Source organism: Callospermophilus lateralis, chromosome 9 (assembly GCF_048772815.1).
Source record: "Callospermophilus lateralis isolate mCalLat2 chromosome 9, mCalLat2.hap1, whole genome shotgun sequence".
NCBI lineage: Eukaryota > Metazoa > Chordata > Mammalia > Rodentia > Sciuridae > Callospermophilus > Callospermophilus lateralis.
In genome coordinates, this window is record NC_135313.1 from 92,331,241 (window position 1) to 92,442,497 (window position 111,257).

General features: G+C 41.0%; 2 protein-coding genes across 2 annotated transcripts; both read left to right on the top strand.

Annotated features, from left to right (window-relative positions):
- The first annotated feature begins 32,401 nt into the window (after window positions 1-32,401).
- Window positions 32,402-109,697, top strand: Arhgef4 (Rho guanine nucleotide exchange factor 4). The gene is made up of 11 exons (XM_076865738.1): window positions 32,402-32,418; window positions 32,474-32,825; window positions 102,114-102,293; window positions 103,579-103,755; window positions 103,843-104,022; window positions 104,931-105,163; window positions 105,633-105,762; window positions 107,214-107,345; window positions 108,023-108,266; window positions 108,954-109,031; window positions 109,546-109,697. The coding sequence occupies exons 1-11, from the start codon at window positions 32,402-32,404 to the stop codon at window positions 109,695-109,697; spliced, it is 1,875 nt and encodes a 624-aa protein (XP_076721853.1).
- On the top strand, window positions 98,761-98,931 carry Smim39 (small integral membrane protein 39). The gene has a single exon (XM_076866509.1). The coding sequence runs from the start codon at window positions 98,761-98,763 to the stop codon at window positions 98,929-98,931; it is 171 nt and encodes a 56-aa protein (XP_076722624.1).
- Window positions 109,698-111,257: the final 1,560 nt, after the last annotated feature.

The window sequence follows — 111,257 nt, forward strand, 5'->3', positions numbered from 1 at the left end:
ATACACATTGCTCTTTATTTAGAAATTGCATAACATTTCATAATATGACTATGCAGTATTTAATTATTCTTCTATTGAGTTAATTTTTAGTTTGGGACAGTTATACATAAATCTGCAACAGCATCCTTGAGCATGTGTCCTTAGGTATAAATGTTTTGACTTCTAAGAGATTACACAAAGAGTACATGTGTTTTTTATAGATTTCAGTTTATTTTTCTAAATGATAGTGGCAGTTAGCAATAGCAGTATACAGGTGTCCATTTTCCTAACACCCCTCCAATTTAGTTGCTTATTGACATTTAAAAGTTTTAATTATCTGAAATATGTAGAGAACTTGAATTAAAAATGAAAAGACATTACAATGTTAGCTCTTTCAGAATAAAATCAAGCATGAGAAAGTAGTCAAACAAGACTATAGTACTTTAATAACAAGCTTGATAAGACACATATATGTCTGTGTGTATGTATGTGCACATAACACATGAGCACACACACACCTGCCGAGGAAAACACATTCCAGAGGCTATCCCTGTGCTCAGCGGTGCTTATGTATAGGCTGGAGTGAGTTGGCTGCACCTCAGACAAACACCTGGACAACTTCCATTTCAATAAGCTGTGAAATGGTGAATGAAGGGCGCAGCAAAGAGAGCACATGAAGCAAGCACTCAATAAATTTTGGTTCCTATTCTTCTACTCCTTTCAAATCTTAGAAAATGAAGGCCTGGCGTGTTTGTCCATCAGAACAAAAAAACAGAAGAGCAGGTGCACAGCTTTAGAGAAAGGGAAGGAGAGAGACTGAAAATTTGGCTGTCACCAGTTGAACTTTGGGCAGCAAGGGAATGTGAAACTCCACTTGGAGATAAGACTGCTCCATCTTGTGGATTCTCCTGGGAGAGCAGGCTGTGATTTGGACTTTGGTGAGCATTCCCGTTTCTTTTTTTCCACAGTGGTCTTAAGGAACAGCAGTTCTTTGATTCCAATATCTCAAAATAACCATTCTTAATATCTTGCCAGATTTTTTTCTATAAACAAGTTTTACATATTTAACAGGGTAGTGATTGTACCATCTGTAGAGGTTTTAATTTTCCATGATTTTACACACTGCAATTTGTTTCTTTAAGTGCTTTTAGGTTGAGAAACAAAGAAGTCATACAGAAAACAATAAGGTAAATGTGTAGACACATATTGGTATAAAGAAATACAGAGTAACTTTCATCCAGGTAAAAAAAACATCATACTACCCACCCAGCTTCCTGTTCAAAACTGAATTCTTCCTCTGTGGCCCTAACCCATAGGCAAAATTTTATGGTGTCTACCACCTTTTGTTATAGTTTTACCTTCAGTTTTGTACCTGAAACAGTGTAGGGTGTTTGGGGCCTGTTTTTGAGCTGTATATAAATGAAACTTCATGCATTCCTTCAGGCCTTACTCATGCTATTTTGTCTGTCCTCTTTTGCTCTAATGACGTTAAGACTCATCCTGTGTGCTATGTATCTAAAGCCCTTTCATTTTCATCATTACATAGGATTGCTCTGATTCAGCATAACACAGTGCTAAATTTCTCAGTCATTTGTTAATGACAAATTATCATTTTTATTATTGCACTTTAATTATACAGAATAATGGGTTTCATTGTGGCATATTCATACATCCAAATAACATACTTTACTCATATCCACCCCTCATTGTCCTCCTCCACCCCATCCCATTCCTTTTCTGTAATAGTTTCTCTGCTACTTTCACATCTTTCCCCCTCTTTGATTTCATATATATAGGGGAAACGTGATACTTGTATTTCTGTGTTTGACTTATTTTACTTAACATTATGATCTCCTGTCCCATCCATACTCTTACAGATGACATTTCTTCAAACTTCCTTGTAGTTTTATAACATAGTGTATATAACATTTTCCTTATCATTCATTGTTGATGGACACTTGGCTGATTCCAAACTTAGCTATTGTGAATTGTGCCACAGTAAACATGGTGTGCAGGTAGATAGTATGTGGAAATTAACTCCTTCTACCATATACTAAGGAGTAGTATAGCTGGATCATAGCTGGTAGTTCTACTTTTAGTTTTTTTTTTTTTTTTTTGAGGCACCTCCATATTGATTTCCATAGTGGCTGCACAAATTTACATTCCTACCAACAGTGTATAAGGGTTCCTTTTCCCCCACTTCCTCACCAGCATTTATTGTTTTTGTATTCTTGATGACAGTCATTCTGACTGTCAAGTTATTTTTCCAAAGTGATTATATAAATTTACACTCTTTTATTGGAAGTTTTCTTTGCTCCACATTCTCATTAACACTTAGTTGATAGTGTCAGTCATTTTAATTTCAGCCACTCTGCTACGTATGTAGAAGTATCTCCTTATGGTCTCAATTTGCATTTACATATCTCTAAAGAGGCTAGAAACCTTTTATATATTTATTGACTTATGGTGCAGGGGATCAAACCCCTGCTGTTGACGCTATAGATCCTTTCTTATGTGACATATCTGTCCTTGTCTCTTGTCCATTTGTCTGTGGGGGTCATCTTTTTCTTATCAATGGTATATATTCTGGATGCAATTCCATTGTTGGCTAAATCTACTACAAATACCATGCTGCACTCTGCATGGCTTATCTTTTAACTCAGGGCTTTGTGCCTTGCTCCTCTTTAATTTGATCACTGTTTACTCGTCACCAATGCACCAGGTGATATTCTTGGTCCTGTGGTTACAGTGTTAAATAATACAGAAAGATCTCTGACCTCAAGTCAGGGGTGGTGAGTGGGACAGTAAATAAGTGAGCAAATGGGACCATTTCAGATATTGATAAGTGAGCAAATGGGACCATTTCGGATATTGATAAGGACTATAGTAAACTAAGAGTGTGCTTTAAAAATTGCCAAGTTTAATGGGATACAGTGTGAAGTGGTCTGAGGGTGGGGCTCCCTAAACTTGGAAGTCTGGGTTCTGACATTTGAACCAAGTCTGCAGTGCTGAGGTAACATATACAGGCCCAGATTAAGGCCCAGCCCAGCATTTCAGTGAAGTGGAAGAATTGTCTCAGTAGTACCATCCCCATTGGTGGCTTGGATTTTTAGGGGTATTAGGGGGTAGTGCTGGGGATTGAACCCAGACCTTGTACATGCTAGGCAAGCAGCTTCTCTGTTACCCTTTACATGCATTTTTTTTTTTTTCTGATACTAGGGAACATTACCACTGAGCTACATTCCCAGCCCTTTTTATTTTTCATTTTGAGACAGGATCTTGCTAAGTTGCCCAGGCTGGCCTAGAACTTGAAATCCTCCTGCCTCAGTCCCTAGGATTACAGTCACCGTACCTGCCTAGATACCATCTTGACAAGATTTTTCCCTCACAGGTTGTCATAGAATTTAGCCCTCCACAGTTTCACCTCAAAACTGCAAGACCTTGACATTTTGGTGCATATTTATGACAGATCAGCACCATGCAGTCCTCAGGGTATAGGAGGTGTTGTTTACAGTTAGGGATTTCTTCCCCTTAGAATTTCAGGTTTGGGAGCAGGGGAGCCTTTGATTCCAGGGGAAGCAGGCTCTGGATCTTCTGGAGGCATATACTTGCATTTTTGCCTCTTGCTATGAGCGCTTATGAAGGAGACTGAGATCAAGAAGGGGACAGAATAGAAATAACTGTGACTGGGTGAGGTCAGCAGCAGAATTGGAGAAGAGCAGGGAGTGCTTTAATGCCCACTCTGTCACTTCCTGACCCTATCCATGAAGTGAGCCCACACTTGGACTCAGCTTCCTATCTATCAAGGGTTGGACTAGGTGGTCTCATAGGTCTCTGCTATGTATAATGCCAATCAACTTGATGAATGAATGCTAGATAGCTTTCCTGTTCTCCACACTTAGGCTTCTCTGACTTCAACAGTAAGGATCCAAGGGCTACTTAGAGATCTTAATGGGGAAAGGTGGAGAGGGGAGAGAAAACACATTGTGAACATATTCTAGCCTTTAAAAATCCATTTGTATTCTAAAATTGATGTGGAGAGGCCCAGGCCCTGGAATAGCTAAAACAATTTTGAAAAAGAAAAAGTGAGCAGAATCTCTACCAAATATTAATTTAAGGTCTCCTCAGTAGTCAAAGCAGAGTGTTTTGGGGGAAGGGAAAGACACATATATCAATGGAAAAGAACAGACGCCTCCCAAAATTGACCCATCCAAATGTACAAATCTACTTTTTTAAGTGCACAGTCAATTCAATGGAGGAAGGACAGTCTTTTCAACAAGTAACATTGAGCATTTGGACACCTGTAAGCAGAAAGAAAAATCTTGACCTAAATCTCCCACTTCATTAAAAAATTAACTCAAAAGTTACAAGTAAGCACAGAACAAAATATAAAATGCTATAACATTCTAAAATTTTTAGAAGAGAAAACATTTGGGATCTGGAGCATGATAAAGGGTTTTTAGACATGACATATCCAAAGCACATTCATAAGTGGAAAATGAATAAAGTGAACTTCACCACTTTATTTTTTTATCATGACACAATACCAAATTTTTATTGGACATTTTTTCAATAATTTCAATTTTTATAATTTGAAAAAAAAGTATCACTGATTTAAGAAATTTTATTATTTAACTAATGAATGGATTTCTTTATTAATTTTTAGATTTTAGATTTTTCTAAGTGTAATTTGTATTAACCAAATTTACCATCTTAGATTGGACAATTGGATGAGTTTTGAAAAATATATAGTCATGAAATCATAACCATAATCAAGACATGGAACAGTTTCTTTCCCCCAAAGGACTTCACCACTTTAAAAGAAAAACACCTTTTATTCTAAAAGGAGCCTGGTAGGAGAATGAAAGAAAAGCTAGAAGAATTTATTTGCAAACCATATATCCAATAACAGGATAGTACCTAAACTACGTAAAGAACACTCAAAACTCAACAGCAAAAAATAAAACAATTCATTTAGAAGATAGGCAAAAGACATTTATAAAAGAGGAGATGTAGACTGCAGATAAGCATATGACAAGAGGTTTTTTAATTTTTTTTAAATTGAATTGTTAAAAATAAATAACTAATGACAACCCCAAATAGTGGCAAGGATTCAGAGAAAGGAATCTGTGTATTTCTGGTGGGGATGTAAAAAGTACAGGCACTCTGGGGAAAAAGCTGGAAGTTTCTTATAATAGTAAACCAGTGTTAAACCAAATGACCCAGCAACTTCACTCTGGGGCATTTACCTCAGGGAAATAAGATTTAGTTTATACATAGATCTATTGTAAATATCTGTAGCCATTTTATTCATAATAACACCAAACTAGAAACATCCTGGATGTCCTTCAGTGGATGGATGGATAAACAAATTGGCACATCTATACCATGAAATAGTACTCAGCATGAACAAATCATGAAATATCTTATACATATAACAAATCTGGATGAATCTCAAGATAGTTAGGCAGGATGAGAAAAAAAATAAAAAGCCCATCCCAGAGGTCACATAGTGTATGATTCTATTTCTATAACATTCTCAAAATCACAAGAAGGTTAGGGAAGGTGGGTGTGGTTAGAAGAGGGCACCACAGGGAGGCTATGGTGAGGAAGCTTTCCTTAACTGTGGTGGTGGATACAGGATAGAGTTAACAGAACTAAATATACATACACACATATAAATAACCACAAGGTATGCGGATTCTCTGTTATCTTTTACAGCTGCACATTTATCTACAATTGTATCCAAAAAGTTTAATTAGAAATAAACTAATTTATGTAATTAGTTTGATGGTTGCATGAATTTATTCATAAGTATGATCATAATGTTAACTAGTTCTGTATTGTCTTGAACATTTAGGTTGTTTACAGTTTTTTGCCATTAAAAACAATAACACTAAGTTGAATACCCATCTGATAAGCTCCCAGATTGCCTTAAACTCCCCCTGCCCTTGATTTGCTCTTTACTTTAAAACATTGATCTAGTGAAATGCAATTCTGGTTCTATTGTCCAGGGAACTGAGGTTCTGTGTTTCTCATGAACTTGGGCTTGGGTGTGAAAGCTTCAGGCCCTCCTCCTCAAAAGTAGTGGTGAGGCATTAGAAGATGCCTACAGGGGAAAAAAAAAAAAAAAAACGGTAAACCCCTCCCAGACAACCAAGGTTTAAAGAGTAATTTTAAACCACTGTTTTGATTTATTATTTGAAAATATTAACTTCCAGTGGTGATGGATGAAGGTTTGACATTTTGTAATCTAGTCCGTTTCCTCTGTCCATTTTATCCTCATAATATATTTTTCCTAGTATACAGTTAAGTTAGTAACAAATGTTTGTATCATTTTGTGTACCAAAATATTTTCTCTGTAAAGCCAAGTAATGGACAATCATGACATTTATTTTGCTTTTTTTAAACTTATTTTTTAGTTGTACACAATACCTTTATTTTGTTTATTTATTTTTATATGGTGCTGAGGATCGAACCCAGGGCCTCGCACATGCTAGGCGAGCGCTCTACCACTGAGCCACAACCCCAACCCCTCTTTTGCTTTTTAATAACTGTTGGATTTTCCTATGTTATTTTCTGTACCTCTGTCCTTAAATTGGATTTACCTCCTTATCACATGATTATAAGCCACTTTACAAATGTTCAAACATGGCAGAATCCGTTAGGTCTTCCCTTTCTCCAAGGACCCTCTTCCCAGAACCCTCTGACCTTCTGCTGTGATTTGGGCCACTTGTTCTCCAGGAGTTTTGTGCAAATTTTCTTCCCTGATTTCTTGTTTCTTCAATACTGTGTCTTCCTTAGTCTCCATTCACTGCTTTATTGTGTTCAAGCACATTCCCCAATAGCATCCTAAGAAAAAGGTACATAGGAGGTATGTTTGAGTCCTTGCATGTCTGAAAATGTGTTTTTTAAAGATCTTTATATCTAATTGACAATTTGGTTTCATGAGGAATTCTGTTAAAATCATCCTTCAAAGTCTTGAAGGTATTTGTATTACTCTGTTTATATTGCTATAATAGAATACCTGAAGCTAAGAAATTTACCCAGCATGATTCATGATACTGGCATCCATTGGGGTACCTAGCTGCCTCACCACCTGGTGAAGAAATGGAAAGGAAACCAGCCTTGTGCACAAGGAGCTCAAGCATCCTGAGCAATGTAATCCAGTCCTAGGAGACCTAACCTATTCCCTTGAGATGGGCATTAATCCTTTCTGAAGGTGGCACTTCCAGTCACCTAATTGCCTCCCACTAGGTCCCACCTCTTAGAGGTTCTACCACCTCAACACCATTACATTAGAAACCAAGCTTCCAGCACCTGCACCCTTGGGGACAAACTACATCCACACCATAGCAGCATTTCTCCACCATCTTCTAGCATTAAACATAGCTGTGAGCAAGCAGTCCATGAATTTTTTTTTTTTAACTTTAGAAGCTTTTAAAGGCCTCTCTTTTATCCCTGGTTTTCTCAGATTTTGTAGTGATAATGAAATGTGAGGTTTTTTTGTTTTGTTTTTTTTTAATTTATTGTGCTACTGTGGAACCAACTTAGATGGCCATTAGTTGATGAATGGATAAAGAAAATGTGGTATATATACACAATGGAATACTATTCAGCATTAATAGAGAATAAAATCATGGCATTTGCAGATAAACGGATGGAGTTGGAGAAGATAATGCTAAGTGAAGTAAGCCAACCCCCAAAAAACAAATGCCAAATGTTTTCTCTGATATAAGGATGCTGCTTCATAATGGGGGCAGGGTGGGGAACATGGGAGGAATAGGTAAACTCTCGCAAAGGGGAGGGAAGGGAAGAGAAGAATCATGGGGGTAGGAAAGATCATGGGGATGGAATGAGATAGACATCATTACCCTCACTACGAAGACACAAATGGTGCGACTCTACTTTGTGTACAACCAGAGATACGAAAAAATTGTGCTCTATATCTGTAATATGAATTATAATGCATTCTGCTGTCATATATAACAAATTAGAATTTTAAAAAATATACTGTGCTAAACATTCAGGGTGTCCTTACAAATTAGAGACTCCTAACCAGGGAAAATGGGCATCTTCCTTCTATCCTTCTTCTCTGAAACTCCTATTAGTTAGAGATTGTTCTTGAATGAGGCTCTAATATTCTTATCTTTTCTACATTCCATCTTTTCATTTTTTGTTTTAGTTTTGGGGAAGAGGTGGGACCTGGTGGGAGGTAATTAGGTGACTGGAAGTGCCACCTTCAGAAAGGATTGATGCCCATCTCAAGGGAATAGGTTAGGTCTCCTGGGACTGGATTACATTGCTCAGGATGCTTGAGCTCCTTGTGCACAAGGCTGGTTTCCTTTCCATTTCTTCAATTTACTTTAATTTACTTTCACCCCTTTTACTTTTTCTTTTTTAAAAAAAAAAAATATTTTTAGAAGTAGTTGAACACATTACCTTTATTTTATCTACTCATTTTTATGTGGTGCTGAGGACTCAAACCCAGGGCCTCATGCGTGCTCTACCACTGAGCCACAATCCCAGCCCCACTTTTACTTTTTCATTGTTCACTTTTCTTGTAAATTTTTCAATAATAAAAATAGATTTTTCTGATTATGAGAGTAATATGTACTCATTTTAAGGAGTTCTAAAAAACCATTAAAAAACAGAAAATATTTTAAAATTTCATGGAAACCTTCTATTATCTGGTAATCAGCATAACATTTGGAATCTATCATTTTATAAAAAGTTCCTTTTATATATACATGCTTAAACAAAAACACACAATTTGATATGAACAGGATGTCACTTAGGTTGTTTTGTCATAAATGCTATCCCTGTCCCCTCTTTGTTTCCTCAGCATTCCACTGTAGTCCCCATTAACTGGTGTCTACATCCTAGTGAATGACAGTCTATATTTTCTCAATAGTCTTGTAATCATGTGCATGTAGAAACTCCCTTCCCTGAACCTTACACTTGCCGTATAAGACTTACAGAAAAATTTCCTGGGAACTAGTCTCCCACGACCACAGAAAAATATCAAAGCCAGTGGATTGACACGGGTAGAATGTGTGAATGACTTGAGTATCTTAATTTATCCCAAAATGCCTGGGCCGGGCTCTGTGGCACACGCCTGTAATCCCAGCGGATTTGGAGGGGGGCGGTCATGTGGTGGGGCTGAGAGAAGGATCATGAATTCAAAGCCAGCCTCAGCAAAGGCAAGGCACTAAGCAACTTAGTGAGATTCTGTCTCTAAATGAAATACAAAATAGGGCTGGGGATGTGGCTCAGTGGTTGAGTGCCACATTACCAAAAAAAAAAAAAAAAAAAGCCCGGAAACAGAGTGTTTCAGATTTCAATTTGGTGGGGGTGGGTGGGTGAAATATTTGGATTCTGGATTTTCATATTAGGGATGCTTAAACCATATCCATGTTGTTGCTGTTTTCTCCCGAGCACAGATTCACATAATGACCATCATAAGCAAGACAGTTCTATCACCCTTCTGCTAGATGCCATCACACCCTCCCTCTCCTGCCCTGACCACTCCCAACCACTCACTAATCTATGATTCTGTCATTTAAAAAATGTGTTTTTTGAGTTTTTTTGTATGTGTGTGTGTGTGTGTGTGTGTGTTGCTGGGGACTGAACCCAGGGCCTTGTGCATGCAAGGCAAGCACTCTACTAACTGAGCTATATCCCCAGCCCCATGAGATCATTTTGCTTACTCAGCATAAGTCCCTTGAACTTCCCCTGAGTTACTACTGTGTCAGTAGTTCCTTTCTATTTCTGAATAGTGTCCCATGGTACCGCATCACCAAGTGCCCCCTGCAGGGCATCTGTGCTGTGTTCAGGTTTGAACTATCACAAATAACGCTCCCATGAACATGCATGCCCAGGTTTTAGGGTAGACAAACTTTTTCATTTCTCTTTGGAAAATGCCCAGCAGTACGATTTTCAGGTCATAGAGCAAGTGTATGTTCAGTTATAAAAGAAACTGTCAAACCATTTTCCATAGAGTTTGTATCATTTCATATTTCCATCATCAGTGAAAGGGAGGTCCCGTTCTCTGCATCTTCATCAGCATCTTCATCAGTCTTTCATTTTACCCACTCTAATAAATGTGTACTGATATCTCATTTTGGTCTTAATTTGCATTTCTCTAAGAGCTTGTGGTGTTGAACATTTTTTCATGTTCTTATTTGCCATACATACACCTTCTTCATTGAAATCTCTCTCCCTGTGTTTTGCCTATTTTCTAATTGCATTGTTATTGTTTAACAGTTGAGTTTTTAAAATTCTTTTATATCTATATTCAAATCCTTTATCAGTTATGTGATTTTTAAGTACTAGAGAAAGTACCTGGACAAGCTCCTGTCTGCAGGGTGTCTTTTCATTCTTTTAACAAGGACAACTTTTTAATTTTGAAGAAGTCCAATTTTTTAGCTTTTTCTTTTTATGGGTCATGTTTTGGAACAATGTCTAAGAATTCTCACCAACCACTAGGTCCCAAACATTTCTCCTATGTTTTCTTCCATTTTTACACTAAATGATTTATTTTGAGATAGTTTTTTTTTTTATTAAGATTTAAGGTTTAGGATAAGGTACATTTCTCTGCCTGTAAATATTCAATTGCTTCAGCACCATTTGTTGAGAAGACTCTCCTTCCTCCAATGAACTGCTTGTACTTCTCTGTCACAGGTCACCTACCAGAATTTATGTGGCTCTATTTATTGGTTATTGTGTGTGCGTGTGTGTGTTTACATGCACACATGAATGTATGTTGGAAATTGAACCCAGGGGCACTTTGTCACTGAGCTATACCCCTAGCCTTTTTTATTTTGAGAGAGGGTCTTGCTAAGTTACTGTGACTGTCTTCCTATTCACAATCCTCCTACCTCAGCCTCCTAAGTCACTGGGATTACAGAGATGCACCACTGCACTCAACCTTACTTTTTAATTTTCTTGAATTGATCTGTGTGTCTAGCATTTCTCTAATTCCACAGTATTTATTACTGTATGTCTTAAAATTGAGTAGAGTGATTCCCGTTTTCTTTCTCAAAATGATTTTATTCTAATTCCTTTGCATTTCCATATATATTTTAGAAAATCTATATCAATACTATTGTTCATATTTTGATAGGAATTGAGTTAAATTAGTATATCAATTGAGAGATAACGGACATCTTTACTATGTTGAGTTTTCCAATCCATGAAAAAAATGTTTCTCCATTTAGTTAGCTTTGATTTTTTTTTCAGTGTTTTGAAGTTTTCAGCTTATTAGTTGTGGAAATGTTTTGTTTGATTTATTCTTATTTCATAATTTTGAAATGACTGTAAATGGTATTATATTTTAAATTTTGGGTTATGCATATTTATTGCTAATGTATAGAGATATAGTTTATCTTGTATCCTCCTGTGACCTTGCTGAACTCACTTAAGAATTCTATGAATTCTTTTGAATAGTTCTTAGGATTATCTATATAGACAATCATGTTACCCACAAAAGGAACAGTTTTCTCTCTTACTTTGCAATGTAGACCTTTTCTTTTCTCTTCTCTTCTTGTTCAATTGCAATGGGCTAAAAAGTCAAATACCATATTGAAGAGTAGGGTTGGGAGCAGACATCCTTTCCTTGTCCCCAGTCTTGGAGGGAATGCATTCCCTGTTAGGTATGATGTTTGCTGTAGCATTTTGTAGATATTCTTTATCAAGATTAATAAATCCTGTCTTTCTTGTTTGTTCACAGTTTGTTTTTTTAACTCATGAATAGGTATTGGATTTTGTCAAATGCTTTTCCTGCGACACTTAACAAGATCATATGATTTTTCTTTGACCTGTTAATAAGCATATCACACTGACTGGTTTTCAATATTACATAAACTCCACTTGGCTGTGATATATACAATTTTTAATAGTTTAATTCTTTCTAGCTGGTATTTAAAGGGTCTTTACATGTATGTCCATGTTAGCCTCACAAAATTAGTTGGAACATGTTCCTCTTCTGTTTTCTTGAAGAGATTATGTAGAACATTGTGGGTTTTTTTTTTTTTAATTTGTAGACATTTGTAATGATAATCATCTAAGCCAGATTTCTTTGGGGGGGAGGAGTCTTTAATTACAAAATCAAATCCTTTGATATAAGTATTAAATTAGCTATTTCGTATTGGGTAAGTTCTGTGGTTTGCGCTTTTTGAGGATTTCTTTCTTTCTACCTACGTTTTCAAACATGGAGAGGAATTTCCAGTTATCTTGTATAGTTGCTTTAAGGTCTGCGTGGTCTGAACATTTCTCCCATTTCATTCCTGATACTAGAAATTTGTTTCCTCTATTTTTGTTCCTGTTGTACTTGAGCTTTGTCATTTTGTTTATATGATATCTCTTGTTCCAGCCTTTCACTTTTAATCTATCTATAACTATTATATTTGAAATGAGTTTCTTATTGGCAGAATAGTTAGGTCATGTTTTTTACTGCACTCTGCCCTTCTCTGTTTTTAATCGGTCTATTTACCATTTCTATTTAAAGTAAATATTGATGTGTTCTTTTTCTTGATGTCCTGGAGGTTACTTGGATATTTTTCAGAATTCCATTTTTATATATCAGTGGTATGTTATAGTGTATATGTTTTTAGAGATATGTTTTAGGGCCTGCTCTAAGAATTATATTGTATATACACAACTTAGCACAGTCCACTGATGTTGAAATTTTGCCAATTTAAGTGAAGTATAGAGACTTTATCTTGATTTAAATCCCTCCATTTCCCCGATTATAATTTTCTTAAATACTTCCTTCATGACATTGAGAACCACATCAAACAATGTAATAATTTTGCTTCAACATCAAAAATAATTTAGACATCTCAAGAGGGGAGACAGAATATATGTTGCATTTACCCAAATTTTTACTTTTTGTTCTTTTTTCCTTCCTGATGCGTGTTGTGAGATTCTTTGTTTCTTTCACTTCAGAAACACCTTTACCCTGAAATCCCAGCGCTCATTTCAGAAGTTGTTCTTTGTAGAAACTGTCAAGCCGATTATATAATTTTTGTGGAAATAAAAAGTAATAAAACTGGCCGGGCGTGGTGGTGCACACCTGTAATCCCAGTGGCTCGTGAGGCCAAGGCAGGAGGATCACAAGTTCCAAGTCAGCCTCAACAACTGTGAGGCACTAAGCAACTCAGCGAGACCCTGTCTCCAAATAAAATACAAAATAGGGCTGGGGATGTGGCTCAGTGGTCAAGCACCCCTGAGTTCAATACCCAGTACTGGAAAAAAAAAAGAAAAAAAGAAAAGTCCAAGTAGTAAGTTTTCTTCTAGTCTGAAGTGAGCTTACTGCTGGTGGTAGTGAGATGAATGCTGTAGACATCCTAGACCGAGGGTGGTTGGCATTCCTTGCACATGGCTTTCTGTTGCTTACTCTCTGAATGGCCTTAGGAGGACCCAAGTTTCGTATATAGGGTACATAAAATGCACAACAGGGAGATGTACTTAAGAACATGCACAATTACAGAAGAATGAACTGGACACAACTTTTGTATGTTCCCATGTAAATATTCAAACAGTGTAATTCCACATCATGTACAACCACAATAATGGGAAGTTATACTCCATGTATGTATGATATGTCAAAATACATTCTCCTGTCATGTATAACTTTTTTAAAAAAGATAAAAATATTAAGAAAAACAAAAGAATATGTTCAATTAGTATTGATTACTTTGGGTGGGACTGAGCTATATAGATGTGACTTCTACCTGAAACTTCAGGAATGTGTACCATATAGACTGGTGAACAGATGTGGGATCTAGAATCAAAAGAGTAATTACACACAGAGCTGTGTGTCCTCAGGTAAGTAACATTGCTCTCTGAGCTTCGATTCCCCATTTTTGGGTGGGGATAATAAACTAGTAGTTTATTGCCTATAGGGGAGTTAGGGAGAGAAAACTAGGATAAAGTACGTTTTAAACATAGAGCAATGTTTGGATGCTAAAGAAAAACACATTAGATCAGTGGTTCTCAATCTTGGCTCTATGTTATAATCATCTGTAGAACTTGAAAAGGTCCCAGTCCCCAGACTGTGCCCCAAACCATTATGTGACAATCATTCATTCATCCATCCATCTTCCCTCTCCACTCCCCCTCCTTCTCTGCCTTTTCCTCCTCCTTCCTCTATTTTCCTATTTATCTATCTACCTACTTACCTACATACTGTTTTTTAAGGCATACTCTTTAAATAGTTAAAAGAAATTTCACCTGAGTTTCCACCAGAGAATACGCACCAAGTTCTTGGGCATGGCATTTTATAGAGGCTGTTGCTGTGAAGGAGATATCTCCTGGGGTAAGGATGGACAGTGGTTAGACTTAGGAAAAGGGTTGATTCCAAAGAACAGAAATGCTGGAGATGTCAACATAAAGTTTAGCTGTTCTGCTGCGTGGACAAGTTTTATTTTGAAATGGTGAGGGTGCCTGAGTTCATTATCATGAACTGGGACAGGGATGACAGCTTGGGGGAGGTGAGGCTATGCACACACTTCAGTCTACATTAGTGTCAAACAAGACCAAGCAATGAATGCCTGGAATATGCTCCTTAAATTTTCTTCTCTGGGGACAACACTGTTTAAGTAAGAGCTTTGGCCACAACTGGTGACCTTCGAAAAGTATTTCTAATGAGCACGCTAACTTCAGTAATTGCTTCCAAGACTTAAGTCTTTAAGCAAAGCAGAAGACTGAGTTGTTTGAAATAGCCTTGAAAGAAGACATTTTAACAGAAACAAGATTTGCTCCCGATCTTCATATTTTCAATATTTTATGAACAAAATATTTCACTGGAATCTGTATTTTGAGAATTAACCAAACATAGTGTTCTATCCAAAAGAAACTGGGCAGAGAAAGGAAACTGTCCCCAGTTGAGATGTTCTTGCTCTGATCTCTGATACTTTCTCCTCTGCTCTCCAGAATCACATGTCATGGGAAGAGCCAGCAGGTGAGAAGCTCAGTTATTCTCCTGGCCAGAAAGCTCTTCACATGGAGCCAGCTCAGAGGCCATTCTTCACCACTGAGATGGTGACACGGACCCTCCCCTCCATCTCTGTAGAGGATATCCTCAGGGAGACCTTTTCTCAGCCCAGAAGGGTTGCAAAGCACTCACTCATCAGTCTGGATGACCTATGGCTGGAGAAGACACAGAGAAAGAAGCTGGAGAAGCAGATACAGGCTAGAAGGAAGACATGCACAGGAATAGTGCACCCAGACAAAGTCCAGGTAAGCCAGGCATCCTCTCATCTGGCCTGCTATCCCCTCATCCTCTGTAGTAGCCTGCCACTTCCTGACTCTGACCTGCACTGAACTTGTCACCCTTGAGCCACTGGATTATAGCACACTAATGGGGCCCCACCGAACATGAACCTGTATGTGTCAATCAGATCTCTGTTACTATAACAAATACCTGACATCGAGCAACTTACAAAATAGAAAGGTTTATTTTTGGCTCAATGGTTTGGAGGTTTCAGTCCATGACCAATTGGCCCATTGTTTTGGACCTATGGCAGCATAATACATCATGGTGGGAGTGCATGAGAGAGGAAGCCTACTCATTATCAGGGTGGCCAAACAGAAAAAGAAACTGGAGTCCCACAATCCCCTTTAAGGCCATTCCTCCAGTAACCTAAAACCTCCCACGAGGCCTCACCTTTTAAATGCTCCCACACCTCTCATAACACCAAGCTGAGGACCACGTAGGTCTTTGGAGATATTCTAGATCCAGTGCAAGAGACACTTCACAGAGACACGTTCCCTACCACCACCAAGGTCAGGGTTCCCTCTTCATCCTCCAGGTGTGTCCCTTCCTGTGGTCAGCCCTGTGCAGGACCAGAGGGCAGGGAGGAGGAGGGGGCTCCCGCCCTCAAGGATCTCAGCATGGCAATTACCATTTAGTGAGAGGCCTCCTGGGGCACATACTGTTGGGCACAGCATGAGCAAGAGCTCAAGCACTCAAAAAAGGAGCATGACATTTTGATAAGAGTCTTAATTAAATTAATAAAATGCAGATACACTGTCCCATTTTTTTTTTGTCCATAGCGACCTTCTGACACCATGACAGTCTGCATAAAACTTACAGCCTATTAAAAGTGACCGTAGTCTTGACATCTTACCTTTAGTCACTCTAACTCTGTGTCTTCTTCTTTCCCTTTATACAATAGCAATTTTTTTATTATCCAGTACTTGTGAAGTATACATCGGAGTCTCTCCTCATCCTGGAATACCAGCTTTTTTTACTGAGGTGTAATTCACATAAAAATCTACCATGTTACAGTGGACAATTCAGTAACATTTGTTTGTGAGCATCACCTCTATCTGGGTCAAAGGCATTTCATTACTCTAAAAGGAAACACTGCATCTATTAGGCAGTCGCTACCCATTTCTCCTCCCCAAGCCCTGACAAGCATTAATCTGCCTTCTGTCCCTAAGGATTTACCCATTTTGGATATTACAAAGAAATGGACTCATACCATATGTGACCTTTTGTGTCTTTTTTTTTTTTTCACTTAGTATGTTTTTACAGTTCATCTATGTCTTAGCATATACCAGTACTTAATAGTTTTTGTAGCTAAATAATAGTCCACTATAGAGACATATTTGTTTCATTTTCATTCATCCATTAATAGACATTTGATTTGTTTGTACCTTTTGTCCATTATTAATAGTGTTTCTAAGACTAGTATAAAAACTTTTGTTTGAAGACATGTTTTCTGTACTGTGGTATATATCTGGGAGTAGAATTACCAGGTCATATCATAATTCTGATTAACTTAGAGAAATCACCAAGCTGTTTTCCACCTACCACTCTATTTGATTTTTGATAGCAGAATGCATCACAATTCTTATTACACATATAGAACACAATTTTTCATCTCTCTGTTTGTATATAAAGTATGTTCACACCAATTCATGTCTTCATACATGTACTTTGGATAATGATGTCCATCACATTCCACCATCCTTGCTAATCCCCTGCCCCCTCCCTTTCCTTCCCATCCTTCTGCCCTATCTAGAGTTCATTTATTCCTCCCATGTTCCCCCTCCCAACTCACTATGAGTCAGCCTCCTTATATCAGAGAAAACATTCACCACTGTTTTGGGGGGATTGGCTAACTTCACTTAGCATTATATTCTCCAACTCCATCCATTTACCTGCAAATGTCATGATTTTATTCTCTTTCATCATTGAGTAATATTCCATTGTGTATATATGCCACATTTTTTAATCCATTCATCTACTGAAGGGCATCTTGGTTCCACAGTTTAGCTATTGTGAATTGTGCTGCTATAAACATTGATGTGGCTTTGTCCATGTAGTATGCTGTTTTTAAATCCTTTGGGTATAGACTAAGGAGAGGGATAGTTGGGTCAAATGGTGGCTCCATTCCCAGTTTTCCAAGGAATCTCCATACGGCTTTCCATATTGGCTGCACCAGTTGCAGTCCCACCAGCATTCTATTTGATTTTTTTTTCCAGCAGTATACAAGGGTTGCAAGTCCTCACATTCTCCCTGTTTTCTGTTTTGTTTTATTATCGTCAAAAGATAGGAAGTATTGAAAGGATATGAAAAAATGGAAACCCTTGCATACTGATGATGAGGATGTAAATTAGCTATAGCCATTATGGAAAACATTTTCCAAAAAACTAAACATAGAAACACCATATGATCCAGCAATCCTGCTTCTCAGTATTTACCCTAAAGATTTGAAATCAGTATGTTGGAGACACGTCTGTACTCCTGTGTTCATTGCAACACTATTCATAGTAGCCAAAAATGGAAAGAAACACATGAATGGATAAAGAAAACATGGTACATACACATAATGGAATTCTATTCAGCCGTAGAAAAGGAAGAATTTTTTTGTTATTTGCAAGATCATGGATAAAATGGAGAACGTTACGCTAAGTGAAATAAGTCAAATGCAGAAAGGCAAATACCACTTACATGTGCAATCTAAAACAATGAAGTTCATAGAAGCAGAAAATAAAATAGTGGTTACCAGAAAAGGTGGGGTTAGAGGGAGTGGGAAAATATTAATCAAAGGGTACAAAGCATCAATAAGAGAGGAAAAGTAACTTTGACTTGGTTTTTAGATTTATCGCACAACAGGAAGAATAATAGAGTATTGTACATTTCAAAATCCATCACTAAGAGAGTAAATCTCAAATATTCTCATCACAAAAATGTTAAATATTTGAGGTGATGAACAGGTTAATTAGCTTGATTTAATCATTCTACATTCTGTGTAAATGTAAATTGTAACATCACTTTATACCTCATAAATATATACAACTATAATTTATCAATACCTAATTTTTTTTAAAGTTCTTAAAGAAGGTACAAAGCAAAATTTAGGTGGGAAGAGAAACCAAATATTACAATTCTCAGATTTCCAAGGTAGTTGTGTTTTCTTTTTACCATAAGTTCTCCACTTGGTTGAGTCATTCAGCAGTTAAAAGGAAACCTGTGAATATGGTAAAAAAATATATATATTAATTCAAAAACCTGGTTAGTGTTATACAAGACAAGTGCTATGGAAAATCAAGTTTTAAATGTTGATGAGACTGGTTTATTTTACAAGGGTATTGACAAATGAACCTAGATAATGCAGATAGCATTTTGTTTGACAAAAATGTGACCAAGGGCTGGTGTGTGACTCAGGGGTAGAGTACATGCTTAGCATGCACAAGGCCCTGGGTTCAATCCCCAGCACCCTTCAAAAATAAAATGTGACCAGAGACCCATAGGAACTGTTTCACCTAGGAGCAACAATTCAATATTTTCTAATCCAGTGTTTGTGAAGAATTCTAAAACACAGGTAGCACAAAAAATAAGAAATGACTAATTTGGGCTGGCGCTGTGGCTCAGTGGTAGCGTGCTCTCCTAGCAAGTGCGAGGCCCTGGGTTCGATCCTCAGCACCACATAAAAACAAATAAAGGTATTGTGTCCAACTACAACTAAAAAATTTAAAAAAAAAGAAATGACTAATTTGAAGATGCTTCCTAATGCTCCAGGAAGATGGTGTGGGAGACAGTTGCTCTTCTACCTGTGATGGGGTCATGTCCTGATAAATCCATCGTAAGTCAGAAGTGCACTTAATCCTCCTAACCTATCGTACATCATAGCTCAGCAACACAGGATGCTGTAGTCTGTTGGTTTTTCCCTTTTGAGTTCACATGGCTGACTGGGAGCTGCAGCTGACTGCCACTGCCCAGCATTGCCAAAGAGTATGGTACCACATATTGCTAGCCTAGGAAAAGATCCAAATTCAAAGTAAAGTTTCTGTGGAATGTGTATCATTTGTGCCCTATTTAAAGTCAAAAAATCCGAAATTGAACCATCCTTGGTCAGGAACCATCTGGAGGTGGACATAAAGCAGTCATATTCAGTTGTTCTCATTGTCTGTATATTAAAAAACTTGTTCCCCTGTGGTTTGTAGTTCCATCCCCTGCATTTTCCCTGACCAAAACTAGGCTGAATTTATAGAAATACTAAAAAAAGTGTCAAGGCTTTGTTATCATGTCACCTTCTTGGTCTTTTCTCTAGTAATCTGGGCTTTCACTTTCCCGCTCTGCCACACATTTCCTGCAACCCTTCCTTTGGAGCCAAGTGGCAGGAGGACGAATTAAAAAGAGACAAGGGTCTTCCTCATGCCTTAGGATGACAGCTCTCTGGTCAGAGAGGATTCTTCTCCTTCCTGGTTTCAGATGCCTGTCTGGAGCCTGAATCTTATTACTATAATTGGATTGCCTCTGGGGTTGGGTTGGAAGAAAACACCATCAGAATGCACAGGATTTCCCCCATCCCCTCATACCTTCAGGCACCTCCCTTCCCTCTTCAGAACGGACAGGGCTTCTTTGGAGGCCATTTTGCCCATGTCCAGTTTTAAGCGCTGCTCAATTCAGGCAGGAGAATACACAAGAACAACAAAATAGGAAACTCACTTCACTGCAGGATTGGGGTAACAAACCTGGCTTCCTTCCCCAGTCTCTCTGCTACCATTGATTTTCTCTGATAGCTGACTCGTATATTCTGCCCAAGGTCTTCAGTGGCATTCAAATGGAAGCGATGGGGTGGAATGCAATGCCCCATCCTAACCTTTGTATATTTATGCTTCCTGCATTACTGTTTGCTTAAATATACAAGGGATATAAAATCAAAAAGACAAAAAGGAAGCATTTATTTACATACATACCATGATTTTTAAGATACTACAATAACCTTATTAGAAGGTAGCAAAGGTGCGGGGGTGGGGGGGGGAGCTATTATCTTCTCAGACAATGAAGAGATACAGGAAAGGACAATATCTTTTCCTTCCCAACACCCCAGGCAACATTGGTCCTTATTGTCTGAGATATCAAAGCCTTCTTGAATTACATTTTAGTCAATTGCCCCCCAAAAGGATACACCTTGGCTGAAACTAAGAGTTTTGCTTTGGGAAAAAATATCAGGCTGTTAGCTAACTGCTGGGGGTGATGTGGATGCCTGAAGCCCTTATCAACAGCCCTCCTTTCAAGTTCCTGAATGGCAGCCTTTCCTGCCAAGGTTGCACACCTGGCTATGCACGTTACATAGTGCATACTCCAGGAAAAGCTTTCCTGGTGGATTTTGGTGTGAACGGCACCTTCTGGAGCTGTGCACATTTTGGCTGGGTCTCTGCTCACAGGAAAGGTCCTGGGCAATTGGAGGTGGCAATGACAGCCTACCATCTGTTTTGTTTATTTACCCTCTGCCTCTTTCCTCCTCTGCCAGTGTTGGAGGGTGACAATTGTCACCTCTCCAGAGTCTCTGCATCTCCCTAGAAGAAGCCATCTGCTCTCCCAGAGTGCCCCGATGGGACTGAACCACCTGGGCTGGCCAGAGCATATACCTGACACCGGTGAGCTGCATGTCTCTCTTTCTCATTCTATACTTAGGTGTTCTGGCAAGAAGGACAAGAATGAGTGTTTTGATGGTTGTGTCTACTTGTCTAGCAGTTAGGAAGGAGTACGTGGTACCTACAGAAAGAGAATTCTTAGGTTGGGGCAGATTCGATGATGGAGCTCCCAAGCCTGGCTCTGTTAGTTTATTTTGAGCAAAGCTATGGACTAAGCCTTGGTATTTATTATAGCAGGATAAACCTGCAGAATAAATAATCATGTAGTGACTTTTCTCTAATCCAATGATGGAACTTGGGTGCTTTCCCATCTGAGGACCAGGAATCTCTCCCTTGAATTTTACACCACCTCCATGAATTTCTTTCCCAAACTATAGCAAACAGCATCACATCACAATATATGTCCACAAAAGGGAGGGCTTTTTGTGTCAGAAGGGAAGTGGGCCCCAGATGAGAGCCAGAATGAGGCCTCTTCATATACAGGTACCACTTTTCTTGGCCCTAACCCAAGAGTTGGGCATGCTAAGAGTTGTTCAGAGGATCCTGGCCAAGGGCTAGATGTTGCGTCTCTGGTCCTGAGCAGATATAGGTTATTATCGGCAACCTTAAAATGCATTTAAGGGACAGGTTATTATCAGCAACCCTAAAATGCTAGATGCATTTAGCTAACTGAAGGAAGAGACAAATTCTGGTGTTTAAGACAGGTGAGCAAGAATAAAACCGAAGCAGAGTTGAAAAAACAATAGTTATACCTATCAAACATGTAATTTGGACAGGCTTGGGGAGTAAGAAATAGGTCAATAGTTGCTGCTTTGGGAGCTAAAGAGCCATAAGAAGCAGTAAAGTTAGAAGATGAGAGGGGCAAGCTGTAGTTAGCCCAAGCATTAGCATTTGGCACATGCCGTGCCAAGGAGTCTGCTCTGAGGCAGATCCTGATCTTGAGCCTCAGTCTGCCTCAGTGCATACGGTGTGCTCGCTCGTCCCTGGCAGAGCTGGCAGTCTAGATTAGCTGGTGGACATGACTGTTTTCTGTCAGCAAGGGTACATGCTGAGGCTGCATGTGGACTGCTCCTCTTTCTCACATATGGCTGTGATCTTAAACTCACAGCCAGCAAAGTCATGAAAAATTACTTGGTAATTGCTTAAAGAATCATTTCTAGAGAGAAGAGATTTTCTCACATGAGCCCTTCATTAAGCCATGGAATTATTGAGAGGATTGTGGAAGGGACGATCATGGGAGATATTCACTTCTTTTCTGGAGATAATCTATCCTCAAAGCTGATTTTGACCCTTTAAGTCAAATGCATGTTCTTACAGATTCAGGGTTTCATAATATTATAGCCCTATCATTTCAGAGCATCATTTGAATGAAATGAAAGATGAATTTATTGCTGATAAAATTTTAAACCTTAGTAACACACTACCCAACATGTGTTACACTAAGGTTTAAAATTTTAGAGAACTGCTGAAGTCAGGGGTCAGGGCTCTGACTGGCCACACTTGACATCAGGGTAAGAAGGGTGAGCCCATCCCCCATTTCTCTGTTATCCCAGATTCTTTTTCATCATGAAGGAATGAAAATTCCCATCTTCCTATCTCACAAGATTAGTATGAGGGACTAGTTGAGGGGTCTCTATATTTAAGTTTGGGGAAATTTTCTTTCTTTATTGCTTCTTCTCCAACTGTTTTCTTCCCAACTTCTGAAATTTCTACTTTATACAAACTGTATTTCCAATTTCTGCACCCAGCACCTTACATCTTTCCCCCCACCCCAATTCTTTTTCTTTTCAGTTCTGGAATTATTTCTACATTTTATCTTCTACTTTGCTTTTCTGGTTTTAACTCATCTGTATTCACTGCCTTCATTAGAGCTTGTGATTCAGTGGTCATTTTTAATCTCCATACAGTCTTTCCAATTTTCCCTTGAAGGATAAGAACAGAAAATCAGGAATTTTGTAGTTTTTTCCCCTCCTATTTATGGCTTTCAGTTCTTTTCCAAACTCATCTGCTATTCTTCTGATTGGTAGAATTTCTTAGTAGGAGAAATTCTTCTTCTATTTGCTCATTCTTCCCTATCAGTGGCTTATTGTCCAGTAGCCGTAGAAATAACATTCTTTCAGAAACGGTTACAAGTTCACATCCTCCCAACACAGCTGCAGTGGGACATATGAAAAGCTAACCATTCCTGTAATGTATAGCACATAAAAACAAGAAACCAGTTCCTTCCTCCTTTTTAGGTGAGCTCAGTCACCTAAAAAGATGAGAGAGCTGTAAGCAGTCCTGGAAGGACTTTTTGTTGTGATTTTGGAGGGTGCTGGGGACCGAACCCAGGACTGAGCTTGCTAGGCAAGGGCTGTACCACTGAGCTATATACCTTCAACCCCTGGAAAGACTCTTATCAGAATTTCTTCTCCATGTTTTAAGAGGTAGCCAAGAATTGGCCTGATGTGGGAACCGCCGCCTTCTGCACTACAAGATGGTGTCCAGCATAAACTCTAGCACATCCATTCCCACCAGGGGAGCCATCAGGACCAGAAGTGACTCTGTGAGTCCTTAGGGTGGCACATGCACAGAGCATCACATGATGCTGCTGTTTGCTGTGGCTCTGGAGCTCACCCCTTTGGAAGGGTCTGCAAGGTTTTACCCAGGAATTTTTGTGTGGCCTTTGGGTCATAAGATTATTTCACATCTCCTCTTTCTCCAAGTTGTGTCTTGTGGCTGATACCCCTCCCCAGTTTCTACTGCTAGTAAAGGATTTTCCTGGATTTTAACAGCTCTATTGAGATACATTTCACTTCCATTTAAAGCGTACAACTCATTGGGTGCAGTGGTCACATCTGTAATTCCAGAGACTCAGGACTCTGAAACAGGAGGGTCAAATTTAGCAAGGCCCTAAGCAACTTAACGAGACTTTGTCTCAAAAAATAAATAAATAAATAAAAATGGTTGAGCATGTGGTTCATGGTAAAGTGCCCCCAGGTTAAACCTCCAGTACACAATTTTAAAAAATAAACTGTACAACTCAGTTTTTGGTATATTCACAGATGTGTGTGATCATTGCCAGTCTTTTTAAAACATTTTCAGCACTTCATAATAAACCCTGTAACTTTAGTTGTTGCCTCTTCCCAAAACTCCTGGATCTCCACCCACCTCTGTTCCCACTGCAAGGAACCATCAGTCTACTTTCTGTCCATATAGATTCCTTATTTTGAATTTGCATAAACAGAACCATATAGGATCTGGTCTTTTGTAACCAGCTTTTTTCATTTAGCATGTTTTCAAGGTTCATCCCCACGATACAGCTGTATCAATATTTCAATCCTTTCTATGGCTGAATAATATTCCATTGTATAGCTATACCACAATTTTTTTCATGCATCAATTGATAAACATTTGAATTGTTTCCATCTTTTGACTCTCATGAACAGTGCTGCAATAGCATCTGTATACAAACTTCAGTGTAGACATGTTTTCATTTCTCTTGGGTTATGTACCTCTGAGTGGAAATGTTGGGCAAGATGGAAACTCTATGTTAAATAATTTCAGGAAGTGCCAGACTGTTCTCCAAAGCAGCTGCTCCACTTCACCACCAGCGTAATTTCTCCACATCCTCATCGATACTTGTTGACTCTAGCCATACTATTAAGTTGTATCTCATTGTGGGTTTTTTCCTCCATTGTAATTTAATTTGCATTTTCCTGATGACTGTTGGTGTCCATCATCTTTATGTGCTTATTGGCCATTTTTTAATCTTTTTTAGAGAACTGTATATTTAAATCCTTTACTCATTTTCAAATTAAGTTTTCTTTTTAATTGAGTTGTAGGCTTTCTTAGATATATTCTGAATACAAGATCCTTATCAGATATATGATTTGTAAATATTTATCCCATTCTGTGAGTTGTCTTTTCACTTTCTTGGCATCTGTTGAAACACAATTTTTTTATTTTACATTTTGATGAAGTCAAATTTATCTATTTTTTCTTTCATTGCTTATGCTTTTGGTTTCCTACCTTAGAATACTTTGCCAAGTTCAAGTTCACAGAAGATTTACCCCTTTGTGTTCTCCTAAGAGTTTTATATTTTTAGTCTTACATTTAGACCTTTCATCTATTTTGAGCTATCTTTTGAGTGTGGTGTTAGGAAAGATTCTACCTTCTTTCTTGGACATGTAGTTATCCAGTTGTCCCAGCACTATTTGTGGTAAAGACTATTTTTTAAAATCATTTATTAGTCCTTTTTAAATTGCTAGAACAAAACACCTGAGGAAGGATAATTTTTTTTATTTGTTTTAATTAGTTACACATGACAGTACAATGACCTTGACATATCATACATTTGAATCAGATGGGATATAAGTTCTCATTTTTCTGAGTATACAGGTTATAGAATCACATTCGTCATGCAGTCACATATATACACACGGTAATAATAATATCTGTTTCGTTCTACTATCCTTCCTATCTCCCCATCCCCTCCCCTCCCCTCCCCTCCCCTCTCATCACTTCTCTCTACCTAATCTAGGGTAACGCTATTTTTTTTTCTCACATCTTCATACATGTATTTTGTATAACATTGAGGGTCTCCAGGAAGGGTAATTTTAAAAAGAAATTTAATGGGCTCACTGTTTTGGAGGCACAATGTCCACATCTGGTGATGACTTCTTGCTTGCAGAGTTCTGAAGTGGGACAGAGTATCACAAAGAAAGAAATAGGAGCCAGGTGCAGTAGTGCATAACCATAATCCCAGTGACTCAGGAAGCTGAGGCAAGTGGATTGCAAGTTTGAGGCCAGCCTCAGCAATTCAGTGAGACTCTGTCTCAAAATTAAAATTTTAAAAAGGGCTAAGGATATAGCTCAGGGGTAGAATGCCCCTGGGTTCAATCCCTAGTATCAAAAAGACAGCAAGGACACTCAGGTGCACATGTTTCTGGTCTCTCTCCCTCTTCTTATAAAGCCACCTGGGTTTAATCACTGGGACTCGACTCTAAAGCCCTATATAATCTAATGACTCCCCCAAAATGGGATGATCTTATTTTTTAAATAGGTCTTATTTTGTTCCTCTATTCCTCTTTTATCACATTTTTTGACACTACGAAAATATTCCTAATGTGGTATTTTTATTTCATTTGTGATTCTTTCAGTATTTGAAATTTTTTAGTAGTTGCTCTAGGATTTGGCATATGTATAACTTATAATTAATTTCAGATATATAGTAGCTTAATTTCAATATTATTAAAAATCTTATTTCTGTATAGGTCTATTCCCTTTCTCCCTTTCTGTGATATTACTATTATACACTTTGTATCTACTGATGTTACAAACCCAACAGTGCATTGTGAAAATGATTATTGTCCCTGTTTTCTTAGCACTAACAGCTTTTCTCTCACCACTCCCTTTATGCATTATTAGAAGACTAATGCCATATATATTCCATTTCTATATATCAGCCCAATAATAAATTACATACATATTATTTTATACAGTTGCTTCTGAAATCACCTAAAAAAGAAAGGAAACAGGAAATGATAGTATCTTTTGTAATTGCAAAACTACCTTCAGTGGTGCCCTTTCTGTGTAATTTGGATTCAGATTACCCTCTGGGTAAATTGGCCAGTAGTCACTTGCTTTCAGTCTACAGAACTCTCTTTAGCATTTCCTGTAAATTGGTGTCTGCTAGCAAATTCTCTATTTTGATCCAGGAAAGTATTTAGCCTTCATCTTTTAAAGAAAGCTGTGCTGCATAAAGGATTCTTGATTGACAAGGTTTTTTCTTTTCTTTTTGTACTTTTAACACACTATTTGTCACTTGACTTCGGTAGTTTCTGCTAAGAGCTCAGCTATTGTCTTTTTGAAGAAGGAGCACTTATAAGTGGCTTGTTGCTCCTCTTTGCAACATTCAAGATTTTCCCCTTTTCTTTCAGCACTTTTACCATGTCTGTCTGTGAGCTCTGTATTTATCTTGGGAATTCTTTAGTTTCCTGGATGTGTACATTATTGTTTTTCAATACATCTTGGAAGTTTTTAGCCATTATTTTTTAAATATCTTTTTCTTCTCCTTTCTTTCTGGTATTCCCATTATACTTCTGTTGGTGCCCTGAATGATGTCCCACATTTCTCCAAGTCTCTGTTCATTTCTTTATAGTTTTCTCTCTTTGGTTTGCATAATCTCCGTTAGTCTGTTTTTCAGTTTACTGTTAGGGTCTGTAAACAAGTCTGGATGGTGCCTGGCAAAATGCCAGAGGGAGCGGTTTGTGAAGTAACAAAAGCGAGCCATTAAGTGTGGAGATTCCTTATTGGTTGACTGCTGTATCTATTTTATGCTAATTAGATAAGCTGTGTAAAATGTATAAATATCGCTCAGATCCTACAATAAACGGCTTCCATTCCTGCTGCATCAACGTACACAAGTTATTTGTCACCCCCCCCCCCCCCCCCCCGGATATTTTGCTGCAGCCGGACTGCGGCAGTTTACTAATTCTTTCTTTCACCTGCTCAAAAATATTCTTGGACCCTTTCCATGAGTTGATTTCAGATATTGGGCTTTTTACCACTAGAATTTCCACCCGGTGCTTTTTAATAATTTATGGCTGTGTTTTGGTATTCTATTTGATGCAACACTCATTAACGCTTTCTCCTTTTAATTATGGTTTGTTTTAGTTTTCCAGACATCTTTATAATGGCTACTTTGAATTTTTTTTATGATCAGTATGACATATGATCACACTTACTGGCAGTATCTATGGCCTGCTTTTTTTTCCAGTGTATAGGTCAGTAGGTTCTTCAAAATTTTTGGTTGGAAAGTGGACATTTTCGATTGTATGCTGTATAGCAACTCTGAGTACTGCTTGCTCACCTGCCTTGCTCTTGTGATTTGCTTGTTTAGTATCTGGGTAAATTGTTTCCATGGCATTCATTTTTGTTCCCATAGTGCTAAGCCCCTGATGCCTTAGGAAAGTGCAGTTTGGGGATTCCCATGGTCATCCTTGGATGACAGTGGCTTTGCCAGGGCTCTCTCTCATTCTTTTTCTGACCATACCCAGTTGTGAAATTCTACTAATTAAGAGCTGGTTGCTTTATCATTTTCAATATTTTCCTAAGGGAATAAATTTCTCTACAAACTTCTTCAATCAAATTCTGACTAATTTGGAAGAATATTTTTCGAGGTCAGTGTTGGGTATTTGTCTAATGTCAGGAGGGCTCCTCCCAACTGTCTTGATTTCAGTTCTGTCAGGAAACTAGTGGGTTTACAGTCTGGGCTGGATCTTCATTAGATCCATGAATCACCTCCCAGTTCCTTTCATACAACCTCCACTGTTCCTGAAAACACCTTTATGTTGAAACTTCTCCATGCTCTGTCACAAATAAGGTAGCTCCTTTGGGAAGAAATTGGGTGCTATCTTTTTCATAGTCTGCTTTTCCTCCTGGGCAAAATCTTTAAACCAAGACTCTGGATACTGGGGTCAGGGCAATAACAAGCTTCTCTCTGAGTGATACTCAGAGCCCTTGGGAAAGGAAGTAGTACTCGGGGCCCCTCAGCTTGCCTCTCCTGTCATGGAACCACCATTTCTAGCAGGGAGAAAAGGTACCCCAGACACAGTATTCTCATGAGCCAAAAGAAGGAACCAATCCTTGCCGCTGCTCAACCACTCTCGTGCAGGAGAACTTCAGTAACAGGAGAGAAGTGGGAGTATGGTGAGAAATGTTTGTGTCCTGCTCCTTAGAGAGGAAAGACCTGGCTGGTAGCTGGAAGGAGAGAGAGCTCTATTTTATTGTCTACAGCAGTCTGAAGTGGAGTCTCTTCCTCCTTTAGTTACTGTCTTCACTCAAATGCCATAGATTTTCACCTTTCTTACTGCATTGTCATCGATTTTCTTGAATAGACGTTTCTTTATTTACTGTGCGCTTTTAGGACCATTTCAGAAAATTATTAAATGGTTGTGTTTTTAATACTTTTCACTAGTATCACTGTGGAACTGAGTCTGTCTCAGTTTCCCTATTTTTACAACCTGTCAGTCATTTCAGTAAGACACTTGGAGGAGATATTGGATGACTATGCTTATATAAGTCATATTTATCTAAATCTAGTCTAATATTTCCTCATTTTTAACTCCAGAAACTAGCACTGTTCTCTACACGTAGTATGTTCACAGTGTCACTTGCCTGTGATTCCAACATTCTAGCAAGAAATGTCTGGGAGTCCTCAAAATAGGGAGGCAGGGAATTAACAGTTACACAGTGGTCCAAAGCATGGATGATAAGTATGGGAACTAATTTCACCACTTCCTGGGTGTGTGACCTTGTTTATCCCATGTTTTAATTCAATTCAACTAGCAGATAAAGTTCTCATGTCAGTAGCATATGTGTTCAATATTTTCAGCATATCCTTGGTATATGCTAATATTTCAGACATTGCTAGGATGTGTGTATGTACAGTATATACAGAGAATATGTGTGTGTATGTGTGTGTCTATATATATATATATATATAAGAATCTTCCTGTGGTTAAGTCTTGCTATCCCTTTGTCCCCCATGATCCCTTGCACCTCCAGGATAGGAAGCATTAGTTTATTTTAGCCTTTATCATCACTGTGATCTTGGGAAACACAGATCTCTTTTTCATAGTGGAGCTCAAATGGGGATTTGTCCCAGAATCCAGGGGATTCTGTCCCTGAAGTACATCTAGCACAGAATACCTGATTGAAATTTACTGAAGACTTGGGAAGATTGGAAAGGGAAATGGACTCACTGAAGGCATGGCACTCAGTGGTTCACACAGACTAGATTCACTCAGGCTGCTGCCATCCAGACACACTACCTCTGCACCCTCCACTCAAGAGCACACCCCAGTCTTCTTAAAGTCCTGACCTAAAAGAGTGAGAATCTTCCCTTTCCTGTTGAGCTGGCCTCCTGCCCAGGTCCAGGCCCCATTTATCCCTGCACAGCTGCTCATGGAGTGGTGAGGTACTCTATCTACACACTGTGGGGACATTGTGGCGAGTAAGTCATCACCAGCCTCACCACAGACATTATCTACAGGGGTGTAGACAAAGAGCAAACGACAGGCTGCTGACCAACAGTCATAAGTGCCAGGAATAAATAAATGAAGAATTACTGAGTAGAGATGTTTCCTGAGATCTTAAAGTTGAGAAGGAGCCAATACCATAAAAAACAAAAAGAAAAGCATTCCAGGTGAAAGGAGCCGCAAAGACCCTATAGCAAGGAGAAACATCAAGGTGGCCATTGCAGCTAGAGCACAGAGAGCTGACAGAAGGTGGAAAAATCAGTTGGGTCATAACACATAGGATCTTGTAGGTCTTCCAGGGAGGGAAAGTAACTTCTGAAGGGACTGGAACAGGAAAGTGACATATGACAAATTTTAGAGTTTCCTTGGGTTGTTCAGTGAATGAGACTCAAGCTGTCCTCCTTTCAAACGTACAGAATGGTAGTGGTAGCAGCAGAGTATCAGAAATGGACAATTCTGATGCTTATTTTAATGTAGAACCCTCAAGCCCTGCAGCTGGGTGGGGAGGACTGGCACTGGCCACCCCTTCCTGTGAAGTTCATCCCACTCACAAAGGCTTGGCATGCAGACTTCAAAGGACACCCATAGGAGAACACAAATGATGACCCTCCATGTAAAAGAGCCTGCATTCAAGAAGAAGGTAGTGGGGCCGGGGTTGTGGCTCAGTGGTAGGGCATTGGCCTCACATGCATGATCCTCAACACCACATAAAAAATAACTAAATAAAAATAAAGTTATTGGGCGGGGATTGTAACTCAGTGGCAGAGTGCTTGCCTTGCCCGTGTGAGGCACTGGGCTCAATTCTCAGCACCACATAAAAATAAATAAACAAAATAAAGGAATTTTTTAAATAAAGATATTGTGTCCATCTACAACTAAAAAAAAATCTTGAAAAAAAAAAAAAGAGGAGGAGAAGGAGGAGGAGGTAGGGGAAGAACTGTTCTTCCCAAAGTCAGGAAAGAATGGCAGCAGAGACAGAAAGTGTGAATGCTGATATGGAGAGGCCAGGAGAGGCACACACACTCCCCCTAGAGAAGTAAAATAAACTGGAATAAGAGAGTGGGCTTTAATGTACAGATTTGGTCAAGGCATCAACCAATGCCCATCAACTGAACACCCAACAACAATGCTATTGTCTTGGGCAGGTGTAATTTACCTAGAACTCTGGTTGCTATTGCTCCAGCCCTCTGAGTTGCTAGGGCAGAGGAGGACAGTATCTATGAAGATGCAGGGCTCCTTATGGTACAGAGGTAAGAGCACCTATGGCTTAGGGATGGAGATAGGCTATAGGAAATGGACCCCAAGTGGAGAAAAGGGGAAAAAATGCTCACTTTTCAAGGGTCCACCCTATGATGGCTCTGAATGCCTCTTATGTCATCCTCACTCCTGGTAATACCTATGGCACTTTACACTTGAACTAACTCCCAAAGCTTAGAGTGTGTGTGTGTGTGTGTGTGTGTGTGTGTGTGTCTGTCCATCATGGGGGACAGGTGGTCAGCAGCCTTGATGGGCCTCTATTAAGACTTCTCTCACACATCTCAACCTCCAAAGTAACACCAAAGTCTTCCACTGTTGTTCACCTCCTAGATTGAGTATTTCATATAATGACTTGTTGATTGTTGCTTTGGAGGTATCTCACCACGTAGGCATGAAGAACCTACAGAAGGCTCAGGAGTGTCTGGGATAGTCAAGGGAACATCGGTGAAGCTTTCCTCCCCTCCCAAAAGGAACACCTGTAATCTGTGACACCTTGTCATGAGCCTTTAGGCCCCCAAATTTTTGTTCCTGTCACTGGACTTTTCCATGCATATTGTAATATGTGTGCTTTGACTCTACTTTTTAAAACCCCATAAACACGCAAACCACCCGGCCAGCCCATATTCGCTGGGTAGGGCACGACCCTGGCCACCAGCTGTTAGGGAGATCAAGGGTGATAGTCCCCACTGACCGGGTGCGAGTCGGGCTAGGGACGGGGCGGAGCGTGTTTTCCCCGTCCCAGAGTGCGGTGCTGGCGGCGGAAGTCTCTGCCTGGGGCTGAGCGCGGCCTCCTGCCTGCGCCTCTCACCAAAACGGAGATGTAATTCTTGCGGAGAAAACCTCCAACTCTACTCACCACCACGTGTCCACTCTTGAGAATGACCGTGTCCTAACACACGCACCTCAATTCTGGCGGCAGCTGCGCAACCCCGTGGGGACCCAGGGCCGCTCTGGGTCCCGGTGCGCCGCGCCCGCGCCCGCGCCCGCCGCCGCTCCTGGTCTGCGTGCGCGCGTGCGTGAGCGCGTGCCGCCCGGGCCCGCGACCCGCGCCGGGGTCGCCGCCGCGGCTCAGCGCCCGCGGGGCTGGCCAGGAGCGGGCGGCGAACGGATGCGCCGCGCTCTGCCGGGTGGGCGCCTCACCGTTCCTCGAGCCGCGCGCCCCGCGCCTGCAGAGGGTCCCGGCCGCCGCGGCCGCAGAGCCCAAGCGGGCAGCGGCCGGCCGGGAACCTCCTTAGCGGAGCCCCATGATGTCAGCCGGCCCGGAGCAGCGACCGCGCGGCGGCGGGGATGGGGCCGAGGACGCCGCGCGGCTGCCTGCACGCCCCTCGCCCTCCGACGGCGGCGCCGGCCTTGGCCCTGGCCGGGGTTCGCGCGCCCCTTCGCCCGGCAGCCCCGCCGCCGCCGCGCCGCCGCCCCCAGCCCAGCCTCCTCCGAGCCTTTGGTTGGAGCTCGGGCCCACCTGCACGAGGGCGCAGCAATGCCCCAGCGAGTCCAGCGGGCAGACGAGCGGCGATCTCGGCACTAGCAGCAGCAGCAGCGCTGGGCTGTCCCCAGGTTCCGACTCAGACAGCAGCGGCGTGGTGTGCGGCGGCCGCGGCGGCAGCGGGGGCATGCGCGGCGCCCTGTCCCGCTCCTGGAGCTTGGAGAGCCTGCGCTCCGCCACCGCCGGTAAGGGCGCCGCCGCCCTCCGCGCCGTCGGCGCCCTCCGCTCCGGGCGTCGGTCCTCTTGAGCTCCTTCGTCCTTCCCTACCCCGCCCCCGCGACTGTCTCTCCTGTCTATCCTTTTTCTCCCTTGCTTTTTCTGTTTCTCCTTTCCGCCACCTGGTCCCTTCCTTTCCATTGCTTTGCCCTTCTGATTTCTCTTTTTCCTAGTTGTCTTAACCATCCCTCCCACCTGCCCCTTTGACTCACTTCCAGAGGTGGAGCACTTGTTACAGCGGGGACCCTGCTGGCTCTGGTAGCAGGCCTGTGGTTAACTGGGAAACTGAGTTTTTAAGGCGAGACTAGCATTTGGTCCCTGGATAGGCAGTTTCCCTTGCCTAAACCGTTCTTGACTAGGCACATATCTGGTTTTGTGAACTGCAGCAATTTGACCTCTCTAAGGGTGGGAAGATGAGAGAGAATCTAACAGCGAAGGGTTAAACTGCACCTTCTAGCTGGAGTGTGCCTGGTCCTGGCCCCAGGATGGAGTGGCCCAGCCCAGAAGGGGTTCATCTTGTGCCCCTTGGAACAGGAGTGGTTTTCTGAGATGGAATTGCTTGGGTGTCTCCTGGAACCATACGCTTGCTCCTCTGTCCGCCAGGAGGACCAAATCTGGGTGCTGTTGGAGACGAGACTTCAGCCTTAAAGAGTGAGATAGTCCAGAGTGGTCTTATGAGCAGTGATCAGCTACCCTTGATTAGTTGCTGCACTGGTTTCTTTATATTTCCCTTTTTGCAAACAATCTACAAACATTTTGAGCCTTTGCAATGGGTGCTGAGAAGACAGTTGTTGCCCAGAAATCAGGGAGGTGGTGTACCTGTCATGCTTCTGCATGGAGTTAGGGATCCAGCCTGTAAAAGTTGCAGGGCCCCACACAGGTATGGGGGTGAGATAGTGTGTTAGATCAGAACTTCAAAGCCAGAGAGGAGTGGAGGGGCATGCAGGTGGCCTCAGGATGGAACACAGGCATGTTGAAAGGGAGCTGTGGCAGGGTTTTGAGAGTACCTTGAATACAGGGTTTGGGCCTTGCTTTATAGTCAGAGGGTTTGTAAAAAGAAAGAAAAGGACATGCTCACTTCTGCATTGAGTGTTACATGACTCCCATCTTCTTTCTTCCAAAGCAGACACATAAAATTCAGAAAAGTTGAATAATCTGGCTCTTGTCTCCAACTTAAAAAGTTTTTCATTGTTCCACAGCTGTGATTCCTTCCCATCTCTTGGGACTTCCCTAGAAACTCCTTTCTCTCCTCTCAGGTGCTTAAATAGAACCAAGCTAGGTAATATGCTAAGTGAGACTTGAGACAAACTAGCAAAGCTACCTATCCCTATCTTTTGCCCCAAAAGGTTTTCCTTTGACTTCTAGAGTTAGAAGACCTGTGTGGTACCACCTCAGCAACTGTAAACCCAGCCCAAAGGGTCTCAGTGAGTGCCCTTGCATTTTTTCTTTATGTCCCAGGGAATGTGTATCAGTGAGACAGTTGAAGATGGCAGAGATTCAGGTTTATTAAGCAACCCTGGGATCCAGGAACTCCTCGTACCAGCCCAGGGGCACTGAGGCAGCCTGAATGATCTTCAAATATATCAGTGACATTCTCATGAATATTTAGGGTATGTGTTTGTTGAGGGTTGGTGGGGGTAGTAGGTGAGTAATGAAGTCTAGAAGTCTGTTCCTTAAGAGCCTAAGAGCTGACCCTTTAACCACAGGGCAAGGTTTAAAGCAACACGGTGTGAGACCTGATAGTGAATGGCATGCTCCTCACAGGATTACTCCAGATGGGCTCAGTATTACTAGGTGTGTAGGCAGCACACTGTGCTCCAGGAGTGTTGGGTAGCAACCAGCTATGGAAGCACAGGGAGGAGGCCTTTTAAATCACCTCCTCATCTTCTCTGCCCTACTCCCATCTCACTAACCCCTCCTTGCCTGTTGGTTGGACTCTCAAGAACAATGATCAGTACTAGATGTGTAAAAGGATACTGCCAAGTTTGCTGTAGAACCATGTAAGTCCACGAAGCCATCACCTTTCTCAGTTGGTGAGAAGAAATCAACTTTCTCAGTTGATTCCTGAACAGAATTAACCCTGATGTCCTAAGACAGCCATAGAATACAACAAACTACTTTCCTCTCTTCTACAGTGCTACGAGCTTTTTGCCATCATTGGGAGGCATTGAGGAAAGCACTCCAATAATTCTCTCTGGATTTGTGGTTCAAATGAGGAGGTCTGGTTGGAAAAGGCTACTAGAGAGGAAAACTTAGTGGGAAGAGGAAAGGGAAATGAACATTTACTGAGCATTTTCTATATGCCAGGTACAGGACTGATAATCTACATATGAAAACAGATTGAGAGGGGCTGTAACTCGCTTACGATTGCCCATGAGACCATGTTTGAAGAAAGCTTCAAGCCAGGCTTGATGTGACTTGATGGGGACGTGTTGCTAGGTGTGGAGTGGCTGTTCCAGGTCTAGTGAGGAAGGACAGTGTGCTGGTTTGGTTGTCATACAGAAATAGTGTTGTGGCTAATCACATGCTCACTGTTGTTATTCAGCAGTCACAAATGGGGATGTGCCAGTTTCTCCATTTGCAAAGCAAGGAAATTAAAATCAATGGTCTGACGTCTTTTCCAATAACCTAAAATCCCATGACTCTCATCTAAGGTATTGATTTGGGCTGGGCACTCCCCACTGAGTTGGCATTTGTGGCGTATTGTTTTTCTGTTTGAGTGGACTTCAGGCTCTATGACAAAGCACATGTGTGTTTAATTGAACTGTGTTTATCTCTTAAGGAAGACTGAAAATTACCAGTAAGGGATCCTTAGAAAAACTTAATTATTGTTGTGTGATTTTTGTGGTGGAGCCTATTGCTAAACATTTTTGGAGCTCCCAGCAAGAACACAAAGGGTCTGAGGTCTGAGGTGGCAGTTTACAGGCAGGGCAGGGAATTAGGCAGGGAAACCAGGTAGGACCCGTAGGCTTCTCATTTCCAACAGACTTCTTGAATTTTAAATGTCAACATTTTCCACTGAAATGTCATTCATTCTGCTGTGGAGACGACTTCCCTGAAAGGCAGAATTCGAAAATGAGATGTAGTTGACAGGGTGGAATTTCCATGGCCCTTCTTTCTGCCTCACTGTTCTCATTTCCCCCCCAAGCATGGTAGCCTTCAGAACCCTCAGCTAGCACCCTGCTGTTACTTGGCTAAGGCTTTTAAATTTTCTGTTGTGGCTGTTTCATCTGACAATCTTAATTTCCAGTGTGGGCTTTCTGGGGTTGATGGTTTTCACTACCTGGCCAAAGTCATAGGATATCTTCTTGGGAGAGAACCTAAGCTACCTCCACATCCTTCCGCAAGACCCTGAGGCAAGTATCTGGCTCAGGTGGGCATCAGGCTTATGAGCAGTCTAGGTCTGTCTTTCATTCAGATGTTTATTTAATACCTCTTCTAGGCACAGTACTAGGCACTAGTGATGATAAATGAATTATACAGGTTTCTTGTCATTAAAGAAATCACAGCACGGTGAGAAACAGGCAGTGACAATCCATTATGACAAGTGTTCTGATGGAGGTAAACCCAGCAGGATGATGTGTCAGGGGTGCTCAAGCCACTTTCACCCTATAGTTTGCTAGAAGGACTCACAGAGCTAGACAGTGCTGTCACCCTCTTGGTTCTGCTTTATTACAGTGAGAAGTTACAGATTAAAAATCAGGAAAAGACATGAAGGGCAGGATTTGGGAGATACCAGGCCCAAACTTGTAGGCACGCCCCTCCCCTGCATTCACACAAACTCTGCTTAATTCACACAGCAATACCTCGTGACAACATGTGAAGAACTGCCACCCAGAAAAGTTTCCCAAGCTTAGGTAACCAGGTTTTTTATTGGAGGTTAGTTATTTAAGCATGTAGCACCCACCAGACTGACTCAGTCTCCATCCCTCAAGACGTCACACTGAAACGGGGTAGCCCGGGGCCCCCACCATAAACCACATTGTTCGCATAAAGTATCTGGCAGGGCCCAAGGACCCAGCTGTACAAAAACAGGATATTCCAAGGACTCCAAAGTAATCTCCTATGATTTGGTCAAGGGTCAGTTCTTGGAATGTGTAGGGTTTGACTATTCCCAAAACTTCCCTGCATAGAATCTTAAAAGAGGTTGCTATTGTGGGGGCTAGTCCAGAGAAACCCTTTGGCAGAAGGAGATATGGCCTGGGGTATGCATTTTGCTGTATTAAGGAGTAGAAAGCACTTTAAGAGAGAAGATCAATGTATATAGATGCATAAGGATTACAGAGGAAAGAAGCCTGTGGGGCTGAGCACTGGTGCTAGGGTATCACAGGTGATTTGGGGGTATAGCGGTTGCAGGTAGCATGGTATAATGAGCCCAGTGAAAGGGGAAGCATCATAAAGGAAGATCAGGCTATAGCTCCATACCCAGTAACTCAGACTAATCATGATCCTTGGAGCCATGGAAAGGTTTTCGAAGCAGAAAGTTGATGTGGCACATTGCTTGCTTGCTCTTTCTTTATTATGATTTGTTTTTAATGTTATATAAACAAAAGGCACACTTTGGGGTGTAAAATTCTAAAAGTTTTGACAGATGATGTGTAGTCATGTTAACTACGACCATCTCAAACTACAAAATAGATTCATCACTCCAGAAAGTGAGTGCCGCTCTTTGTAATGAACTCCTTTCCTCCCCCTCCAGTTCCTTGCCAATCTATTCTCCATCCCTATGGACTTGACTATTCCAAAAGGTCATAGTAATGGAATTTCATCATGTGTTGCTCTTTGAATCTGGCTTCTTTTACCTAGTGTAATACATTGAACTTTCATCCATGCTTTTGCCTTTATCAGTAGTTTTCTTTTCCTTTTAATTACTAAATAGTATTCCGTTAAATAGATGTACCACAGTTTATCCATTCACTAGTTGAAGGATGATTTCCAGTTTTTGGCTATTGCAAATAATGCTGCTATGACCAATAGTGCACAAAACTTTATATGGACATAAGTTTTTATTTCTCTTGGGAGAAGTGCATTGCTGGGTCATATGGTAAGTGTATGCTTAACTGTATAAGAAATTAACAAACTCATTTTCAAAGTAGCTGTATGTTTTGCATTCCTACTAACAAAGTACAACAGTTCCCATTGGCCTATATTCTCATTAGCTCAGTATTGCCAGATTTTGTAAGCCATTCTATTAAGTGTGTAATATCTCATTTGGTTTTAGTTTGCGTTTCCTTAGTGACATCCGATATTGAGCATCTTTTTTTTCTTATTTGTCATATGTACATCTTTATTGCTAAAGTGTCTAAATCTTCTTTACTGGATTGCTTATTTTCTTATTGTTGCATTTTGAGAGTTCTTTATATATTCTGAGTATAAGTGCTTTTCCAGACATGTAATCAATTTTGAAACCTTTTTTCCAGTGTGTAACATGTATTTTAATTCTCTAATGGTATATTTTGCAGCATAAAGGTTATCGTTTCAAAACTGAATCCAATTCATCATTTTCCTCTTTTGGGCATACTTTTGGTGTGGCATCTGGGAACTCTTTACTTAATCTGAGGTTACAGAGATTTTCTGCTGTGTTTTCCCCTGAAAGTCTTAGTAGTTTTATATTTTATACTTAGATTTGTTTTATCTAAGTATAAAATATACTTTGGAGTTGATTTTGTATGGTTTGAGGAAAGGGTCACAGTTCATTTTTGTATGTGCATTTCCTGCTTTGCAGCATCATTTCTTGAAAAGACCATCCTTCCTTGACATTATTAAAAGACATCCTTGATTGTCTTTGTACCTTTGTTAAAAACCCTATATTATAGGTGTATTTCTGGACTCATTTAATAAAGTCCATATTGTAACTTTAAAGCAGGTATGCAAGCCCTCCAGATTTCTTTTTCAGTAATGTTTTATTCATTCTATTTTTTAGCTTGTCAGTATCTACAGAATGTCCTCTTGCAATTTTGGTATAGATTGTTTTGAATCTATTTATCTCGTTTGGGAGAATTGAAATCTTAACAATATGGGATCTTCCAGATCATAGACACATGTTCATCAGAAGCTAAGAAGCCAAACAAAAAGTCCTCACCAGATATCACCTTCAGTGCCTACAGATTTTTATGAATTCCTTATCCTGAGGTTTCCAAAATATCTTTTTAAATTTCTTTTTCAGTTATAGATGGACCCACAGAATATCTTTATTTATTTTTATGTGGTGCTGAGAATCGAACCCAGTGCCTCATGTATGCGAGGTTTACCCCTGAGCTACAGCCCCAGACCTCCTAAATATCTTAAAGTTGCTGGGCCTGCCAGAAAGTAATGATCCTTTTAGAAGCTGGGAACACCATAAGCCAGGTACTAGGCAGTTTTTTCAAGAGGGTTTTTTAAGCGTTGGCTCTATGGAGTCAACCTTAGGTCCTTAAAAGTGTCCAGTCAAATTCTGCTTAAATGAGCATCTTTTTCAAATATGAATATGAACAGGTAAGGCCTGTTTACATAACCAGTATTTCCAATAGATATCTTGTTATCAAGGAGGACAGATTCTTATTGAATCTATGAAAATAATTATATTGCTATGAAACTGAGAATACATAGGAAAAGTTTCCATATTCTGGAGTGGTCAAGCAGGGGAAAAGATTTTATTTTCAAATGTTTTGTTTTAGTTTATAAAAGCATGGTATACTAAATATATATAACCCCCCCAAAAAAAGAAAAAGGTGTTCCTTAAGTATCTAGAAAATGATACATTAAAATATCAACATATTCCAAATAAAAGCCACAATTATCCTACCAAAGTTCATTGGGCTTTAATTAATTAATTCTTGCTCAGCTTCATCTTGGATTAGCAGTCTCTTGAGCCCATCTCATTCTGAAACTCTGGATTTAGCTTGTCATTGTGGTGTCAAAGATTTTTATGCATTGTCATCAAAGCCTGCACTCAAAAGTACCTGGCATTGACTTTTTGTGTGGCTCTTGAGACTGTCTTTTTTTTTTTTTTTTTTTTGGTGAAGACAAAGCATTCAAGCTGATAGCTGAAGCATCAGAATAAAATGAAACCAAACAAAAAAAATATGTATAAAGTAGCTGCAATTAATTTATTACTGATCATTTCAAAAAATTGATGAAGCCCATAACAAGAATATTGTCACTAACAATTTTGAGCTTATAATAAGAATACTCTAAACTGGTTTGTTTCTGCAGTATAATGAACAAGATAATAAAGCCAACCAAAAAGGTTCTAGACAATATCAACTCAATGATTAGTCCTCTTTTTAAAGAAGACAATTAGTATTTTATTTAATTTATAAAAATAGATGAACATAATCTGCATAGAGCAAGACATCTTCAGATATCACATATAATAATCCTGACAAAATTATATTATTAATATAACAAACAAATCTGTAAGGAGGTTGAGTAAGTTTAGAGTGAGGCCTAAACATATGTATATTAATAAAACTCCATAGGTAAGTGATGTGAACTTTTAATTGAATACCACTAGCCTACAAAAAGCTAGATTCAAGTTGTAGAGTCTACATTTTTTTAAATAATTGAAATTATGACTGACAACACTGTCATGTTGTTGTATAACACCAGGCAGAACAGCACCAGGACTCTGATAAATGGAAATACATCACACACGAGGGTGGCATGAGCATTTCTCCAGGAATGTCCATTTTCCACCTAGCATACGATTTCTGAAATATTTATATTAACATTTTACACATACAGATTTAACCGAGGGAAAGCTGAATATCTCTTCCCATTTGACAACTCTTCCCATTCAATTCATTAGTTGTAGCATAATCAAGTAAATCTCAAAATATCTAAGCACTTGTTTTTTTATTTATATTTAATTTTTTATTCTAATCAGTTATACATGACAGAATGCTCTTCGATTCATTGTACACAAATAGAGCACAGTTTTTCACTTCTCTGGTTGTACACGAAGTAGGGTCACACCATTCGTAGCACTTGTATTTTTTTTACAAAGTGAAAAGAACAAATGCATTAGGATTTTCCAGGGGCCTTCTGGGAAATTTCAAAGGTGGTCTTCTTGCAAAAGTTACCATGTAGTATTTGATCTTTGAAAGGCGGAATATCAAAAGTTGTTGGGAGATTTGAACATGAATTTAGGTAGGATTGTGAGTTATTCAGAATAGCACATGGCTACATATTTAACCAAAGTGACAATAATGTATTTTTAAGTTAACATGATTGTAAAATCCTTGGCTCTTTCCTAAGTAAGAAACTTTTTAAAAAAATAATCAAGGAGATTACAAAGTCAACATAAAGAATAGGAAATGGTTCTGATAATACACAGAATTTCCAATATCTAGACCAATTACACAGAAAGCAACAGATAACTTTTTACAACCTCTTTTCAAGAGCTGGTGAATGATCCTAGGAATTTTTTCCATTTTAACACAGAGAAAACCAAATTCTATCTTTTTACAACAGTATAATACTTGAAAATAGCCCCCTCTCTTCTGTTGTAGTACTAGGGGTTGAACCCAGGGCCTTGCACTTGCTAGACAAGTGCTCTTCTACTGAGCTACACCCCAGCCCCTTTTAAATTTATTTTGAGACAGAGTCCCAATCAGATTCCCAGACTGACCTCTAGGTTGAGATCCTCCTGCCTCAATTTTTCCCACATAGCTGAGATTATAGGTGTGCACTCTTAGGCCCAGCCTTAAATGTGTGTGTGTGTGTGTGTGTGTGTGTGTGTGTGTGTGTGTGTGTGTTTTAATTGTTAATTCAAGCTAAACAGCTTTGAGCTTGACAAAATTTCCTTTTTAAATTTTTTTTGGACTGGGGATTGAATTCAGAGGTGCTTTACCACTGAGCCACATCCCTAACCCTTTTTCTTTTTCTTTTTTTTTTTTTAATTTTCAGACAGAGTCTCACTAAGTTGCTAAAGGCCTCCTAAGTTGCTGAGGCTGGCCCAGAACTTCAGTCCTCCTGCCTCATTCTCCCAAGTTTCTGGGATTACAGACAAAATAAACATATTAATTAATAGACTCAATATATAGCCTCTCCCTCTCTGTATCATATAGAAATTTAAAATATATGTAACAAAGTATGTTTAGTAATCAGAGATTCAATATTTTGTCTTTGAAATGATTTAGGTTATCTATTCAATATCTATTAATTAACTCCAAGGTTTTAAGTTACTTGAAAATTATCTTTCAAGTTATCTATTTAACCTATTTAAAGTTCATCAAGGCTGGGGATGGTGGCTCAAGCGGTAGCACGCTCGCCTGGAGTGCATGCGGCCCGGGTTCGATCCTCAGCACCACATACAAAGATGTTGTGCCCGCCGATAACTAAAAAATAAATATTAAAAAAATTCTCTCTCTCTCTCTCTCTCTCTCTCTCTCTCTACCTCTCTCTCTCTTTAAAAAATAAATAAATAAAGTTCATCAAAATAGTGATTCAATTTAATTAAACATTTCTTTGTCATCTTAAACATTTAGTAGAAGAAATGCTAGCTTATTCAATCAGAAAACCCATTAAGCTGGGTGCCACCTTAATCCAGTGGCTTGGGAGGCTAAGCCTCAGCAATTTAGCAAGACTTTGTCTCAAAAATAAACAAGGGCTGGGAATGTCAGTGGTACAGCATCCCTTTTGCCAGTACCCCCTACCCCCACCCCCCAAAAAAAAAACTTTCTTTCACATTAAGAGCATTTGAGGTTCAATTTCCTTAATTTGTGGTAATTTTACGAATATTCAGTTTGTCCAAGCACTTGCTTACATCAAAGCCAATCAGAATAGAGCTTCTTTAAGAGACTGTATCAAATTTGGTAATACTATCTGGAGATTATTGCACACACAGTGAGAGGGAAAGGCTTTTCTGAATTACAGACCTGCAGTCACACAGAGAGAAAGCTTATAGGTTCAGTTATAAAATCTCAGTCATGGGTCAAACAGAAATAGAAATATAAAACTCGCCAGTCTGGATATCTGCTTCCCAGTAGGAATGAAATTAGTTATTGATTTGAGCTCAAGATAGACTAAGAGACAAATAGAAAAGACTAACGAATCAGATTCTCTATTATCAACCACTTGACAGAAAAAGGTCTCTATAAACCATTAATCTGTTCACATAGATCACCAAATGGTCACAGCATGAAATAAAAGAAGCCTTCCCAAGAACTCAGATGAGTACTCCGAAGAAATCAAAACCAAATATTCTCTTGGATCAGAGTCTAGAGCACAGGGCCAAAAGTGGGACATAGTGCTGTTCCCAGGTCCCAGTCAGAAATGGAGCAGCCCTTATCTGAGGGGAGCAAACAGGGATCCAAAGGTGAGCTCCAGTCCTATGCAAGTCCATATATCAAGACTGTGAAGGACAAAACTAATTGGAAAATTAAGGAGATGATTTTATTCAGGGTATTGCTATAGGAATAATGTTCATTAATGAAGAGCAACGCAGGGAGAAAACTGGAATTTCATTTTTTAAAGGGGGAGTCATTGAAAATGGTTAGAAATGCATGCTGTCTCAGGACTTGGGAGGGCAGGTGGTCCTTTGTGGCTAACCCTCTCTCAGAACCCAAGAGGGGATTTCTCTGCTTCTTGGCAGCAGACTTACATGAAGGGCTTACATGAAGTTCATGTTGTCAGAACTCTTTCGTCCACTTCTGTTTTCTTTTCTTTCTTTCTTTCTTTCTTTCTTTTTGGCCCCTGACAGACCCAGATGTTGTTAGGAGATATTTTACTATGAATTTAGTTACTTTAATATACATAGAATTATCCAGGTTATGGATAATTGATTAGTCAAATTTTCAAGAAATTGCCCATTTCATCCATGTCAACAAATTTATGAGCATAAGATAATGCAGAGTATAATGATTTTAAAGGACTTAAAGTCTGTTTTGTTATTACTGTTATTCATAATTTGGATCTTCTTTATTTCCTATTTTTTAAAATTAGTCTGACAAGTTTATTAATTTTATTAGACTTTGCAAGGAACTAGCTTTTTGTTGCATTGACTTTTTTCTTTATTGTTTTTCTTTTTTCAATTTCACTGAGTCCTTTTATCAGTATTACTTCTTATATTCTGCTTTCTTTAGGCTTCTTTTGCTGTACTTCTATTTTCTTAAGGTACAAGTATAGATGATTGATTCCAGATCTTTCGTCTTTTGTAATAGAAGCATTTAAAGCTATAAATCTTCCTCTATGCATTGCTTTAGCTGTATTTTACAAATTTTGGTATGTTGTATTTTTATTTTTATTCAATTAAAATACTTTAATTTCCTTTTTATCTATATATTACTTTTATTTATTTAGTAATTTTTATTTCTTAACAGTGCTGGGACTGAACCTGGGGCCTTAAATATGGGAAGCACTTGACCACAGAACCATATCCTCAGCTCTAAAGATGTTTAAATATGTTAATTGTTTTGTTTTGTTTTAAAAGTATTTTTTAATTTTTTTTATTAATTTTTATTGTTGGTTGTTCAAAACATTACATAGTTCTTAATATATCATATTTCACACTTTGATTCAAGTGGGATATGAACTCCCATTTTTAACCCTGTATACAGATTGCAGAATCACATCAGTTGCACCTCCATTGATTTACATATTGCCATACTAGTGTCTGTTGTATTCTGCTTAAAAGTATTTTTTTACTTGTCAGTGGACTTCATTTTACTTATTTATAAGTAGTGCTGAGACTCAAACCCAATACCTCACATGTACTTGGCAACCACTCCACCACTGAGCTACAATCCCAGCCCTTTTAAATGTGTTTTTAGATTTCCAGATATTCAAGATTTTCCACATGTCTTTCATTGATTTCCAGTTTAATTTGAGTATAGTCAGAGAACATATTTTATATGATTTAGTAGCTTTAAATTTGCTAAGCTTAACTTTTTAGCCCAGAATATAGTTTATCTTGGTTAATGTTGGATACCAACTTCATTTTAAAAGGTCATTGTCCCTTCTATATTAGGAGAGTAATTATGAGTCCATCAAGAACTGAGCTGAACTGAGCTGAGCTGGAGAGAGCAGAGCTGCCAAGTGTTGAAGTGATCTTTTAAGACAACAAGCCAAAATGAAAGAGTAGTCATGCGTCACTTAATGACAGGGATGCATTCTGAGAAGTACATAGTTAGATGATTACATGGTTGTGTGAACATCATAGTGTATCCTTACAAAATCTAGGCTCTATGTCTAGGCTATGCCAGATGTGTGTGTGTGTGTGTGTGTGCGTGTGTGTGTGTTTGCGCGCACGCATATATACATGCATATCTCACATAACTCTTAGGGCCACGATGAGCAAAACAGTAAGATTAAGTCAAGCACTGGAGAAAATGTTGCGTTCAAGAAATGTGGTAAACACAAAATATATGATATGGCAGCCACATAACACAGCACACTGTTTTACAGTCATATGTAATGTACCTGTATACATATAGATAAGTAGAAAGAGTATGCTCTGAAATAATGATAAAGACCACAGCGTGGTAAATACATAAACCAGTACCTTGGTCATTTGTCATCAGTGTCAAGCAATACGCACTGTACATAATTATGTTGCTAGACTTTCATGCAGCTGGTTTGTTTACATCAGCATCACCATAAACACATGACTGATACATCACACTGTGATGTCACTACAACAATGACATTACTGGGTGATGGGAATTTTTCAGCTCCATTATAATCTTTATGAGACCCCCATTGTATATGTGTTTATGAATTATTCCGATTGTGACTGATAACAGCCACACCTTTAATCACTTACTGTAACACTGCAAGCAAGAGGCACCAGTTCCCCCAGTGTTGTCCCCCCACTCAGTGAAGCAGTTCCAGTCCAGGGGCTGATGTATCAGTACAGACAGTGGCATTGTAGCACTGCTAAGGAAGTTCTGAACAAAAGGCCCCTGCTGTTTCTGGGACCCAGGGTCCTGGGTGGCAAGCAGGGGAAGGGATGGAAATGGAAAAGCACTGGAGACTTGGGGGGAAGAATATCTTTGAAGCTCCTTTCTTCTCCTGGATAAGGTCTCTGCAGAGTCACTGGGGAAAGTAGCCCTTGACCAAACACCCTGGACAAAGAGGCCTCTTCATGGAGGCAGCACCTGTACTAGGAGTTGCAGATCTGTGTAAAAGTCTGACTGAACCAGAGGCCCAACCCTCATGCAAAGCTCCCCAAGGGACTGCAGTGCAATGGATGTGCACCAAATCTGTTCTGGGGAAGTAAAGCTTTTGCTTTATATGTATCCTGTGTGTGTGTGTGTGTGTGTGTATGATTTATTTATTTATCTATCTATCTATCTATCTATCTATCTATCTATCTATCTATCTATACTGCCTATGGTGAAGCCTAAAACAACACACAACGATCGTGAGCCAGGAGCTGGACTCCTCATTCTTTTTGGTTACCTAAGCAAGACATAATGGTGGCCATAAACTAAAACACTATCAATGGGGAAAGATAAGCAGATTGACTTCAAAGATGATGAGGAAGTAGTGTTTCCAGCACTGGTGTAACAGATTAGTTCCATAGTTCGGGGTTCCTTGGAAGCAGACCCAGACAGAATTTAAAGTGCAGGAGGGCTATGAGAGGGAGGGGAAGGAAGTAACAGAGGGCCTGGGGACAAGTCTCTTCATCCACAATGCAGACCCAGTGGCAAGCCTTCACCAACTTCTCAGGGTACCAGTGAGCTAGAATTGCCCTTCAAAGTTGCCTCAGTTTGGACCAAGACAGTCAGCCTCTCTCTCCTTCCCTGTCAGCCTGCCATTGGATGTAGGCCACTCAGTGAATAGGCAGCGGTGAAGCCTGTCTGTCACAGCATTGCAGCACCAGGCAACAAGCCCTCCTAAGAGAGGGTCTGAGTGTTATACCAAGGAGCAGAAGAGAGGCATCTGCCACATCCAAGAGGTTAACTTGGGTGCCTGGGGAATGGAGATGTTCACTGAGATACATAGTCCAGGACAGATAGGCTGGGGGAAGAAGGTTCCCTGATCACTTTGGGACACAGTGGTAACTTGGGACTTCATCAACAGCGAAGATCAGGTCCCCTTCTTCCAAGGGCACAGGAAGCTACTTGTGCTCATCATTTTTTTTTTCTCCCCCGTATTTTGTGATGCTTTGGTAATGTGGGGCCCTGCCTTCTCTGGAGAGACTGCCTCTCCCAGGGCTAGCTAATTCCTGTAGATGGCAGTCATTTACCCAGAGTGCATCTCAGATGCAAGCCACCTTCTCTGTAGATCTCTCATGTGCTAAACCACTGTTCCTCTGCCCTGATCCTCCCAGGGAACCACCACTGGGGACAGCTCCTACAGCCCAGAGCTCAGTGAAATGATTCAGAGTAGCCCATCTTACACTGTTCCCTCCCTCACCTTTCCTTCCCACAGCATCCACAATAAAGGCTCTCACCTACATTCTTCTTGACTCTTTTTGCCTTCTGGTCAACCCTGTTGCTTCCCCATATGATCCTGCATGTATGCTGTGTCTCTGGATGGTAGAGATCTGAGTGTAAACTTTGTCCTTCATGACAGTCATTTTTGACTCTGTGTGTCTTAGCATCCCTGATTAAAACACACCTTGGATACATTTAAAAGCCTTGGGAGTAATTACTCAGGTGGTCTTGGCTTTCCATGCTGGTAGGTAGGCAACTCTTTCCCCACCAGAGCGCCCTCAGCAGTCAGGAGTGGAAGGACACTGCTGAGTGGATATAGGGGAGGGGTACAAGGCAACTGCCATTTTAACTGAGGACTGTTCTGTTTAATCCTCACTAAAGTTTTATTTTATGGGTAAGAAAAATGGCAGTTCACAGAAGTGAAGTGCCTGGCAAGTGATGGTTGCTTCATCTGTTGGTTGATTAAGTAGCTTAGGTTTGATTTCAGGTCTGCTTGATTTCGATGTTTGTTCTATTCTGTCAGCCCCTGATCTGAGGTCTCCAGAGAACAATGACAAGTTGATGCACGAAGCGGTTGCCCAAGGCAGTGAGTGAAAATGAAACTAGAGTCATGCTCCAGCATATCCTAGGTGTGTAACCCAGAGCATTAGTCTCGAGGGGCTGTAGTAGGGAGCCTTGTTTTACTGCAATGAACACTAAAGGCAGGTAACTTTATAAAGAAAAAAGGTTTACGTAGCTCACAATTTTGGTAGTTCAAGGCCCAAGGTCAGTGGTCCCATTTATTTGGCCCCTGGAAAGGCAGCAGATGGCAGCACGTCATGACAAGAATGCTCAAGGCAGGAAGAGCTTACATCTCCAAGCAGGAAGTCAGAGAGAGACCAGGATCACACACTCTCTGCCACGGGCACATCCCCAGTGACCTAAGGGCCTTCTACCACCTTCCAACAGTGCCACCCTGCAAACCAACACTTTGACCACAGTGGGCCCTTCAGGGGCACATCTGAATCATATCCAAACATTAGCAGGGATGTTGAGTAGAAAAAGGAATCCATGGGTCCAGTAAGCTTGGAGAGTGCAAGTTAAGTCTCACAGAGCCTATGATATTCCTATATGCATTACAGAGCTCTCAAAATTCAACTGACCAGAGAAGTGTGTGTGTGTGTGTGTGTGTGTGTGTGTGTGTGTGTGTGTGAGAGAGAGAGAGAGAGAGAGAGAGAGAGAGAGAGGGCAATGTCCATGTGTGTGTTGGATTGTATGTTGTACATGGGTGTCTTTTCCTTTCTCTGCATCAGCCTCCTTCATCAGCATTGGAAAGCAATAACTTCCCCAGTCACCTGAGGCAGCTCACAGAGTCCAAGGTCAGATATGACAGTCTTTCCACATAGAGAGGCCAAGTCTCTCTCATTCTCAATTCCAGACCCTGGGGGAGGATCCTGGCTGCCTTAACATGTGTAATCACCTGAATCCTGCACAGTGTGAGGCCCTTTGTGAGCTAGACAGATGGCACTCCTAGAGGCGTCTCCTCTCATTTTAGTGAGTCTAGCTAGTTTCATTTTCAAATGCTTCTAGTCTCATTTAAAAATGCTATTTATACATGTGAAGCAGAGAAGATACAGATTGTTAGAAAGCATAGCCCAGACAGGGTGCTGAGGCCTTGAAAGGGAAGAGGTTCCTGTACTGAAAGTTGACTGGGATTTGAACTACACGCCTATGGGAGAGCAGCTGTTCTATCCACAGGAGTCAGCAAGGGGCCACAGGACAGAGCCTAGGACCCTCCACCAGCAACCATGTGGAGCCCAGCAAAAAGCACAGAGAGCTCACCAGCAGGATATGCTAAATTAGATTCATGCCTCCACTTCATTCACACCTCTGCTTCATTTCACATGGCAACCATCTCCCCAAGATCGTGTAGGATTTTAAAGGGGCTACATGTGAGATACAGAGGACATTTGGGGAACTAAGTGGCTTAATCGTAGTTTGCAAGTCCCTGCCCTCCAAGGACTTCCCTTTTTGCTGCCTTTAGCGGTCAACAGGCCTTGAAGCGTTTTCTTCTCTTCACTCCCTACATCATCAAAAGTGCCCTGGCTCACAGGGCTTTAGGTGGTCTGCATGGGCAGGAGAGATGAAATTGTGGGGAAGCACATTTTCAGTACTGAAACGCAGCAGGGGTTGAGAATCATTGAACACATTATCATTCCTCTCCTAACCCAACACTTGTACTTCCTACTTGATTTTTATTTTTCCACCATGGTACGCCAGTGATTGAGAACACAGCTGTTGTGTGACCCCAAGAGTGGCCCATTGCAGGGACTGAACTCATTTTATGCTACAGCCCATGTACCTCCCCAAGAAGCAGAGAGCCTGTGGGCCATGCTGCACTACCCAGCCCCCCCCACACACACACACACATCTGTGCAAATCTCAGGAAGAGAGCTTTGCAAAATCAGGGAGCTTCTCCTAACATTCCCAGGTTAGGGAAGGGTCTCCTCAAAGGGGTGGAAATGATGATGAATACTGTCCACTCTTCAGTGACCTCCTCTTTCCAATGTTGCTTCTCAGAGGGTTCCTGGGCACTATGAACTGTGAAGGCCACCTTGGCTGTGGGCTTTTAATGCAAAAGCAGTTTGAGAAATGTAGAGGAAGACATGGATTCATGTTCTAAGCATCAAATCTGATTTTTTAATTTTTTAAAAGTATACATTAGTTAGTTTTTCATCACTGTGACCAAAATACCTGATGAGAACAACTTAGAGGAGAAAAAGGTTATTTGGGCTCAGTTTCAGAGGTTCAGTGCCTGGTCAGACAACCCCATTGATCTGGGCCTGAAGAACATCATGGCCAAACAGTGTGGCAGAGGAAAGCTGCTCAGCTCATGGCACACAGGAAGCAGAGAGAAAGATGAGCCAGGAAGACAAGAGGCCCAAGGGCATGTCCCCAGCTACCCACCTTCTCCAGCTGTGTCCCACCTGCCTGCAATGACCACTCAATACCATGATCCTTTCAAATTACTAATCCATCAAATGAATTGATCCACTGATTAGGATATAGGTTTCATAATCCAATAATCTCACCTCCCAAACTAGCACGGGAACTTTTGGGGGACACCTCATATCCAAACCATAACCGTGCAGGAGATAATGGAGCGTTATCGAAGATAAATTTGGACTTGACAGCTACACAGACACTGGGTTTGGATCCCAGCCATGCCTCTTACTGTGACAAACTGACAAGTGACCTAATTTTCTGCACTCAGATTCCTCATCTGTGAAGTCAGAATTATGATATGATTATGAGGGTTTTAATGAGGATTAGAGGAATCCATGTGTGTAAGGCACCTAATTTACTACCTGGCACATAGTAGATAATAAATTTATTGAATGAATGGATTAATCTCTGATAGAGAAACAAGTCAGATGAAGTTTGCTGTGGAAGAGTAGCTCTGACTGCCCAGTGAGCACCCATGGAACCTAGCCATCTGCCTACACAGCCACCAGTCTCACACAGTAGAGACCAAAAGCCCCTCTCCCTACATCTCTGAGGAGGCTCTTGTAGGAAGAGCCCAGAGGGGAAGCTCCCTGCTGACCTTGGAAGACCAGAACTCTCAGTTCCAGAGCTACATTTTAGTAGGCAGGATTTCCTTGTTGGAAGCATCTCAGGCCCTGTCTGAGCATCTAGAAATTAGGATCACCTCTGAAGAGGTCCTATTTGGAAACAAAGAATGAGATTGGATCTGATGTTTAGGAGATGTGAAGAACTCATTTTTATGGATTTTTAGTATTACAAAAGTAATGTGTGCTCATTATAGAAATTTTAGGGAAAAAATATCACTTGAAATCTGACAATTCAAAAACAATTGCTATTGACATTTTGATAAATATTTGGACAATCTTCATTCTGTTCATATGTACTTTATGAACAAATGGAGCTCACAGCATATGTTTGGTTTCGTGGCCTGTCTCCACCACAGTAATACACTGAGGGATTCTCTGGAATTCACTAAATATTCCTCAACAATATTACTTTCAGGACTACCTGAAAGTTCATTTGGTGGAAATGTCATAATATTTTTATTTGATATTTGACATTCTATTGCTGAGCACCCAGGCTGTTGTTTACATTTTTTTACTATTTTAAACAACATTGTAATGAGTGTCCTTTCTCCATACTTATTTGTACTCTTCCATGATTATTTTCTTAACTTCTGGAAATGCATTTGCTGAGTCAAGATGCATATAAAATTTGAAAGTTTCTGACAAGTTTGAGTGAGTTTTTTGCTTATGTATTGCCTGTTTGTTTATTCTAGGGTTGAACTCACAGCTTGATGCATACCCAATACATGACTCTACCACTGAGCTACAGCCCCAATCCCGGAATGAGATTTTGATAATAGTTTTGTAGAATAGGATTATTTTGTATTGTGTCTTCAATAACATATTAGAGCTTGGTATGTTTATGTTAGTAATATATACTATATAATAAATAGTATATTTTATAAAACATTTAATAGAAGCACAGTGTATTTTAGCTTTGAACAGTATGACTATAGTTAAAAAATTGGAGAAGAATGAATAAAAGTATTAAAGAATAGGAAAAAATACCTATCTTCCCTCTTTCCAATTAGAGCCATTCTTACAATTTTAGCATACAGTTGGCACTCATTATGTGCCAGAGGTTGGTTCCTGGACCCCTAAGGATACCAAATTCTCAGATGCTCAAGTCCCTTACATAAAGTGGTGTAGTATTTGCACAGAACCTACACATATATTCCCATGTGTTTTAAAATCACATGTATTTTAAATCACATCTAGTATAACATCCATTATAACATAAATGTGATATAAATTTTCACTGTACTGCATTGTTTAGGGAATAATGACAAGAAAACAGGTTTGAACATGTTCAGTAGAGATGGAGGTTTTTTTTCTCAAATATTTTTGATCTGTGATTGATTGAATCTGTCAGTGCAGAGCCCACAGATATGGCAGACCAACTGTATAGCCCTCTAGGTATATTTTTTTCTGTGCATATAGACACAGCTGAGACCTTCCTATCACTTTCATTTGGTACTTCTACTGATGTGAGTTGTGTGCAGTGCAGTGTGCTAGGCTTATCTGTCTGTTTTTTTATGACAGGCTTCTCTCCTTGTGTCCCAGTGTCATAGAGCACTGGCATGAGCACCAGATGTTTGCTCTTTATCGACCTCTGAAAGGATGTGAGAGTCAGGGAAAGCAAAGGAGAAAGCAATTTTATGGCCCCCTGGGCGGGGAGTGATCACTCTATAGCCAAGTCTGTCCTGGGCCCTAGAGACAGCCATGCATTTCCAGGATGTAACTCCTACTGCAGCTCCTCTGAGGGCAGGGCAAAGACAGTTCATGAACACAGCTCTTGCCTTGCAAACTCCACCTGGATGGTAATTCTCTTCCCCTGCACACTCTCACACACCTCTTCCTGGGGCTTCCTGACCTCTAGTGCAGGTTGGGATCCAAAGTGCACCTCCAGGCATGGTCATGCACACCTGTAATCCCAGCAGCTCAGGAGACTGAGACAGGAGGATCGTGAGTTCAAAGCCAGCCTCAGCAACTCAGTGAGACCCTGTCTCTAAATAAAATACAAAATAGGGGTGGGGATGTGGCTCAGTGGTTGAGTGCCCCTGAGTACCAAAGCAAATAAAATCCCCAGTACCAAACCAAACCAAACAAAAAGTTCTTTGGGTTTCCAGAGCTTTGGAAGTTTGGCAGATTCAGTAGAAAATTTTATACATGAAATGAGCTGGTGTCCTACAAACACAAGCGGGAGAATTGAAAAATTCTTTTGAGAAAAGTATTTTGAATTGCCAAGGATTAAATGGTGAACCATTTTGCTTTAATATATTTTTTTAAATATTTACTTTTTAGTTGTAGTTGGACATAATATTTTTATTTATTTATTTATTTGTGGTGCTGAGGATCGAACCCAGGGCCTCGCAAGTGTTAGGAGAGCGCTCTACCACTGAGCCACAACCTCAGCCCCTTGCTTTAATATTTTTGTATTTTCATCCTAAACCCTTTGAATCATTTCTTCCCACACCACCTCACTTTTTAATTATATCTGAAGACATTGATTTAATTTTTTGTTCTTCACTGATTGAACATCAGCAGATTCTTAAAGAGGTTTTGTAATGTAGTCAATGTAGCCTCATTTCAAAGTCGGTTCAGCTGAGATCAAGTCTTGGCTCTAGCCCTGGTGAACAGCCATGGAGTGTAGTCTCTAGTGGTTGTCTAATCTAGAGTCTTAATTTTCTCATCTGTGAAGCAGGACTAATGATAACTCCCATTAACTGAGCTATGAATATGAGTTTCTAATATTTGGCACCTAGTGGATGCTTAATCAGTGCTTAATCTTTTCTCTGGCTGTCCCCAAGGACCATCACTGATGGTTATGACCTAAGACTGAGGTCATCATTCCATGTCATTAACTGTAATGACAGAGCTGTGGGTGGAAAAGGTGTAGTAAATTAGCCCACATTACTTAATGATCCTGGGATTGTAACTGAAGTGAAGGTTTTTAGCCAATTTTTTATAGCACTTCAGTTTTATTTTCTATATTTTTTCTAATAAAAATGGACTGTATCCAAAATTTATAGTTATCCCAATTCTGTTTTTTTTTTTTTAATCTCTGTGGTGAAAACGTATTGGAAACTGTTTAAATGTGTGTAAAACATTTGTGGATAGAGGTGTTTTGGGTATTGGTATAAAGGGAAAAAGAAGTAAAACTTCATCAGTCTGACATTTAACAGAGCAGGATTCCATGAGTTATCTGTTAAAAATTAAGATTTAATTTCTTCTCATTAGCTTCTTGATAAGTTTACAGCCCCAGGAGCTGTAGTTCAACTGCATTTTGTGCATTGGAAAAGACAAAATTACAACTTCCAGTTCTACAAGATGGTAAACTGAGATAATTTTAAATAAACTCCCCTGCTAGATAAAGTACAGCAAAATTACCTTAACTGCATAGTTCAATTCATAGAAATGGAAGATAAGTCCCAAGTACAGTACTAGGAGGTTCTGAAGATTGGAGTTGATCACATACAATCATCCTTAAGTATCCAAGGAAATTATTTCCAGGACCCCTGGAAATAAAACAGTACTAAAATTAATTTGGATTAAAATCTGCAGATGCCCAAGTTCTTTATATCAAGTGGTATAGTATTTGCATAGAACCTATGCACATCTTCCCATATACCTGGAATCATCTCCAAATTACTTATAATACCAAATATAGTATAAATGCAAAGTAATTACTTGTTATACTGTATTGTTTAGGGAATGATGATAAGAAAAAAATATTGCCCTTCTTCAATACAGATGCAGTTTTCCCCCAAATCCCTTTGATCCATAGCTGGTTGAATCTGCAGATGCAGAATCCATGGGTAGGGAAGAGATGCGTATTTAGCTTGGGAAACAGCAGCTAAAGTTATTGTCATCCAGTTGGGGAGAGAAGATTAGGTCTGGGTCTGTCCAACGCTTGTAGATGGCACTAAAGGTCTTATACAGAAGACAGAAACCCTGTGAGGGCTGTACTGTCAGTAGAAAAGTGGATTTATGATCCCTTTTACCTCTATCTCTGTTTGTGTTCTAGATAAGGGAGGAAACCCTCTCACAAGGATTTGAAATCTTCAGCCTGAATCTTACATGGATTCAGGATTCAGATTTACATCAACTACAAAATAAACTTAAAACTTGTCCCTATTTACTGATAACTTAAAACATTTGAGACACATTCATATAGTAGGTGCTGAAAAAGAATAGGATAAGACAATATTTGAGGAATAAATAATTACAATTTTCCAAAACTGATGGAATTCAACAATTAAAATGCATCACTTAAGATTATAAAACACCAACAAAAAAAGTGGAGATATTAAAAGCAAGAGAGACAGGGAATAACTAGACTAAAGAGCTACTTATTGGTAGTATCAGTGGAAGTCAGAGATAATGGGATAACAACTTTATAATAATAAGAATTCTCTATCCAAAAAAGTCATCATTCAAGAATAAGATAAAAATAAAGATATTGAGGTCTTTCTCTTTTGTAACACAAACTTAAAGCATATATTTTCATTTTAGAGGTTTTTAAAGTTAGTACAAAATATTTTCTAATGTGACTATGCTACCAAAAGTAATTACAGATTCAATACAATCTCCATCAAAATACCAATGGCATTGTTCACAGAACTAGAAAAAACTGTACTAAAATTAATTTGGAAGAATAAAAGACCCAGGATAGCCAAAGCAATTCTAAGTCAAAAAAAGAAAAAAAAAAAAAAAAGCAATCCTAGAGGTATCACAATACTTGACTTCAAGTTATATTACAGAGCTACAGTAACAAATTGTCTAGCATAAAAACAGATATTGACCAAGGGTACAGAATAGAAAATACAGAGACAAACCCATATAGGTTCTGTCATCTGATCCTTGACAAAGGTGCCAAAAACATACTTTGGCGAAAGATAGCCTTTTTAACAAATGGTGCTGGGACAACTGTTTATCCATCCATATGTAGAAGAATGAAACTAGACCCTTATCTCTCACCCTGAACCAAAACCAACTCAAAATAGATTAAAGACCTAGGAATTAGACCAGAAACTATGCAACTCCTAGGAGAAAACCTAGGGTTAACAACACTCCAGTGTTTAGGCACTGGTAATGACTTTCTCAACAGGACCCCTAAAGTTCAGGAAATAACGCCAAGAATTAAGAAATGGGATGGCATCAAATTATAAAGCTTCTTCTGCACATCAAAGAAACAATTAGGAATGTAAAAAGAGAACCTACAGAATGGGAGAAAAATTTTTGCTAGCTACTCTTCTGACAGAGGATTAATATCTAGAATACTTAAAGAACTCAAAAAAAACAAATAACCCAATTAATAAATGGGCAAATGAATAAAGCAGACACTTCTCAGAAAAAATACAAATGGCCAACAAATATATGAAAAATGTTCAACATCACTAACAATTAGGGAAATGGAAACCAAAACTACACTGAGATTTCATCTCACACCAGTCAGAATGGCAGCCATCAAGAATAGAAACAAAAATAAATTCTGGAGAGGATGTGGAGAAAAAGGAGCAATTTTATACTGTTGGTGAGATTGTGACTTAATGCAACCACTATGGAAATCAGTATGGAGTCTCCTCAAAAGACTGATAAGCATGGGCCGGGCGTGTTGGCACACATCTGTAATCCCTGCCACTTGGGAGGCTGAGGCAGGCGGATCACAAGTTCAAAGACAGCCTCAGCAAAAGTGAGGCACAAAGTAACTCAGTGAAACTCTGTATCTAAACAAAATATATCTAAACAAAATATAAAATACTGGTGGGAATATGGCTAGTGGTCCAGTACCCCTGAGTTCAATCCCCAGCACACCCTCCCTCCCCCCCCCAAAAAAAAATTAATCATGGAACCACCATATGACCCAGCTATACCACTCCTTGGTATTTACCCGGAAGATTTAAAGTCATCATTCTGTAGTGATTCATGCATACCCGTGTTTACAGCAGTGCAATTCACATAGCCAAACTATGGAACCAGCCTAGGTGCCCATCAGTGGATGAATGGATGAAGAAAATATAGTGTATATACAAAATGGAGTTTTATTCAGCTATAAAGAAAAATAAAATTATGTCATTTGCAGGAAAAACAGGTGGAATTGGAGGCCATTGTGTTGGGTGAAATAAGCTAGACTGTCAACGGTCGTGTTTTCTCTCAGATGTGTAAGCTAGAGAGGAAAAAGAAAAGATGGGGGGAGTCTCATGAAATTCAAAAGGAGAAGGGGAGAGGGTTGACAAATGCTGGGGAAGGACATTGGCCAAATTATATTGTTACATCATGTACATGTACGAATATGTAATAACAAATTCTATCATTATGTACACCTACAATGCACCAATAAAAAATTCACAATTAGTACTGGGGTTGTGACTCAGTAGGAGAGTGCTTGCCTAATGTGTGAGGCACTGGGTTCGATTGTCAGCACCAAATATAAATAAATTAATAAAATAAAGGTCCATCGATGTTTAAATAAAGTATTTTAACAAATAAAAATTTAAAAATATATTTTCTAATTAGTTACTTCAGTGATAGCAAAAATGCTTAGAATGTGCATGGACCAAGTTTAATCCCCAGCATGTACACACACACACGCACGCGCACACACACAAATTCTAATTTCTATTGAAATTTATCTTTTGATCCAATAATTATTGAGAAGTTTATTAATATCCAAATACACATAGAGATTTTCTAATTAATTTCTTGTTCTTAATTTGGGGCTTATTTTTGTTAAGCCATGGAAAAATTCTATAAAATTTGTTCAAACATATTTGACTTCCATAATATTTTCAGTGTTTCATATATACTTTCAAACAATGTGTATTTTATTCATGTTGAAGGGGGGACACATGCCTAAATATTCCAGTAGGATTTAAAATTTTTCTATTTACATTATGTATTTAGAGGGTATATTATTAGGGGCATACAAATTTAAAGTTATATCTTTCTTATATATTAACCCTTTGTTATTATTTAATGTTCATCTTCATCTCTGGCATTTGTCTACCTTGTTATGAATAAAACTGCTCTTTTTTTTTTTTTTTTTTTTTTTGGTCTTTTCGGTTTTGGAACTGGGGATCAAACCTAGGGCCTTGCAAATGCAAGGTAAGTGCCTTGCTGCTGAGTTACATCCCAGCCCTAAAACTGCTCTTGCTTTCTTTTATTTAGACATCTTTTTTAGCTTTTCTGTGGCTTTAGATGTGTCTCATAAGTAGCAAGTAAGTGGATTTTTAAATGACAACATTTGTCTCTTAATTGGAATATTTGGTCCATTTATGTTCAGTGTAATTAGTAATGTATTAATTAGTAATGTATTAAGTCTACCATTAATAATCTACCATACTGGGCTGGGATGTGGTGGCTCAGTGGTAGAGCGCTGGCCTAGCATGGGTGAGGCACTGGGTTTGAGTCTCAGCATCGCATGTAAATAAATAAAATAAAGGTCCATTGACAACTAAAAAAATATTAAAAAAAAAAAAAAAAAAACAACAACAAAGGACTGGGGATGTGGCTCAAGCGGTGGCCCACTCGCCTGGCATGCGCGGGGCGCTGAGTTCAATCCTCAGCACCACATAAAAACAAAATAAAGATGTTGTGTCCACCGAAAACTAAAAAATAAATATTAAAAAATTCTCTCTCTTTCTCTCTCTTTTAAAAAAAATAATAATCTATTATATTAACAATCAATTTCCCACCTATTTTGAATTGTTTTTTCACATTTTTGCCTTTTTTGGGATTGACTCTTTTTTTGCTTTTTATTATTTTATCTTCTGCTAGCTTGAAAATTTTACACTGTTACTATTATGTTATCCTAAAGATTATACTGTACAGTGAGCCCTGTCTTATAAATTCAAATTGATGCTTTTCCTATCCTCATGGACAGTGCATTTACCCACTTTTTAAAAATATATTTATTTATATTATATTTGTTTTTTAGGTGTAGTTGGACACAACACAATGCCTTTATTTTTATGTGGTGCTGAGGACCGAACCTGGGTCCCGCCCCTGCTAGGCTAGGTCTCTACTGCTGAGCCACAATCCCAGCCCACATTTACCCACTTCTAACTGTTAACCAGACATTTTTTTTTTTTTTTTGTAGAGTCAGTGTTCATTTATATTTTCATATATATTTGCCTTCTTATTTGCTCTCATTTCTTCCAGAATCTCTACCTTCCTATCTGTGATCCTTATCTTTTTCTGCCAGAATAGGCATGCCCAGTAATTCCTTTAAGGTTTATCTGCTGGTGATGAATTCTTGCAGTTTCCCAGTTTTTGTTTGTCTGAAAAATGACTTTCTTTTATCTAAATTCCTTCATTTAGGGGAATTTAGCCGTCTCTCTGAAGATATCTTGTTACTGAGCCGTTGCTATAAAAATACTTGAGGTAATCAACTTAAAAAGGAAAGATTCATTTGGCTTCCAGTTTCAGAGGTTTCATCCCGCGGTTGGTTGGCCTGTTGGGGGCCTGTGATAAGGTACAACATCATGGTGGGAATGTGTGAACAGAGGAAGCTGCTCAGCTCATTGTGGCAAAAAAAAAGCAATTAGGAGGAGAGGTCCCAGTATTCCTTTCAAGGGACACCACCAGTGACCTAACTTCCTTCCGCTAGACCCCACCTCCTGAAGGTCCCACCACCTCCAGCAGGGTCACTGTTTTGTGTTCTGATTTGCATTGTTTCTGTTGAAAAATCAGTTGTTCTTCTCATTTCTGCACCTTTAAAGTCAATCTGTCTTTTCCTCTGATTATTTGTAATATACCTTCTTGTTTGTTTTCCAGCAGCGTTAGGGATGTGATCACATGTGGATTTGGTTTAATTTTCTCAGCTTATGGTTCATAGAGCTTCAGGCTTGATGTCTATCACCTATTTCAGAAATTTCCCAGCTGTTTTCTTCACATATTGCTTCTAGAAAATTCCACCTCTCTCATCTTTTGAGACTATAATTATTTGTAGACCTTCTCAGTGAATTTGTAGTGTCTCTCACCTTCTCTTCTGTGCTTGCCATTTTTTCTCTCTACATTTTACTCTGAACATTTTTTTGTCTGACCTGTCTTCTCTATTCAACCATATCCAGTTTGTCATTGAACACACTGTGGTCTTGATTCCAGTTACTGATTTTTTTCAGCTCTAATGCTTCTATTTGTTTCTTTTTATAGTTTTCACTTCTCTACTAAAATAGCTCGTCTTGTCTTTCACCTATTGAACCTAAAAGCATATTAATTTTAAGGTCTGTACCTAGTAACTCCATAATCTGGCATTCCTGTGCATCCATAAGTACTGAAGTTATTTATTTTGTTCATGTTACCTCTCTTCCACGTGTGCCTGGTTGTATTTTATTTAGTGATGAACAGAGTATTTGCAGAATACTTTATAGAAGTTTTTGGCTTAGGATGACATTTTCTTTCTCCAGAGAGGATTAGTATTTGCTTCTGCCAAGTTACTCTGGGAACAGGCAATTAGGGTTACTTCTGTCCAATTTCAAATTACTCAAAGCTGAGCCAAGGGCCTATCTATTTATAATCTATCCATACTCCCAGCTTGTAGCCCTTTGGAATCCTCACAAAGGGATGCCTTCACCCCTTCCCCTTTCGGAACTCTTGCATACAGTTCCTTTCCCCATATCCCCTTTGAGATGTTGAAAGTATTATTATTATTCATGCTCTCAGCGTATCTCTCTTTTATAAGTAAGATAGCCATAAACACTTGGTTTACACACCTGAGGTTCTGTTCCTCTATAGCCCCACCTGGTTCTTTGAATCTTCATAGCTCTCTGGTGTCTTCAAGCACATGTGTTTTATACTTTGTCTACTTCTTCTAATTGTTCTTCTAATTGAGGGAATTTTTTAAATTATTGGCTGCCATTACCAGAGGCATAAGTCTGATATCTTTACATTTTTAAGATCTGCCTATGTTGCTGTGTAATTTTCAGTCCTTTGATTCTCAGTGTAGTCTGTGACGTGTACCTACCACATCTTACCCTTAATTCTGGTGATTAATACCTAGAATGTTTTCAACTGTCTACTTCACAATCACTACAACAACAACAATAAAAATGTACTGCTGTGAATGGCCCGCCCTGAATGAACTGCGAGCATATTGGGGGACAGGTGTTTAGGAAGAGATTGGGCCATGGGGGATACCTGTATTTATTTAATTAAATACCACCAGGTAAGTTTCCCAAAATGATTGACTTGTATTCCTGCCACCAACAGTGTAGCACTTCCTATGCTCCACACCATCACCAAATCCTGGAATATTCCAGCTTTCTAATTTTCCTCAGGTCCAATTTATATGTGTCATAATTTTAATTTGCATTTCTCTAATTCAAATTTGGGTGTCTGTCTTTTCTCTTGCTGATTTGAAACATTTCCTTTTATATTTTAAATATTTTCCCGTGTTGGATGTAAATTTTGCAAATGTATTCTCACAGTCTGTCATCTAGCTGCAATCTCACTCATAATAACTTTTACTAAATAAAAATTAGTCATCAATCAATATTGTTGGTTTATGGCTTGTGCTGTATGCTACCACTTCATAAATCATTCACTGTTTTTATTTCTCTTACATTATGTACTTTTTTCCATTGTTTCATAAGTTCTTAAATTCTATGGAGTCCACTCTTTGTTTGACATCCTTTTTTTAAATTTATCTATTTTTGGCCCTTTATCTTTTCTTTATTCATTGTAGAGTAAGATTTTACATTTCTCAAAGACTCTAAAATTTTTATTAGACTTTCATTGAACGTGCAGATTTATTGGTAGATGATTAATGTCCTTAAGTTATCTCATCTGAGAGCATGGATTCTCTGATATTCACAACATCTTCTGTTTACTTTTATTAGAGTTTTGAAATATCTGTAGAGGTATTTGATCATTTTTTTAAAATTCTAGATATTGTAAGGGTTTTGTTGTCGATTGGCTTGTTTTGATATTATGTATGCTGTCTTTTTATCATATTTTCTAGCAAGGTGTTAGTACTAGTGTAGAAAAGCTTTGTTTTCCACCATCTTGCTGAACTATCTTATTCTTAAAGCTTGTGTCATGCTTCTATTATGTATTTTTTCTAGGTAGGTTATTAGATCCTTTCTAGGTTATGATCTTTTTTTCCTTTTCTAACTAGAATCTCCAGCTCCCTGGTAAACAGTCTCAGGGATAACTAGCATCCTTGTCTTGTTTCCTGTTTAGAGTAAACACATCTAAACTTTCTCTATCAGAGTGTGCTATAAATTTGGGCTGATAACCTTTACTAAGTTAAGAAAGTTTCTTGGGGCTGAGTTTCAGTGGTAGAGTGTTTGCCTGGCATGTGTGAGGCCCTGGGTCCAATTCTTAGTACCACGTCCAAATAAATAAATTAAATAAAGGTCCATCAATGATTAAAAACATATTCTTTAAAAAAAGTTTCTTTCCAGATTGATCAGTTCTAGTCCTAACTTTACAAGTTCAAAGCTAAGTAATGTGCACATATGCCTTATTCTCTGTTTTTATAAAGGTCTAGTCTGCTTTCATGCTTGTTTTGGAAACTCAAATCTGTTGCAAAATGATTGCTATATTCAGGAATAGTTTGTCATGCAGATTCCATGTTTGCTTATGTGAAGTTTCATACACAAGGAATACTTGACAAATGCAGAAAGCTATTCAATGTAAACAGAGATGAATGAGAATGCACAGGCACACACCTCAGCAACCAGCTACCTCAATTCTTTGCATGTGCAATGATCCATGTCATTTACATATGGAGTTATAACTCCCCTCTGGTTTCAGATAGGCTTTCTTCTTTCACTTCACAGTAACTTATAAGCTACAGCCCTTCTGACATCTACTTGTACAAGCAAATCATAGGTCTTTTTCATAGTAGAGGTCATATGTATTGCAGTGTTTGTGTATTTCCTGTTTAACATGTGAAAAATTGTTACTGTTTTTTAAATTAATAGAATTTAATTTTTGAGCAGTTTTAGGTTTACAGAAAAACTGAGTACAAACTATAGAGTTCCTATATACTTCCTACCCAGTTTCCCCTATTGTTATTATTGTGCATTAGGGTGATGCACTGGTTACAATTGATGAATCAATATTGATACTTTGTTATTAATCAATTATTGTGCATTAGGGTGATGCACTGGTTACAATTGATGAATCAATATTGATACTTTGTTATTAATCAAAGTCCATAGTTTACATTAGTGTTTATTCTTTGTGTTGTACATTTTATAGAACTTGACCAATATATAATGATATTTGTGCACCAATATTGTATCAGACCAAGTAGTTTCACTGCCCTAAAATTTCCATGGACTCAACTTGTTCATCCTGAATCTTCAACAACCACTAAGATTTTTACAGGTCTCTATAGTTTTCCCTTTTTGATAATATCATGATTTGGAATCATGTAGGACATACCCTTTTCAGATTCTCCCTCTCCTCTCCCTCTCTCTCTCTCTCTCTCTCTCTCTCTCTCTCTCTCTCTCTCTCTCCCTTACACACACACACACACACACACACACATCTTTATTTTACTTGTTTTATTTTATTTTATTTTTTAATGTGGTGGTGAGGATTGAACCCAGGGCCTCGCACATGCTAGGTGAGTGCTCTGCTGCTGAGCCACAACCCCAGCCCCTAGATTGACTTCTTTCACTTATCAATGGGTATTTGAGTTTCTTCCATGCCTTTTCATGGCTGCATAACCAATTTTTTAATATTTATTAGTTGTCAATGGATCTTTATTTATTTATTTATATACAGTGCTGAGAATTGAACCCAGTGCCTAACACATGCTAGACATGCACTCTACCATGAGCCACAACCCCAGCCCCCCAATTTATTTATATTGCTGAATAATTTTATATTTCTGAAAGTACCATGATTCACTTATCAATTCACCTGTTGAAAGACATCTTGGTTGCGTCCAAGTTTGGATAATTATGAATTAACTGATACAGATTTGATACATTTGTATACAGATTTTTCTATGGGCATGTTTTTAACTCATCTGGGTAAGTGCCATAGAGTGTGATTGTTGAATGGTATATGAGAGTATGTGGAGTTCTGTAAGAAACTTGTTAAACTGTCTTTTGAAGTGGTTGTGCCATTTTGCATTCCCAACAGCAATAAATATAAGTCCCTGTTCCTCTACATCTTTGACAGCATTTGGAGTGTTTTGGAGTTAATTCTAATAGGTGTAGAATAGTATCTCATTGTTTTGACTTGCATTTCACTAATGTCAGATGATGTGGTCATTTCATATGCTTATCTGTCATCTGTATATCTTTTTGGTGAGGAATCTATTTGGATCTTTTGCCTATTTCTTAATTAGGTTGTTTTTCTTATTATTGAACTTTACAACTTTGTATCTTTCTGGATTCTGCCTTTATCATATATGAATTTTGAGAATCTTCCCTCCCAGTCTATCTTTCTTTTCATTTTTTTAATATGTGTTAAGGTTTGAATGTGGCTTGTCCCCCAAGGACTTATGTGTTGGGGCCTTGTTCTTCAGAGTGGTGATGTTGAAGTGGTGGGAACTTCAAGAGGTGTGACCTAATGGGAGGTAGTTAGGTCACTAAGGATGTGCTCTCCAAAGAGATGAAGGGAGTTCTTTTGGGACTCTGTTAGTTCCCATGAGAGCAAGTTGCTCTGAAAGAGCAAAACTGACCCTTCTCCACTCTGTGGCTTCCTGTTTTTCCATGTGATGGCTCTTACAGGCACTCCCACCATTGTGATGCCGTCCACCCCAAGTCTTTGTTGATTTGCTCAAATTTTCTCTTATGCCAATTTTGCCATTTAATGTACACTTTCAGAAGATAATTCATTTTATCTAGGCTTTTGAATTTAGAATTGAATGTTAGCCATCCCTTTAGGGAGATGTATAAACCTTAATATACATAAGCCAACTGGGTAGGGAAAGGCAAACACCCCCCCCTCTGCAAAAAAAAAAAAAAAAGGAGGCCTGATAATACAGAGAAAAATAATTGATAAGTTTGAAAACATTTAAATTTAAATCTATTCTTCAAAAGGCTCTCTAAGCGGTGGGTCTTCTCACAGAATGTAAAGCAGTAGTGGCTTCAGTGGACTTAGTGCACTAAGTCACAGACTAGGAAATAGATTTATAATGCTCGTAAATGGCAAAAGATTAGTGTCTAAGTTGGTTTTAGTGTCTAAGCTGCTGTAAGGGAATGTTTGAGATGGGTAATTTATAAAGAACAGAGATCTGTTTCCTATGGTCGGAGGCTGGGACATCCAAGGTCACGGGCTCTTATCTGGCAAGGGCCTTCTTGCTGCGTCATCCCGGCAGAAGACGGCAGGGCAAGAGAGCACACACAGGAGAGACAAAGGGAGCCAACTCATCCTTTTATCAAGAACCCACAACCACAACAACTAACCCGCTCCTATGACAACAGACTATAGCTGTTATCATGAGGGCAGAACCAATGGAGGACTGAAGCCCCTCTTCGAGGTCCCACTTTTCCATACTGTTGCATTGGGAACTGAGTCTCCAACACAGGGACACTGGAGGACACATTCAAACCAGCCATTAGTATAAAGACTATAAATAAAGAACTTCTAAAGATGAATAAGAGGAAGACAGATAACATAAAAAATGTGCACGTGGACCAGGCATGGTGGTGCATGCCTGTAATTCCAGCAACTCAGGAGGCTGAGGCAGGAGAATTGAAAGTTTGAGGTCAGCCTCAGTAACATAGTGAAACCCTCAGCAACTTAGCAAGATCCTATCTCAAAATAAAAGATGAAAAGGACTGGGGATGTAGTTCAAAGCACCCCTGGGTTCAAGGACCAAGAAGAAAAAAACAAATGGGCATATGATGTGAATAGACTAATCTTAGAAGAGAAACCGAAATAATACATATATGAGTAAATGCTCAGCCTCACTTTTAATTAAAAGAAACAAAAGAGACTATTCTACACCCTTCAAATTAGCATATACTTTAAAAAAATACTTTATTTGTTCTTTTTAACTACACATACAGTAGAATGTATTTTGACAAAAATACATGGAGTATAACTTCCCATTTTTGTGGTCATCATGATGTGGCGTTACACTGATTGTGTATTCATATATGAACATAGGAAAGTTATGTCTGATTCATTCTACTGTCTTTCCCTTCCCATCCCTCTCCCTTCCCCCTCATCCTGCTTTCCAATCTGGTGAACCTCCACTCCCCCCACCCCTACCTGTTGTGAGTCAGCATTCATATATCAGAGAGAACGTTTGACCTTTGGTTTTAGGGGATTGGCTTATTTCACTTAGCATTATAATCTCCAGTTCCATCCATTTACTGGCAAATGCCATAATTTCATTCTTCTTTATTACAGAGTAATATTTCATTGTGTATATGTACCACATTTTCTTTATCCATTCATCTGTTGAAAGGCATCGAGGTTGTTTCCATATCTTAGCTGTTTTAAATTAAGCTGCTATAAACATTGATGTGACTGCATCACTATAGTATGCTGATTTTAAGTCCTTTAGGTATTGCCGAGGAGTTGGATAACTGGGTCAAATGGTAGTTCCATTCCAAGTTTTCTGAGGAATCTTACTGCTTTCCAAAGTGGTTGTACGAATTTGCAGTCTCACCAACAATGTATGAATCTCTTTTTCCCCCACATCCTTGCCAGTATTTATTGTTACTTGTATTCTTAATGATTGAAATGGGCAAATACTTTAAGTGTGGACTTTAGGATCAGGAATTCTTATAAAATGTGGGTAGTATAAATTTATGAAGACACTTCAGAGATGAGTTTGGCAATGCCTCGTAAAACTGAAGATGACTGTGTATCCTAGATGAACTCTTCAGGGAGTGTGTGAAGGGTCAACTGTGTACCAATTGATGTTTGGGAACTATTCCATCTATAAATGAGTCTGTTTATAATCAAGAAATGTGGGGAAAATAGACTTCAGGAGGATGCACGGAGTATGATGTTATTTATGAAATCTACAAAACAAATAACACTATTTGTAACAATATACCTTTCAATATATACATATTTAGTAAGATTATAGGAAATGCATGATAATGGTACAGAGCAATTTAATAGCTCAGTGATTTGCCTTCAGAGAGGCAACTAAGGAGCTGGTAAGAATGTCTTGGGAGATCAGTAGCAAATATGGAAAATGTTGGCACTTGCTTAATTTTTCTGATGTCTACCTTCTGTTCTAGTTTCTACCCTTTGTGTTTTGTTTATTTTACTGAGCATCTACTCTCTGTCAGACTGTGTTCTGGATGCTTGGAATGCAGTAGTGAAAAAGGTTTATATGATCCTCTGTCCTCACAGAGCTAGTAGAGCTTAAAATGTTTCAACATTTAAAATTTTAATGCTTAATATAAGTTTTTGAGAGAATTACTTTGGGAACTATGCCATCTATACATCTCTGATTACACCATCCCCATTTCATGTCTCTTTATTCCTGGAATTGGGTGCTTATAAAGCTGTGGAGAAGGTTCTCTGCTCTTTGTAAAATCATCCTTGGATGATGGAATGGACAGTCTGAAAAAACAGTTATAACACCTCTCATTAGGTTTTCAGCATTATTGGTTTACACGTCTAAGTTGGTAGAATGAGCATTTTAGCCCTAAAGTTTTGTAGCTAGTTACCCATGGAGAACTATTTTAATGAATGAATAAATATGGCTTCCAAAGACTGCATTTGCTGTCTGCATTCTAATGACTCCAACTGTGTGCAAGACACTAGATGGGGCCGTAGGAGGCCAGAGAGCAACAAGCTGAGGTCTCTGCTTCAGAGGTCCTGCAGGGTTTAGGGTTTAGGCAGTGCTGGTAACAATGGCCTTGATGATAGACATTTGTGGTTCTTCCTTAAGCATCAATTGTCTGAAGCATGGGAATATGGGCAGGCCGGGGAGCTAAGGACTGTCATGCACAGCACTCTGTATCCAGAGTCCAGGTTGTGCTATCAAACAGGACCGCTCTGAGCCCCATGTCTGATTTACACCACAATGGCAACTGCTGTTTCACACTGTCTTTCTATTAAGTGAAATGATACACATGAAATTCCTGGTGCATCATATCCTTTCAGTAGGTGCCACTTTCTCCCTTTTTGAGCATAAGAGCCATGTCTCATCATTTCTACAGTATTCTCTGCAGTCCTTTAAGAAGAGTTCCGGCCATGGCAGTTACTCAGTAAGCACTGGTTGATGGGAAGACACAGTTCACTGGGTCCACAGAAGTGCTAGGCTGAGTTGCCACAGTGGGGTGAATGAAAACACTCTAGAAGCCACTCTGTCCAGACATCCTGGGCCAATGAGAAAGAAGATGGCCCGCCAGCCTGTGAGGCCTGACTGCCCTGGAGGCCCTCATGATGGGATAACCTTTTCTGATTTTTGCTCTAGCAGTTTGTCTTGCTTTGGATGGTATGTGACAGCAGTTGCTGGAACAATACCAAAATGCACTAACATTGATGAAGAATACTATCTGACAGCCTAGCATAGCTGTTCAAATCAGCACAGCCCCGTCAGCTGATGGCTTCCAGATCAGTCTTCTGGGAAGCAGGCATTTTTGAAATTGATGGGCTTAATTAAAAATAAACTAGGCTACCTGGGCGATAATACCTTGGAAGTATTTCTGGAGTCCCTTACAGGAAGTTTTCACCAAAATAGAATTTTTTTAAAATCCCAAAGCCTTCAACAACCCCAAAAGAGCAACTTTGGTGGAGGGCCAGTGGGGAGGGGATCTTCACCCCACGGAGTTGGCAAATATCCTTTGGAGGGCCAGACTTACCACTCGGGGAAACGAGGGCCCAGTGTAGTTCAAGTTCTGGCACACGTTTGTAATCAAAGTATTTCTGCTCTCTCTCTTTCCTTCCTTCCTCCTTCCTTCCTTCCTTCCTTCCTTCCTTGGATGGAACCCAGGGATGTTTTACCACTGAGCTACTTCTCCAGTCCTTTTTATTTTTCATTTTTCATTTTGAGTCAGGGACTAACTAAGTTGCTGAGGCTGACTTCAAACTTGGGATCCTCCTGCCTCAGCCTCACAAGTCACTGGGATTAGAGTTGTGCACCACCACCACACGCAGCAGTTTTCTTTTAATTAATATATGATAATTGTATACATTTATGGAATACAATGTGATATTTTAATACATGTATATGTTTGGTAATGATCAAATTAGAGTAATTAATTTATCATCTCAAACATTTATCTTTTCTTTATGGTGAAACATTCAAAATTCTGGGGCTAGGATTGTGGCTCATCAGTAGAGTGCTCATGTAGCGCATGTGAGGCCCTGAGTTCAATCCTCAGCACCACATAAAAATAAATAAATAAAATAAAGGTATTGTGTCCAACTACAACTAAAAAAAATATGCAAAAAGATTGAAAATTCTCTCTTCTAGCTAGTTTTAAATATACATTATTATTATTAACGATCATTGTCATCCTCTGCAATAGAACACCAGAATCTATTACTCCTTCTGACTGTGCCTTGGTACCCATTGACCCAGGGACCACATAGACCTAAGAGACATCTACAAAACATTTCATCCAATAGCTGCAGAACACACATTATTCTGAACAACACTTTCCATATTCTCCTGTATAGCTTATACAGTAGTCCACAAAGCAAGTTCCAATGAATTTTTAAAAATTGAAATCATACCAAATGTCTTTTCTGACCACAATACAGTAAAACTAGAGATCAATAACAAGAAGAAACCCATAAACACATGGAAATTGAACAACAGGTTCCTGAACCACCAAAGGGTCAATGAAGAAATAAGAAGAAATTTAAATTTTTCTTGAGACAAATGATAATGGCAACACAACGTATCAAAACCTATAGGATGTAGGGTCTGAGGCTGTGGCTCAGTGATAGACCGCCTGCCTCACACGTGTAAAGCAGTGGGATCGATCTTCAGCACCACATAAAAGTAAAATAAAGGTATTGTATCCATCTACAACTAAAGGAATATTCTTTTAAAAACGCTATGGATGTAGCAAAAGCCATAAGAGGGAAGTTTATAGCAATTAATGTGTACATTAAATATGGAAACACCTCAAGCAACTTAATGGAACACCTCAAAGAAGTAACCAAGGGGCTGGGGATGTGGCTCAAGTGGTAGGGTGCTCACCTGGCATACGTGCGGCCCGGGTTCGATCCTCAGCACCACATACAAACAAAGATGTTGTGTCTGCCGAAAACTAAATAAATATTAAAAAAAAAAAAGAAGAAGTAACCAAATCTTTATTAGTCTTTTACTACATTCAGAAGCATCTCTGCCCTTTGCCTTTTTTTTTCCCCTCAGAATAAGTAGAGGGCAACAGGGAAATAAGTGGGATAGCCAAGCCCATTCAGTGGCAAAATTCACTCCTTCTTGTCATGCCCTCAAGTCTAGCCTTGATTGTCCTTCCAGGCCTCCTTTTCATCCCTGCCTTCCTGGTATGTGTCCTAGACCATATGCACATACCACCTCTGCCCTTCCCCCAAGGGTGTACAGCATTTCATCCCAATCAGACCCTTTCAGAACCCAGAAGGGGTCTCTGTGTTAGTGGGAGAATGAAGAAGAGTCTCGTGTACCGGAGGACATGCACATTTTAGTTGAGGTCCTCTAGCTTAATGTCTCCACCTTTTTATTTAGTCCAGTGTCAGCAAAAGGATTCTATATTGTTTTGTGGTTGCCCTGTGGGGGGTACTATGCCATGTAGCCACCAGCCTGAAAAGAGCTTTGGGACTTTGGTCGTTTCCATTATGGCCAGGTAGGAATCATGGAGAAGGGCAGCTCAGAGTGAGGCACTGAGAGCGATCAATGGTGTGGACAGTGTTCATTTGGAATCCCACACTAACAGCAGAACAGTTCCTCCTTCCTCTCCTGTGTTCATGGTCCTCCTTGGAGGACCCACACTGAGCCCCCACTTTTTCCCACATGGGTAGAGCTGTAGCCTTATTCTATGATGAAGTCACTTTTAGGAGTCATTTACTTGAGTCAGAGATCCATCGGTGAGATATCTGTATGTTAACAAAGGTGGGACCGCTAAAAAGTGGCTACTTTGTGAGATAAAGAGGGGCCAAAGTAAGCCAGTTGGTCCTGCTGAGAAGAACTGAATTGCTTGTAAGGAGTTCAAACATGGGGCGTGAAATTGGTCTTCAAGTGTTTTAGGGACCAAGGCAGGGTTGTCCAGGCACTTGGGGATCTCACAGCCAAGAAAGGGAGTCAATGACACACATATAACACTAAATTACAAGATATGCAATGTACTGAATGCTATAAACTTGCAGAATAAATTCTGATTGAAAGGATTCAACAAAGACTAAATGCGTTTGTCATGGTGACTAATAACATGAATGATAGGTAACATTTATGGACAAATTACCATGGAATGTGAGTTTCTTAGTCCTTTACATGGAACTTGTCATTCAGCCCTCACAAAACTATAAGGTAGGCAACATTATTAATCCTTATTGTCCCCCTGCCCAACGAGGTCTGTTCTGCTCTGCTTCTCAGTCCCTGTGTTGGAAATCAGCAAAGGCCTGAAAGAGAAAATGGCGGGGATGTTGAATATACCTCCCTAGTATTTCTTCTAGATCTTAGCCCTGCAGTTTCACATCTGCTTAACCCATTTAGTTCCAAGTTTTCAATTGATTATTTCAGACATACCATAAGTGGTATATTTGTTGTTCATTTTTAGTTTTTAAAGGTGTAAAGCACTGGGTCTGATCTTCAGCACCACATAAAAATAAAATAAAGGTATTGTGTCCATCTACAGCTAAAAAATAATATTTTAAAAAACTCTATAGGATGTAGCAAAAGCCATAACAGGGAAGTTTATAGCAATTAATGTCTACATAAAATATAGAAACATCTCAAGCAACTTAATGGAACACCTCAAAAAAGTAACCAAATCTTTTATTATTAGTCTTTGACTACATACTGAAATATCTCTGCACTTTGCCTTTTTTTTCCCTCAGAATAAGGAGAAGGGCACAGGAAAGTAAGTGGGATGGGACAAACAGATATTTATTACTTTTAATTAAACTTTTAAAGCTGTTCTTTCTACTTTTTAAAAGCTAGGGTATTTTTTTCAATTTTTTTACTACTTCTTCACAAATATTTATTTTAAAATATAAATATGGTTATTACTTTTTCTGGTTGTGACATAACACAAATAGTCCCTGACTTGTGATGGTGCAACTTAAATTTTTCCAACTTTAAGATAGTGCAGTTGTGGGTTGGAGGTACAGCTCAGTGGTAGAATGCTTACTTAGCATGCATGAGGCCCTAGGTTCAATCCCTAGCAAAAAGAAAAGAGATAGTACACATGCAATACTTATTCAGTAGGAACTATATTTTGAATTTTGGATTTTGATCTTTTCCACAGATAGTAGTGCAGTCCTCTTTGGTGATTCTAGACAGAGGCAGTAAGTGTAGTTTCCAGTCATCCATGAGGGTAAACAACTAATATACTATAGTATAATATATTGCTAAACTAGGATATTGGGAAGGTTAGGTGCACTAAGTACATTTTTTTGTGTGTGTGTGGTGCTGGGGATTGAACCCAGGGCCTTGTGCATGTGAGGCAAGCACTCTACCAACTGAACATTTTTAATTTATAATATTTTCAAATTATTGTAAATGGGTTTATCAAGATATAACATCCTAAGCCAAGGAGCAAATTCAAATTAAATTTAAAATTGAACTAAAATCCCACCAACCAAAACTAACATTGTTAGCAAGTTGATACATAGCCTTCTATGCATGTATTCTTTCATCCTTTGTCCTGTCTTTTTTTTTTTTTTAACAAATAGTCACACTCTGCACACTGGTTTGTAACCTATTTTTTATTCAATAGTATGTTTTTAGTGACTTTCTGTTTTAATAGAGAGCTAAATCATCATTTTGAATTGGCTGCCTGGATTTCATTATATAAATGACCCTTAATTTTATTTTCCTAATCCCTTAATAATGTACATTTAGTTTGTCTCTAATTTTTTAATATATCGTCAATGTTTGGACTGATATATTTACAAATACATGGTTTTATATTTTATTAGTATTTGTTTACTTACAATGATGTTCTAAAGGTAGAAAAAAAATGGATCAACATATTTATGCTTTTAAAACTTTTCTTGAGGTATAATTTGCTTACACACATAACAGTGTGCCAATAATAAGTATATGGCTTGGTAGACTTTCACAAAGTAAAACATGCTATGCAGCCAATACCCAGATCAAGAAATAGAACATTCCCATCACAACAGTCTCTGTTTTGAATCTCTGTTGTTAATAAGGTGCTGTCAGATTTGCTGGCTTTCTTTCTTCAGATATCTCCAATCTGCCATTAAACTTACCTGATGAATGTTTTATTTTAGATTATGCATTTTCCAGTTCTAGAATTTCCATTTGATTCTTTGTTATGGTGTCCATTTCCTTGCCATTTTCATCTCGTCATGCATTAGAGGCGTGTTTATCTATAGATTTTGGAGTATTGGTTATAATAGTTTACCTATTATTTCTTGCATTTGTATTATCTAAATATTGATTTTACTCTTGAGTACCAGTCACATTTCTCTCTTTTTTTATATGATTAATAAATTTGGATTATATCTTAGTCATTTAGATTGTACAGTCTCTAATTATGTTTCTCTGAAGAGTTTATTTTCTCAGCAGGAAGTTAGTGTTTCTGAGTCAAAATTTCACATTCTATGTTCAGATTTTTATCCTTTGCTAAGAACACTTGGAATTTATGAGTCAGCCAGAGATTTGGGCAGTTTTACAGAGAATTTTTTGTCTGCAGTTCTCCCCCTACAGCTCTGTTTTCTGGAATTGTCCTCCTCATTGGAATCTGTTTTCGATTATTCAGTCAATGAGATCAAATAAGTTCCTATTTGACTTTTAGTCACCCCCTGGCACCTGCACTCAGATAGAAGGCTGTAAAAACAGGGAAATCATTCAGTGGTGGTTATTTTTCCTAAGTGTTGATTACCTCCTCTTTCTGCCCACCTTAGATCATTCTCCAGTATAATCAGATATTGAACTGATATGGCTTACAAATAGTCACACCCTACATACTGGTTTGTAACCTACTTTTTATTCAATAGTATGTTTTTAGTGCCTTTCTATTTTAATAAATAGAGAGCTAAATTACCATTTTGAATTGGCTGCCTGGACTTCATTATGTGAATGACCCTTAATTTTATTTTCCTAGTCCTTTAATAATATACATTTAGTTTATCTCTAATTTTGTAATATTATTATCAATCTTTGGACCAAAAAGAGAGTTCCAGTAATATATTTATATTTATATATAAATATAAATATATAAATATAAATATATATAAATATAAATATAATATATAAATATATATATTTATATATAAATATATTTTTATATTATATACATACATACATATATATATAACCCAACTATCTGATATAAAAAATAAATTTAGTATATATAATAAACATTATAAATGTGTTTATAAATGTATATTTTATATATATAATATTATTTATTTAGTGGGTATAATTATCTGTGCAGAATTTGTTTTACAGTAGCCATCCCATTATGACCAGAAACACTTAATAAAATAAATATTTTACTTATTAAGTGATAGAGGGTGATTTTTTGTTTTACATTCCCTGACAAGAGAAATTAAGAATTGGTTGACCTCTAGGTAGCGTGGTTAAGGATAGGTAAGACGGAGTGTTACTTTTATAATTGAGGTCTGTTTATTTGTACATTTTGGTATACTGTGATGAAAGCAAAAACCACATCCTTACAGAGAGGACAGTATTTTCAAGTTAATTCTGGACCTGTCTACAGAACAAGAGGGTGTGGGGGAGAATTGGTAAAGCAGAGGTATGTGTGTTGGAATTTACACAGGCCTAAGACTCAGGTTTGTATCTCCATTCTGTTGCCATTTTCTCTATGATCTGGTAAAGACTTTCCAAGCTGAGGTTTCCTTTTTATAAAGCCAAAGGAACAAATTTAAATACTTGTGAAATCTGAACCTGAAAGATTTTGATTTCATTTTCTTGATAGTAAAACAAATTGGTCCAGTCATTAGCACACCTGTTTTTTTTTTTATTTTAGTTGTAGATGGACACAGTATCTTTATTTTATTTTTATGTGGTGCTGAGGATTGAACCCAGTGCCTTACACATGTGAGGCAAGCGCTCTCCCGCTGAGCCACAACCCCAGCCCAGCACACCTGTTTTTTCAACACTCTTTTCCCAATTTAAAACCCTCTAACTCACCCCTAAATTATATTCTAAGTCTCACAATTGTTCAAGCCCATGCCCTGGAAATTTATGGGAAATATTTGACAAGGAGAGAAAAGTAAGCCTTGAGCAAATTTGTTTCATCTGTCTTAAAGGATATGTGCATTTTATTAAAATGACAGTGTCAGTGTTGATAAGGAAAGGGATGGTAGCAGAAGAAAAACAAAGTGCCATTTCTGGAAAGTCCACATTTTCAGCAATAGCTCAGGACTGGAGCTCTCTGCATGTCAGGCCCTTTAGCACGTGCCTCAGTATCAACCACTTTGGACAGTACTGCATACTATTAATATTCACAATGATGGTTCCTACAGCTTCCATCAAAATTAGTTAACTCACATTAGTCAGGAGCCCATCAGAGCTGAAGTAAGATGAGCAGGGGCAGACAGGGGAAATGAGGCCATACAGGAAACAAGCTTGGGATGCCGTGGTAAGGACTGTGACTCAATTGAATGGGGGCCTTTGCAGATCTGAGGCAGAGATCTTCCAATGTGATCTGATTATATTTAACTAAGGACTGCTCTTGCTCTTACGCAGAGGAGGACAAAGGCTCAAAACAGGGAGATCAGCTCAGAGGTTCTGTGCCACTCCATGGAGGAGGGGGCAGTCATATGACCTGCACCAGTGGTTGGTGGTAGAGGCATGAGATAGGGTCTAGGGTTGTGAATGTTTAAATACTTGTGAAATCTGAACCTGAAAGATTTTGATTTTATTTTCTTGATAGTAAAACAAATTGATCCAGTCATTAGCACACCTGTTTTTTTTTGCCAGACAAAATGTAGATCATACAGGCAGTCACAAATCCAGTTGAGCATCCACCTAGTGTGAGTGAGGCTCTGGGTTCAATCCTCAGCACCACGTATAAATAAATAAAATAAAGGTTATTGTATCCACCTACAACTAAAAAAAATATTTTGAAGAAACATGAGATTTGTCTTGATTGTGTATAATAAAGCAAAGGCAGGTTGAAATGGATATGAACTGCAAAAGAGAGGAATCAAGGTTAATTCCAAAATTTTTGTTCTAAGCAAGTAAAAGAACACAGTTCACAGTTTTTGAGATCACAATGCTATAAACTGAGCAGCTTTGGAGGGAAGTCAGGAGCTTGGCCTGAGATGAGTTAGCCTAACAGACATCTCAGCAGAAGAATCTAGCTGGAAGTTGGACTGCAAAATCACGTGGAGTAGCAGGGTGATTTTGTTTCATGGTCACCTAGGCTGCCCTAATAGCAGACTGCAGGCACGTGATAGTTAAGGGCTTCAGAGCATCCATGGGAAGTCATCACAACAACTACAAGGCAAAAAATGTCCAAATATCCAAACATAGCTCCAAGCCTGGCTTTGCCAGACAAAATGTAGATCATATAGGCAGTCACAAATCCTGAAAAATGGGATGCTTTTCACTGTAAACTCACGTATTCCTGCAGCAAGAGCCACAACTCACATGCAATGACTGCAGGGAGGATGATACAAATGAGGTCTACCCATATTTCATTTCCACGTACAGCATGAGAGATGGATACACAAACCAATGTCTTCAAGATGCAGGAAAAAAAATGTTTTGATTCAAGAGACCATAATCATTATGAAAGGATTCATCTGAGCAGTTACCAGGGACTAATGAAAAATAGGATATCTTCAAATATTAAATGCAGAAATGGAAAAACACTCAGTTCAGAGGCAGGAAGCACCAGAGTATCTGAAAATCATAAAAGTGTTTTCAGAAGTCATCTTCTAGAGTTTCTATAGGTGCAGTGGCAGATCCCAGCTACTCAGTCCAACCTGTGCAACTTAGCAAGACCCTGACTCAAAATAAAAAATAAAAAGGGCTGGGGGAGGGGTAGCTCAGTGATAGAGCAATCCCCAGTAACCCACCCACAAAAAAATAGAGTACTATAAAGCAGAGTTACCCCAACACTCTCCAATTTGCAATACAGTTGTCTCTCAGTATCAACATGGGATTGATTCCAGGACCCCTGTAATACCAAAACTCATTCATGTTCAAATCCTTTAAATAAAATGCTGTAGTATTTGCATATAACCTGCACACATCCTCCTGATAGTCCAAATCACCTTTAGATGGACTTATAATACCTGATGTAATGTAAACACTATATAAATAGTTATTTTACTGTTTGCTTAGGGAATCATGACAAGGATGTAATTTTTTTTCCCAAAATGTTTTTCATCTGCAGTTGGTTGAATCCATGGAAGCAGAGCCTGTATATTTATTTGTACTTGTTATTTAAAATATGTAAGTATATTTTAGACAGGTTTTTTTATCATAGGCTATAGAAAGGCTGTATGACTTTTTATTCAAACTGAAGGGAAGCGCAGATCTTCCAAACAAGAGGTCAGCAAGAACTAGTGTTGGATTTAGAGACCAGCCAACATTGATTGCTCTGCTGTGCATGTGAAGACTAAACACTATTTGGAAAGCAACTTCATCTTGAAACTGGTATTGGCAAGGTCAGCCTCCAAGCTGAAAATTCAAAATTGTTTTTTAATTGCTTTTATTTTTTAAATACATCACAGCAGAATGCATCACAATTCTTATTACACATTAGAACACAATTTTTCATATCTCTGCATATAAAGTATTGTCACACCAATTCATGTCTTTATACATGTACTTTGGATAATGATGTCCATCACATTCAACCATCATTACTAACCCCCTCCCTTCCCCTCCCACCCCTCTGCCCTATCTAGAGTTCGTCTATTCCTCCCATGCTCCCTCTCCCTATTCCACTTTGAGTCAGACACCTTATATCAGAGAAAATATTTGCCATTTGTTTTTTTGGGGATTGGCTAACTTCACTTAGCATTATCTTCTCCAACTACATTCATTTACTTGAAAATGCCATGATTTTATTCTCTTTTATTGCTGAGTAATATTCCATTGTGTATATATGCCACATTTTTTAATCCATTCATCTACTGAAGGGCAATAAGTGTTGGCAAGGATGTGGGGGGAAAGGCACACTCATACATTGCTGGTGGGACTGCAAATTGGTGCAGCCAATATGGAAAGCAGTATGGAGATTACTTGGAAATCTTTGAATGGAACCACCATTTGACCCAGCTATCCCTCTCCTCGGACTATACCCAAAGGACTTAAAAACAGCATACTACATGACACAGCCACATCAATGTTTATAGCAGCACAATTCTAGTAGCTAAACGGTGAAAATTCAAAGTTTTTTTGCATGCTCCTAACTTAGAATGAAGCAGAGTCAACTTTAAGGAATGGAGGTATAAGTTTAGTAGTAGAGCATTTACCTCTTGTGCGTGAAGCCCTGGGTTCTATCCCCAGCACCTCAAAGGGAAAAAAAAAGAAAAAGAAAAGGAACACATAGATACAATATATCATCCTATTGCATTTATCAGCATCTTTCTCAAAACCTAACTTGTTTTAAGTGTTGGCTCAGCTGTATAATCTACTGTGAACAATCATGGTGTTTTATTTGGTATTTAAGTAATTTTGTGATGAAATTATCATTAAAGTAGTTATGACATTGGGCTAGGATTGTGGCTCAGTGGAAGAGTGTTTGCCTCACATGTGTGAGGCACTGGGTTTGATCCTCAGCACCACATACAAATAAATAAATAATAAAAGTATTATGTTCATCTACAACTAAAAAATATTTTTTTTAAAAAAAGTAGTTATGGCATGATTTATTGTACTGTAAAACATTGAGGTGAAATACTGAAAATGTTCATTAAAGCAAGATGTGACATAATTTAATTATATTATAGAGAGTTGTATTGATTTGGCCAAATGTGTAATTTGGTAAGATATTCCCTTCCTTGCATTTGCACTCCAAAAGTCTGTGATCTAGAATACTGCTTCAGCCTGGTTCTACTCAGTGAAAAAAATCATAGTCATTACCTGAATTTTGCAGCAGCATAAACAGACACACAGCTGTTCACATCTCTGGCAGACCCTGTTCACTAACAAAACTACCAAATGCCAAAAATCATGCTTCAGGGCGGGGATTGTGGCTCAGTGATAGAGCGCTCGCCTAGCACGCATGAGGCCCTGGGTTCCATCCTCAGCACCACATAAAAATAAATGAATGGAATAAAGGTAGTGTGTCCAACTACAACTAAAGCAATAAATAATTTTAAAAAAATCATGCTTCACTTACTCTAAAGCATGATGTATTACATTGTGTTAGTCAACTTTTCATTGCTGTGACCAAAATACCTGATAAGAACAATTTAGAGGAAGGATCAATTTATTGGGGCTCATGGTTTTAGAGGTCTCAGTCCATGACTGGCCAACTCCATTGCTCTGGGCCAAAAGTGAGGCAGAACATTATGGCAGAAGAGCATGGTGAATCAGGTATGTGCAATAGTAACTGCTCAACTTATGGCAGTCAGGAAGGAGAGAGAGAGAGAGAGAGCGCGCGAGAGCACGCGCAAGTGAGTGCAAGAAGAGCCAGGGACAAGTTATAGTCCAAGGCCATGCCCCCAGTGACCTACTTTCTTCAGCTGCACCCCACTCACCTCTGTAGTCTGTTCAAATTATTAATTCATCAAATGGATTAATCCTCTGATGTGGTTATAGCTGTCATGATCTAACATTTCGCTTCTGAACATTTCTGCTCTGTTAACACGAATTTTTCTGAGAACATTAAAGATTCAAACTATAACTCACCTTTCTTAGGTAATAGCTCTTTGAAGTAGTTGGGACCATAGCCTCTTTCATACACGAAGACCTGCACTTTGATTTCCCAGGGACTTCATGCTTTTAATAATGAGGCACCACATCACCAAACAAGCAGGTGCACAGGGATAAGCATGAGAGGGAAGGTCAAGGAAAACAAACCAGGACAGCTAGAGACCCTCAAAGCAGGAGGGAGGCTGAGGCCATGTGAGTATTTGGACGAGGGAGTTGGCCCACAAGGACTGGGCAGCCTAGGACAGTTTTCATCCTGTTTTTGCTGCTGATTGTCTGAGAGACTTTATCATATGAGCCTTGGAGCCCTTATCAATGTTCTGGGCCTACTAACATCTCCTTCTCAGGTAGGCTTGAATCAGGTATGTGCAATAGTAATATTGTAAATTCTCAGGAAAAATATCTTCCTCCCACCACTGAGACAACTGGGAGACAAGCAAGGCTGAGCAAAGCTCAAAGCCTCAAGTCAAGCCTTGAGGTATGGAGGGATTCCACTTTGGTGATATGGAGAGCATAGAGTTTTAGTTGACAAATGACCAAAGCTCTCAAAAGCTTACATAGGCAAAACTTTTGAGCAACCAAAATCAAAAATCTTGAGCTACATGTAGTATGGAATCTTGGATGGGATCCTGGAACAAAAAAAAAAAAAAAGAACATTGGACATCAGTTAATAATTATTTGTCAGTATCCACTCATTCATTGTGACAAATGTGCCATACTGATGTCTGAACTTAATAATATGGGAAACAGGGTGCAGGGTATATGGACATTGTGCTGTCTTGCTGCATTGTTCTGTAAATCTAAAATTGTCCTAAAAATAAAATCCATTAGTAAAAAAAAAAAAAAAACACCAAACACTGGAAAGGATTTAGATAGAGCAGAAGGGGCATGCGAACTCATCAGCGAAGACCCTAGGGCCAACAAGAGTAAGTGAGGAGAGGCTAGTCCTAAGGATGGACTGGCATTGAGGACGGTGTGGGTAGGCCACCGGACACCCTCTCCCTCCTTTCTGGGTACTCACAGCTCGCTTTAGGGCCAGGCTTAGGGCTCAGAGCAGGAGGTTGGTGCTGTGTTGGGTTCCAGCTGGAGGTATGAATGGATGATTGGCCGCTGCCTGGGCTGCCTGCTCCTCTAGCAGTAAGCACAAGCTTTCGTCAGATGTGACTGTTGGATTCACCATCAGCAGTCCTGCTTTCAGAAGACAAACTGTGTAAACCATCTATCATAACAGTCCAGAGTTCTGGCTGGCCCTCGACATTTGGTTCCTTGTGAGCTGTGTAGTTTGAGGGAAGGAGCTTTACCTCTCTGGGGCCCAGCTTCCTCCTCTGTAGAATATGCTTGTCATTTCATCCTCTGTTCCCATCAAAAAGGTGTAGTGAGAAGTCCATGCAATGGCCCATCCTGAAAATGGACCCTAATTCTACAGCTCAAAACTGCCCTCACCTGCTCTATCATGACTCACTCCAAAGTCTCTCATTTGGCAATTCTTGGTGGAGATCCAGAGAATTTGCAACTCTTACCTGTTCCCAAATGCTACTGGTCTAGGGACCACACTTTGAGAGCCACTGACTTCCAGCTATAGGTCAGCACAGGAAAGAATGAGGAACTGAGGAGATTCCCAAGGGATTGTATAACTTCATGCACAGAACTGCCCACCTTCTCTTATAAATGTTAATAGAATTGTTTAGCTGCTGTTATTCAGAAGTAAAGGCATCCCCACTGATTTTTTTTTTACTAGAATCCAGAATTCATGTCTGTGTTACTGTCTGAACATTGTTAGAATTTCAGAATACATCAGAGACAGCTAACCTGTCTTCCTACAAAAGATTAAAAATACAATATCGAGACTGACTGTTGCATTGACCAGACCACATGGTGTTCACTCATTTATTCACCTGCAAGTACTGTGGAGCCCATGGTAATTCTTTTTAATGCCTTCGTGTAAGTTAGCTGTGTGTGAACCTCCAAAGAAGTGCATTTGTATGAAAGGAACTTGAGGAGTCTTGGCAGACAGGTGGCTTCCGTCCTGGGGTTCTTCACCCACTGCCACCTCCACTTCATGTGTGCCTCCTCTTCCCCGAACCACTTATGCAAGTCGTGAGACTCTCAGGAAACACCTCCTGGATTCCACACCCTCTGCTGAAGGCTGGAAAGAAGATGATGAGTACAGGGAATTTCATGTTGAAATTGGCTTTTAAGGTTTGCTTAGATGAGCAATCATTTTGTAAGTTGCTGAGACCCCACTTGAGAATGGATAAGTAGAAGACTGGGAAAAGTAGTGACTTTTAGAAGAAATCAGTTTTATTTCCCCAGAGAGGCCATTGCTTTGCTTTTTTTTTTTTTTTTTTTTTTGTCTTCTTTTTTTTTCTTTTTCTTTTTCTTTTTTTTTTTTTTTTTTGAGGCCATTGCTTTTAAAATGCCCCCAAAGATTATGTGCATGTACACATGTGGCATAATGAATCCCACTCTTCTATGTGATTAAAACATGCCAATGATAAATAAATTTAAAAAAATAAATACCCCAGAGAAGTAAGTAAGGGCGGGGGCTCAGATCTCTTAATATTTACAAATTAAATTGTATAATGTCTGGGATTGCATTAAAATAGTGGAATATTTTAAAAATCAAATAGGATCTAAATATGGAGAGATACTTTATGTTAATGAATTAGAGAAATCAACAGGGTAAAGATTAGTCAGTTCTCTCCTAATTAATACACAGTTTTAATTTCTGTCAAAATCCCAGCAAGATATTTTGTTAGTATACACAAAATTATTCTAAAATTCATATAGAAAGGCAAAAATATATATATAAGAATAATTAAAACAATTCTGAAAAAGAAAAATAGGAGAAATCACTCTACCAAATGTCAATCATTACTACATACTCCCAGAAAACACGACTGGAATGAAGGATAAACACAGAGATCAATGGAACAGAATAGAAAATCCAGAAATGGCATTATATAGTTGAAAGCACCTGAAAGGGAATACAAAAAGAAAAAGAAAAAATGGAGACAACCTCATGGACCAGCAATATTTTATTCAGCACCAGAAGGACACATCTTCAGGAGCAAAATGGCCTTGGGCCACCAGGAGAGTCTGAGTTTCAGATGCAGCCTTAGCAGAGTCAGGCCTTGGGAGGAGTTAATTGCTTTTGGCAGGCAGGGGGCAGGGCCAGGTCATGGGAGGCGTTTTGGTGGTGGGATCATTTAGGATAGGGTGGGAGGACAGGTAGGTAACCATATCCTTTACTCCACACCACCTGATAATCTCTAGTATTTTCTCTTGCTAAGAATTTGCCTTTTCTAGATAACCTCATATAAACAGAATCAGGCAGTGTATGTCCTTTTGTATCTTATTTTACTTAGCATAAAATTTTCAAGGTTCATTCCTGTTGCAGTTTGTACCAGAATGTCACTCATTTTTATAGCAGTAAAATATTCCATTGTGGGGCTGGGGTTATGGCTCAGCAGTAGAGTGCTCACCTAGCACGTGCAAGGCCCTGGGTTCGATCCTCAGCACCACATAAAAATAAATAAGTAAAATTAAAATATTAAAACAATATTCCATTGTATGTATATACTACATCTTCCTTATCCTTTCGACTATTAATGGACACTAGAGTTGTTTCCACCTTTTGGCTATCGTGAATAAAGCTGCTCCAGCTATTGTTATAGAGATATCTGTTTGAGTCCCTGATGTCAGTTTTTGGAGATATATAATGTTATGGTTTGGATATGAGGTGTCACTGCAGAAGACTCATGTGAGAGAGTGCAGGAATGGTTAGAACTGACGTTATTAGATTATGAAAGCTTCAGTCTCATCAATGGCTTAATCTATTTGATGGATTAATAATTTGAAAGAACTGCTTAGTAACCATAGGCAGGTGGGGTGTGGCTGAAGGTGTCCCTGGTTCCTCCTGTGTGTGTGTGCATGTGTCCTCTCTCTCCCTTGAGTCCCCCTCCCCTGACTCTCCCTCCTTCAACTCTCTCTCTCTCTCTCTCTCTCTCTCTCTCTCTCTCTCTCTCTCTCTCCCCCAGCTCCCCTCCCTACCCTGCCATGCCCTTCCACCATGTTCTGCCTCCCCTTAGGCCCAAAGCAATGGAGTCAGCTAACCATGGATTGAAACCTCTGAAACCATGATCCAAACAAACTTCTCCTCCTCTGAGTTATTCTTGTCAGATATTTTGGTCACAGCGACAAAAATCTGACCTAACGTGTATACCTAGGAGTGGATATCCCGAATCATATGGTAATTTTATGTTGTGCTTTTTGAGAAACCGCCAAACTGTCTTCCACAGCAACTATACAATTTTATATTCCCATCAGCAGTGCATAAGGGTTCCAGTTTCTCACATCCTCCTCAACATTTGTTATTTTCAGTCCTTTATTGTTGATATGACAACCACCCTAAAGATGTGAAGTGGCATCTCCTTGTGGTTTGAATTTACACTTCCCCAATGATTAGCAATGTTGAGCATTCTTTTTCGTGCTATTCATATTTATATGGCTGTTTGCATATCTTCTTTAGAAAAATATTTGTTCAACTCCACTGCTCATTTTTATTTTTAATTATTATTATAATTATACAGTGTGATATATTGTAGAGTATGATAATTTGGTGAATATATACAATGTGTAATGATAGAATCAGGATAGTTCACTCTTTTTTGTTTATTTATTTATTTACTCTGTACTGGGATTGAACCCAAGAGCTCTCTACCACTGAGCTACATCCTCAAGCCCCCTTTTTTGAATTTTGAGACAGGGTCTCAAACTTGTCCTCCTCCTGTTTCAGCATCCTGAGTGGTTGGGATTACAGATATGCAGCACTGTGTGTAGCTTGCTCATTTTTAAATTTTTTTTTTTGGGGGGGTTGGGGGGCATTGCAGATTGTGTCCTTTTTTTAGTTATGTAAGTTCTTTATATATTCTGGATATTAATCTTTTATCAGATGCATCATTTGCGAGTATTTTCTCTCATTCATTGAGTTATGTTTTCCTCTTTTGATGCACAAAAGTTTTAAATTTTAATGTAGTACCATTTATTGATTTTTTTTTTGTTGCCTGTGCTTGTGATGTCATATATAAGAAATCATTTTCAAATACAATGTATCAAGGTTTCCCCTAGTATTTCTTCTGAGGATTTTATAGCTTTAGCTCTTATGTTTAGGGTTTTTGTCCATTTTGGGTTAATTTTTACATGTGTCAGAGGTCAAGTTCATTCCTTTTGCATTTGGATATCCAATTTCCCAACATCATTAGTTAAAAAGATACTTTTTCTTCACTGAATATTGTGGCACCTTTGTTGAAATCAATTAATTATACAGGGAGAGTTTATTTCTAGTTTCTTTATTATTTTTCACTGGACTGTATATCTATCCTTATGTCAGTACATTCCAGTGGTTTGTAGTAGGCTTTGAAATCAGAAAATTTGGGTCCTCCAATTTTGTTCTTCGTTTTTCAAGATAATTTTGACTATTCAGTGTCACTTCAGATTGCATGTGAATTTTATGATAAGCTTTTTTATTTGTATAAAAACACTATTGGTATTTTGATGGGAATGCACTTAATCTGATAGTATTGTCATCTTTAAAATATTAAATCTTTTATTCATAAATATGGTATGTCTTTCCATTTATTTTTCTTTCATTTCTTCCAATGATGTTTTGCAGTTGTCAGTGTACAAATATTTTGCCTCCTTGGTTAAATTTATTCCTAAGTATTTGCTACTACAGTGGATTTTTTTAAAATTTATTTTATGTTGTTCATTACAGATATACAGAAATAAAACTGGATTTTGCATGTTAATTTATATTCTTTACCTTTGCTGAATTTTATTTATCAGATATAACTATTTATTGTGGACTCCTTAGACTTTTCCATATATAAGATCATATCACCTGCAAGCACAGACAGCTTTCTTTATTTTTCAACATGAATGCTTTTTGTGTGTGTGTGTGTGGGGGGTGGGTACCAGGGATTGAACTCGGGCCATTTGACCACTGAGCCACATCCCCAGCCCTATTTTGTATTTTGTTTACTGACAGGGTCTCAGAATTGCTTAGAGCCTTGCTTTTGCTGAGCCTAGCTTTGAACTCGCGATCCTCCTGCCTCAGCCTCCCAAGCCTCTGGGATTACACGCATGTGCCACCATGCCCGGCCATGTATGCCTTTTGTTTCTTCTTGCTTATTTATTCTTACTAGGACATCTATTCAATATAGAATTGGAAAAGTGAGCATCTTTGTCTTGTTCCTGATCTCAGGGAAAAGAATAATTTCAGTCTTTCACCATTTAATATGATATTGACTAATAAGTTTTTCATATATGCTCTTTATCACATGAAGGACCTTCCCTTCTATTACTAATTTACTGGGTCTTTATATAAGGAAAAGATGTTGTGTCTTGTTGGGTTTTTTTCTGTATCAGTTGAGGTAGCCATATATTTCTTTCCTCCAGTATATTAATGTGGTATATTATGCTTGTTCATTTTGATATGTTGAAACACCCTTGCATTCCAGAAATAATTCCAACTTGGTCATAATACATAATCCTTCCAATATGCTGTTGAATTCAATTTACTAGTATTTTTGAGGATCTTTGCATCTATATTCATAAAGGGTAATTGTTAGTCTATAGTTTTTTTTTTCTTGTAGTGTCTTTGATTTTGTTATCAGAATTTTCTGTAATGAGTTAGGAAGTATTCCTTCCTCTTCAGATTTTTGAAGAATCTGAGAAGAATTGGTATTAATTATTCTTTGGTAGGATTCACTATCAGATGGCAGTAGCTATCTGGTCCTGGACTTTGCTTTGTTTGGAGGTTTTGATTACTCATGCAATCCCCTTACTGACTATGGGCCTATTCAGATTTTTTATATCTTCTTGAGTCAGTTTTGGTAAATCATGTGTTTCTAGAAATCTTCCGTTCATCTAGTTTATCTCATTTGTTGGTATTCTTTTATAAGCATTTCAATTTCCTGTCAATTGGCAGCAATGTACCATGTTGCCAATTAATTTTCTACAAAGATACAAAAGCCATTCAGTGCAAAAAAAGATAGTCTTTATGCAAGTGATGCTGGAGTAATTAGACTATCTATAAGCAATGAAAATGAAACCTTACCTACACCTACATGTTATTAAAAAGAAAAACCTCAAATAACATATTTAAGTACAAAAAGTAAAGCTGTGAAGCTTTTAAGGCTTGTGGGTATATTTCAGTGGTAGAATGGCTTGGTTCAGGCCCTAGGTTCAGCCTCCAGCATTGAAAGGGATTTACATACACACAAACCTTTAGAAGCAAATATAATGAATATAATTGGGAAATAGGGTTTGGTGAAGGTTTCTTAGACATGACACCAAAAATATGACTCATAAAGGATAAGTGATTAACTGAGCATCATAAAAATTTAAAACTTTTGCTTGCTCTACAAAAGCCCTTGTTAAGGAGATGAACAGATAGTCTATAGATGGAGAAAATATTAGCAAATCATATATCTGACAAAGAATTCATATCTGGAATATATGAAAAACTCTCAGATCTTGATGTATTTTAAAAAATAACAAAAAATTCAGTTGGAAAATAGGTAAAAGCCATGAAAAGATATTTCACCAAAGAGTTGATATGGCAAAAAAAATATGAAAAGATGTTCAACATCACCAGCTTTTTAGGAGGTGAAAACTGAAACCATGATCTGATATCACTACACATCCATCAGAATGTCTAATATATAAAATAATGACCATACCAAATCCTGGTGCAGTTTCAAAGAAACTGTCTCTCATTCATTGCTGGTTAGAATGTAAAATGGTACAGTCAGGAAAAATGATTTTACTTCTTAAAAGCTAAGTATTCATTACCATAGGACCCAGCAATTCACTCCTGGGCATTTATCACAGATAAATGAAAACTTATGTTCACACAAAACCCTGCACATGAATATGCATAGCAGCTATATTCACAATAGCCAATAATTAGAAATGACCGATCTGTCCTTAAACAGGTGAATGGTTAAATTGTGATACATCACTACTCAGCAATAAATCGAACTATAATACAACAAGTTGAATGGATCTCAAGGGTAGTGACTGAGTGATAAAGGCCAACCTCAAAAGCTAACATACAGGCAAGTGTGGTGGTGCATACCTGTAATCCCAGAAGCTCAGGAGGCTGAGGCAGGAGGATCTCGAGTTCAAAGCCAGCCTCAGCAATGGTGAGGTACTTAGCAACTGAGTGAGACCCTGTCTCTAAATAAAATACAAAATAGGGCTGGGAGGTGTCTCAGTGGTCGAGTGTCAGTGAGTTCAATCCCTGGTACCAAAAAAATAAAAAAATAAAAAAAACAGGTTGCTCTGATGGATACACACATCCAGATAGTTGATAAAATGACATAGGTCTTTACACACACATTTCCCCAGAGTCCTTTTCTTGGCTGTGATATTGTACTTGACTTACATGCAATATCCACTGGGGGAAACTGAGTGAAGGATACATAGAATCTCTCTGTACTAGTTGTACCACCTTATAACCCAAAATCTTTATTTCAAGTAAAGTTTTTAAACACCCTAGAAGAGATGACATGGCACTGTGACAATCTGATAGATTGCTGTTTTAGATGTGTCTGAGATTACGTTTTTTTTTAAAAAAAAAAAAAACAGAGATAGAATATTTCTCTCTTAGAAACATATACTGTAGTGTTTACAGATGGAATCATGCCATGTCTTGAATGTGCTTTAAAAAATCATCCAGCGGGGGGGAAAAAATCATCCAGTGGGGAGGACAATTAGATGATGAAACAAAATTCATGTTGAGAATTGTTGAAATTGGACACTGGTTATACAAGATTCCTTGTACTGTTTTTCTCCCTTTGTATATAGCGGAAGCATTCCATAACGAAACAACTTTAAAACATAAATGAAATAAAAAATTATGGGGGTGGACTTGGTACTTTTGACTGTGTACAAGGTCAGGAGCAAGGTCCTTGACTTCTTCTTGCAAACTGAGCTCAGCCACAGCTGCCAGGCTAGAGAAAGAGGGCTTCCCAGGTACCCTTTCACCATACTTTTGTCCATATGCAGCTACATGCATGAAGCTTCAGTGTTCTTGGCATTAGCTCTGCCAGGCCACTTGTGCTCTAGCTTTCCATTTGTTCTTGCATCCACACATCCATCTTTCCTAAGGGTACTGGGGATTGAGCTCAGGGACACTGTACCATGGACCTACATTCCCTTTTTATTTTGAGACAGGGATGCTTTACCTCTGGCTACAGCCAGTAGCTCATTCATTTTTTTTTTTTTTAATTTTGAGTCTTGTCAAGTTGCTTAGGGCCTCATTAAGTTGCCCATGTTGGCCTGGAATTTACAATTCTCCTGCCTCAGCTTTCCCAGTCACTGGGATAATAGGCAAGTGCCATCATGTCCAGTCTCTTCTCTCCATTTTTTAATTCCTGTGATTCCTATGTTTAGTCTCTATCTAGCCATCATCCTTCCATCTGTTTACTTTTTTATTTATCTAACATTGACTGAATATCAACATCAGGGAAAAGGGCATGGCTACTGCCTTCAAATAATTCACAATCTAGCTGGGGAGAGAAGCTAACACAATGCAGAAAAGAGTAAATTAGAGGCAGCATTAGTTCCTGGAGGAAGGGATCAGATAAGGTTTGCACAAGGGAGCAAAAATGTCAGAAGACAGTCTTAATACTGTCACTTTTGTTGGGCCCATGTAAATAATCCAGGATAATCTCCCTATTTCAAGGTCAGCTGATAGTGCCGTAATTCCATCTGAAACCTTAATTCCTTGTTGTCACGTAACATAACATAGTCACAGGCTCTGAAAAAGATATTTTTCATATTGTAGAGAGCATTATTCTGCCTACCACAAGAACACAGCCCAGATACAGACCCATCCACATGAAACATGATTTAAAACAAGAACAGAAATAGATTCATTGGAAAAGTTCACCTATTTGGCAAATGGTGCAGAGACTATTAATTATTCTTACAGAAAAAAAATGAAATCGGATTCCTACCTCAGACCACACATAGAAATCATTTGCAGGTAGACTTAAAACTTACATGTCAAAAAAAAAAAAACCCTACAAAACATGGAAAGATAACATAGGGAACATCTGTATGACTTTGAGATAGGGAAAAATTTCCTAAACATACAAAAAATACAAATCACATAGGACATGACTGACAGGTTTGTCTATATCAAAATTTCAGCATTTCAGCTCATCAAAAGTTAAAAAAAAAAAAAAAAAGGAGACTGACAAAGACAAGACAGTTGGGCTCAGTATTGCACGCCTGTAATCCCAGTGACTCTGGAGGCTGAGGCAGGAGAATCACAAGTTCAAGACCAGCCTCAGCAACTTAGCAAGACCCTGTCTTAAAAAGAGCTGCAATGTAGCTCAATGGTAAAGCACCCCGGGTTCAATTCCCAGTATTAATTTAAGGAAATTAAGGAAAAAAAAAGATAAGCCACAAATCAGGGGAGAATGGTTGTGACACAAAATCCATTTGTTTTTGCATCCAATCCAAAATGGGAGGATATAGATGGAGATATAGATAGATAGTTACAGATATAGATATACACATATACACATACATATGTATATATATTAAAGATAATGCAATGAAAAATGAGTAAAATTCATAGGTATTTAAACATTAAAGGAAATAAATGACATAAAGTGTAGATAAAATGCTCAACTCATTAGTGATCAGAAATGTAAATTAAAACCACAGTAAGATATCACTTCATACCCATTAGTATCTCAAAAGCTGCTTGATATTGCCCATGCCAAGAGTTGGCCAGGATGTAGAGCAATCTGAATATTAATATTCCACTGCTGAGAGTCTAAGTTGGTACAATAGCTTCGGGAAATTTCTTAAGTTACCCAGGACCCAGAGAAGCCACACCTAGGTGTCTTTACCCTAGAGCATGTATTCACACCAGGTGGGCTAATTTCTCCCAAAGTGAGCAAAAAACAGCTATTTACAATGGCCCATGGCCCTCAAAAGAGCCACATAATGTGAGCAATACACAGTATACCTATGGTATTGATATTTCATGGGAGGCAGGATAGGATTAAGAAAACTGTGTTAAAGGCTCGTTAGGGGGCAATAATGAAAACAAGGTTGAGAAATACTGTCCTAGAAAAAGTCCTGGTCATGTGCCCAGGAGGTGTGTAAATGTGTCTAACAGCAGCATCATACATATCAGCAACAACACAGGAAACAACCCATCCTTCCCCAGCAGTACAGTGGATACACAATACATGAAATATTCATAAAACCCAAGCCTGTGCCTCAGTAAATGTGAATTCACCACAGCTACACAGGCAGAGGAGTGAGAAGAGCCAGCAAGGGAATAGCTGATGGATAGTTCCATTTATTTAAAGTCAAAACCAGGCAAAAATCACTTCTAGATCACCACTACTTACAATACCTAATACAATGTAAATATTATGTACATAGTTGTTATACTGTTATGTTCAGGGGAAAATGACCCAAAAAAAGTCTGGACATGGTCTGTATAGACACAATTAAAAATATATATTTTCAGTCTGAGGTTGGTTAAAAAAAAACAGGCAAAACTCAACAAAAACATGCTAACACAAAGGTGAAGGAGTGATTTTTTTTTTTAATTTTTGATATAAGGTCTCTCCAAGTTTCAGAGATTGGCCTTGAATTTGAGTTCCTCCCTCCTCAGCCTCCCCAGTCGTTGGGACTACATGTGTGCACCACCTTCAATGGGAATAGTCTGAAAAAAAAATTTTCAAACTATTGGATATCTCTAAAAGAGACAGAAAATGGGATTGGAGTGATGCAAACAGGAGGTAAATTCTAGAATTACAGTGTTAGGTATATCAATAGATGCACCCTTTTAAATTTCAAACTATATTTGCATGTGTTTGCTATATATTTTCTTTGACTAGACACATAAACATATAGATAGGTATTCCTCTGTATCCACAGGGGACTGGTTCCAGGACACCCTATGGATACCAAAATCCACTGATGCTCCCAAGTTCTTTGTATAAATGGTGCAGTATTTGCATAGAACTTACACAGAGCTTGCTGTACACTTTTTGTTTGTTTTGGGTGATGAGGATTGGTCCCAGGACCTGGTGCATGGTGAGCTGGACCTACACTTCTAGCACGCCTACATAATCACTTCTAGATGATCACTACTTACAATACCTAATACAATGTAAATATTATGTAAATAGTTGTTAAACTGTTATGTTCAGAAGAAAATGACCAAAAAAAAGTCTGGACATGGTCTGTATAGACACAATTAAAAATATATATTTTCAGTCTGAGGTTGGTTAAATCCTCTGATGAAGAACCCACACATACAGTGAGCCAACTGTACAACATAACAACATTTGAACACATTTTTCCTAAAGGTCTTCTATGGCGGACATACTGGTAAATGGTTTTTAATCGAGTTCAGCGGGAGGAGCTCTTGAGCACTGACCATGGGGAAACCCCGTGTCTCCCTGTCTGCCAGGTTGCTGTGGGCTGAGTGGCAGGTGACTGGCAGTGGTGTGTGATCCAGCCAGTGTGTGCCTTCAACCAGTCCACAGTTCTGCAGCAAGGATGGTTTGAACAATTAGTTCCTGGACCTTGTCTGTCCTCTCACAAAAGGAGCATTGGTCCTAAATCCTCTGGCTCCTTTTCTGCATGTCCACCTTCTGCCCTTCAAGCCCACTCCCCTTTGCCAGCTGCTGTCTCTGCTTCCAGCCATGCCGGATGGAGTTCTGGACACGACTGTCCGCGCTGAGGAGGCGGGGAGTGAGGAGGACCTGTATGAAGACCTGCACAGCTCTGGCCACCACTACAGCCACCCTGGAGGGGGCGGCGAGCAGCTGGCCATCAACGAGGTAGGGTCAAGACTGTGTGGGTGGAGGGAAGGACGGGCTAGACCCAAGCCTGGCAGATGTGGGCCTGGCTGCCAGGGCAATTCAGCAGACTCCCATAGGCCAGATGAGCACAGTCCTATTCCAACACATGATGTGGCACTGAGTGCACACAGCATGTTACAGCCTGTGGCTCTCACTCTAGGGTGAGGTGTTTAGAGCAGGATGTCCAGACATAGAGCTCCATTGTTCCCTTCTGGGACCCACAGAGGATCAGAAGAGTAGGCACATGTGAGTGTTCCCGTCCTCCTGACACTGCTCTCCTAGGAGAAGGAAGCCCTTTGCAAATATGTCCTGGTGGGTGGAGCACTGCCTGACAGAAGCAGTCAGGGGCCCCCAGCCACTCCAGCCCCCACCCTCCAACAAGCCATAAGCATAGGAAGACTGGGGTCAAGGCCAGGGAAAACTGATTTCCTACCTGTGGACACCAAGAGCTCCGAGTATTGCTGTTGCTATGACAACTATGTGTCCCTGTTCTTACCTAAGCATGAGAAACCTCATCTGAGCAGAACTGGTTCCCATTCCTAGTTTTCTTTTTGCATTCTCCAAAAAAAAAAAAAGAGAGACATTTAAAAATATTTTAAATTTTTATTTGGTGCACATAATAATTGTACATGGGGCACAGTATGACATTTCAGTAAATGCCTACAATGTGTAATGATCAGATCAGGGAAACTGGCATATCCATCACCTCAAACATTAATCATTTCTTTGTGTTAGGAGCAATAAAAATCCTCTCTAGTAGCTATTTTGAACTATTCTTAATTTTTGTTAAGCAGCATTATCTTGCTATGCTGTACAAGACTAGAAATGATTCATCCTGTCCAGCTGCACCACAGCATCCATTAACCATCCTTTCTTAGCAAAGAGAAACTTTGAAACTTTGATTCTCCTCTTTTTTTCTCACTTGTGCTCCTGTTTTCTTGCCCTCTTTTATCTAAAAGTGGAGTGGGTGGTGGAACATAATGGTAGTTAACCAAACGTTCAGCACAAGCACATGCCCCTAGCAACATCATGTTCCCTTGGCTGTAGATTCTGTTGTGTTCCTGCTTTATTAGAACCAGAATCTTGCAGCACTTCAATTTTTCCTCAGAAAAGGATCCATTTACAATTGCCCTTTTACATTTCTTGAATGAATGGGCTGGTGGGCTTCTCAGAAACCAGTGCAGAGTGCAGTGCCCCAGTGTCCCCATGACTAAATAATAAGTGGTGATGAACTCTTATTAGAGGCCTGGCTCTAGATAATGAATTTTTTTTCTTTTGGTAGTATTGGGGATGGAACCCAGGGCCCCAAATGTGTGAGGCAAGTGCTCTATCACTGAGCTATATCTCCAACCCCTCTGGAAAATGATTTAAAATTGTTTATCAAATATCCATGAAGCATAGAACATAAACGTGCTAATAAAACCCATCTCTCTTTTATTTTTTCTTGCTGCTGGGGATTGGAGCCAGAGCCTAAGGCATGCTAATATATGCTCTACCACCCAGCTATACCTCCAGCTTCCAACCATTCCTTTTAATTGCCTCTTATGAGCTATTTTGGGTGGAAGCTGTTCTGAAGTCACATCTTCATTGTAAGCAGAATTCACAGATGATGGTTGTGCTTTGCCTTGAAAATGCAAGTTGCCTGCCTCAATATCAGGCTCATTCCTAGGAGGGGAAGCCCCAGAGTTGGAGCCTGTCACATGTGAGTGTGCAAAGGACTGAGCATCAGTTCACTTGGCTATAAAACAGAATGACCATGGAGCTGCGTGAGGACCAACTGGAATAATGAATCTAATGAACTTGACCTGGCTCATGGCAGGGCCTCAATACAAGTCTCCAGGGAAAGGATAGGAGGAAGAAATGGTAATCAAAAGCTCTCAGTGATCCCAAAGAAGTGGAGTTATTTGACTGGCCTTCAGTATTACACAGGTAGCGTTTCCATGTCTGGGTCTCATTCTTGGTGGTAAAATTTTGAACTGTCACATCTTGTTACTAGTGAGGAGGTACTTTGCGGGGGCCCCTCCGGTCCTTGACAAATCGTTTATTCTAAGATGCTTTGACCAAGAAAGACCAAGAGCTGGAACTGCTCTAAAAGAATATATAGTCGTTGGCAGAGAGGCACCTTAAGGAGGGAAATGCAAGCAGTGTAGATACGAATTTTGTAAGTGGCTGTTTGCATTGCTTAACAAATTTTTTTTCCTGCTTGGCTCAAGGTCTTTCTTGGTGTTGGAGGTTCCTGGGTATACCTTATGTTTAGAATACCCAGTACTTCCTAGGGTACTGTCCTCCTGGACTCTGACCATTTCCTGAAGGGGAAGAAATGTTACGACCCAGAGGAAACAACAGCTGGACTGAGGGACCCCTCTGACCGACACAGCAGGTTGTGCAGGGCCCTGAAAGAGAGCAGAGGAAAGCAGGCAGGGCTGTGGCGGCCACCTCCCTGGGCGCGCAAGAGAACCTGCAGCCAATCAGCCCTATATCATCACGACATGGATGTCGTGCTTGTGCTTACTGCAGGGATATAGGCGACTTCACTGGGCCAGGTAGTGTTGGCCACAGTCCTCTGAAGGCATGAAACAGGCTCTCTTCAGAAACTCTTTGAAAGGATATAAACAGTGATTGTCTGATGAGAGGCCAGGGGACTTGTGTAAGGTGCACTTAGGCACTTGCTCCTGACCCTGCGAGCTCCAAAACAAAGCTTGGCTTGGGGTTAATGAGACTCACACCTGGAAATTATTGAGGCAACTGGTGTCAGAGAAAAGTCCAGACTCAGTAATATTTGGTTTGCTCTAAAATTACATATTTACTTGTATTTTCTAAGAATACATGGGTGTCTTGTTCCAAATTGTGGCAATTTCTTATTCAAATTGGCCTTAGAAGAGGAAAGCAATTCTTAATTTCCTAAGAAAGGGAAACCTAAGTCATCCGGCCTAGAGAGCGGTAGACAGGGGAGAGCTGCGAGGCAGTCTGCATTCTGGGTATTTAAGGACTGTTATGGGTGTGATGTATATTTGTGCATGTGGTATGCATGTAAAATGTGTATGCTGAGTACTTACCGTGTGCCAAACAGTGTCTGCAGCCCGAGGATGCAGATATACAGAAGACACAATCCTGCCTGCCAAGAGGTGGCCGTCCAGGAACAGAGCTGTGTGAGGGCATTTATCTTTCTCTCTGTGTGTGCCCTCAGGACACACAGAAGGCCCAGAGTTTTCATTCTGTATTCCTTGCTCATATTTGTGTCTGGCCCTTTATGACTATCCAGAATCCTGCGAGATAAATCAATGAATGTAGAAACTGATTGTCCTCAGCGCCCACAAGTGTTCCTGTCTCCTTTCAGCTTTGTCCCTTCTAGAGCCTTCCCTAGATGCCTATGGCTTGGCACTGGGCCTGTCCATTTTCCCCTTCCTGCTTCACCCCACTGGGCTGGGCCATCACATCTGCCATAAGACATTCCCTTTCCAAAGCCACCCAGCTGTGGCCCTTCCATGATGTTTGTGGTTCTGGCACATACTGTGATCAGGAGAGGCAGGCGTGGCTCTGGAGTTGTTGGGGAAGGTCTGGACCAACCACCTCACTGCCTGGGAACAGTTGGAGCTTCCTCTAGGCTACATCTCCAAGGGTCATGGGGGGGGTTGGGGTCAGCTCCATGCACCTGCACATATAGCTACTCCTCACTCCAGGATGCTGGTAGGGGTGGGTACCAACGGGCTGCTTCTGAATCTCCCAGTGAAAGAAGATTAAGCCCAAACTAGAAGGTAGACAGACAGACATGCAAGATATATGTTTCATTTAAACAGGGCTTAAAATATAAAAGGGAACACCCATTGTCATGAAGCCAGCACAACAGTAGGTAGTGAGATTATTCTAGTAACTTGGACATTGGGTCACTCGAGGATAGAAGGTATCTCATTATCCTTATCTTGTGGCACTTCATGGAACACATGGGGGATGCTACAGGCCCTGGGGCCAGCTTTTGGCCACTCCTCCATGGACTCAGTCTGATCCTCTAGCTCAAAGTGTCTCTGTCATTTCCAAGCTCCTATGACCATTCAATGGCCTGATCTGTCTGTCACACACACTCCAGCCCCAGGGAGGTGTCCAATGCCTGTAGGTACCCCAGATACATTTATCCTCACACAACCACCTGGCTCAGGTGTTCCTTGAGATGGGGCAGGAGCACCTTGAAGTCCCTTGGAACTAACACTACTATGTCAGTCCAGGGCCACAAGGCCACCTACTGACCAGCACCTCCAAAATAAGCATTCTTCCCTCCACTGTCATCATGAAGCCACAGCACTGGGGGCTAAGCCCTTACCTGCGTCAGATACCTGTCTCCCCTTCACTTCTACATCTGTCCTGCCGCCTCAAGTCCCTGACCAGCAGCCGCAAGGGGATGGGGACATTTTCTTCTGTCTTCAAGCCTTTTTGTTGTTTTAGATGAAATTTACACACAAAAAAAAAAAAAGAAGAAGAAGAAGAAGAAAGAAAGAACAATTCACACCAAAAAAGCTATTGCTGCTGTTGTTCCTGCTGCACACTGAACCCTTTAGGACCAAAAGGCTAGGGGCTCCCAGTCAGAGGGTGGGCCCTGTCAGTCTGGCTCAGAGCAAAGGTCCTTCTACCACATTCCATGTTCCCAGGCTGCCCTGCTGTGCATGGACAAAGGCCATGCCCACATTTGGATCTGGACTAACGTATTAAAACAAGCCTCACTGTGCATGGTACAGTAGGGAGCTGTAGACCCTGCAGGGCTCAGGGCCACAATGGCTTGCAAGTTCCCAGCCCTGCTGTGCCCAGGAGCCCAAGGATACATGGACTGTGCACAGATGCACAACAAAACATCTCAAGTCAAGGATTCCAAACCACAACCCATTAAATGGTATGTCCCACAGTTTTAGAGGAGCACTGGGATTTGGCGGTGCTTGGGGGACTTTTGATGCCCTCTGATTCCCCATAAGTCCTTGAAAGCTTGGGGAAGCAACCTGGCACCCAAGAACTGGGCAAGAGCTTCCCTGGAGTCTTCAGAAGGATGAAGGCACACTCTCCTATAAGGGCGTACATGTATACTGACCCACATACACATAGAGACCTGAACACAGACAGTCACCCATATGTGAAAACACAGCCTCTCCACCATTTCATCTGTGTGCCTTCCCCTTATTCTTGGGAGGGACTCTTCCTGTCCCAGAGTCAGAGCACTGAGTTTGGTGCCTAGGAATCTGCCCACCTCAGACCTGTATGTTCAACCCTCTCAACTACAGTTTTATTCTGGAGAGAGACATTGACCTTGACTGAACTCTGTTGTGGACAGGAAAGACTCAAGCATGTGAGTTTTGAAACCTTCCCAGTTAAGATAATGGGCTCTGTCTGGTGAAGGAAATGGAACCCCTGGTTAGTTGACAAAGGATTTTTTTTTTTTTTTTTTTTTTTTTACACATCAGCTGAAGGTACCAATTATTTGCCCAAAGGAGCAATGTTTCTCTGGTGGTTGAGGTCATGAGGAAAAAAGCCCTTAGCATGAATTGGCCTGGCCAGGGTTCAGATCCTGGCTCCGCTATCCCCAGTCCTGGGTGATTTTATGACTAAGCAAATTACGGGATCTTTCGGAGCCGCATTTACTCATCTGAAAAGTGGGGACCAGAAGGCAGCCTTATTAGTGAACAGAACTCCTGATCCATTCCTCCCCGAAGGGACAGTGATCGGCATTTTGGCCTCTACATCCTCTACCTATGTCTGTGAGGTCCAGAGCATCCCTGAGCCATCTGTGCCAGGACAGCTGTGCCGGGTGTTGAGGGCTCCCCGCTACCACAAGGAGGAGCCAAAGGCACAGCGCAGCGCCCGCTGGAGCTCCGAGACCCCTCGCAGCTCCCTTAACCGGTCCCCCATCCTACGTCTCCCTCGGCTGTCCTCCCACCCAGCCATCCTCGCCAGTTCACTCGGCGCGGTTGCCCTGACTCCTGGACCAGGGAAGCGCCGCGCAAGGCGCCGGCGGCGCGGGAGGAGCCCCGGCCCTCTAGCGCCGGCAGCTCCGCCCCCTCCCCGGGCGCTGCGGGCCGCCTGCTCCGACCCTGCGCGGCGGGATCTCCGGGCCGCACAGAGCCAGGAGGCCGGGCGCAATGGCCAGGGGCCCGCAGTCCCGGCGCGGCCCCGCGACGCCCGGGAGCGCCCTGCGCGCCCTGCTACGCTGCAACCTGCCCCCCGGCGCCCAGCGCGTGGTGGTTTCCGCTGTGCTGGTGTTCCTCGTCCTCATCAATGTTGTGCTGATATTCCTGCTGGCCTTCCGCTGAGCCAAGCAGCCCACCCGGTGCCGTGCTGTGCCGTGGGGGACCGCGCTGTGGTGAGTGGCTCCGGGTTTGCATGCCAGCAGCTGTCACCCATAGCCTCCGCACGGGGATCTGGGGGAGATAGGCCTTTGGCCACCCATGTGCTCACTGACAAGGCCTGGTTTTGGGTGGTACCGGTAGTGCCACCATGTGGGTGACAGGGGCATGGTGGCACACGTGCATGGGGGGCGGGGGTCCGGTCTGTCCTCTGTGCTGTGATGCGGCGTGGGGGAGCTAAAATGGCGCATCTCTGTGAATAACTGGGGGTAGGTATGGACACAGCTGTAGCAGGGCTGGCTGTCAGGAAACGTGTACATGAGACCACTGGATGAGCAGAACTGGGCATGTACTTGTGTGTGTGTGTGCGCGCACGCGTGTGTGTTGAGAGCTTTGTGAAAGATACCTGGATACCTCAGGCAGGTCACCTGCAGTTGCTGTTCTCATTTTAGGCCTTAAAATAAGTAGTGCCAGTTAATCTCCCTAGGGGCAGGGCCCCTGCTACTCTTCTTGAGATGTAGACATTCCTGTTCAGGTAGACATTGAACAGGAATACCAGTGCAGGGGAGTCCAGACTGCCACTCCCAGACTATACATTGTAAAGCCACCACCACCTTGCAAGTAAGAGAAAGGGACAGGAGGCAGGATGGGAAGGGTGACAATGGTCATGGGGTGGGGGGCAATATTAGGCAGAGCCTGGCAATATTGCTCATCCCAGGGCCAGTCAGAACCTCAAAAGTACAGGAAGGGATCCTGCTCCTGCCCTGGCTTGCCTTAGTCTTGAACTTGCCCCTCCACATAAACATCCCTGTGTCTCAAAGTCTACCTCTGCATTCTCCTGCCAGGTGGGGGCCAGCCTGGAGTTCTATCCCCTGGGAACTGCCAGGCTGGAATGTTAGCTTCAGGGACAACTGCACCTAGGATAGAGCACCGGAAAAGGTCTGTGCCCAGAAACCATCCTCTGCCTGCAGGTGAGGCACATATGATGTCCTAGAAAACATGTCTCTGACCTCTTGGAATCACATTGTGTCTTGGTGACATCGCAGAAATTACTAATGTCAGTACTATAACTTGTTAGAGTACTTCTGGTTTTGGGCCACTGACAGGAGGAGTAGGGAGGTTGGAGAACTTGTTCACCAACATGTGTCTTTCAGGTGCCCTGTGTACACAGTTCTAAGACAAGGAAGCAACAAAGGTGGCCAACACCTAACTACCCCCACTTCTGGGCAGGATAGGCATGGGGACATGCCCCTGTTGGTACCTGTCACCCGGTTCTCGCTGTGAAGCCTTGTCTCTTTAGATTCCCAACTCCTTCCATAGCTTCCCCAGGAGTTATGAAGGAAACAGCCCATGTAATATCCACACCGGTCTGCAAGGACTGCTGAATAGAGGAAAGGACCAGACTGGCTTTTGCTCAGGGGTCATTTGAAGGGATCTGGGGACCTCATCCAGTTAAGACAAAGCAGGAACCACCTAGTAGAGGAATCAGTGGGAAATGGGTTACATTGAGTGTCTGGGTTACTCCCCCAGGTCAGGCCCATTCACCTGCATTCTCACAAGACTCACCTATATCACCGGGGGTGTCCACTTCCTCCTTTCTCTTGAGCCACATTCTTCTAGACCTTGCATAAAAGCCTGCTTGTCAAAGGTACACTGGCTCTACACGTGCAGTCAGCTGGCTTTCATATGGTTGCGCCGAGTCCCTGTTTCATCCCATCTGTGTTGCAGCCAGGCCCACGTGCAGGTCATTATAGCTGGGCATGAGGGTAAAGGTCTAAAGACTGCTGCTCCCAGGAATAACCCAGTGCTCTATGCCTGGGGTCCCCACATAGGCCTTGGGAATGGTCACTGCTTTGTGAGGGTACATTTGCACATGGGCTTGCAGATTACTCTGAGGAGAGGTGTCATCAAGTGTGCAGGTGTCACCTTCAAGAAAGAGTAAGAACCAGTGGTTGGGCCTTCCCTGAACTTGCCTGCTCAGGCCCTCCCCTGGAAGGCAGCTCCTAGCCTGAGTGGGCTTCTGTGCTGCAGTGGCAGCCTACCACTCACCCTACCCACCTAGGCACAGATGCCTCTTGGACAGTGACTGGAACTGGGGTGGATGTACCGGCAGTCCAGCTGAAAGGTGTAACCCTGCTCTTGGTTCCCATGACCATGGGAGGATTAGCATGCACACAGCCCTGGATGCGCCTAGGGAAGCCAAGGGAGGGCTCACCATGGGTGGAGAGCAGCTAAGCGAGAGTGCTTGGTGCAGAAGGCCAATCTGGGGATGCTCCAATTCTTCCCTGATTGTTTAGCTGTACAGTGGCAGTCATCAGTTCTATGCAATTCCCAGCCCACCCCTTCTCTACTGCCCTAATACTACTGGAGCCATTCATCATTTATGGAGTAGAAACAGGGTCCACATTACAGAAAAGCCCAATGGGAAACAAATCCACAGGCAAGGGCTGCCTGGTTGTGATGTATCAGTCCACAACCACTTAGGAAAAAAATATCATAGGTTATTGAGCAGAGAATAACCAAAGCAGAGAATTGTCAACCGGGTAAAAGTGGTTGACTTGGTGACAAAGCACACAAGAACACCAGAGGTATCTATGATAGCAGCTGCAACACACACCTACTTCTTTTCTTTTTTAATTAGTTTTTAGTTGTCAGTACCTTTATCTTATTTATTTATTTTTATGTGATGCTGAGGATCAAACCCAGGGCTTGACATGTGCTAGGCGAGTTCTCTACCACAACCCCAGTCCCCACATACCTACTTCTAAAGCTAGGAAATAAAGGAAAACGGTTGGAATGAGTAAAATATGGATGCGTAGGACTCTGAGGAGGGGTGCTGCTCAGCTGATGTGGGTGTCTGAGCTGTGGTTGAAGGTGGGTTGGAAGCGGAGAGGCAACTGCTCCAGCACCTGCTCAGCAGGGGTGTGTTCAAATTCACTTCTGGCTCTACTCTTGAGCCCTGACAGCCTCAACTTGCTCAGGGCACAACCCTGCTGTCAAAGAGCTGCCAGCTGGGAGGTCAGGATCTCTTTTTCCCAGGGCAGTTGAGGGTGAGGATAGACAGCGGGAGCGCCTCAGCCTGGCCCTAACCCCATGAGGCCCAGGGTAGCTTTGCCCCCCTGACCCGCCTGCCTTGGCTCTCTCCACAGCTCATCAGTGATGGCAGTGTGGTCTGTGCTGAAGCACTCTGGGACCATGTCACCATGGACGACCAGGAACTGGGCTTCAAAGCTGGGGACGTCATCGAAGTGATGGATGCCACCAACAGAGAGTGGTGGTGGGGCCGCGTTGCCGACGGCGAGGGGTGGTTTCCAGCCAGCTTTGTGCGGGTATGGTTCCAGCCTGCGCTTCTGCCTGACTCATGAGGAACTACTTGGCTCTGCTCAGAAATCCAAGCCCAAGCTGGACATGGTAGCTCATGCTTATAATCTCAACCTACTCAGGAGGCTGAGGCAAGAGGATCACAAGTTTGAGATAAGCCTGGGAAACTTAGCAAGACTCTGTCTCAAAATAAAACTTTTAAAAAAGGGCTGGGGATGTAGCTTAGTTGTAGAGTGCCCCTGGTTCAAATCCCATTACCAAAATTATCATTAACATCCAAGCTCAAAATAGCTCTGGGGTCCCCCTCTCCAGTTTGTTGGTACCTGGTGCCTTGGGCTGGATGGGTGGGTGTCAGAGAGCTGTGACACAGCCCTGCTCCTCCTACAGAGCCACTGCCTCCTCTGTCCCCTGCTGCTAATGCCTTCCTGGTGAGCCCTCAGGCCAGAGAGAACAGTGTGATGATAGTATATGACTCACAAGGGGAATGTGCATGGTAGAATCCCATCACCAGGAAGAACTTGATTTACCAGGCCTTTATGAAGCACTACAGAACATTTACATGGATCATCTCACTTAACACTCATCTAGCTCTGGGAGGTAGGGACCTGAGGAAACCAAGGCATGAAGTCGCTAAGAGGTCACAGGGAGAGGACACAGGTCCCACCTAAGGTGACCTCTGGTCTCCAAGGGAAAAATCCAGGTGCGATCTCCAAAGGGCCAGGCTGAGGGCAGCCAGAAGGGGAGACCTCATGCCCTGGTGTTCAGGTGCTCTTCCTGCCCAGGACTCTCATGTAAACTGTCTACTCTGAGCCCCAAGTCTTTCCTTAAGTTACAGGTTTAAACGAGCAAGACCATACCACCTACCTAGTGTAGTCAGCTCCCACACGGCCTAGTATGGCAAGTGCTGGTTCAGAAACCCCTGGCACATTTTCAAGCACTGTGCTAAGCACCAAGTTGGGATGGGAGGCTTCAGGGGGAACATAGGGTCTGCCAAGGCTGCCCCAGTGGTCTTGGGATAATATCGGTGCCCCTTGGTGCAAAACAAAGCAAACAAAAACCCCAAACCCAAAACAGCTCTGGGGTCCCAGGTGGCCTCGCTTCCCATCTCCCATCTGCTGCAGTTAGACCTGCTGTCCCCATCCTGGCCTTGTATAGCAGTTATAGGAGTTTCCGAGCTAGCTCAGGACCACTGCAGGTCCTCTGAGTCTCAGTTCCCCACTGCCACTGTGCAGTGTACAGAGACTGACTCCTAGAGCCACCACAGGGCACTGACTGACTTCGGGTTGCCTGCAGCTACGGGTGAACCAGGATGAGCCCACAGATGACGAGGCCCCACAGACTGGCGATGGCAAGGCTGAAGATGGTGGGACAGAGGCACAGAGCAGCAAAGACCAGATGCGGACAAACGTCATCAACGAGATTCTCAGCACCGAGCGGGACTACATCAAGCATTTGCGTGACATCTGTGAGGTGAGCAGGGACCCAGCTTGTGAGTGAGGCAGGGAGGGAAGAAGGACGGAGACAGAGCTCTGACCACCCCTGCCCCACCCCCACAAGGGCTACATCAGGCAGTGCCGCAAGCGTGCGGACATGTTCAGCGAGGAGCAGCTGCGCACCATCTTTGGGAACATCGAGGACATCTACCGCTGCCAGAAGGCATTTGTGAAGGCCCTGGAACAGAAATTCAATAGGGAGCGCCCACACCTAAGCGAGCTGGGCGCCTGCTTCTTGGAGCACGTGAGCAAGCCCTGGCTTCTCCATCTGGATCCCTAAGCCCTGCCTGTCTAGCACCTATCTCTCTGCCAGGGACGCTTCCTCTCCCCACACACCCTGGCCTTTTATTTTCACCTCTCTTTGCATCTGGCTCCCTTCTCCAGCCCAGGCAACCTGCTATTGCTGTTCTCCCAGAAGCTTCCAAACATCTGTGCACCAGGCCCCAACCTGTTCCTCTTGCTCTACAACAGTCTTAGAAGGGTCTCTGCTTTTGGGTGGGGGTAAATCACTGTCATCAAAGGGGAGTCTCAGGCATCAGTCAGGAAGGATTTGCTTGGGCCAGACAGGAAGGCAAAGATGTGTCCAGCCACCTATTTAGTGCCCCAGGGAAAGTTCTGGGATTCCTGATAGTGGGTAATCTAGAATTTGTGTGGAATTTATAGCCCACATCCAGTCTAGATGCCAGATGCCCAAAGGTTCATTGACTTGGTCTGGAAAGATTCCAGCCTCACCTGAAAGCACAGAAATTTGTTTTATCCCTGTCCTGGGCAAACACAGGGTTAAGCAAAGGATGTCTGTCTCTCTACCTTCCAGCCTCTGCCCCACTCATCTTTTGACCTAATAATAGCCCTTCCTTATTAGCACCATTGATTTCATTAAAAAAAAAAAAGTCGAAGTTTCTACTGAGGGCTTTGCTGAGAAAGCTGGGTGGCAGCAGGCAGGAGCACGCAAGTCCTCTCGGGATCTTCCCATCCTTGGATGTGATTCCACATACCTTGTGCCCAGTTAAGTAAGTGGAGAGTGCCTGGTGTTCCCTGACCCGACTCCTAAAAGAAATCAGAGGCTCTTGACTCTCAGGGACCTGGGGCTTTGGCTGATTGCCTGGGGGAGCAGGAAGACAGCCATCCTAATCTCCAGCTGTGCCCTTACAGCAAGCAGACTTCCAGATCTACTCCGAGTACTGCAACAACCACCCCAACGCCTGCGTGGAGCTGTCCCGGCTCACCAAACTCAGCAAATATGTGTACTTCTTTGAGGCCTGCCGGCTGCTACAAAAGATGATCGACATCTCCCTGGATGGCTTCTTGCTGACTCCAGTGCAGAAGATCTGCAAGTATCCACTGCAGCTGGCTGAGCTGCTCAAGTACACCCACCCTCAGCACAGGTAGGAGGCATGAAGCAGAGAGGTAGGCTGAGGTTATGCACCAGTCAGTTTGTTAAGCACTTGGGGTGTGCTGGTTTCTGCTGTAGATACTGGGACAACACACCAAATAAAACAAGCAATGTCCTCAAAGAGCTACCACGCAGTGGGGGCAGAGAGAATCATCAAGAGGATATTAAGGGGCTGAAGCTCAGTGGTAGAGCACTTGCCTCGCCTATGTGGGGCACTGGGTTCAATCCTCAGCACCACATATTGTGTCCATCTACAACTAAAAAAAAAAAAAAAAAAAATCTTTTTAAAAAGAGGATATTAAGTTTAATATTCAGGAGGAGAGAGATTGTGCATTTGACAGTCAGACATGGGAAGAGGAACAGCCCCAGGAAGAGTCAGCTCCACCCAGGGGGCTGTGGGAGACTCCTACATCTCTCTGCTTTCCAGCCTGCAGTGCCCTTCCATCTCTGTTCTGCCACAGGGACTTCAAGGATGTTGAAGCTGCTCTGCATGCCATGAGGAACGTGGCCCAGCTCATCAACGAGCGGAAACGGAGACTTGAAAACATCGACAAGATTGCTCAGTGGCAGAGCTCCATAGAGGACTGGGAGGTGAGGGCCCCAGGGCCCAGAAAACACTGCTGGGTCTTTGCTTGAAAATTGTGCTTATCCCTGAAAAGTCTGGGAGGGAGCAGAATCAGAGAGCCAGGCTCTTGAAAGCAAGTACTCATGGCAGAAAAGCAGGTTCTCTTGTACAGTCACAGGGTCTTTGGTGCTGCCCAGAGCCAAGCTTTAACACCTAGTGGCCCCCTTCCTGTGAGGTAAGACAGTCCTCCCAAGAGCCACCACCATCCAGGAGAAGCCCTAACAGAGGAAGCATGTTTTTTCTACACTATATCTATTCCTCAGGGGACAGATTACATCACTGAGTTTTATTGAACTTTTGGGGCTCCCAACACTTGGATTTAGGCCTCAAAGTGTGACCAAAAATGGATCACTACCTACCAGGGCTCCCTAGTTCCATTTTTATGACTTGCATATTCCCCACGTAACTGCCAGCCTAGCCTTCTAAGGGAACAGGAAGGCCTGAACTGATAACATTCCTGCTCCCCAGAGCCGTAGAGGGTTTTGCCCTTCCACCACCAGCCACTCTACCTCATCCCAAGGCTCTGCTCCTGTCCACACAGTGGCACTGTCAAAGGAATTATCTGAAAATCAATATAAATCAGCCACAGAATGTTATAAGATAGATTTCTGGGCCCCACCCTTGACCTACTGAATGCAAATCCCTAAGGAGCAGCTGGGCAATGTGGTCTAGTGGTTCAGAGCCCAGCCTTGGCTAAGGACCCATACAAGTTCAGTCATCCCAAACTGAGTGGTTGCCAACAGCTGGCTGGGATTTGTACTCTCATAGAATTGGAAAGGGACAGGACGTAGAAAGTTGAAAGTTCCAGTGATGGAATTTCAGGTACTAAATACATATAGCTGAGAAAAGGACCTTCTTTAGACTCCTAAAGACTAACTACAGAGGTGAATTCCAGCCAGCCTAATTTTTTCACTAGGGCAGAACTATCTAATCAAAAGTGTGAGCCACATGTGTAATTTTACACTTTCTAGTAGCCATCTTAAAAAAGAAACAGAAGAAACTGATTTCAATGTTGTTTAACTCAGTATATCCAAAAGAGCATTTCCACTTGTAATCAACACAAAATACCATTGAGATATTGTATATTGTTTCATATTAAGTCTTCAAACTCAGTGTGTATTTTATACTGACATCTCAATATGAATTAGCCACATTTTCAGTGCTGAAGAGCCACATGAAGCCACTATTTTGCAAGGATAGCCAGCTCAGGTCAGATGCTTCCACCTTTTTCCTTCCCCTCCAATAGTCCCCACCTTTGGGACCAGAATACTTCTTAGACTTCAAGAGCACCCAGCCTACCTTGGCCTGGCCCAGTGAAAACTATAGTGGGAAGACACCCACCCACCCACTACAGAGGCAGGAAATGGAGCCCAAGATTGAGTGTGCTCTTCTCATGCCTCTCCTTGGGGACCCCCAGGGGGAAGATCTTTTGGTCCGAAGCTCAGAACTCATCTACTCGGGGGAGCTGACTCGTGTTACACAGCCCCAAGCCAAGAGCCAGCAGAGAATGTTTTTTCTCTTCGACCACCAGCTCATCTACTGTAAGAAGGTACCGGCATCACTCTGCCCTGCTGGATTGGCCCCACAGAGCAGGTGGAGAGACTAAAGCCAAGGGCTGGGAGCAACTGCCCGGAGAAAGGGAGACTGGCAGATCCTGCACTGGCCATTCCTCATTCCTGGGAGGAATGGTCAGGCCCGTAGGGCTGGGAGATGGTGAGACCACAGGATGGCTCTCAGTCCAGTCAGGGCCCAGTACTGTTAAGAATGCCCTCCTCCTGACCTGGCCCCTGCCTGATCCTCAAGTCACCTATTTATTCTCCTCCTATAAATCTCTGCTTCTCCTTGTGACCCCGAAGTCCTTTGCGGTACCCTCCTCCCAGCCTCCTCTTCACTGCTACCCTAGAAGCCCCCATCCATGCAGTTCTCCTTGTCTACTATACTCCTCTGTACTGTGCCCTGTAAGCCACTGTCTTAGTTTCTATGTGTATCTGTCTTCCCACCAGACTATACAGTTCAAAGACAGGGCTGCCCCCTGCCCAGTTAGTAGCTGGACATTGAAAGGGCAGGCTCCTCCATTCGTGGTTCAGCAGTCATAGGTCACAAGAGGCCCCCTCTGCCTTTAGGTGCTCACTGTCTGCTGGGGAGGTGGCTGGGGGCAGACAAGGGATATGGGCAGGTGAGCAGGTGAACAGGTGGGCAGCCAAAGCTCAGGGCAGCATCTGGCAGGACCTGCTTCGCCGGGACGTGTTATACTACAAGGGCCGGCTGGACATGGATGGCCTGGAGGTGGTGGACCTGGAGGATGGGAAAGACAGAGACCTCCACGTGAGCATCAAGAACGCCTTCCGGCTGCACTGCAATGCCTCAGGGGTCAGCCACCTACTATGTGCCAGGAAGCCTGAGCAGAAGCAGCGCTGGCTCAAGGCCTTTGCCAGGGAGAGGGAGCAGGTGCGGCTGGACCAGGAGACAGGTGCGAGACCCTGCTGGGCCTTGCCCCACCTCTAGGGCCAAACTGGCCCTTTTGCCTGGCCTGGCTGCCTGGCAGTCAGAATCACCTTGATAAAGTGAGGCAGTGTATTTCATCCAGGAGTTTCAGGGCTCCAGGACTCTCTTGGTCCTAGTAGTAAGCAAGGTCACCCTCACTCTACTGGCAGGAGTGGCCCTTTCTCAGTATATGGCCCCAGAACACGGGTCTGCTGGCCTGCATGGGGTAGGGTGGATGTTGCTTCACTGCACAGACTTGCCCATGTATCCATGGACATGCTCTAAAGCCAGCTGGAACCCTGAGGAAACATGGAGGGGAAGGTGGGTAATAGCCTCCAGAATCCTCCCCTGCCCCATGAGAATAAGCTTCTCCCCCTCCTATTCACTCAGTGGCCAGGTTGCTCTTGGTAGAAGAAAGAGCATCCACCTAGACACTGCACAAAGTGAGGGCCAGACATCAGGTAAAGGCAAGAGATGTGGGGCACAGTGGGAGGACTCTGGGATCTTCATTCTCTGCCATAGTTGGCAGGGTCAGCTGACTGAGCAGGACAAGGAACAGCCCTTGCTATATTAAGGGCACAAACCCTGAGGCATATGGGAGCAGAACACTGGGAATACTGCACCCAGGCAGGGGAGGAGGAGGATATGGGGCCTTATGTGTACCTCCCCCCAGGCTTCTCCATCACTGAACTGCAGAGAAAGCAGGCCATGCTGAATGCCAGCAAGCAGCAAGCCACAGGGAAGCCCAAAGGTAAGTGGACAGTAGTCCCACCTATGGGCAGCTCTGTCATTGATTACATCTTTGACCCCCAAAAGCAAAGCCACCTAAATACCAGGTTCCCAGAGGTGCCCACTGCCCTTTGTAGGTATTATGTTCCCAAAGGTTGTGATAAGGGGAAGCTTGGGTCAGTACATTGTTCTTTATCTTGACCCCTCTGACCTCAGCATTGTAGCACGGTTAGTGTCAATGCTTTTCTTCCCTAGGCTGCTGACAGGCACCCTCACAGCTACCTTCCCCCTTGCTATAGAAAGAGCCAACATCACATGCCTTAGAAGGGCCCCTGGTCATCTATCGTCTCTGAAGGCTGCAGTAGTTCAGGGCCAGGCCAGAGGCTCCAGGCAGACTGGGCCCCAGGATGTGGTCAACCCCTCGGGAAACAAATCCTATGTGGCAGAACTGAGGTTCCGGAACGGGCCCCTCTGCCTTCCACCCTGTGCCACCTGATGCTGGAGCACCCATGACCCTGCTGTTTCTCTTTGCCTAGCCGTAGGCCGGCCCTGTTACCTGACACGCCAGAAGCACCCATTACTGCCTGCCAGTCGGCCCCAACAGCAGGTCTTGGTGCTGGCAGAGCCCAGGCGGAAGCCATCCACCTTCTGGCACAGCATTAGCCGACTGGCACCCTTCCGCAAGTGAGCCAGTACCCACCTGACAGCACTTTGTGGACCTGCCCATCCTCAGCCCCCAGCTTTTCCTCCTTGAGGACCACTCCATCTGGCCATCCTTTTCTGCCCATCTTGCAAACTTGAAGTGTGCAGGTGTTGGTGCCCCCAGGGCACACCAGGTTTGTGCTCCCATGCTTGGTTTCTTCCCTGCTGCTGGTGAATGAAGTGACCAGCTGGGAGAGGCAGGGCCCTGGCACATACAAGCCCCTCCTGCAGCCTGATCTCTGACCCTCTCCCCTTCTGTCCACACTATGGACCTATGTGAGGCCTTCACTAACCAGGAGCCGGGAAGCCACCGCTCAGAACCACTTACCAGGCTGGCGGGCAGAAGGCACTAGCTGCTTTGGACCTGCTTCTTTGGAAATCTAATCATCCCCACTCCTGTTTCCTCCGGGCAGGAGAGACCTACTCTATGGCCAGTGGCCACCTACAAAGCTGGGCTGTGTCCCTTAAGGCCACTTGCAACCTTGGAGTACAGGAACCAGAAATTCTCTACCCAAATATCTGGCCCAGACCTGCCCAAAGCTCCCAGCCCCTCTAGACATTGCTGGTCACCCTCTTCACTCGTGATGTTGTGTAGTGGGAAGAACAAAACCATATAGTCAGCCACATACTTTGGTCGGGGTTTTGTGACCATTCCATCTGTAGCTGTGGGGTTGCTTCAGAACCAACTGGTTGGGGTTTTGTCCTCTTGTTTTTCTAACAATGAAGAAAAACAGTTAATTGTTGTGACACAGAAAGATTGCCTTACCCTAGTGAGCGTGAGAAGCCATAAGGACTGAATTCTGGGGCCAACAGCATCCAGACTGACCTGACCACTCCGGCAATGGACATGTGGCGAGGGCACCCACATCCTGCCCAAGGGCGCCAGGAGCACAGCCAGGCCTGGCATGTCAGTGTGGAACCCTACAGGATTCAGCAGCATGGACAGTCACTCTTGCACTATATCTTCTCCAAGCCAGAAGCCACATTTAATTTCATAAAGAAACTTGTGAAAAGTAACCTGGCTCCAGCCATTGCATTCTGTTGGTGTGTGCATTTTCTCTTGTGTGTGTGCACCTGTTCTTTCTGTGCCTGGGCTTTCCCCAAAGACAAAGAATGAGCTGGGGGCATGGTGGCGCATGCCTATAATAATCCAGCAGCTCAGGAGGCTGAGGCAGAAGGATTGCAAGTTCAAGACTAGCCTCAGCAACTTAGCAAGGCCTTAAGCAACTTAGACATTGTCTCAAAAGCATAAAAAGAGATAGGGATGTGACTCAGTGGTGAAACCCCAGAGTTCAATCCCTGATATTAAAAAAAAAAAAAAAAAAGGAATATCATGAGCCAAGAAATTCCAGAGGTATGGGGTAGGGGTGGGCTCTATTGAAGACTGGGGTCAATGCTGCAGAGGCCAAGGATTGCTGGGAGGACAGTCTGCAAGACCTGGAGGTCCATTCCTTCCCTGACTGCTCAGCTGGAGCTGGCATATATGACTTTGAGGGACTGGGGTCCACCATCTTTCTGGGCCTCAGCATTCTCCCTGCTGAAATGG

Coding starts and splice junctions, on each gene's coding strand:
- Arhgef4 (XM_076865738.1), top strand. Junction 103,756..103,842: donor ATTTGCGTGACATCTGTGAG/GTGAGCAGGGAC, acceptor CACCCCCACAAG/GGCTACATCAGGCAGTGCCG. Junction 107,346..108,022: donor AGCTCATCTACTGTAAGAAG/GTACCGGCATCA, acceptor AGCATCTGGCAG/GACCTGCTTCGCCGGGACGT.
- Smim39 (XM_076866509.1), top strand. CDS start 98,761: ATGGCCAGGGGCCCGCAGTCCCGGCGCGGCCCCGCGACGCCCGGGAGC.